The 144,179-nt window shown below is 35.4% G+C and overlaps 2 long non-coding RNA genes and 1 other non-coding gene across 3 annotated transcripts; 2 read left to right on the top strand and 1 right to left on the bottom strand.

The window, feature by feature from the left end:
- Positions 1–9,478: 9,478 nt before the first annotated feature.
- Positions 9,479–12,869, top strand: LOC139357170 (uncharacterized). Its single transcript, XR_011609910.1, has 3 exons — positions 9,479–9,616; positions 12,411–12,442; positions 12,741–12,869. It is a non-coding gene; the product is annotated as an uncharacterized lncRNA (long non-coding RNA).
- Positions 12,870–52,169: 39,300 nt separating this feature from the next.
- LOC105468270 (uncharacterized) lies at positions 52,170–109,709 on the bottom strand. Its single transcript, XR_011609589.1, has 2 exons — positions 109,571–109,709; positions 52,170–52,860 (listed from the first exon to the last, which is right to left on the bottom strand). It is a non-coding gene; the product is annotated as an uncharacterized lncRNA (long non-coding RNA).
- Positions 69,684–69,787, top strand: LOC112424388 (small nucleolar RNA U13). The gene has a single exon (XR_003015132.1). It is a non-coding gene; the product is annotated as a small nucleolar RNA U13 (small nucleolar RNA).
- Positions 109,710–144,179: the final 34,470 nt, after the last annotated feature.

Below are 144,179 nucleotides of genomic sequence, written 5' to 3'. Positions count from 1 at the left end.
ATGTCTTTTTGGTATAAGTAGGCTCTATGCAATATTTAGGATATACTTATAACCAAAACATTATTTTTGGCATTTAATATTTAGTGTATTTAGCATATTTAGTAAGTTCTTAATGTTTAGACTATTTTATTTACTAAATCTGGCAATAAAAATCAGTTATTCTTCAAAGAAAAGAGAAAGTAAGATTGGAAAAATTACGAAAGGAACTATTTACAAAAATTCCTAGAGGGCAGGGAGAAAGGACTAATACTAAAGGTGGTATTCAACTAAAATGTTTTACCCTAGAGATGGCATATACCAAGCACAGGAATGTAGTCCAGGAGTATCCCCGACGTGACTATTGAGGTAAAGGGATGAATAAACAGGTGGTTGTATTTCATCACATCCCCTCTTTCTTTGGGCCAATTTGCCAAGTAATTGATTGTCTGCCTTAAAGCAACAGCAGTGGAGACAGGAGCTTGGGTAACAGAAGCAAAGCTACACAAATTGTCTATGGACCTTTCACTCTCATTTAAGAAATGGAACATTAAAAGCCACTGAAGTCTACTGTATTTAAACTCTCAAACAACAGTGGCAAAGATACAAGGTAAACTCAAACAAGAAATCTTAAATATAAGTGTGTATTGGTCCATTCTCACACTGCTATACTACCTGAGACTGGATAATACACAAACAAAAGAGGTTTAACTTACAGTTCTGCATGGCTGGGGAGGCCTCAGGAAACTTACAATCATGGCAGAAGGTGAAGGGGAAGCAAGGCATGTCTTACATGGCAGCAGGAGACAGAACAAGCACAGGGAAAACTGCCAGTTTGAAAACCATCAGATCGTGTGAGAACTCCCTCACTGTCATGATCCCCCATTATCCAATCATTTCCCACTAGATCCCTCCCTCAACACATGGGGATTACAATTTAAGATGAGAATTGGGTGGTGACAAAGAGCCAAATCATATCATTCTTCCCTGGCCCTTCCCAAATATCATGTCCTTTTCAAATTTCAAAACCAAGCATGCCTTCCAAAACAGTCCCCTAAAGTCTTAACTCATTCCAGCATTAACCCAAAAGTCCAAGTCCAAAGTCCTATCTGAGACAAGGCAAGTCCCTTCCATCTATAAGCCTGTAAAATCACAAACAAGTTAGTTACTTCCAAGATACAATGGAGTTACAGGCATTGGGCAAATGTTCCTATTCCAAATGGGATAAATTGGCTAAAACAAAGGAGCCACAGGCCCTATTCAAGTCCAAAACCCAGTCAGGCAGTCATTATATCTTAAAGCTCCAAAATCTCCTTCAACTCCACGTCTCACATCCAGGGCATGTTGATGCAAGGGGTTGGCTCTCAAGACCTTGGGCAGCTTCACCACTGTGGCTCTGCAGGGTACAGCCCCTTTGCCTGCTTTCATGGGCTGTCTTTGAGTGCCTGTCACTTTTCCAGGCACGTGGTGCAAGCTGTCGGTGGATCTACCATTCTGGGATCTGGAGGACAGTGGCCCTCTTCTCACAGCTCCACTAGGCAGTGTGCCCCAGTGGGGGTTCTGTGTGGGGACTCCCAACTCCAACTCCACATTTCCCTTCCACACTGACCTAGCAGAGATTCTCCGTGAGGGCTCTGACTCTGTAGCACACTCTGCCTGAACATCCAGGCATTTCCATACATCCTCTGAAATCTAGTCAGAGGTTCCCAAAGCTCAACATCCACACCTGTGGGCACAACAGTATGTGGAAGCTGCCAAGACTTGAGACTTGCACTATTTGAAGTCACAGCCTGAGCTGCACCTTGGCGCCTTTTAGCCATGGCTGGAGCTGGAGTGGCTGGGATGCAGGGCATCAAGTTCTGAGGCTGCACAGAAGAGTGGGCCCCTTGTCTCAGCACACAAAACCATTTTTCCCTTCTAGGCTTCCGGGTCTGTGATGGAAGGGGCTACCTCGAAGATCTCTGACATGCGATGGATACATTTTCCCCATTGTCTTGGCTATTAACATTCAGCTCCGCATTACTTATGAAAATTTCTGCAGCGGGCTTGAATTTTTCCTGAGAAAATGAAGTTTTCTTTTCTACCAAATGGTCAGGCTGCAAATTTTTTAAACTTTTATGATCTGCTTCTCTTTTAAATGTAAGTTCCAATTTCAAATCATCTTTCTGTGAACACATGTAAGTGTATTCTTTCAGGAAAAGCCAGGTCACATCTTGAGTGCTTTGCCGCTTAGAAATTTCTTTTAGACACTCTAAATCATCTCAAGTTTAAAGTTCCAAAGATCTCTCAGGCAGGGCCACAATGCTGCCAATCTTTCTGCTAAAGCATAGCAAGAGTGGCCTTTGTTCCAGCTCTCAATAAGTTCTTCATCTCCATTTGAGACCACCTCAGTCTGGACTTCATTGTCCATATTACAATCAGCATTTTGGTCAAAACCATTCAACAGTCTCTAGGAAGTTCCAAACTTTCCCTCATCTTCCTTTCTTCTTCTGAGCCCTCCAAACTGTTCCAAACTCTGCCTGTTAACCCAGTTCTAAAGTCACTTCTACATTTTCAGGTTATCTTTATAGCAGTGCCCCACTCTATCAGTACCAATTCTCTGTATTAATTCATTCTCACATTCCTATAAAGATTATACCTGAGACTGGTAATTCATAAACCAAAGAGATTTAATTGCCTTACAGTTCTGCAAGGCTGGGAGGCCTCAGGAAACTTATAATTATGCCAGAAGGTGAAGGTGAAGGTGAAGCAAAGCATGTCTTACATGGCAGCAGGAGACAGAGACATGGCGTACAGGGAAAACTGCCCCTTTGAAAACCATCAGTTCTTATGGGAAGTCCCTCACTATCATGAAAACAGTGTGAGGAAAACTGCCCCATGATCCAATCACCCACCAGATCCCTTCCTTGACACATGGGGATTACAATTTGAGATGTAATTCGGGTGGGGACATAGTACCAAACCATATCAAAGTATGTGCTCTAAATAAAAAATCAGCAAATATATGCAGAAATTTAGGGCCACTAAGGAGAAACCAGCAGATTCAACAAGCAGAACTAGTACCTGTGGAGGAAAAAAAAAATTAATATAGAGACGGAACAAAAAAATTGATAGTTATGTAGTCATGCATCACATGAGGATGGTTCCATCCATGACAGACAGCTTATACATGGTGGTTCCATAAGATTATAATGGAGCTGAAAAATTCCGGTCACCTAGTGAAGTCACAGCCATTGCAACCTCATAACATAATACATTACTCACATGTTTGTGGTGATGCTGGTATAAACAAACTTACTGCACTGCCCATTTTATAAAAGTATAGCATATACAATTATGAATAGTACATAATACTTAGCCAAAAGACATTCAAGGGATATAGCGAATTAAGATATTTTAGGTATGTAAACATTTACAATTCGTACATAGCCCATCAAGTGAAAAAAATGAACGCAAGAGAAAGTGTCAAATGCACAGGTGACCAAATAAATTAGTAAAATATTGTCACATATTTTGATTGCTAATTCTTAACATCAATTTGTAAATAAAATTTCACATGAACACAGAATACATATTTGCAGAAAAGAGTGAATATAAATACTAGATTATTCAAAATATTGTTGAGGAATGAAGGCTAATTAAGTTAACCATTTAAGTTCAAGCACTAAAAAACTAGATGCGAAATATAACTTGAAAACATCTAGAGAAAAAGAGAAATTGCATAACTTTCAACTCTGGGAAGAAATGAGTACAAAAATCAATCTGAAGCAATCAGAATACATATGGGTATACTTAAAAAGCAAAAAATAAAAAAGTCATCTATTTGCTATATACTAGAAGTATATTAAAAACTCAGTGACATACTGGAGCAGACACTCGATGCTCCCATTTCCTGCCATTTTAATCCATGTTTAAGTTTGCCTGAAGCTGAAGTGGACAGATCCCAACACGATTTCTTACCATATCAAGTGCCTGAGCCCTTCTGTTCCTAAATGTTTTCTCCAGCACCACTGGAGTGTGCTCAGTTTATATCCAGGAAAGCCCCAAAGATCTGAGAATTCCATGTTCCCAGGTGCAACCCTTAAACAATGAGGAACTGAATTTGATGGATAAATATCCCCCACTTCCCATTTCTTTTGTGGGATGCTTGTGAGGTACCTCACAGTGTTCCTGGTAAGATTGAGCCCCAGTTGCACACAGTGGTAACCTACTTGTTAACACATCCTTTAACTGGCTGCTTCTCTTGCCCTGTTGACTTTCCGCACATGCTGTGTGGTTCCTGGGATGGCACCCCAGATAAAGTACCAGCACCTAAGTCCTTTTCTTAGGGTCTGCTTTTAGGGGAACCAAAACCAAGACAGTTGTAAGAATTGGTATACTAATAACCCCTGGTGTGCTGTGACATCATAATTACTAAGACTTTCAGTGGTTGTGGATTGGAGTGAAGTACAGGTGGCTTAAAAACATGGAAGCAAAAGTCGTTAAAGGGATTGTGGAGTTACCTGTTTTAGGCAGCTACCTTAGAATCCCTGAATAACAGAATAACAGGCTCAGGTTAGCCAACTACAAACCTAGAGCTTATTGCTGAAAACCAGAAAAACTCAATGCCAATATTTAAAGAACCCTTATCTCCTGTAATAATAAGGCAGTTTTACTAAGCAGGTATAGGATTTGATTCCTAGAGTGGTAAAGCTACAAAAGAGATTGAGTACATACCCCAGGAACTCTCCTATGCTAAAATCAGGGGCCCTCCTTGGGAAAGAGTTGTAATCCAAAATCTAAAATGATGATATTTGGGTGTGCATGCCTGAGAAGCTTAAATCTTCAGATTCCTTTGAAAACCCCAGGCCAGCAGAAGCAGCCACCTTTCTATAGTACTGTATCTACTGTTGCAAAGATGTCACAAAATGCCACATTTCAGGCAAATGCAACATAAAATGATGCTTATCCTCCTTAATATACTCCCCTTCCTTCTCTTATGGTCTAGATCCATAATCAGAGACATTTCAGCATAGCTCACTCAGTTAACATAGCTCGGCATAGCAAAGCCCTGATATGAAGAAAAAAAAAAAATAGATTATTTACCAAAACAAAGATCTACAGTATCTTACCAATGTATTTCAATGGGGCCTAGAGTAACACACATACGTGTAGGTCTTCAGGGTTAGAACAGAGGCACAGATTAAATATTCAATAGGAACCAGTTTGTTGATATAGGGGCTTATCCCTGTAACTCAGGAAACATTAGCTTGATGAAGTTATATGCACTCAGTCCTAGTATACTTTCAGGATGGCTGTTTCAAACTCAGACACAAATACGTCCCTCATCAAATTAGGTGGCAATGCCACCGTCTGTTTTGGCAGAGCAATGACAAAGGCATCAGAAGACCCAGGAAGGTGGGCATGTTAAAATGGATTTACTATGTGAGACTACCAAACCCACTGTGAAAAAAGGAAACAGAAAGACAGGAAAGTAAATAAGCAAATAAGGAAGGAGGAAAGCAAGACAGAACAGTACCCAGAACACAGTAGATGCTTGATAAATATTTGGTGGCAAATTGATGAAATGCATAAATTAAAACCCAAAATAGTAGTACAAAAATGTGATAGGTCTCGATTATCATAATTAATAAGCTTGATCTTTAACATATGAAATGATGTCCTTTGTTTTCTTTCTAACATTTTCTCTTATATATAGCATAACAATATTGATCAAGCATTACAAAACAGAATAAATCTCAACAAATTCTAAGTAGGTCCTATCATATTAGCCACATTACCTGAATGCAATGCAGTAAAATTAGAATAGAAAAACAAAAGGAAGCCCCCTTGACTCTAGAATTTTGTAGTTAGAAATCAGCTATTCAAATAAATTTGATGATAATGAAGAAATAGAAATATAACGGCAATTAATTTAGTACTGAATTAACTATGTATGAAAATCTATCTAAAGCATTCAGAATACATTTTATAGTCTTCAATATACTTATTAGAGAAATTTTTATAAAATTATGCTGTTAAATAAAAATTTAAAAAAATGAAAAACTGCCTCAAAGTGAAAGAAAAAATAGTAATAAACATAAATAAATAAAATACAAGAAAATATAAATTAATAAAACCATATGCTACCCTTTTTTGGAGAGGGTGCAGCATACCTATATAAGAGCTAAATCTTTGATAGGTACTATCAGAGAGGAAAAATGAGAGAAAATACAATTACAAATATTGTTAAAGATATGTAAATTAGGTGTGGTCAAAAATAATATCTGGGAAGATTCAGAGTGTATTACTTCTAATTTTAGAAATCTTTTAAATAATTTCTATTCAGGACTCTCTCAACCTCCTTCTTCTTTCCTATAGGTGCCTTTACTCACTTGAGACAAGAGGCATTTAGTTACTTCCTACATGTGGGCTCCTCTTTCAAGTAGTAAAGACTACTGGGTAAAAGAGAGAAAAACGATTGCTCTTCCATTCCCTTCCCACATCCAGGGACTGATGTGCAATTCTGAGAGCATCCAGATTTACTGATAATTATCTCCGTGGAACCTTGTCCTTGACCGACATAGCAAGGGTCTCCTTTAAAATTTTTCTTCAAACTGCAATAAAACCAACACTACACTTTTAGCATACTTCCCATGCAACAGAGTCTGAAACTGATGGCAAGGAACTTAGATGCCTAACATACAAGCAAAAGTTGCGTTGTCACTTGGATTTTCTTATTTCCACACTGTTTGCTCATGATTAATAATAATAGCTACTTAAAAGTATTCTTTGGTCTAAGCAAGATGAATATTTTTCGTACATGTGGTCTAAAACTAATACATCTGAAAACTGATCAAGAAATTCTGCTAACTTTGCTATTAGCAACCTTAAAATTATCCTGGAGCCTATTATTCTTTCAGTCTGAGTTTTTTTCAAGAACTTATTTTGTTGAGTATGTAACATAATCTAGGTTATAAACGCACACCTTCTTTAACAGTATGCAGGAAAATAGGTCCAGGATCCCAGGGCATCAAGAAGTCCACTTAATTCCAAGAACACTATTGTTTCAGGACACTATCTTACCTCTCCTCTCCATCACTTTCATTCTGTTTTGTTTATAAATGAATGTAATGGCTAATAACATTCTATATTGCTCTCCCCTGATGTAATTATTGGGCCTGTTTGAGGTATCTGCTTACTCTGGTTTATTTTTTACAACACCTAACATCATTTGTATTACTTTCTAGGTTGTAGTCACTGAAATATTAAATTCATGGAACTTTCTCAAGGCCTTGATTCAAATATAACGACAATATTTTGGCTAAAATATCTGAAATACAAACTAAAGTCATAAAATGCAGCATACCAAGGTCTAAAAATAATATTTATTACATAGGTATACAATAGTTTTTCAGTGCTTCTGTAGGTGTGGATGCCTTATGGGAGAATCTGAATTTTGTCTTTATATGTTAATATATTATCAAAGTTTTCTACATGAACATGTATTATTTATATTTTGAGGTTAATATGATTTAGAAAAATAAATTAGAACATTTAAAGCTGAAGTGTCTCTTTCTATACTTTTAAGAATGTTATTCTGAAATCACAGGTATTTACATTTATTGTTCATATCAGAAAATATGAAGAAATAATAATTACAACAAAAGTGTACAATTTGCAGAGACAAAAGGAATCATGGAAGTAATATTTTTTATCTTTCAGATGAGGAAACTCAGAAAAAAAGTGTATTGACTTGTTTCATGTTACATCTCTAGTTAATAGGATGGCTGAGAATGCAACCTCCTGAGTGTCATATGTTTCTGTCTATTATCCTTACCTATGGTTTATGTTTCCCAGTTGTTTTGGTCCCATCATCCCTACCATATAATGAGATTTTTAAAGAACCGAGTATCCTAGTTTTATTACAATTCCCTATACAGCAGTAGCTTGAACACTAAGAATTCAATGCATGTCAACTTATTGAACATCTGTGATCCTGCAGAAAATAAAATGCTTTCAAAAGAGGTAAAAATGTAAATACAAGAGAGGTGATAGTAGGGTGGTTCAGAATTAACTACAAGGAATTCAGTATAAGACAATTTCACAGAAATAATTCTTAGGTATTAAAGGCAATTACTTAAAAGTAAAGCCATTTCATAAACCACTAAGCATGGGGATAAGAAAAGACAGAATGATTTAATACAAGTCAAAAATGGTCTTGATGTGAACTCTGGTGGGCATTAGAGATTTGCTGTTTCCCAAGTCAACTGTTTTTATGTAACCCAGATTTCTGATGAGGTTAGTTTGCTCTATAAGATCTAGATGAGATTCCTTTGAATCCCCACCTCATACCTGTGGCTGTTCAATGTCCTGCCCAAAGTATAGGTAAATTCCCCAAGCTTATATTACCAATGAATTAAACACAGCCAGAAATAAAAGCCATTGGTAATGTAAATTGATGTGAGCCTTTGAAAAATACTTCTAATAGTGTCAAGATATTCCCTTTAGCTATATGATACTACATAGAATAAATATTTGCCAAAACATTTTTTTTTTCTGTCTCCAGCATCAAATCTGAGAGCTATGAATTAATAGATTATATCCAACTCGGTCAACAATAAGTTGTAAACTATGGCTATGTAATTATAGAATATTGCTTATTTATAGAATGGAAATTTTAAATAAAAACATGAAGAGTTTCTTAATTTTTTAAAATTCATTTTCTTTTACCTAAAGCATTCTCATATTCCTTGTAAGTTAGAAGCCTAGGATGTCTAACAAATTTTGTTAAGTGAGTAAACAGCCTTGGGCCAAGAGGAATCCAGTATGGTAAGAAGCCTCTCAATTCCCATCCCACATTCAAGTATCCAAAGATTTCCTCCTAAAGACTTGCAGACAATCCAAATGTGTAACTAAAATCACTGAAGGATTTTATGTTACATTTTTGTTACATCTACCTCTCCCTCAAAAATAGTAAGTACCGATTATAAACAGACAGATTGACCAATAAATGATGAGCTTTCTGAGAAAAATACACCTGCTGCTTCATTTCATGCTTAAAAAACAACAACAAAAAAAGAAAAAGAAACAAATTTCAAAGATTGTGATTAGGCAAACTAAGAAAAACAAACACAAAAAAACCTTTCACCTCACATAAACTGTTTTAACAACTTAGCTAGATTTTAATTACACAAAATAAAAATGCAAACTTCATATTTATTGGTCAGTATAATTGTGTTAAATTCTTTTATAGAACTGCCATGACTTGGTTAAGAATATTTGTTGATTCATCATGTTTCATCCCCCTTGTGATGTCAAAATAGAAACAGATAGTTGGGGTGGGCACCATCTTGCAACACCATCCTCAGACTAATGGAGTAAAATTATTATCTCTACTTAGGTTATTTCAAGGTTTTAGCAAGAGTTCTCCAGAGAAACAGAATCTACAGGATATACAGATAAAAAGAAGTTTAGTAGGGGAATGGGCTAATGTGATCATGGAGGCTGAGAAGTCCCATGACAGGCTGCTTGCAAGCTGGAGAATGAGGAAAGCTGGTAGTTGGCTCAGGCCAAGTCCCAAATCCTCAGAACCAAGGAAGCTGATGGTATAATTCTCAGTCTGAAGCCAAAGTTCCAAGACCCCCAGGGATTGCTGATGGTAAGTTCCAAGTCCAAAGGCCAGAATGTCTGGAGTTCTGATGTCCAAGGGCAGAGGAAGGACTTCTCATCTCTGGGAGAGGAAAAAAAAAAAATTCTCCCTCCTCTGCCTTTTTGTTTTGTCTGGGCTGTTGTCCCCCGACTTGAGGGCATATCTTCTCCCTTAATCCACCCACTCACATGCCAGTCTCTGGAAGTATTCTCACAGACATCTAGGGCAGCCCAATCTTCAATCAAAATCAAAGCCACCTGGGTTTCCCTTTCAGCAGAGGGGCAAGCTCAGTGCCTACTGAAGCATTGAGCATGAATAGTGCTTTACCAGCTATCCCTTTATCCAGTCAAGTTGACATCCCCAAACGAACCACCACAAGGAAGCTAGAATGTGCCAAAATGGAAATAGAGTTTGAAAGATGGGGTTTCCAAAGGTGAAGGGGGTCATGGGAAAGAAACATTTTCAATTCTACCCATTTTCCAGGGCCTAATAATAGTTCTACTTCTCATAAGTTTAGCACTGCTCACCAACCAATCATGAATTCCTTCTGCTCTGACATAGTATAAAAGATTCAAAAAGAGATTAATGAACAGTATTAAGACATGTACTGCATTTATCTCATATGAGAAATGGAAATGCTATATTTTACTTCTTTACTATAAAAATCACAGACTTTCCCTGAGGTAAAGATACTCTAATTCTATATCATTTTGGCTAAAATTTCTAGAAACAACCATAAGTTTATTAATGACATCACTAAATCTGATCATGTTATTAAAATTTTTCAGGTTGGGCAATTTGAAGTCACAGTCATTATTAGTGTTCCTAATTGTGAAATTAATATATGTTAATTATAACAAAAACTTTTTTTTTTTTGAGATGGAGTCTCACTGTGTTGCCCAGGTTGGAGTGCAGTGGCACCATCTCGGCTCACTGCAACTTTCGCCTCTGGGGTTCACGCCATTCTCCTGCCTCAGCCTCCCCAGTAGCTGGGACTACAGGTGCCCACCCCAACACCTGTCTAATATGTTATATTTTTAGTAGAGACGGGGTTTCACCGTGTTAGCCAGGATGGTCTTGATCTCCTGACCTCATGATCCGTCCGCCTCAGCCTCCCAAAGTGCTGGGATTGCAGACGTGAGGCACCACGCCTGGCAAAAAAAAACTTTTAAAAATAGAGATCATATAGAAAGAAATACAACTATAGACAAACAATCACCCAAAAATATTCTAAATTCCCAGACTCAAATCAAGATTGTCACTGCAAATATTGTCAGCTCATTTTTTAAACCCCTTCTAAGCTTTCAATTCCATTGAGATGAACTCATAGACTAGCCATCATATTTCATCACTTCTGGTATTTTCTGCTTTTTACCTATGTGAAGCTTATAAGCAATACTGTATTGTACTGTATACATACATATACTGTATGTATATACCCTCACTGTTTACTTGGATTAATTTACATTTTTAGAAAAAATTTCATGTCTCCATTTTTATTTAAATCTTTCAAAGAGATTGATGGTAATTAGACTGCATGTGTATGTATGTGTGTGTGTGTGTGTGTGTGTGTGTGTGTGTGTGATTTAAGTCACAGTTAATAAAGCTAATGCAGCTCTTATGAGCAGAGCCCTATGGAGTAAAGTATCTTCTAGATTGTTTTATGGACTATCTGTTTATCTACTTCTAAAGAGGGCTACTGATGGGTAGGGGACACAAAATGGCCCATCAGCCTATATCAGTAATCAAGTCCTTCTGCCCCTGAGTGCTTTCTGCACAATAATAGAACTTGACCTCATGAGACAAGCATCCAGGAGTTTTCATTGTTACAACCGCCTAACAGATAATTGGCATGCTTTGTGTTTTATGAAATTAACTGTATACCAGATAGCAGCCAGCTCACTCTGGTACAAATGGAAGTTTATACACTATAACTAAGAAAATAGACAGTCATTTAGCTTATTGTCTATAACATGAAATATATATCATTCTCCAAAAATATCACCATAATAATAGTTAATGTATGGTGTTTAATAGCTTGATGATATATCAATACAAATGAGCTACACTATATTGGCTTCGCAGGATTATTTTTACTGCACTCCAGTTCATACCATTAATCAACTCAAAGAAATAATATTTTTAGAAGTTTTATCAAATGTATTATTGCTTAATTATGATGCTTCAAATGAAGGATGTTGTCTCTAATATCAAAGTGTCCTTTAATATCATGTATTGCCCATAAGATTTCATAGGAGAACTCTTATTCAAGTCTCAGTTCCAGAAACTCCTATCTTCTGAGTAACAGTAGGTTTATATTTATCTTACTAACATGATGAATCTTCTACTGGATCATGATCCTCACTTTTATCTGACTTAAGTGAATTAGAGCTGAAAGTGGCATATTTCTAGTAACCAGTAGGGCCTCTGATGTGCATTTCTGCCTGTGTTCTATGAATCCCTGCTTTTGTTATCTTCCTATTCTTATTTTTTCTTTACTTAATTTCTCAGCTATTTGCTTTAGCCATTTTCCTTACACATATTGTAAGCTGCTTCAAGTCCTTTTTGAAACAAATAAATATAAATTAGTAATGTTTATTTCATCAGGCTTCCTGTTTATGAAGGATAATTTGCTCCTATATTTATCTAAATATTTTAACAATTTGTGTATATTTTAATACTCATTGAGTTTGTACAAGAATAAAATCACCCTTGAAACTATGTTAATAGCATTTTCTTATCTTCAATTTTTATTGAATTAGGCAACAAAAAAACCTTGAAAATCCTCTTATTTTTCTTTTAGCTCAAAGATTCGTGAGGATTTTTCAAGCAAAGGTAAGTAATAAGATAAATAAAAAGATTTCTAAAGGGGATACAAATTAATAAACCACAAGAAACTTCACTAATCCAGTATAGAAAATTAGTTCTTAAGAAATCTCTTGGTAATCCACTTTTCAAAGTTCTCCAGTTTGTTCAATAACAATATAAATTTGTATTGGTCCCAGAGGAAGTCACCTCTATGTAGGTAGTATGGTTTCAGTGTTTAGTTTATAATTAAGCACTTGAAATACTTGAGAATATGATTATTGGGGCATCAACCCATTGCATAATAATGTTTTTCTTCTTCCCTCAGATAAATACTATAAGTGTGTCAGCATGAACCACCGATTTACAAGATGCATTATGCATAGTGAATTGGTCAGTATTATCTCCACTCTCTTCTACTTAGGAGACAAAATTGAGATTACACAAATTAAGCCACTGTGTCATTCTTTGATTTCCTTACTTGGTTCCGTATGCTTAAGAATGGAATTATTTCTGCAAAAGTAAAATCAAGGACACATTTTACTCTATAGACACTATAGACATACATAAATATATAAAGGTAATATTCCATTTATTTAGGAAAAGATGCCATTTAAAGTGAAACTAGGGTGGGTACAGTGGCTCATGCCTATAATCCCAGTGAGCTGGGGTACAGAGGCAGGAAAATCGCTTGAGGTCGGGAGTTTGAGGCCAGCCTGGGCAATAGAGCAAGACCCTATATCTACCAAAATAAAAAACATAAAAATTAGCCAGGCATGGTGACATATGCCTGTAATCCTAGCTACTCGGGATGTTGACACAGGTGGATCGCTTGAGCCCAGAAGTTCAAGGTTACAGTGAGCTATGATCATGACACTGCACTCCAGCCTGGGCAACAGAGTGAGTTCCTGTCTCTAAAAACAATAAAAAATAATAAAGCGAAACTAATGTGAGCAATATGGCAGAGCATATAGCATTTTAAAGAGACAGGCAGTTTTAGAAGTGGTTTAATTCAGGCCCCTGATTTTTAGATGATACTGTTGGCCAGAAAGCTGAGTGATTTTCCCCAACGTTATGAAGCAGGTTAAAACTCAGGCCCTCTGATGGCCCAAATCTGCACATAAGTATCAATACCTCTTTGAGAAAAAATGCTTTTGTCACCTTCCATAATATCTTTTGATCACAGGGAATATTTGTTATATAATTACCTCTATATTAGGTTGGTTCAAAAATAATTGTGTCTTTTGCAATTAAAATGCCAAAACAGCAATTACTTTTGCATGGACCTCTTATGTTCTTTTAAAAAATTATTCTAAATACAACTTTTTGGGACAGTGGTTTGTATTTGAATCATTTTGCCATGTCTAATTAGTGGCAATAATGAACTTTCTATTCACATAAGAACATTCAACAAACAAATTTCACAGGGCACAGAGAAGGGTAGGAATGAATTGTAGAAAAAAAACACTAAAAATAAAATCATGAATTTGTAGGAAATTTTCTTCTCAGTTGTGCGTACCTTCATATTTATTTTAATCATCTTCTATACAAAACTTGTCTAGATACCAACATCAACTAGATAAAATGTAGATATTAACATTAACTATTCAGGAAGTAATTTGGTAGCAAATGACAGAAAAAAAACAAGCAAAATTAATTGATTAAAACTGTACATTTTTTGACTCATATAACTTGAAAGTTGAGGAGTAATTTTAGGACTGGCCAGCTACAGAAAATAAAACAATGTCAAAAAAACTTTCTTGTTTGTGCCATTACGTTTTCTACATTGCTATGGCTTGGTTAAATTCTTAGCTCCCTCTACAAGGTAGAAAGATAGCTGCCTACACCATACAGCTTATAAATCATCCTAAGAGCAATTCCAGTGGGTCAGGTAGAAGGATATTGTCTTCAGCAGTTCCAAGAAAAATCCTAGAATCTAACCCTCAAAACTCTGATTGGATCATCTACTCACCCCCTAAATTAATCCTTGGAATTTGTTTGCTTAAGCCTGGTCACAAGGCCACTCACAGAGCAGGGTTCAACTCCACCTCATTCAAAACACATAGCGTGTAAATGGAAAAAGCAAGAATGCTTTTGCCAGAAGTAAACATGAAAGTTGAGCAGGCCAGAAATGATAGATGTCTTCTGCAGTGTATTTGTTAGGCAGGGAAGAAAGTTTGGAGCTTCTTTCCCTTCCTTATCTCCCTGTTTTGCCCCCATAAGAAGTTGCTATGGATTATTTTCTACTACACTGACTGGAGCACACACAAATAATAGGTAGAGTCACAGTGCGGCACCAGATTTCACATGGACACAGTCATCAGCCTAACTCCCTCTGTCCGTGGGACAGAAATGCTAAGTAGTAGATCTGTTTTCAAAGTAGAATACTTGGCTTATCATGTTTTCGCTCCATTTCTTTCTATTCCATTTCTCTGTTACCATCATTGTGGTAAAACCCAAGTAAAGATTTGATGTTATAGAAGGGGAATTTGAAAACAAGATAGAGAGCAGTCTTTATTTAGAGTTAGGACTGGAACTTTTTAGGCCTACCTAGTTTAAGAAAGTGCTCCCTGTGATCCAGCCCCAACATGGATCACTATTATCAGCTGTCCACGCTCTCCTTATAATAGAATTATTCATTCATGCCCTTTTCCAAGCGGCTTTGTAATGCTTTTCTGTTGAAGTGAACTCCTGTGTCTCTCCAAATATGGGTTTAGCTATATGATTTGTTTTGGCCAAACATATGTGAGTGAATATAATCTGTGGTGCATCAAATCAGAGGCTTTAAATTAGCTCAAAGGGTTTGCCTTGTGCTTTTGTGCTTCTGCCATCTATCATCAGAAGATTTTGCCTGGGTCCTAGAATGAGAGACATGTGGAGCAGATATGAATCTGAGTTGCAGACTGAAGAAAGCCACCCAAGCCAACTGCCAGACCTGTGAGTAAGACAATGGCTCTTGTTTTAAATCACTGGCATTGTTGGGTTGTTTGTTAAGCAGACTTACCATGCAAAACTGACTAAAACTACATCTTATATAAGTTGTCTGCAATGCAACAACTTGGCCAATTTGGGCCAAAGACAAAACTAAGAAAAACATTATCTTAAGATATTAGAGACATAACTCACATGCTCTCTTTTCAGAGCACTCTTGGGGTATTGCATTTGTTTTAAGACTAATAACCAAAGTAGAATCAAATTACCTCAATGTCATTACTTGCTTCTCTCCAACAGTTTGAAGTTGATATATTAGTCATTGAGTTATTTTTAACATGCCCTCTCTTCTGTCTTCTTTTCTCATATTATACAGCTGGCCTCAGACTTCTCATACCAAATGTTCTTTCCTTCAAACCCACACACCTCACCCTAATCTAAATCTTTCAATCCTTGTGCTACATTCTGTTTCCTTTCTAATTCAATTGACAAAGCAGCAAAGAACATTTCTGGCAAACAAGGATTTCCCTGAAAGACTTGAAAGGAGAGATTAGGGCAAACCAGAATTCTCTTTCCCTGGTAGGCAGAGAAAACAGCCACACTTGTCCACAGGCTTTCCCTACAAACTGCATGGGGAGAAGTAATTAGTCATGGCCAGAATGGGGGCATTTACACTCCCCTCATCCCGTTCATGTCAGTCAACAAACGTCATCTTAATAAAAAAAATTACAAGTCATTCTCTTTTCTGTGTGCCTGTATTTTATTGAATTTTTAATTGTAAAAAGAAATGCTGTTTTATTGTAAAAAATTAATGCAGTTATTTCAAAAAGTTAATCAACTAATAATTCCTTTTCTCCAACATCTCTGAAGTAATCAGTGTCAAATGTTAATTGTACAATTTTTGAAATATTTATTTATGTTTATACTAACATATGATTTTCTACTTTTTTCTATAAAATGATCTTTTTTATCTAAGATGTGTTTTTTTTTTCTATATATATATGTTAACATATGACGGACATCAAGTAAATACATGTTGAAATCTAACTCATTTTTAATCAAAAATAGCTACATAAGTCTTTAGTCCATTTTAATTTGATGTCTGTATATGGTGAGAAATAAAGGTCTAGTTTCATTTTTCTATATATGTTTCATTCTTCTGTATATATTTATCAGGGTTATCTATTCTGTTTCCTTGGTTACGTGTCTATTTTTATGTCAGTACCATGCTTCTTTGGTTAGTATAGCCTTGTAGTATAGTTTGAAGTCTGATAGTGTGATGTCACCAGTTTTCTTTTGGCTCAGGATTGCTTTGGCTACTTAGGTTTTTTGCTGTTCCATACACACTTTAGAATTGCTTTTCTATTTGTGTGAATAATGTCATTAGTATTTTGAAATGAATTGCATTGAATCTGCAGATAACTTTGGATAGTATGGACATTTTAACCATCTTATTTTTTTCAGTCCATGAGCATGGCATTTATTTTCATTTTGTGTGTGTGTGTGTCCTCTTCAATTTTTTTAATCAGGGTTTTATAGTTTTTATTATAGAGATCTTTCACTTCTTTGATTAAATTTATTCCTAGATGTTTTTAACAGTTATTAATAGTTTTTAATAGTTATTGTAAATAGGATTAGTTTCTCAATTTCTTTTTCAAATGGTTCAGTGTTAGAATATAGAAATGCTACTAATTTTTATATGTTGATTTTGTATCCTGAAACTTTACTGAATTAGTTTACTATTTCTAACAGTTTTTTGGTGGAGTCTTTAGGTTTTTCTAAATATAGGATCATGTTGTCTGTGAACAAGGTTAATTGGACTTCTTCCTTTCCAATTTGGATGCCCTTTCTTTCTCTTGCCTAATTGCTCTGGCCAGGACTTCTGGTGTTATGTTGAATAAAACTGGCAAAAGGAGACACCTTTGTCTTGTTCCAGGTCTTAGAGGTAAGGCTTTTAGTGGATATCTGAAATTTATTTATCTTAAGAGTAATTGCAAATATCACTGAGAGAGCTAACATACTAAGTCTCATTATATTTTACATATTTTTTAATACTTTTGTAAAATTTTGCTTGAGAGTAAGTTTTATGTAGAAACAGCCAATGAATTAAATAATGATATTCAAAAAGCATTAACTAACTAGAGTAAAAATTACATAGAGCAAGATTAAGTAAATCAAAGAAAACTTCATCTAAATTATAACTTTATGGAAGGAAAGATCCAAACAGATGACTTTGTATTGAAGGTATTTTGGAAAGCAAATACAGTTCAACTCTTATGTCAGCCAAGGGCCTGAGGTAATTGAAATATTCGAATTGAGTTTTATCCTTCAGCCTGATATTAGATGGCAGAATTTCTAAAGCAAAATAAAGTATACTTTAATATTTTTAGATGTACTCACATTTCACGGTTGAGAGAACAGAATTTTGTGGTGTTTTCCCAAATGCAGGACTTGGGATAACCACTTAACTTTCCATCAAAATAGTAAAGTTTACGAAAAAGCAGAAGCCCTGTGTTCCTGTTAGTCCTCAGGTAAATTACAAAACAACCATTCTCTATCTGGTTGTTATGAAACAAATCCCAGTAATGGATGTAAAATTGTTCTTTGCTTTACAAAATACTTGACAAATATAAGAGGTTATCATTAACCATAGTAAGAACATTTCCAGTTTTCTTAACAAACAAAAACAGTTTAAATATGAAGTGTCCCTGATTCTATGTTAAAGAATGGCTTGCAAAGCTAAGTTATGAGTTTCTCTTGAACAAAAATATTAATTTTCTGAATTTTTATATCATCTATGACTGGTTTCCCTGGGGCCTAGAAGTGCCATTGCAGAAATACCGGGGTGGAACTGACTGGATAACATATTTCATCCATATGGTATTTGTCTGTTCTCACATTGCTAATATATATATACTAGAGACTGGGTAATTTATAAAGGAAAAAGGTTTAATTGACTCACAGTTCAGCATGTCTGGGGAGGCCTCAAGAAACTTACAATCATGACAGAAGGCACCTCTTCACAGGGTGGCAGGAGAGAAAATGAGAGCTGGGTGAAAGGGAAAGCCCTTTGTAAATCCATCAGATCTTGTGAGAGCTCACTCACTATCATGAGAACAGTATGAAGGAAACCGCCCCCGGATTCAATTATCTCCACCTGGTCCAGTCCCTGATACATGGGTAATATTACAATTCGAGATGAGATTGTAGGTGGGGACACAGCCAAACCATATCATACATTCAACCAGAAGCTTTTATAATTGAACACTTGTATCTCTAAAAGTAAGTTTGTTTTTTCAGAGACATTTTCTTAATTTTCAAAAATAGTCCCTTTAAAGCCCAAGGCACTGTTGTGGCAATTGACACTGTAAAATTAATCTGCTTAAAGTGTTAAGTTTAGCCTACAGTTGCCTCCTTACACACTTTAATTTGAGTCTAAAGGTTTCTCCATACATAGTGAACTATAACCTAACTGGATGTGTAATTACAGTGGCCAAGTTTGGAACAATCACAAGCATACAACTGTTCAAACCATATTCAAATAAGGCAAACACCAAACTGTAAGCCAATCCAACTGTTTCTGTACTTCATTTCCTTTTTTTTTTTTTTTTTTGTATGTCACATTCCTTTTTCTCTGCACAAATGTTATCCAGTCATATGGCTGCCTCAGAATTGCTCTGACCCTATCTATTCCGGTTCTAGGGACTGCCTAACTTGCTAATCATTCTTTGCTTATTTAAACACTGTTAAATTTAATTTATCTAAAGTTTTTCTTTTAATAGGGGGAAAGTCTAATATTCGACCTGCCCTAGGATTTTAAATAACCTGATTTGGAGTTAACTCTACAAAGGTAATAAATAAAACAAAATTTATGATCAAATAATTTAAAAGATACTTTCTAATGCCTCACATAAGATTATTAAATACCAGACAAAATTAAGAAAAATATAGCCCTATAACTACACAAGATATTCATTAAAGAGCGATGTATTTAATATTAAAATAACATCTATAAAATCAAGGTGCATTGATCTTTGAACTTCCAAAGACCAGTTAGGAAGTCATCATTAAACAGAATTAGGCACATATAAAAATACTTTTAAACAATAATAACATAACCATATTAAGATTGAGTTGGATTAAATAGGATTTAAGCACAGCTTAATTCTTTTTTATCACCATCCTTTAAACTAGCTCCATCAAACTATTTTTTTCTTGTAGTAAGAAGTCCAATACAACCGAATACCAAGGCTTTAGTTTTTCATCTACTTCTAAGCTTTCTTGCACTCTATGCCTTAAGATCCATAATCTTTAGTACAAGAGAGGCCATGATTGGGTTTGTCAGTTTCCCCACGTGGGTCTTCTATCCCTTCTCCTTGACTCATTTTGTTTACACTTGGGTTAGAGTGAAGGGAAGAAGGACAACAGGAAAGTTACTTAATGTTTTTATTTCCTTTATTTTGTCTTGTGTAGAATAAGAGAAATCAAATATGATCTCTATGTTTGTTCACCTGAGTAATTATAATTCTACCCTCTTTTATTCAAACAAACAAACAAAACACCCAGAAAAGGAGCTGAAAAACCAAATGCAAACTTTACTTCTACCTATTGTTTCTAGGGCTCTTGTGGAGTCAGTGGCCCTCAGACCACTGAATACCAAATATGCACCATGTTTTCTGGCTTTAGGTCCAGTCTCTAGTGTAGCACATTTATTTTCATGAAGATTTATAGACTAGGACTTCACAGGTAAGCTGAAGTAATTAGGAAAAAAGTAATTAATATTTGAAAGTTGATCATATGAATTGGGTCATTCTTGTCACATGCAACCAACAGTCAAGAAGCCAGCAGGGGGCGGGTGGAGGAGCACTCAGGGCACTTAACATTCCTCCACAAATATAATTTTCTGCAAGCTTGGAAGCTGAAACTGCCTAAAACCGGTTTTATCTAATGACCACTGAAACAATCTGCTGCAACTCTCAGACTAGTTTTGCCCAGGGTTGTGGCTGTCATTTACCAATCAAAGCTTGCCAACTTCTCAAAACCTTACTAGTGCCAATGAAATTTCTCAAAGAGCAATATATAACATTTCTCCTTTTCATAAAACCTGTAACCTTCTCTATCTTCTTCAGAGAGAACAGTTTCAGTTAAAGCCAGAGACTATCTCCCCAGTTTGTAAGCTGATATTTCCAGTAAAACTCTCTTTTCTACTCTCTATCTATACTGGTAGTCTCTTGGATAGGAACCGGATAGAAATTTTTTTTGGTCCAATGCTTATCACCAAATAATGCTTACTATATATCAGCCACTACACTAGTTCACTATTGTGTGAACAGAAAGATCCTTGACTTCACAAAGCTGTCTGTTGAGTGTTCACAGACAATAAAAACTAAATGTAAATAGTTACATAGATTGCATAGTATGTTCAAAGTTGAGAGAAGGAACGAAGAAAAGTGTGAATTAGGCCAAAGGAGATATGAAATATGCAGGCAGTGGGGGAGCAGTTGGTTAATAGGTTGCAATTTTAAATAGGGTGGTCAAGGTAGGAGTCACTGAGAAAGTAACACCTGGGTGAAGACTTGAAGCAAGTGAGGGTGTTAGCCAGAGGGAAGAGGAAACAGTAAATGTGAAGTTCCTAATGTGAGGCCTCTGAACCCAAGGTAAGCCATCATATCCCCTGTTACCTGCACGTATACATCCAGATGTCCAGATGGCCCGAAGCAAGTGAAGAATCACAAAAGAAGTGAAAATGGCGGGTTTCTGCCTTAACTGAGGACATTCCACCACAAAACAAGTGAAAATGGCCGGTCCCTGCCTTAACTGATGACATTACCTTGTGAAATTCCTTCTCCTGGCTCATCCTGGCTCAAAAGCTCCCCCACAGAGCACCTTGTGACCCCCACCCCTGCCAGCCAGAGAACGACTCCCTTTGACTGTCATTTTCCACTACCCAAATCTTATAAAACGGCCCCACCCCTATGTCCCTTCACTGACTCTCTTTTCGGACTCAGCCCGCCTGCACCCAGGTGAAATAAACAGCCTTGTTGCTTACATAAAGCCTGTTTGGTGGTCTCTTCACAAGCACGCAGGTGAAACCTAGGAGAGGAGTTAATTTAAGAAAGAACAAGAAGGCCTAAGTGCTTGATACTCAGTAATTGAGTTGAGAGGGCTAAGGAGGGAGTGAGATGGCACATAGGCAGGGTTTCCTCAGCCATTGAAAGACTGTTTAACTCTTGCGGAATAGGGGAGCATTCAAAGTCCAAATAAGATAAATTGCATAATCTAGTTTACAATGTTAAAAGGCTTACTCTGGCTACTGTGTTGAGAAAATAGTGGGGGGTGGGGAGGGATAACGTATCAGTGTAGACTAAATTATACTGTGATAGCACACAACACACATTTCAGAGATTTAAAAAGCAAAGTATAAAAAATTGTTTCCTTACCTCCATTACATAAGCTTATCTGTGGCTTATCTGTGGCTCTGCTTCTTGTTGACTTCCCTCCAGGACCCTGGCTGCTGGAACAGTTGCTATCTGGAACCTTGCCAGTCTCATAGCAAAGGGAAAAAAGACAGAGTGAACCAGGTGCTGGCTCTTAAACCTTCTGCTCAAAAGTGCCCTGAGTTACTTCTAATCACATTTCATTGACCAGAGGAAATCATGGGGTCAAGTGCGACATCAAAAGACAAGAGCACAATTCTCCCACAGGGAGGAGGGAAACCCTAACAAAGACATACAAACATTTTGAATAATAATACAAAATAATAATAATCTTTCCTCTCCAAAGGGAGAGAAAGGAGCGGAGATTATTTAGGAGGTTATTGTAATGGTCTGGGTGAGAGACGGTAATGACTCATTCCACATCAATCACATCTCAAACAGTAGGGTCTTGAGATTTCCAAGGGTGTTAAACAGAAAAGAGCAGAGGAGGTGGCAAAGAAGAATAGAGGCTCAAACAAGAATAAAAGAAAAGAGGCTTTAAAAAGGCCAAAAATAGGAAAAAAGATTAAAGAAAGGGATATGAATACTTACAGCCGAAATTCTCCAGAAAAGAAAAAAGGATTCCAAATAAACTTATATTCTAAAGAGAAGACTTTGATAACCTATTTATTGCTTTTTATAGATTTGTCTGACTGTGTAATTTAGAAGAAACAGTTTTGTTCAAAGCATGCCAATTTTGCCTCTTTCATTTGCGCTGTAATGTTAATTTGACAGCAGGAACTCTCTATTAATTTTTTAATTGTTCTTGATTCCACTAGATGTTGTTGAGTAAGTATGGAAAAGTGATTAAATTCAATTTATAATTCCTATTGCAATTCCTCCTAATGCTTTCCTTTGTAGACTCTTCTGGGCAGTAATGAATCCCAAAGCCTAATCTTACTATGTTCCTTCTTTTATCTACCACAATTGGTTCATTCATTTATGTTTATTCCTTATGTGTGCCAGGAAAGATACTAGATGCTAGGGATACTAGCATAAAAATTACTACTTTTGTGTGCAAGATTTTATAGTCCAGGGATAAAGATGAATGGATTTATTGAGGTAAACGCTATTTTGGAGGAAAGTATGTGCAAAGATAACACAGAAAGAATAGTCAAATGCCAAGCTTCATAAAGAAGAGGTGCTTTAGATGAATCTGGATAAAGAACAGGAAATTTATTTATTTATTTTTAAAAAGTGGGGGTGACAGTTGTCATGCACGTCCATGTGAAGAGACCACCAAACAGACTTTGTGTGAGCAATGAAGCTTTTTAATCACCTGGGTGCAGGCGGGCTGAGTCTGAAAAGAGAGTCAGCGAAGGGAGATAGAGGTGGAGCCGTTTTATAGGATTTGGGTAGGTAAAGGAAAATTACAGTCAAAGGGGGTTGTTCTCTGGCGGGCGAGGGAGGGAGGGTCACAAGGTGCTCAGTGGGGGAGCTTTTGAGCCAGGAAAAGGAATTTCACAAAGTAATGTCATCAGTTAAGGCAAGGACCGACCATTTTCATTTATTTTGTGGTGGAATGTCATCAGTTAAGGCAGGGGCAGGGCATTTTCACTTCTTTTGTGATTCTTCAGTTACTTCAGGCCATCCGGACCTATCCATGAAAGTCACAGGGGGTGCGATGGCTTGGCTTGGGCTCAGAGGCCTGACATTACTGCCTTCTTATATTAATAAGAAAAATAAAACAAAATAGTGTTGAAGTGTTGGGGTGGCAGAAATTTTTGGGGGTTGGTATGGAGAGATAATGGGCGATGTTTCTCAGGGCTGCTTCAAGCAGGATTAGGGGCAGTGTGGGAACCTAGAGTAGGAGAGATTAAGCTGAAGGAAGATTTTGTGGTGAGAGGCGATATTGTGGGGTCGTTAGAAGGAGCATTTGTCTATAGAATGATTGGTGATGGCCTGGATGCGGTTTTGTATGAAATGAAAAACTAAGGCCGGGCGCGGTGGCTCAAGCCTGTAATCCCAGCACTTTGGGAGGCCGAGACGGGCGGATCACGAGGTCAGGAGATCGAGACCATCCTGGCTAACACGGTGAAACCCCGTCTCTACTAAAAAAAATACAAAAAACTAGCCGGGCGAGGTGGCGGGCGCCTGTAGTCCCAGCTACTCGGGAGGCTGAGGCAGGAGAATGGCGTGAACCCAGGAGGTGGAGCTTGCAGTGAGCTGAGATCCGGCCACTGCACTCCAGCCTGGGCAACAGAGCGAGACTCCATCTCAAAAAAAACCAAAAAAACAAAAAAGAAAAACTAAACGGAAGACACAAGGTCTGAATAAAAGAAGGAGAAAAAACAGGTATTAAAGGATTAAGAATTGGGAGGATCTAGGACACCTAATTAGAGAGAGCCTAAGGGGTTCAGCGTAATTACTTGCTTGGTTGGTGAATTTTTAGGCTCTAAGTTTTTTTATGTTGTCATACACCAGGCCAGATTGATTTAGGTAAAAACAACACTCTTCATTTAAGAATATACAGAGGCTTCCTTTTTTAGCAGTGAGTAAGTCAAGGCCTTGGTTTTGGAAGACAACTGCAGCTAAAGAGTCAACTTGGGCCAGGAGGACTGATAAAGTTTTGTTATGCCCAGACCGTTTATTCCCCGAAGAAGACCACCAGAGTCCAGAGTCAAAGCTAAGCAGCAAGGATCTTTATTACAGGTTTGAACCTGGAACTCTCACTTGCTCACGAAACGAGACGGGCAGGAGAGCTCCCCCACTGAGCTCCGAGCAGTGTTATATAGTCTAAGAAAAGTGGGCATAGAGTTATTATACAAATCAGATATATGATTGGCTAGTGTTTGAACAAGGCGATTTGGCTAACTATGATTGGTTCCCGCCATTTCTGATATTTCAGTTCAACCTTTGAGGCGGGAGAGCAGGTTTATGTCAGCAAGAGTTTATCTTACTTAAACACGTCTTGTGACCTTGCCTCAGAACTTACAAAATCTCTGGTACGTGCAGAAAAACAGGTACTCACAGAACTTACGAAATCTCTGGTATGTGCAAAACAAAATCTCTGGTACGTGCAGAAAAACAGGTACTCACAGAACTTATGAAATCTCTGGTATGTGCAAAGATTAGAGAGCAGAACAAAGGGTGTAGCGGGGGGGGCGGGTACACATCTATCTTTGTGTCCTTTCAGTTTGTGATATGTCTGTGATGCTAGCATATAAGTCATTAGAGAGGCTATAGAAGGTCGGAAGGTCGTGACAGAGGTTGAAATGCCTGCTATTCCAGTACCGAGAGCAATAGTGGAGGCAGAAAGTCCTAAACCAACCAGCAAGGGAATTAGTGTAATAACTCTTTTTTTGTCATGTCAGTGTCATGAGGGGAACAGGGAGCTCTTCAGTCCCATTTGCACATTGAATTTTGGGAGTAAGGAAAACTAGTGTGCATGTGCCTGTCCAATTAGCAGGTAGACACATGTAGGTAGAGGATCTACAGAGGAAGACCTTGTGCAAGGCAAAACTGGAGATGCAAAGTAAAAAGGTGAGAGGGAGTGCTGAAAGGGGTGTCTTGTACCCCGACTCCTAGGGATCCAGCTAGGGCGGCAGCCGTCAGAGGTTGTAATGGGGACTGATGCGGTAACTGCGTAGAGGGGGAGGTTCGATTTTCATGGTGTATGAGAAAACGTTGAGTATCTACGAGCAACCTTTCACTGTTATTTTCGGGGCTGGGTATAAGTAAACAAGAAGAGGGCCTGGGAGGAGAGTCTGACGAGCAAGGGGAAGGTAACCAAGGATGGAGTGAAATACAGGGTAAGTGTCTTCCTAAGCAATAATTACTGCTAACGTTTTTAAGTTTGCCTGTATTGATAGAGGGTTTGTCTGTTATATGGAACTGGAAAGCTCCAATTGTTTCAGTGATGTGTGTAGTTGAGCTTTGGAGATGAAGAGTAAAAGAACATTGAGAAGGTGAAAGATTACCTAGGGGAATTCCAGTGGGTCTTTGCCAAGAGATACATAAAGGAGTGGCCATAGGAATAGTAGTTTGTGTTGTGAGAGGTCTAAATATGGGGGGAGTAGAGTTGGTATAAGGAGAAAGGTTTTTTAAGTAAGTGCGGAGGAGGGCGGCAACTTGCTGATGTGAAATGTCTGGGGAGGTCCTGCTGGACCTGTCTAGAAAGTAAATGAGTTCTTCAGGAGGGTAAAGGTGAGGACTGTTAAGGAAGTTCGTAGGTGTAAGGAGAAAGGAGATGTTGCCTCGTCTGCATGTAAGGTGGGCACAGCTGTGTAGGTGCTTGAAGAAAGGGAAATGCAAAGCCAGCAGTTGTTCACTAAGGAAGGATTAGAAACAGCTAGGAGAGAATGGGTAAGGTTGATAGTGTGGTGGAGATAGCTGGGGAGAGGTAAAGGGTGGCATAAGGATGGGAATGAGAATAAGAGTGAGTATAAAAGTAAAGAATAGAACTTCATCAGGGCGGAAGTATTGGAGGGTGCCCTACCAGCAAAGATCATCTATCCACTCTAAGAGGAAGTTAAGAGTGGCGGTTTGGGGAGAGCACCAAGAGATATCAGCTGTGATGGCTTGAAGAAACAGTATAAACTGGCAGTGTAAACAAGAGTAGGGCATTTATAAGTAGTTGAGAACGGAGAATAGGAGTATGACTAGACAGAAGATAGTAGGGATGACAAGTTTTTGGGGTGCAGTCCAAGTTGGTCTGGTGTCTGGAATGAGACTGGGACCTAATAAAAAGGAGTGTCCACACAGGAGCTCAAATGGGCTGGAACCTGTAGCAGTCCAAGGACAGGCCTGAATTCTGAGAAGGGAAAGTGGTAAAAGTGTTGTTTTGTCCTTTTCAAGTTGGTGACTGAGCTTGGTGAGGTGTGTTTTTAAAAGATCATTAGTCCTTTTACTTTTCCTGAAGATTGAGGACAGTAAAGGATATAAAGGTTTCACTGAATACCAAGAGCCTGAAAAATCATTGCTTGGGTGATTTGACTAAGAAAGGCTGATCTGCTATTGGACTGTATAGAGGTGCGAAAGCCAAACCAAGGAATTATGTCTGACAGAAGGGAAGAAATGACCGCGGTGGACTTCTCAGACCCTGAGGAAAGGCCTCTACCTATCCAGTGAAAGTATCTACCCAGACCAAGAAGTATTTTAGTTTTCTGACTTGGGGCACGTGAGTAAAGTCAATTTGCTAGTCCTGGGCGGGGGCAAATCCCCAAGCTTGATGTGTATGGAAGGGAGGGGACCTGAGAAATTCCTGAGGAGTAGTAGAATAGCAGATGGAACACTTGAGAAGTGATTTCTTTGAGGGTAGATTTCTAGATGGAAAGGAAATGAGAGGTTCTAAGAGACAGGCTAGCGGCTTGTAACCTAGATGGAAGAGGTTATGAAATGACAACAGAATAGAATGGGCCTGTGAGGCTGGAAGGAGATATTTTCCTTTGACTAAGAACCATTTGCCTTGTGTGGGAAGAGATTGATAGGTGGAAGTTTCAGTGGGGGAGCAGGTGGGAGTGAACAATGTGAAGGAGGAAAACTACCTTGAGGGATAGAAGTTGGAATGCTAGCTGCTTTTTTAGCTAACTTATCAGCATAAGCATTGTCCTGAGTGATGGGATCTGATGCCTTTTGATGGCTGCTTTTTTAGCTACCTTATCAGCATAAGCGTTGTCTTGAGAGATGGTGAGGGGAAGAAAATAGATTTTGGAAGTTATGAGAACTGTAGAGAGTGAGTTGAGCATAGTTTGTGATTTTTAGGGTCTCTAACAGTATTAAAGCAGTGGCAGCCACTGCATGCAGACATGAGGGCTAGGCTAAAACAGTAAGGTCAAGTTGTTTGGACAGAAAGGCTACAGGACATGGTCCCAGCTCTCGTGTAAGAATTCTGACCGCACTAACCATGCCTAGGAAGGAAAGGAGTTGTTGTTTTGTAGAAGGGATTGGGGTTTGGGAGATTAGCCGGACATGATCAGCAGGGAGAGCACCTGTGTTTTTATGAGAATATGCCGAGATAGGTAACAGATGAGGAAGAAATCTGGGCTTGACTGAAGTAATGGGGGCCGTCTGTGAAGCCTTGCGGCAGTACAGCCCAGGTAATTTGCTGAGCCTGATGGGTGTCAGGGTCAGTCCAAGTGAAAGCAAAAAGAGACTGGGATGAAGGGTGCAAAGGAATAGTAAAGAAAGCATGTTTAAGATCCAGAACAGAATAATGGGTTGTGGAGGGAGGTATTGAGGATATGGGTTTGGCACCATGGCGTGGCTAGGCAAAACAATTTGGTTGATAAGGCACAGATCCTGAACTAACCTGTAAGGCCTGTCTGGGTCTAGGACAGGTAAAATGGGGGAATTGTAAGGAGAGTATATAGGCTTTACAAGACCATGCTCTAACAGGTGAGTGATAACAGGCTTTAATCCTTTTAAAGCATGCTGTGGGATGGGATATTGGCGCTGAGTGGGGTAAGGGTGATTAAGTTTTAATGAGATGGTAAGGGGTGCATGACAGGTCTCCAAGGAGGGAGCAGAGGTATCCTATACTTGTGGGTTAAGGTGGGGAGATACAAGGGGAGGATGCGAAGGAGGCTTTGAACTGGGGGCAGCAATGAGGCGTGGCTGTAACCTAGGAATAGTCAGGGAAGCAGTTAATTTAGTTAAAATGTCTCGGCTTAATAAGGGAACTGGGCAGGTAGGGATAACTAAAAAGGAGTGCTTAAAAGAGTATTGTCTTAAGTTGGCAGCACAGTTGGGGAGTTTTAAGAGGTTTAGAAGCCTAGCCGTCAATACCTACAACAGTTATGGAGGCAAGGGAAACAGGCCCTTGAAAAGAAGGTAATGTGGAGTGGGGCAGCCTCCATATTGATTAAGAAGGGGACAGACATACCCTCCACTGTAAGAGTTACCTAGAGCCTCTGTGATGGTCCTGTAGGCTTCCTAGGCGATCGGGCAGTGTCAGTCTTCAGCTGCTAAGCTGATGTTATGCCCAGACCGTTTATTCCCTGAAGAAGACCACCAGAGTCCAGAGTCAAAGCTAAACAGCAAGGATCTTTATTACAGGTTCGAACCTGGAGCTCTCACTTGCTCGTGAAACGAGACGGGCAGGAGAGCTCCCCCACTGAGCTCCGAACAATGTTATATAGTCTAAGAAAAGTGGGCATAGAGTTATTATACAAATCAGATATATGATTGGCTAGTGTTTGAACAAGGCGATTTGGCTAACTATGATTGGTTCCTGCCATTTCTGATATTTTGGTTCAAACTTTGAGGCGGGAGAGCAGGTTTATGGCAGCAAGAGTTTATCTTACTTAAACACGTCTTGTGACCTTGCCTCAGAACTTACAAAATCTCTGGTATGTGCAAAACAAAATCTCTGGTACGTGCAGAAAACCAGGTACTCACAGAACTTACGAAATCTCTGGTATGTGCAAAGATTAGAGAGCAGAACAAAGGTGTAGCGGGTGGGGGGCGGGTACACATCTATCTTTGTGTCCTTTCACTGAGACGATCTGGGAAGGAGTCAGTCAGAGAACCTTGGGCCAGAGTTCCAGGGGCTCTGGAAGTGGTTGCCAGGTGAGTTAACAGTCTGATTTTCAGTAGGGTCCCGCACAGATGGGACACGGCTTAGGAGGAATCCTGGGCTATGGATATTGCTTGGCCTAGTGGCCAGATTTCTGGCACTTGTAGCAAGCTCCTGGGGGAGGCACCCTGGAGAAATCCCTGGCTGCTGTGGTTTAGGCATTTAGAAGTTCTTGTGCGCTGGAGATGTGACTGGGGTTTCTCTCACAGTGGAGGCAAGGAATTGCAACTCAGAAATACATTGCTACTTTGCTGCCTCTACTTTATTACTATACACCTTGAAGGCAGGGTTAATTAAGTCCTGTTGTGGGGTTTGAGGGCCGGAATTTAATTTTTGGGGTTTTATTTAATGTCAGGTATGGATTGGATAATAAAATGTATGTTGAGAAAAAGATGGCCTTTTGACCTTTTAGGGTCTAGGGTTGTAAAGCATCTCAGGGTTGCTTCCAAAGGAGCCATGAACTGGGCTGGATTTTTCATATTTGATGAAAAAGAGCCTAAACACTAACCGATTTGGGAGAGGTCGGATAAAGAAAAAGGAGCATTAACCTTGACTATGCCTTTAGCTCTAGCCACCTTTGTAAGAGGAAATTGCTGGGCAGGTGGGGGAGGGCTAGTAACGGAACTGCCGGGAGAACCTGCTCCCCATGTTTAACGTGGGTTCTTTTCTATTTCCTAAGTGTCTCGACTGGTTTGAGAAATAAATGGAAACAGCGCAAGAGAGAGAAATTTAAAGCTGGGTGTCCAGGGCAGACATCACATGTTGGCAGGGTCTGTGATGTTCCCTAAGCCGAAAAACCAGCAAGTTTGTATTAGCGATTTTCAAAAGGGGAGGGAGTGCACAAATAGGGTGTGGGTCACAGAGATCACATACTTCACAAGGTAATAAAATATCACAAAGCAAATGGAGGCAGGGCAAGATCACAGGACTGAGATCACAGGACCACCAGATTGGGTGAAATTAAAATTGCTAACGAAGTTTCGGGTACTCATTGTCATTGATAACATCTTATCAGGAAACAGGGTTTGAAAGCAGACTACCTGTCTGACCAAAATTTATTAGGCGGGAATTTTCCTCCACCTAATAGGCCTGGGAGCGCTACAGGAGACCGGGGCTTATTTCATCCCTTTGGCTTTGACTGTAAAAGGCAGCACGCCTTAAAGGGGCCGTCTATAAGCCTACCTTCAGGGCACATTCTGTTTCTCAGGGATGTTCCTTGCTGAGAAAAAGAATTCAGCAATATTTCTCCTATTTGCTTTTGAAAGAGGAGAAATATGGCTCTGTTCCATCTGGCTCACCAGAGGCCAGTTCAAAGTTACCTCCCTAGTTCCCTGAACATCACTGTTATCCTGTTCTTTTTTCAGGATGCCCAGATTTCATATTGTTCAAACACACATGCTCTACAAACAATTTGTGCAGTTGGGACAATCATCACAGGGTCCTGAGGCAATATTCATCTTCCTCAATTTATGAAGAAGATGATGGAATTAAGAGATTAAAATAAAGAGAGGCATAGGAAATCACAAGGGTATTGATTGGGGAAGTGATAAATGTCCATGAAATCTTCACAATTTATGTTCAGAGATTGCAGTAAATACAGGCATAAGAAATTACAAAAGTATTAATTTGGGGAACTAATAAATGTCCATGAAATCTTCACAATTTATGTTCTGCCATGGCTTCAGCCGGTCCCTCCGTTCGGGGTCCCAGACTTGCCACAACACGGAACGAAACTGTAAGCCAGACCGGGTGTGAGGAGGGGAGGTGATAAAAGGATTATAGGGTGGGGGAGCAGAGGCTGAGGAAAATTGGGACTTAGCTCAGCCTGGAGAGGAGGGGAGAGGTCAGATTAGAAAGACGTAGCGACACTTGGGGTTGGGACTGAGGGGACAGGTGGGAGGGAAAGAAGGAAGATTTGGGACAAGTTGCATTGAGAACAGAGACTAGGGAGGGACCGATATGTAAAAGAATGCCTGGACATCAGGCATCTCAGACTATTTGCCCATTTTACGACAAGAATTATTTAGATCTTGTAGGATGGAAAAATCAAAAGTGCCATTTTCTGGCTATTTGGAACCATTGTCGACTTTGTATTGGGGTCAGGCGGCATTGTAGAAGAAAATAAGCATTTAGGTTTTAGGTCAGATGTGAGTTGAAGAGGTTTTAAGTTCTTGAGAACACAGTCTAAGGGAGAAGAAGGATGAATGGAGGCAAGCCCAGAGAAAAGAGAGAGTAGAGACGCAGAGAGAAGAAGTTGGGGGGTTCTTGCCCCCCAGAAAAGCGGAGAAGGGGTCAGAGGTTCTTCCCCCCACCCCAGAAAAGCAGAGAAGGGGTAGAGACAGGGAGAGAAGGGGTTCTTCCCCCCCCCCCAACCTCCTCCAGAAAAGCGGTACTTGCTGCTAAGGGTGAAGGACCAAGGCAGGGGTCCCTGCATGGTCAGACATCTCTGAAATGTGGGTGAATAATCAGGCAGGTGTCTCCACGTGATTAAACACCAAAGGAAGACTGTTTTCCCGACTCCTTGACCGGCGCCGGCGTTTGGGTCCACAGATAAAACACGTCTCCTTTGTCTCTACCAGAAAAGGAAAGGAACTGAAATTAAGAGAAGGGAAGGATTGAAGTGTGGTGTCAAGATGGAAGGAGAAAGAGGTTGAGGGATAGTGAGAGAGGTTGGAGAAGAGAATAAAAAGAGGCCGCTTACCCGATTTAAAATTGGTGACATGTTCTTTGGGCTGGTGGGTCTGAGGACCCGAGATTGTAGTTGGATCTTTCTCATGGAGCAAAGAGCAGGAGGACAGGGGATTGACCTCCCAAGGGAGGTCCCCTGATCTGAGTCACAGCACCAAAATGTCATGCGCGTCTGTGTGAAGAGACTACCAAACAGACTTTATGTGAGCAATAAAGCTTTTTAATCACCTGGGTACAGGCGGGCTGAGTCCGAAAAGAGAGTCAGCGAAGGGAGATGGGGGGGGGGTGTTTTATAGGATTTGGGTAGGCAAAGGAAAATTACAGTCAAAGGGGGTTATTCTCTGGAGGGCAGGGGTGGGGGGGTCACAAGGTACTCAGTGCGGGAGCTTTTTAGCCAGGCTGAGCCAGGAAAAGGAATTTCACAAGGTAATGTCATCAGTTAAGGCAAGATCCGGCCATTTTCACTTCTTTTGTGGTGGAATGTCATCAGTTAAGGCGGGGCAGGGCATTTTCACTACTTTTGTGATTCTTCAGTTACTTCAGGCCATCTGGGTGTATACGTGCAAGTCACAGGGGATGTGATGGCTTGGCTTGGGCTCAGAGGCCTGACAACAGTGAAAAAATTCCAAGCAGAAACAAAGTTTTCTTCCTATGAAAAGGCATGTGATAAAGTGAAAAAATACTTTAGTAACAGAAATAGATGAATGGGAAGTAATATGTGAAGAGGCACTGGAAGAAGATAAAACTGAGCAGATAATAAGAGACCAGATCATGGACTCCTTGTGTCATGCCAATGAGTTCCAACATAAAACAGTAACCAGGGAGCCACTGAAGGTATTCAGGCAGAAAAGTAACATGATTCAGTGTCTCTGGTAGCTATTGGTTGCTTTAAGTAAATAATCATTACTTTTTCATGTATTACCACTGGTGAAACATAGAAAAGCATCTCAGCAGTGAACAGTAAGGAGTCATTGAAATCTGTAATGTCATTCAAATAACAAACCAGATCTAAAGGCCCATCAGCACTCTGGTACTCTGCCAATCTCAGAACTGTGAGTTTTCTCTATTGACTTCTACAGTCTCAGGCCACATGGCACACCTCTCAGATTCTCTCTCTTCATTTCACAATTCAACAATGATGGTTTTTAAAACTTTTGGTCTCCACATTCTTTTATAATTTTGAAAGTCAGTGGGTATTCCAATGAGCTTTTCTTTATGTGGGTTATATCTGTTAATATTTACTGCCTTAGAAATTAAAACTGACAAATTTAAAAATGCTTATAAATGCTTTTAAAATATCAATAATAGCACCGTTAAATAGTCACATTATTTTTATTTAAAAAAGATATCTCCTAAAACAGAAAGAAACTAAGAAGAAGTGATAATGTTTTATATTTTTTTCAAATTTCTTTAATTTCTGGCTTAAAGGAGGACAAATGGAGTCTCATATCTTCTTCTGCATCCAGTAAGTTGCAATATATCATTTTGGTTGAAGCATATAATAAGACTCTCTCCTCATACAGTTATATAGTTAGAAAAGAGAGAAATCTTTTCAGATTATTTTACTGATAATAATTTATTATCATTATTTTCTGATAATATACCCAAACTCAACAAATGGTAGTTTCTTAAACAGGGACAGGAATCTCTTGAACCTGGGAGGTGGAGGTTGCAGGGAGCCAAGATCCTGTCCCTGTACTTCATCCTGGGCAACAGAGTAAAATGCCATCTCAAAAACAAACAAACAAACAAAAAATTAAAAGCTTTATCAATAGAATGGACGAAGCAGAAGAAAGACACTCAGAGCTTGAAGATTGGTCTTTTGAACTAACACACTCAGAGAAAAATAAAGAAAAAAGAATTAAAAAAAATAAAGTCTTTGAGAAGAAGAAGAAAAAAAAGCTGGAGGCATCACAGTACTCATCTTCAAACTATACTACCAGGCTACAGTAACTAAAATGTCATGGACTAGTTCAAAAGCAGACACACAGAACAATGAAATAGTATAGAGAACCCAGAAATAAAGCAGCATACCTGCAACCATCTGATCTTCAGCAAAGTTGACAAAAATAAGCAATGGGGAGAAGACTCCCTATTAAATAAATGGTTCTGGGTAATGGGCTATGCAGATACAGAAGAATGAAACTAGACCTCTCCCCATCACTATGTACCAAAATTAACTCAAGATGGATTAAAGACATAAATGTAATGCCTCAAACTATAAAACTTATATAAGAAAACCAAGAAATATCCTTCTCAATGTCAGCATTGGCAAAGAATCTATGGCTAAGTCTTCAGAGCAATTGAGCAAAAATAAGAATTGTTGGATGGGACCTGATTAAACTAAAGAGCACGGCAAAAAGGAAAAAAAAAAAAAAAAAAAAAAAAAAAAAAAACAGAATAAGCAAACAACCTACATAACGGGAGAAAATATTTGCAAACAGTATCTGACAAAGGTCTATTGTCTAGAACCTGTAAGGAGCTTAAACAAATCGATAATCAAAAAAAAAAAAAAAATCATTAAAAAGTGAGCAAAAGACATGAAAAGACACTGCTCAAAAGAAGATATACAAATGGCCAACAAACTTGAAAAACATGCTCAACATCACTAATCATCAGAGAAATTCAAATCAAAACCACAATGAGATACCTTGTCATGCCAGTCAGAATGGCTATTACTAAAATGTCAAAAAACAATAGATGTGGCCGGGCGCGGTGGCTCAAGCCTGTAATCCCAGCACTTTGGGAGGCCGAGACGGGCGGATCACGAGGTCAGGAGATCGAGATCATCCTGGCTAACACGGTGAAACCCCGTCTCTACTAAAAAATACAAAAAACTAGCCGGGCGAGGCGGCGGGCACCTGTAGTCCCACCTACTCAGGAGGCTGAGGCAGGAGAATGGCATAAACCTGGGAGGCGGAGCTTGCAGTGAGCTGAGATCCGGCCACTGCACTCCAGCCTGGGCGACAGAGCGAGACTCCGCCTCAAAAAAAAAAAAAAAAAATAGATGTTGGCAAGGCTGTGGAAAAAAGGAAACATTTATCCACTTTTGGTAGAAATATAAATTTGTTCAGCCACTGTAGAAAACAATTTTGCAATTTCTCAAATAATTTAGAACCACCATTTGACCCAGCAATCTCACTACTGGGTATACACCCAAAGGAATATAAAATCATTCTACCAAAAAGGTGCATGTACCTATATTTATTACAGCACTCTTCACAGTAGCAAAAACATGGAATCAACTCAGGTACTTATCAACAAATGTTTGGACAAAGAAAATGTAATAAACATACACTGTGGAATACTACACAGCCATAAAAAAGAATAAAATAATGTCCGTTGCAGCAATAGGGATGTGCCTGGAGGCATTTATTCTAAGCTAACTAAATTTGAAACAAAAAACCACGTACCACATGTTCTCACTTATAAGTCTATTCAATTAATGAGGGTTTTATAGGGGTTAAAAGGATTAAAAAAGAGAAAAATTTCCCATATCCAATAAAACATAGGCATTTTCATTCATATAATGGTTTTAAGACATGGGAAAAATGATATCTCAATTTACATATGCTTAAAAGAGAAAAACTCAGTATCTGGTTAGGTAATCAATAATTAGACTCCAAGGATAAAAATAAAACCATATTAGTCTTCTATTGTTGCATAACAAATTACTACGGACTTAATGGCTGAAAACAATATACATTTATTATCTCAGTTTCTGTGAGTCAGGAGACCAGGCGTGGCTTAACTGGGTCACCTGCTAAAGGGTCACAGGCTGCAATTACAGTGCTCACCAGGGCTGAGATCTCATCAGAGCTTGACTGAGGAAGAATCTGTTTCAAAACCTCCTAAGATTATTGACAGAATTCCTTTCCTTGAAACTGTAGGATTCATTAAAAAAAAAAAAAACTTGCTTCTTCAAAGCAAGCAACAGAAAGAAACTCCAGCAATATAGGAAATACAATCTTATGTAATCACCTAAACATGATCAATACATACCATTGATTAGAATCACAGGGGAGATGATACACAAAGGCATGAATTCTAGGAGAGAGAGTTCATGGGGTCACTTTCAAGTGTGATAACCGCAAAAAAAAAACAAAATCATACGACAGAATTTGAAATTCTCTTGGCTATGATTTGCCATGCTAAATATTTTTATCTATATTTTTTCTAAAACCAAAGATAAATTGATATGGTGACTTAAAATACTTTATCCAAAAAGGCCCTAATGCAAATTTATAATTCATCAAACAAAGCAATCAATCAAACAAAATCAGCTATCTGACATTATGGAGAAAAGCATGGAATCAGGAGTCAAATTTGGATTTTAGCTCAGCCACTTATTAGATGTTTGTTCACAGATATTTTCATGAGCCTCTATGGGTTTCAGTTTCTTTGTCTGTAATATGGAATGCACTTAGACTTACCTTACAAGATTCTTATGTCAATTCGAGAAAATATTTGTAAACTACATTAAATAGGTTTGGTACAAAGAAGTTGTTCAACAAAACACAAAAGTAGTAAAATCAAGGTATTAAAATCCCACTGTGTATGTAGTACCCAGTGACATCAGGTTTTTTTTTTTTTTTTTTTTTTTTTTTTTTTTTTTTTTTTTTTCTGAGATTAAGTACTATCCCCTCTTTGTATGGAAAATAAAATTTATAATGGAAAATGAGGCAGTAAACTGACTCAGCATGTACCAGAACAAGCAAGTAAAATGTGTGTATACCAAGATGTATGCTATACTCATTCAAGCACTCTATATACATTAAATGTGAAGTTGTTCCTTTGTGTCTCATCTTCCTCCAACAGATACCAAGTGTTTTTAGGTGTGGCTTTCTAAGAGTAGTATTGGCTGTGCCATTTAATATACAGATTCTCAGACAGCAATCTCAAGAGGTGGGTCAGAAATTCTGCATTTTACATAATGCTTCCTTATTTAGAGGAGTAAATTTTTATGTATAATAACAGTTTAAAAACTACTGGCTTACTGTTACACAATAAGAGTAACAATAGATAATTACCTGCAAGACCTGGAGAGTTAGGACATAAACATAAATATTTCAGTTCCTTTGCACTGGCTCACTTCTCTTTTTTGAATTCTAGGGACATGAATTTGTAGACATGTGAGTGAATACTAGAAAATATAACTTAAGTAGTGTTAAAGTAATTAGAGTTGGAAAATAACTTATTATCATTTAGAAAGAATGGCTCTGTTCCATTGTCTTCAAAGAGAGCAAGGGTTTAGAAACCATCTAAAGAATGAAGGACTATCAGTAAAGGTCAAGAAGAGAGAAAAGATGGGGTTGTAGACTAAAGATAGGAAACCTGAAATTGATTTGTATTTAGGAAAGTAATGAACAATGAGCTACAGATGGTAGAATGGGTCAAGTTGATAAATAATATTCTCCATCAGGAAAGAGGTCTATTTTTCAAATAGCTTTATTCCTAATAACTTGAAAGGTCACTTAGGCCTAGCCAGGTATCATACACAATCCAATCCTAACAAAATTAATTGTTTAATGGGTAAGAAAGTACATGTATAAACTCCAAGGTTAAAGGCAAACCTGAAAGGAATCAGAGTTTTTATTAGGTAGAACCATTTCGGGAATCAGTTTATTGTTCTGAAGAGAGGAAATAAAGTTCCAGAGAAAGTTGTTACAGAAATCCTGGTCAACGATATATAATAGAGATAATAGGATGACCAACAGCAAAGATCTGCAAGGTCACTGGTATATTTGTGGTAACAGATAGCAAGGGTTAGGATAAAACTTGTGGCTGCTGAGACAGAAGGAAATGGCTAGATAGAGGTGATATAGTGAAGGCAATAGCTACCTCAATTTAGTTATTTATAAAAGTCAGAAAATCCTATTTTTTCAGATTGTGAGGTCTGAAAATGGAACTGAAAATCAATAGAATGATACCCTAATAGAGCATTTGAAAATGTTAAGGCTCACAGAGGAATTAGTACAGAGTTAGCATGTTAGGGGAGTGAAAGCTTTGATAATTAATTCAACTCGTAAAATATTCTTTATTTTTATAATATTTAAGCAACAGATACAAGTTAGGAGGGAAGCTTGGAAACTGTAACTAAGCAAGCACAGCATTTATCTCCCTAGCCAAAGTGAGGCAGACATTTGAATCACTATTCTATTAGTTCATTTGTATTTTCTTTTTCTTTTTCTTTTTCTTGGAGTTTTGCTCTTGTTGCCCAGGCTGGAGTGCAATGGTGCGATCTTGGCTCACCGCAACCTCCACCTCCTGGGTTTAAGTGATTCTCCTATCTCAGCCTCCTGAGCAGGTGGGCTTACAGACGTGCACCACCATGCCCAGCTAATTTTTTTGTATTTTTAGTAGAGACGGGGTTTCTCCATGTTGGTCAGGCTGGTCTCCAACTCCCGACCTCAGGTGATCCACCCACTTCGGGCTCCCAAAGTGCTGGGATTACAGGTGTGAGCCACCGCACCAGGCCTGATTTATATTTTCAAACCTTCCTGAAATACATCTTTTCTCTGTTTATAAAATAAAGTGCAATTCTGACCAAGCAGAGTCTGAGATTGAGTTCTATAGGTTGTTTTAGTCTGCTAATGTCACTTCTGCAAAAGTAAGATTTTTTGAAGATCAGGAAGGAAATAGTTTTAGTATGCTGGTTACCAGGAAATCTTCCAAATAACAACAGTATGACCAAATACCTGATTCTTTCTCAGTGCATATAGTCTTTTTATTACACTAAATCAACCATTTGTAGTCTTGAGTAAATGCAATAATAATAGTACCCAATTATCCACCTCTAAGATTACTATGACCTGAAATTAGCTGACCCACCAGCATGACACAGAAATTATCAAGGTGGCAATTACTAAAAGCAGTTTGATTCCTGATTAGTTACTTGATAATACTTCATTATGAAACAAAGAAAAAAAATGAATGTAAGACTCAGACCGCTTTTTGACAACTGCTAATGAATTTATTGTTCTCTCTATAGATATTTGGATATGGGATTTTGGTTACCCCCTGTGAACATCAGCAGTAATATGTTCTTATTTCTTGCTCAACCTTCATGACAAGAAATGACCTTGCATGGCAATTGTTTCTTATTATACTTGATTTGAAGGGTATGTAATTACAGACTGCATGCTGACTTCCATACAATCACATGGGGTACAATGTCAGAACAACCATACAATGTCTAAATGTTTTTCTTCCTTAAAAATTCCTTTTGATTTTGTGCTTTTTATTAATTTTACTATGATGATGTATACATTGTAAAAACTTGTAAACACCTTAGAATGTTCAGTTCACAGAAAGTACTGTATTCTAATTTTATTATATCCATTGGCAATTTCACTCAAATGCTTAAAAACACTCAAATTAGAATGATCATTCAGCAAATATATGACTATCCAACTATTTGGGTTCTAATGTATGTTTTTGCTAAATTGTTAAATATATTAGAAACATCCCCCAAATATCCCGAATTGCTGGTGATTCTAAAAGTGTTCAAAACTTCAAAAATAATTCTCTATTAATAAGAACAATATTGCAAATATGTCACTTATATAATAGCCATAACTTCCTTTGTTTCCAAGTCCCTAAGCATCCAAGAGACTTCAAGATAAAACTGTATAGCTACCATCTTCTAGAACTAGGTCTGCTAATTAATATAGCCTGAGAAATCAAAAACGTAAATCAATTTTTATTTTAATCAAGCAAGTAAAGTTAATGAAAAATAAATGTCCCAGAGAAGATCACAAAAGGCTCTCTTGTGTAAACACTCCTAACAGGATCCGACTGAGAGCAGAATCGGCCCCTGAAGAGTGTCAACCTAAATAAGATCATTCTGGGAAAATCACTGGGCGTTTCAGAGATGGAGAAGAGTCAGATAAACACTACTATAGGGATCTGCACAAGCATAAAAGATTGTAAAGGTAGACATTGTTGAGAAACATGCTCTAATACTGTCTACTTGATTAAACCTTTTAGCACTTTCATTGTGCCTTGAGGCTTAAATATAATTGTATGCCATCATTGACGCATTACAGTAGTATTTGATATTTGGAATGTTGTTCAAAAAGAATGCAACTGATAAGAATCATTTTTAGACTTTTGCATTCTCTTATGAAAGGCTTTCTAATCAGAGAGTCATTGTATAGCTGGATTTCATAGATGCAAATGAAACCCTTCTAATGGGGTATTATAATGATAAATGTGTATGTATACATATATATGTAACAGCTGCTCACTTTGGTTTGCTTTTATTAGTATCTATTTTATTCTGCATTATCACTATAGAATCTTTGTCCTTTCTGAGTTCCCACTGCTGCTTTCAACTTCACTGACAGTTATTTTCTCTCCTGGGAGCCATCAATGTTTACCATACCTGGCTACATCTTGTGTCTTCCACTGATAAACAACAACTTAAACACCAATGTCAAGCAATGTCACTCAACACATCTGTCTTGTTAATGCAAATTGTGAGGTAAAGTGAACCCTCCCCTCTGACTACTTGTTGCATGAGTACAGCAGAAGTAAACTGAGAGGAACATATCATGAGCATACAAATCATGGGTCCCTACCACAACTACAAGGAACACAGTACATCGTTTGTAAAGTGTCCCAGGTGAAAATAGTATGAATCCTTGATTTCAAAATGAAATATTAAATTTTTTATAATCTACAGATACTAAGATTAACAAGAGAATGTATTTTCATATATAAAATCACTTTTCTTCTCAAGTATTTATTTGACTTTTATAAAGTCTGATATTCTCACCTGATTTTGGTTTTGGGAATGTAAAAATTCAGCCCATAAAATTCAACTTGACATCAGTAAATGTGAATCCGAGATATTGTTTTTACACATGGATAAATCACTTTTAAGTTCAAGGGTGAAGAATGCGATGAAACTGAAAACATATACCAATTTTTCATAGCTTTCTCTAGCATTCACCATTATTCTTTACCTCTTTCAAATGTAATTCCCTGTGCAAGGGAATATGGTTGATAGAGCTTTGTGGCACAATGTACCTGAAATCATTCATTTGTCTGTACCTAAGTGATTTTCTGTGTAACAGGTGTTTTGTTTCGGAATTTACATTCAACACTCAGGTGGGGATGTTTAAGGTACCAAGAAGAGTCATTTTGAAATTTGGGCCTGGAGTTCAAGCCGACGATTAGAATCACTTCCCAATTAAAAAAAAAAAAAAAAAAAAAAAAAAGGTGGTGGGGGTGGCTGGGCACAATGGGCTCACACCTGTAATCCCAGCACTTTGGGAGGCTGAGGCGGGTGGATTACAAGGTCAGGAGATCGAGACCATCCTGGCTAACATGGTGAAACCCCGTCTCTACTAAAAATACAAAAAAATTAGCTGGGCATGGTGGCGGGCTCCTGTAGTCCCAGCTACTCGGGAGGCTGAGGCAGGAGAATGGCATGAACCTGGGAGGCAGAGCTTACAGTGAGCTGAGATCAGGCCACTGCACTCCAGCCTGGAGCGAGACTGTCTCAAAAAAAAAATAATAATAATAAAAAGACTCTTCCCTTTGATTGTCGCTGTTTTAATATACTTGCTGATTTCTTTTACTGGTCTTCTTAAAAGTTTTCAAACTTTTTTTTTATTAAAAGCCAATGATATCATTTACTAAATAATGAATTCTAGTCATAAAATAGGTTGTAAACCTAATGAGAATATGATATTAATGCTTACTGATACCAGTTTTTTAGAAAGAAGTTCTATTTAATCACAGAAAAAAACAATTCTGGATAACTCAATTTTTTTCTAATTATTGTTCAGCACATTCTGTTCTCATTGAGAGGAATGACATGTTAATGCTAAAGGGCATGGCCCCCTGTCAATGGGGAATAGTCTCCATTCAAGTGAAAGCTAGGCTGCCAGAGCAATAATAGTTTATACAAGAGGCATATATTACATGCCCAAACATCGTTTCGGTAAGAATTCTGGCAATAAGATGACTACAAGTATAACAACATTCCAAATATTTTCTTTATACATCTTTAAAGGGAGAAATTCTTATCTTGAGAATTATCCATTTGGTATCTCTTGAGGTAGATGAACAAGGAAAGGAAATATCAGTAATGGCCAACTAAAATAGGACCTTGAATTTTTCTTCAAGTTCTAAACTTTCATACTGAGCCCAAAGATGATAGCAGTATCATCCCTAAGTTGGTTTGCTATTAAAAGTAATACATTTGACAGTCAGACATACAGATGTATATATTGCAAAAAATTGCCCATGAGGCCCTCTGGTGTAAATGCACTGGTCTTTACACAAGCTTATATGACTTTTACAGAAATTACTACTATTCATGTATTCACTTTTGAAACAGTGAAAGCAAATCAGGTGAAATCAAAGTCTTGTTCAGTACCTTTCTGAGGAGTTGTGATTGAAAAAGGACCGTCATCCAACATTCTAAAGTTCCTCTGTGCTAACCTCAAGGGGAGAGGATGTAGTTACTTTCCGAATATCAGATAAAAATTGATACATGTTGCAACTTCCTCCAAGTAAGTTATAAGAGTTTTTCTTCTATGCTACTTTATTGATTTGTAAAGTGAATTAATCTAACGCTAAAAGTAGGTTTTGATCTGGTATCAGTTTTAAAGTATATGAGACAACTATCATTTAAAAGTAGCTTAGGGGCCAGGCATGATGGCTTATGCCTGTAATCCCAGCACTCTGGGATGCTGAGGCCAGTGGATCACTTGAGGTCAGGACTTCGAAACCAGCCTGGGCAACATGGTGAAACCTGGTCTCTACTAAAAATATAAAAATGAGACAGGTATGGTGGAAAGAACCTGTAGTCCTAGCTACTTGGTAGGCTGAGGCAGGAGGGTCCCTTGAACCCGGGAGGCAGAGGTTGCAGTAAGCCAAGATTGCGCCACTGTACTCCAGCCTGGACTGTGACACAGTGAGACTCTGTCTCAAAAAAATAAAAAATAAATACAGATAGCTTAGGGACAGTTTTCTCTAAAACAGGGAGGAACTGGTCCTTCTGGCTCTCTACTGTCTTCTAGTGTCTCCCTCCCCTGACCCCTCTATGTGTATGTGCATCTCAAGGTTCCTCAAGAGGCAGCTTCTCAGAGATTAATCACATTTTCTAGAGTCTCTTCCCTCTATCTCACACTATAAGGTCAAAGGGATACTAATCTGCTCTAGAAACAACTGTGACATCTATGCCATGTATTGAGAGGAAGGAAAGCTGATTACTTTTTATCCAGTCAAAATTATCATCCTAAAATTTGATTATAGTAGATATGAGGAAGTAGCTAACTTTAGTACCATCTAACATTCTATTCCCATGTGTTTTAGTTAAATAGGTAGTTGTTTTACATTATTTTAATATTGTAATAATATTGATCTATATAAGACCAATCATAAAGAATTTGACTTCAAATACTAGATTTAGAAAATAAAGAATCTTAAATAATTAATTTAAGTAAAGGCAAATGTCTGTGAGATCAAGGAGGCTGATTTTTTTAAAGCATGTGAGTTATTAAGGCTACTGAAAATAGGACCAGAATATTTCCTATGAAAACTCAGTAAGTAATTAAAGATAAATTTTACTTTGTACAAATTAGAAAAACAATCAATGTAATAAAATCTTCAAGGTTACCAGTTGCAGGTCCTTTGGAAACATGACTGTGTTTCACGCTTCGATTTATAGCAATGTCTGCTCATAGGAGCCAGACTGATATTCTCCTGGGCTGGATATTATGTAATGATTTTCACTTCCTTTTTTCAGTTTATGCAAAATGTACAAATAACCAAATTATTCTCCTTTAGTTAATTAGCTTTCAAAATGGTTAAAGAGTATCTTTGTCTGTTATTCTTTAAGCAAATCTGAATGATTACACATTTTGTAGAGTGCCTTATGGAATGTATCATCATGTAAGTAACTATCTTGGATAAAGAGTCAACAACAATTGGTGTGCTGTATACAGGAGCCCCATCTGATGTGCAAAGACACACGTCTCAAAATAAAGGGATGAAGGAATATTTACCAAGCAAATGGAAAATAACAACAACAAAAAGCAAGGGTTGCAATCCTAGTCTCTGATAAAACAGAATTTAAACCAACAAAGATCAAGAGAGACAAAGAAGGGCATTATATAATGATAAAGGGATCAATGCAACAAGAAGAGTTAATATCCTAAATATATATGCATCCAATATAGGAACACCCAGATTCATAAAGCAAGTTCTTAGAGACCTACAAAGAGACTTAGATACCCACACAATAATAGTGGGAGACTTTAACACGTCACTGTCAATATTAGACAGATCAATGAGACAGAAAGTTAACAAGGATATCCAGGAATTGAACTCAGCTCTTGACCAAGTGGACCTAATAGACATCTACAGAACTCTCCACCCCAAATCGACAGAATATAAAATATTCTCAGCACCACAACCCGCATATTCTAAAATTGAGCACATAATTGGAAGTAAAACACTCCTCAGCAAATGCAAAAGGAAGGAAATCATAAGAAACAGTCTCTCAGACCACAGTGCAATCAAATTAGAACTTAGGATTATGAAACTCACTAAAAACTGCACAACTACATGGAAACTGAACAACGTGCTCCTGAATGACTATTGAGTAAATAACAAAATTAAGGAAGAAATAAAGAAGTTCTTTGAAACCAATGAGAACAAAGAGACAACATACCAGAATCTCTGGGACACAGTTAAGCAATGTGTAGAGGGAAATTTATAGCACTAAATGCCCATAAGAGAAAGCAGGAAAGATCTAAAATCGGAACCTTAACATCACAATTAAAAGAACTAGAGAAGCAAGAGTAAACACATTAAAAAGGTAGCAGAAGACAAGACATAACTAAGATCAGAGCAGAACAGAAGGAGATAGAGACACGAAAAGCCCTTCAAAAAATCAATGAATCCAGAAACTGGTTTTTGTAAAGATTAACAAAATGAATAGACTGCTAGTCAGAATAATAAGCAAGAAAAGAGAGAAGAATCAAATAGATACAATAAAAAATGATAAAGGGTATATCACCACTGATCCCACAGAAATATAAACTACCATCAGAGAAGATTAAACACCTCTACACAAATAAACTAGAAAATCTAGAAGAAATGGGTAAATTCCTGGACACGTAAACTCTTCCAAGTCTAAACCAGGAAGAAGTTGAATCCCTGAATAGACAGAAAACAAGTTCTGAAATTGAGACAGTAACTACTAGCCTACCAACAACAACAAAAAAAAGTCTAGGCAAGATGGATTCACAGACAAATTTTGCCTGAGGTGCACAGAGGAGCTGGTCCCATTCCTTCTGAAACTATTCCAAACAACAGAAAAAGTGGAATGCTCCCTAACTCATTTTATGAGGTCAGCATCATCCTGATACCAAAATCTGGCAGAAACACAACAAAAAAAGAAAATTTCAGGCCAATATCCCTGATGAACATCAATGTGAAAATCTTCAATAAATTACTGGCATACTGAATCCAGCAGCACATCAAAAAGCTTATCCACCATGATCAAGTTGACTTCATCCCTGGGATGCAAGGCTGGTTCAACATACGTAAATCAATAAACATCATCCATCACATAAACAGAATCAAGGACAAAAACCACATGATTATCTCAATAGATGCAGAAAAAGCCTCTGATACCATTCGACAGCCCTTCATGCTAAAAATTCTAAATATACTAGGTATTGATGGAACGTATCTCAAAATAATAAGAGCTATTTATGACAAACTCACAGCCAACCTCATACTGAAAGGGCAAAAACTGGAAGCATTCCCTTTGAGAACCAGCACAAGACAAGTACGTCCTCTCTCACTATGCCTGTTCAACATAGTATTGGAAGTTCTGGCCAGGGCAATAAGGCAAGAGGAAGAAATAAAGGGTATTCAAATAGGAACAGAGGAAGTCAAATTGCCTCTGTTTGCAGATGACATGAGTGTATATTTATAAAACCTCGTCATCTCAGCCCAAAATATCCATAAACTGATAAGCAACTTGGGCAAAGTCTTAGGATACAAAATCAGTGTGCAAAAATCACAAGCATTCCTATAAGCATTTGTTTGTCCTAACAGACTAAAAGAGAGCCAAATCATGAGTGACATCCATTTACAATTGCTACAAAGAGAATACCCAGGATTCCAACTTACAAGGGATGCAAAGGACCTCTTCAAGGAGAACTACAAACCACTAATCAAAGAAATAAGAGAGGACACAAACAAAATGGAAAAACATTCCATGCTCATGGATAGGGAGAATCAATATACAATATTCACAGAACATGACCATGCTGCCCAAAGTAATTTATAGATTGAATGCTATCCCCATCAAGCTACCATTAACTTTCTTCACAGAATTAGAAAAAACTACTATAAATTTCATATGGAACCAAAAAAGAGCCCACATAGCCAAGACAATCCTAAATAAAAAGAATAAAGCTGGAGGCGTCATGTGACCTGACTTTAAACTATACTACAAGGCTCAGTAACCAAAAGAGCACGGAACTAGTACTAAAACAGATATATAGACCAATGGAACAGAACAGGGGCCTCAGAAATAACACCACACATCTATAACCATCTGATCTTTGACAAACCTGACAAAAACAAGCAATTGGGAAAGGATCCTTTATTAAATAAATGTTGTTGGGAAAACTGGCTAGCCGTATGCAGAAAACTGAAACTAGACCCTCTTCCTTACACCTTATACAAAAGTTAACTCAAGACGGATTAAAGACTTAAATGAAAGAATTAAAACCATAAAAACCCTAGAAGAAAACCTAGACAATACCATTCAGGACATATGCATGGGCAAATACTTCATGACCAAAACAGCAAAAGCAATGGCAACAAAAGCCAAAATTGACCAATGGGATCTAATTAAACTAAAGAGCTTCTGTACAGCAAAAGAAACTATCATTAGAGTGAACAGGCAACCTGAAGAAAGGGAGAATTTTTTTGTAATCTATCCATCTGACAAAGGGCTAATATCCTGAATCTACAAAAACTTAAACAAATTTACAAAAAGAACAACCCTATCAAGAGTGGGTGAAGGATATGAACAGACACTTCTCAAGATAAGACATTTATACAGCCAACAAACATAGTGAAAAAAGCTCATCATCACTGGTCATTAGAGAAATGCAAATCAAAGCCACAATGAGATACCATCTCATGCCAGTTAGAATGGTGATCATTAAAAAGTCAGGAAACAACAGATGCTAGAGAGGATGTGGAGAAATAGGAGCACTTTTATACCATTGGTGGGAGTGTAAATTAGTTCACCCATTGCGGAAGACAGTGTGGCCATTCCTTAAGGACCTAGAACCAGAAGTGCCATTTGACCCAGCAATCTCATTACTGAGTATATACCCAAATGATTATAAATCATTCTATCATAAAGACACATGCACATGTATGTTTATTGAGGCACTGTTCACAATAGCAAAGACTTGGAGACGACCCAAATGCCCATCAATGATAGATTGGATTAAAAAAAATCTGGCACATGTACACCATGGAATACAGACATAAAAAAAGGATGATTTCATGTCCTTTGCAGGGATATGAATGAAGCTGGAAACCACCATTCTCAGCAAACTAACACAGGAACAGAAAACCAAACACAGCATGTTCTCATAAGTGGGAGTTGAACAACGAGAATACATGGACACAGGGAGAGGAACATCCCACACTGGGAACCTGTCGGGGGCTGGAGGGTTAAGGGAGGGATAGCATTAGGAGAAATACCTAATGTAGATGACAGATTGATGGATGCAGCAAACCATCATGGTAGGTGTACACCGATGTAACATACCTGCATGTTCTGCACATGTATCCTAGAACTTAAAGTATAATACAAAAAATTTTTTAAAACATCAATTGGCATACTAAAATTCAGATGAGGAGGTAAACAATAATCCAAATAAATGTATTAGTTTTGTAATACTAATAAATCACTATTATCATTAAAGTGTGTGTAACAATATAGCAGCGTACAGAAAAGCACCATGATTATTTTTCCTCTGCCAGGCTGCTGGAGTCATCAGTTTGATAAATCCAACAGTGGTGCTCTGATGGCCACTTCAGGAACAGGAGGATGTACAATACTGGAAAACACATCACTTTGCTTTTTCTTTACCATTTACATTTCCTTAAGGACTAGAAAAGTGTTTTTTGGGTTGAAGAAATACAGAGTGTGATAATAAATTAGCCTGGTGATGAGGACTGTCTATCTGGAATCTAATCTAATAGGATCCTGAATTGAGGTGGAATGAAAGTGACCTGAACCTCACTGGTCAATGAACTCTGTCCTCAAATCAAGGTAATAATAATAACAAAAGAAATTTCTCCTCAGTTGACATAAAGGCAAACATATAATAGAAATCCCACTCTTAGAACATGTCCTACAATTTTTGAAGATAGGTCTTAAGGATGATTTTCATATATAGTTAATTTCATCATTCTCGGTAATACAAAAACTTTCGATGACTAACTTCTACAAACAGAACATTTTAAGAAACAGATATTAACATGTGATATCTGGTAATGTCTTATTTAATAACTTGCTGTCTGTGCGACCTGATGTAATTTGGCTTTCCAACATTTACACAATTATAAGTCAAATGCCTGAGCTAGCATAATTTAGTGGAAATTAATTTAATTACATAGCCATGTTATATAAAGTTTTTTAGAAACTATGTCATCTGACTTTCTTCCAATAATCTTTGCAGGGGAGCCTTCATTTTAAGAATAAGGATTCAGAGAGATACACACACACTAGCTTCAATCAATGTCAGCTCTCCATATGCTTGCAATTAACTTACGAGTAGACAGTCATTTTGAAACACTCACTTATCAACAAAATGACAGAATTCTCCTATACCCAAGTGAGTAGCTTGTTGAAAGGTATGCTGAAATGTTTGTACAGATTTATTTGCCAGTTATCTGTAAGTATCTTAAATATGAGGTGGAAGGTTCTTCTTTGGAACATAGGTTCTCAGAGAATAAAATAATTGTACACAGTGTTCAAGCTGTGAAGCTACTGAATAAATGTAAATTGCTGGTGATTGTAAAGATGGGAAGTAAGTGTGTTGACATTTTGAAAAGGTTAGCTTACAGTTTGAAATGGGACATAAGCAACTGCCTCAACACAGAAGCAGGAATATAGTTTCTGCTTAGGAATCTGCTATCAAAACTATGTGAGTTCATGTAGACATTCACTGAAGCTAGATAGAATGAAATATCTGAGCAACATCTCTTTTGAATGGTCTTCCTTTGTGAAATACACCAGTGATGAGGGCTACTTATCCTGCCAAGCAGCTCGGCATCATGCTACCACGGCGTGTTTGCATCCAAGACAAGACATCATTCAATTTAAGAATATTTCTCTTTAACACACTGCCTTTAAGAAATTGACCAGGTATTTCCTTAAATACTTAGTTCCATTCATTTATTCTTAACTTAATTTAAAAATATTTATCAAGCAACTATCAGTGTTCAGGCACTGTTTCAGATCCTTAATTTATAACACTTTTATTAAATAATGTGAGCATATTGGCCTAGTCTATACCACGCTTTCTGACAGAGTGAATATCCAAGATTATTTATTGAATAAGTAATACAAATTCAAATCAAAATTTGACAATAATATACCTTTAAAGACAGTAGAGGGAAAGCAAATTACTTTCTGAGCTATTCAATGTAGAAAATATGGCAAAAATTTTATGAGCAGAAAAAGAATTTTATCTAAATATTATCATTGCTCACATTTTATTTTTCTCAAAATATCCTTTTTTAAATCCTTATACATATTCCCTAGTTTTTACTATATTGTCTTTTATAGAAAATGATATTAATAGAGCAGCCTTAAGAAGTCATCTTTTCCACTTCCTGCAAACCTCCTACTTACTGAATACATTTTAATCTAGTGAACTTCTAAAGACCCGTAAGACATCATTATCCACCATTTCACCTCTGACTCACCTCTGCCCACACCAAAAGCTTAATTTTCTTTTCTTTTTGATAAACCTCTGTGTTTAAAATGATAGATAACTAGCAGACAGGAACTCATATTTGAAGAAGTTTAAATTTTGTCGTTGCTAACACAAGATAGAAATGAGATGATATACAGTACAGCTCTTAATCCTCTTAAATTACAAGAAAGCAATAACAGGGAGGTGCAGCTCCCATTCTATGTCTTGATAATGTATGAAGCTCTATATCAGTGTTTTTCAACGGGTAGTTCCCCAAACCAGAAGCATCAGCATCACCTGGGAACATTTTAGAAATTAACTCTGGAAATGGGACCCCAGTCATCTATTTTAACAGATCCTTCTGGTGATTCTAATGCACTGAAAATTTTGATAACCACTGTTCTACATTTTTGCATATTATCTCTCTTTACTCTGCTGCCTCACTTGTTCTTCTAATTTAAGAAATGATCACATATAAATGTTAAAAAGAAGACATTAGTCTCCATTATCTATTTAAATGCATTTTTCAATCACTTAGCTAAAATCTGGACACAAGGTCACTGGGAGAAGATGACTAGGTCTGGGTAGAACAAGTTCTGGGAGAAGGTCAATGGGAAGTCTGAGAGGGTCCTGTGCAGTTTCTGAAAAAAAGGGAATCGTTAGTGTATATCATGAAATCCAGCAACAAAACGTCCTGAGTTATTAGGAGATCTCAAGCACATAGTGAATCAGTGTTCGGGACACTGCGTCAAATTTGAGTTTAAAAAATAATATCCCTAGGCCCTAAAGTGAATAAGAAACGATCCAACAAAACACATTTCGCTACTGAAAAATCATCTAAGTTAAGAAAGTCCGAATTATAAACACTGCTGGAAAGTTAAGGGACACAAAAGTCACAAATTATGTGGAGTTTGCACATTTTCCCATGTCTGCATGGGTTTTCTCCAGATACTCAGGTTTCTATTCGTGTCCCAAAGATGTGCACCTTAGGTTCATCGGTATGTCTAAATGGCCTCCATCTCAGTGAGTCTGTGTGTGTGTGCGTGTGTGTGTGCACACGTGCACCCTGTAATGGAAGTACATCCTGTGCAGGGTGGATTCCATCTAGCACCTTGAGCTGCCAAGAGATGCTTCAGCTATCCGTGACCCTGAACTGAAGTAAACGGGTAAACTATTATCTTACTTATTTCAACTAATCTTTCTTAAATTTATGTATAGCTCACATTTTCTTTAACGTTTAATACTGGAAGTATTTTAGATCTTTGTCTAAAAGTTTGGTAATGTTTTTATGACCAGAAATAAGCCATAGGAACTAATCTAATTTTGTTTATCTCAATTAGCCTGTAGTAAAATTGGTTCATTATACATTGCTTCACTTAAAGTTGCAGTTTCCAAGAACCTATTAACGATATTGAGGACTTCCTGTACTTACTAGGTGTATGATCACAGGCAATCATTTCACCACTGAGTGTCTCAGTTTCCTCCTCTGTGAAATAAGAATTACCGCCTCCTAGGATTTCTATTTTAATTTAAAAAGTTAATATTTGTATTCTAACCAATATTTAAAAGATATATTTGTAAAGACTAGTATCTGGAACATGATATGAATTATAAAAATGTTTATTAATGAATATATGTCCTATTAATATCCTAATTACAGTTTCAAGGAAATATGCATGAAAATATCCCTAGAGTTAAAAATAAGACTATATATAAAATGAACATATGTATTAGATCTAAGAATCTTACATATAGCATTGCTTTTATTAAACCTTCTTGACAATTTTTTTCCAGCCAGTTTCTGTTGAGACAATGCAATTTATTCAAGACATTATCTCTTTTGCAAAGTGTTTCTTATGCACCTATTATGAAAAGGGCAAAGATTGAACATGCGCTTATATTAATTACAATTAATAGAAGATAGGTTCAAGTGATTACTGTTAATGGACATAAAAATGTACGTATTAAGAGCAGACCTTGGATCGGTAGTATATAGCACTACACAGTCCATATATTTAAAAGTTTCTATTAAATAAATTATTCAAATGGCATGTGTTGTTTGTATAAATTATATAAGTATATTCTTTGTAATTGCGGTAGTTCATTTTCATGATAACCAAAAATCATCAAAGGAAAAAACTGTCACAAAGGAAAGCATATTTTTAGAAGCAGCATCTGCAAAAGCTTTTATTTGATGAAAATTTCTTTTCAGCACTATATTAAGTATTGTCCAAGGAAAATACAAGAAATGTTATCATGCTATTTTGAAGAAGCATATGTACAGACTGCTAGTAGGTAGAACACAAACTATGTCCACACAAGAAAATGCTATCAGTTTATCAATATTGAAGAAAATGGTCACTCAACCTTCGATTTAACCTCCATTTCCCAACAGAAAATCCCTATTTTATTTTACAAATTTTCAAATGCCCATTTCACTTCCTTTATGTGGAAACAGCCAAAAATTGTAACCTTCTTTTCTGTATGAAAATGAACAACTTAAAATAATGCATCCTGTCAAGTAATTGCTGGTCCAGCTACAGAAGCTAGAGAAAAGTCACACACTTTTGTCTTTCTCACTGATAGTTTGGGTTACTTCTTGAAAGACTATCATCAATCATGTCTAGAGCAAGCTTCTAGTGTTTCCTTTGAAATAGTTGAAGCATCATCCTTATAAAATAGCCCTCTCCCTCTAGGGAGTGTATAGTAGTGTAATTGCCAGAAAAATCCAGAATCAAAATTCCACTGTCCCGGTAAAGCAATATAGCCACTTTTAGATTACAAATACGCCCTTCTTCTCACTATGATCTCTGCTCTTTGTCTCTGCATTTTCCTTCCTCTAGTGTGTTTCTGAAAAACAAAACAAAAAAACCCCTCAAAATCATTAAAAACATATATTAAGACAGTGCTTCATATGATGCACGTGTGCAAATTATTTTATTATGAGTATGAAATAATTAGTCAATAAAACTTGGTATTGCTGAAACACAGATAAGATATAGAGATACCCATAGTTCTCCAGCATGAGAAAGTTCACTTTAAGAATAGGTACAGGCTAAAAGTTGTGCTTTCCATCTGAAAGGAAAGTTTGTAAACTAGAAGATATCACAGCAGAGAGGACATAACACTGAGAAAATTGAGAAAGAGGAAACATTCAAAGAATGACCAGAAGAATGAGACAATAAACTAAAGAACAGGATCTTAATTTGGAAAAAATTTATTGACATTATGCCTAAGTTATTGACATTAGGCATTGTAAGAAAACATTATTAGAGGAAGTAACATTAATAATACAGTTGATTAAGACTTTGATATATGAAAATCTGAACTTTGAACATGTACTAATACAGAGATTAATAGTATTGTGCAACTGGGAAAATGATCAAGATAATGATCACAATAATAATGATAAAACTTTTATAATACATCAAACATTGTGGTAGGCAATTTATAGACAATATTTTATGCAGTCCTCAAATAAATATTTAAGGCATACCATATTCCCTTTTGCAGAAATCAAGGCTACAATCGGTGGGTGACTTGCCCACCAGTCACTGGTGGTGCTAGTACTAGGAACACATTTGCCTAACAACAAAGCTAGTGTTCTTATATCACTAAACAAACAATGAAGGCAGGGTTTCACTGTAGAATATGAGCTACAAAAAAAAATATGCCATCAAAACTCAGACAATGAGATAAATGAGAGAATGAGAAAAAAGACCACGTTTTTAACAGTATCTGCACAGGTATTTTCAGCATTTACATAGTAAGAAGAAATTTGAAGTTAATATGAGTGCCATGTATATACTATTTAAAATTTGTCAAGCAAATAATCATGTTTATATAAATGGCATCTTGTTTCCATTTTATAAAGTTGATTTATTCATTTTTCATTAATAATTTTGTCAATTTGAAAAGTCTTAAAGGAATGATTTTATATAGCTACCTGGACTTCAAGAACACCAGTTTAATTTTGCCATCAAAATTCTGGTACACAGAGCGAACAGATAAGTACTACTAATTTTGGAATGATGTCTTATCAGGTTTGCAAAAGATTATCATAATTCGTTATTACTGAATACATATTTTATATTTTTCTCAATTGTATTAAACATAACTCATTAAGGATAATCTATGTACATCAAAGGCAATCTTCATCAAACATATTAAATGCTGTCTAGAGATAAGCTCACTTCTCTATTTCCCATCTGGGATGGTGTTAGCAACGCAACTGTGCCCTGTGCTTCTTTTTCTCGCTTCGACCTTCCCAGAAGAAAATAAGCCCTGGGCACTGCTGATAGTAAAAATCACCTTTATGAGGCAGTCAAGTAATAAAACCAGCTTTGTTTAGTTTTTTTTTTTTTTTTCCCCTATGCCTTTTGTAATTTCAACCCAGGAGGAAAGTGGCAAGAGAAGTGATAGAAAAATACAACAGAATGATCAGAGAAACATTCTCCATTCCCTTATATTCCCTTCAGAGCATCGTGAAATGCAGTGTCAGTTATTCCTACATCAAAACCATATCAATATATTCATACAGGCCTTTAGATGGTTTAGGATGGTTATTCATATTGACAATGTTCTCTGTTCAGGTACTGGTGCTTTCTCCCTAAGTTCTTGCATCTTCATGTTAACAGCAAGAGACCTTTGCATCTCTGACAATCTACAGTGAGCAGAATTAGCCTCCACTCTTGAAAAATATAAAACAGAATGAATTTCTATGATCTACATTTTGTATTTCATCTTACATTATGAGTTTTGTCATTGAAAACACAGTATACGATAACTACCTATTGCCACTTGCATGCCAAATTAGATGGAGACTTCTCTCATTTTCCTGTTCGAAATTTTGGAATGATTAACTACTTCTTCCTAAAAATAATATTGAGAAGTTTTTGTAGGTTACTTATGTTGGGCATTGTGCTTTATATTATGAATCCTTAAAACAATTATAAAGGATAGAAACCTTTATTATTCCAATTTTACAGCTGAGGAAATGAAACTCAGAGAGAGAAAATCACTCTCCATGAAGTCTTGCCCAAGATCACAATGGTAGGGAATTGAAATTGGAGATAAAACTCTTTGTTACTAGGATGCACATTCTCATTCACTGTGCTCTTCTGCCTCTCATTTGAAACTTTCCTTCCCATTGATTTCTAGGACGGATGTTGCTCATGGATCTTATCACACCTTTATGAAGCACTCTTTACCAATGGTTCCACTCCCTGTACCTGTCTATTAAAAGCTATGACTGCATTGTTATTACATCTCCTCTCTATTACACATCCAAGAGAATTGAGCTCACATTTCTATCAATAATCACCTATATTTCAATGACCTCTATATCTAGATATGCACTCACATCAGTCTTCAATTCCAAGATTAAATTCCTATTTTTCTATATCTTTTTGCTATTTCACATAAGCCTCTCAAATTTAACATGTCCAAATATAAGTTCATTTCATCCTCCAACCATCTCTTGAATTTCCTATGTCATTTATGAGATATCAACATCTGCCATTTTAATGTGGCATAATTGCACCCAGTCTTGAAACCTAAGAACTGTCTTAGATTTTCCCCTGTAGCTCATGCACTTGTACTCCATTTTTCTATCTTATTTATGACAAAACTCACTTTACACTACCTTCCCGTGTCTCTTTATCCCATCCCTTTCTGTGAATTAACATAGTCTTCATAGCAGACCTCATTAATCTCATCTGGGCAACTAAAATTTTGTCCTATTTTTCCCCTTGTTTCCATTCTCAGTCCTCTTTAATATGCATTAAACTTCTGGAATTATGTATTTCAAACTAAAAGCTCATCCACTTAACTACTGCAGAACACTCAAACTCCTTAACAACTACAAAATAAATCTAAGTTCCTAGGTTCAGAGCATTTCTGGATCTCACCCTTTTTATTTATTAAACCTAAGTCTTTGTCTGCTGCTCCTGCTCTTGAATCTGATACACAGGTGCACATGGAATTGCTAGAAATTCTCCATGCTTTGAGTTCTGGCATACAATGTGGCATTGTCTATATTCCTTTTTGTCCTGTTCTTTACCCAGGTATTCATTCACTACAAATGACTATACTTGCACATGGTCATACCGCATTGTTATTCCTTCCTTTGTGATCATGCACATACTACTGTTATATCATTTCTCAAAATAAATTGTAATGTTTTATTTATATTACTGGATATAAGCTCCTTCAGATCATAGATTGTAATTCATCTTCATTTAAACAGTGCCTGCAAATGCCATAATAGGGCAAAAAAAATATTTATTGGATAAAGTCTGAGAAATAGATGGATGAGAAATGTCATATGTTCTGGACTTTAATATACAGAAAGGAAGAAATTGAATCTGGTTCAGTTCCACTGTCACAAATAACTAAACGTATATTTTGTTTGCCACTCTTTAAAATAATACTTTGTTTAATAACATGACTTTTATAATTAGCATGTATATTTACTTAAAGTCATTGAAGAGAAAAAATATCTGCATATTTTTAGTTACTACAATTAAAAGATTTAAACTATTATTAAATAAAATAATCTATAAGAGCTTAACACAAATTTTAATACATAACAAGCTCTCAAAAAATGTTGTTTAGAGATATCAATTGCCTAAAACAATACATTGAAAATTTTAATTTCTTAAAGTAGTCATTGAATTTAGAAATACTTCTTTTTAAGTAAAATGTGATCAGATGCCTGACTTTAACAATTATATAACAAACTTAGATGAGATATAAAAGAAAGCATTAATCTTCAAACAGCCACCTCCTACATTACTCATTTAAAATGTACCAATGTAGCACATGAAGTAACTTGAATAACCTTATGTATGATCCCCTAACCATTGAGTCAAACTGAGTATAGAGAATCTTAATCATTAAAGTGGACGTATTTTCCACCATCAGATGACACTTTCAAATATAATTTGATGAATTATATCAAAAAGAACAAAAAACATGTTTAAGATATTCCATAAAGGCAATCTCTTTCAAGTCTTGTTGAAATAACAAAATGGTAGGCCTTTGTTTGTTATCTAATGAATACTAAATAACATACTGTCAAACATTTCTAAGATGAAGCAAGGATGGTTATTAATGGCACACAAAAGTATACTAAATGAATATTCAGTAGTTTTACAAAAACCGATTGGATTTTCAATTGCATTTAAAATGGCTGTTCGAATCAATAGCCTATTATTTCTGTTGACATAGCCTATTTCATAACTATGGAATATAATAATTAAAAGTGCTGTTGTCAATAGGCTAGAGGTTAATTGCAAAAACAGCCAGAATGCCAATGTTGGCTGGGTAACATTCAAAACTAAGTCAAGTGTGATGGAACATTTGTGTATCTATAAGGAATGTTTCAAAATTAAACTTGCATTCAGTTGAAGGTTACTGTAAAAACCTTCCACAAATACTATGGACAAATACTAAATCACATCTAGGAAGCTATCAGCAGCTAATAATTTAAAAATGTAAAAGCTCAAAATTCAATAAATATTGCTTTTACTTTAAATATGGCTATGTGAATTTTCAGTATTTCCCAATGTACACTATTGTTAGGTAACATGGTCTTCTACAGATTCCTTGTTATTCTCAACACCTCATATTATTTATATAAACCTTTATATAAATTGGCTAAGTCTGGGTTTACCTGGGATTTATTTAGAAACACGTATTTACAAAAACTAGAAAGAGGAAACTATGAAAATGAAAAAAACGGCGTAATATAATCACATGATTATTTTATTGAATTTTTATGAGTATAATCGGGTTCTTAGCTTTATACTTACTGAAATTTGAAGTACAAAAATAATGCATTAAGATAAAATAATGTGGCAGCACATAAATAAATAAATATATAAATATTCTTTCTCTTCTTCAATTCTATATGTTCTCAAATGTAACAAATATCAAAGTTTGGTATATATCATTCCATATATGACTCTCTATGCATGTAAACAGTTGAAACTAAATGCACATATTCTCCTACAAACACTATTAAAATGTACACATAAGTCTACTATTACACTTAGTACTTGTTGTATTTTGTGAGTTTTTAAAATAATCTCTTTTTGATTTTGAGTATGATTGACATACCAAAAGTTGTACGTATTTACTGTACATACTTTAATGAACATGAGGTATATACCTGTGAAACCATAAGCAATGCCATAAACATAACAATCACCTATAAATGTTTTCTACCTTCTTTTTGTTGTTGTTGTAAAAACATTTAACATAAGCACTACCCTATTAACAAATCTTAATGCATGCAATACAGTACTTTTGATTATAGGCACTATGTTGTATTGTAGATTTCTAGGACTTACTCATTTTGTGACTGAAACTTTGTACCCTTTGATCAACGTCTCCCCAATTCTCCTTGCCCAGAGGTCCTGGTAATGGCCTCCCCTCAGCCATTCTACTGTTTTGTGAGGTTGACTTTTAGAATACACAATTTTTATGAGTGTACATAACTAGATAAAGCACATACTGAGCCATAAAACAAGCTTTAACATATTTAAAAGTATTAAAGTCATACAGAATAATTGTTCTGACCAAATGGAATTCAACATTTGGAGATTAAAACATATGATTATGAGTAACTCCCGGGTCAAATTAGACACCACAGTGGAACTTGTTAAATGTTTAAAACTAAATTATAAGAAAATACAAAATATCAAAGTTTCTGAGATCAGAAGAAGCAGTGCATTGAGGAATTTAAACCTGCAAATATTGCTATTAAAAAGAAAGGGGACCAGGTATGGTGGTGCACACCTGTTATTCCAGCACTTTGGAAAACTTAAGCTGGGGGATCACTTGAGCCCAGGAGTTCAATAACAGCCTGGATAACAGAGTGAGACCCCATCTATCTCTCCAAAAATGAAAATAAATTAGTCATGCATGTTGGCCTCTGTCTGTAGTCCCAGCTAGTTGGAAAACTGAGGCAGGAGGATCACTTGAACACAGGAGTTCTAGGTTGCAGTGTACTATGATTATGCCACTGCACTACAGCCTGGGTGACAGAGTGAGACCATTTCTCTTAAAAAAAAAAATGGAATAAAGGATATAGGATTATATTTGCGTGTAGAGAAAGTAAGGATATAATTTTTAATAAAGTTTGATTTTATTGGGAAAGATAGAGTATACATATAATTAGCTATATATTAGAAGAAATACATCATCTAAGACTAGATATTTAAATGTAATAATAAAAATTTAACACAATATTTCTATTACATTGTGTTACGTATTCTTAAATAAAATAGAAAAGCCAGAACCCATAAAGGAAAATACTACTAAACTTGAGTTCCTACAAATTCAAAGCATCTCAATGACAAACTGTACCGTAAACAGCATTAAAAGACAAACTACAAATTATGAGAAAAATTTGCAACTTTTATGTCATTCAAAATACAAATCTTTAATATACATAGAAAGTTTTTGAATTAATTTGAGAATATTAATAAAGTAATTCAATTCTAAAAAGAAAGAAAATCGGGAGATAGAAAAGTTGTTTAGTTTTATTTGTAATCGGGTAAATGCCACTTAAAAAATAATATACCACTTTTTAAATCCATAATATTGGGAACAAATTTTAAAAATTTATAACATCGTGTTAGCAAGGGTATAAGGGGCTTCTTTTTGCACATTTTTTGCATAATTGGAGTGTTAAGATTCTACAGTGACATTTGAAGTATAATAAATTTGAGAGCAAGAGCAAGGAGAACTAGCTTGTGAATACTTAGAAAATAAAAACCTCTGATTTGTAATACTGGACAGTCAAGAATAAAGGCAGGCACAGAAAACATGGGGAAGCAGAAACGCAATCATATCAGGAGTAGGTCAAACTGCACCTCAATAGGAGCTGTTTAAAAATAATAATAAAATCTATGGACCTATCATGCAGGAGAAAATTGTTTCAACTTCCCCAGCAGAGTACTAAAACTACTAGTTGCAGTGCACAAGAATCTCATGGTTTCCCAGGGCCTGCAATTCACTTCCCCTACAGGGAAATGGCCACTAAGCATTTTCTTCTTATTGGGAAGAGTAAAGTATAGTTGAATCTGTCTGGCTCCGTGGCCTGAAAGACTGCATCAAAATCCCTTCTTGCTACCCTAGGTTGAAGCGTTTCTTCATCTAAAAAATGTGGATATTACCTATGATGTGAGGATTAAATAAAAGAGCAGTGAATGTGAACAGCACGGTGCTTGAAATAGTGGAAATGTGCAGCAAAAGTTAATCCTCCTTCTTTCCTACTTCCTGGGAAAATCAAAGAATCAGGGATGCTGTATTTCAGTAAGTAAATTAGCCAACCCTTTGACTCCATGTTAACTGATAGGATCATTCGAGGAATTGTCAGAAAAGAAACAGTTTTTTTAAAAGTTCCCAAATTGAATTGAATCAAGTGAGTTAAAAAATAAAGTCAACAACTGCTTGGTGTTTGCAGCCTTAACTAAATGACTCTTTTCAGGTTTATTCTCCTTATTTCATCCTTAGGTACAGTGGCAAAAACATTGTAGTTATGGTTTGAAAAACTTCGTTCAAGTCCCAAGTGTTTATTAGACAAATCAGCTAACATCTCTCACTCATGATCTATTTAATGAGAAAGAAGCAGTAAGAGCCACTTCACCATAAATAAGAATCAAAATAATAATTGTCTATAAAAATCTTTCTTTTGGCCAAATACAAATATCCTTTCCTTGGTTTGGTTTCCACCAGAAACACTGAGACAGTAAATTTAGAGCAGGTAGGTTTTGAGTTACACAAATTTAAAACACTAGGAGATGAAACAAGTGAAAGAGAAGAAGGAGAAAGGAGTGTGGCAGATTAGAGATGGCCACACAGTTTTCAGCCCCTAAGATTGAGAGGTTACCCCTTCAATTGAGCATGATACCCTGGTAAAAGGAGATGGGGTCATGATTTCTCTGACAAATAGAATATGGCAGAGGGGCACCATGCCAATTTCTAGGTCAAAGCCTTAAGAGACTGGCAGCTTCACCTTCTGTCTCTTGAAACACTTGACATCAGGGCAGTAAACAGCCATGTATGAAGTCCAATTAGCTGTTAGAGAGACCAAGTGGGAAGGTCCTAATAGTTCATGGGGAAGGAGATCCAGCTGGGCTCAGTTTTCCAGATGTCCTCACAGAGGCACTAGGAATGTGACCAAAATCAGCAAAATTATTTTGAATCCTCAATATCATCGCAGCCACCAGCTGAATACCACTGAGTGTCCCCAGTTGATGTGATATGTTTCTGAAGAAATGTACAGCTGGGCTTTGCCCAAAGGTGTAATTTATAAAAATAGAAAAATTCAGTAAAATGGTGGTGAAGCCACTAATACTTGGAGTAGTTTGTTAGATGTCAATAAATATTCCAAAAAAAAAAAAAGCAAATAAAAAGAGGATATCATCAAGCCAGCTATCACTGTGAGTGACTGAAACTTAATCCTATATGAAAAATTTGGGAAATTATGTCAAACTTAAAGTTATGCTACTTGAAGGATGAGAGAGCTGGAATACTTACACGTCAACTTACTGTTTGATGACTGCTGAACAATGGTTGTCAATTCTCTAGCACATCTGACTTGGTGAATCCCAAGAGGTACAGCACAGCATATGCATCTGCCACCATTCTATACAAATGTATAGGTCTTCCTTTGCCTTCCTTCTGCTAACATATTCTACACTGATTCTGATTCTAGGGCTTTTATTTCACCAAAAAGTGTTTTCAAAAATCTAAAAACAGTTATGTGTTTTGAAGAAATTAAATAAAAATTTGTTTGAATTTTTATTTATTTAAATCCATGCTTTTTTTTTTTTTGTCTTTCTAGTCTTATCCTTACAGTTTTTTTTTTTTTAAATCATCTTGTATAAACCCTAAAACAAAGTGTTGAAATCATCACTGAAATGGAAAAGGCCATACATGTTTGCATTTGCAAATGTTGGCTCCCTTTCTTACTACTTTGAATTTGGGAACAATAGAAGCCAGTAGATGTATTTACAAACATCTACCAACTGAAAAAAAGCGTTTTAAACTTTTGATTGTCTGTTTATTTTTATGTTGCTGCTTTTTCTTTGTCTAGGTTAATGATTAGGGTCTGGAAACAGACTTGCTGAATTTGAATCCGTGCTCAGCTACTTACTTACTAATTCTGTGCTCTGGGGAAACTACTTAACATTTCTGTGCCTCAGAAATCTTTCATTATCAATACAAAGAAGGAAACTAATAATGTTTTACTTCTGAAAGGATTGGTGTGAGTAAGAATCAATTATTAAATATAAATCATTTGGAATAGTGCCTGGCCTAGGTATGTATACAGGTCCTTAATAAATGGTAAAACATTATTATTTTTAAATTATAACATAAAATATAGAAATGACAAAAAGATCTAATTTAGCAAAGGACTATCAAGGGGGCTAAGTACATTTAATTCCTGGTTGTGTCTTTATACCAATATAAAGCTGTTTATGGAATCATAGCTTACTCAAAGCAGAACATTCTCTAAGCTTTATTATTCTACAACTTGAACAGAACAGTCATGAGCAAGAAGTATTGAACAGAGAAAGCCTTAGGGTAGGCATTTATTCTTCATTTTGATGCCATTCGCAGACTCTTTCTCAGTCAAAGAACGATGTGCCCAAATTCCAATCCGTAATCTTACTCATTTTTCATAACTAAAAAACATGCCTTTTAGTCCTTCAGATAGAAAATTGGCAAAGATAGAAGCATACAAGCAGTTTTACAGTTTAATGAGTTTAAGCAAAATCTTTTTATAGCCCAGATTCTCTAATACAAATCAAAATTGCAATTCAAGCTTGAATAAAAAAAGAAAGAAAAAGTCTGAAAGAATACTAAAGAAAAAAAAAACATGGAAATGATATTCTAACTTTTACTGTTCTGATCCCTTTCCTATGATATGCTGTAATTAATAACTGGTGTTCTCCGAGTTCCTGTTGCTATTTCTGGTTTACTCTCTTCCCTGCTGGTTACTTTCACTATGAAATGGTTTGCATCTAAAGTCAGAGTTACAAAATAATATGAATTAGATCACTTAGTCTTAAATGGTTGATTGACTGTTTTCCATAGCATAGAGCATCATGCCTAAAAACCTGGTCAGTCTCTAGTCTTATCTTGATCTTAACTCTTTATCTGGCTCAAGAATAGTCCTGAATGTGGATCAAACAGTCTCTAGTTATTATGATTCTCATTAAGTCTACTAGAACTGATCATGGGGTCAAATCTTGGTTTTATTCTTTCTGTTCAAAACACCAACCACACTTCCTAATTGTTAGATGCTGTATTTTTCTGACTCTCTCCTTTTCCTGGCTCAAGGCACATAATTGTTGAAGTTGTATGATGTTGTCATAAGGGTTTGTTTTACTATCTTCTCTAGTGAGTGTTTGAAATTTTCTGTAATATGTTAAACAATGTACTAGATTATTACTGTCTTTATATTTTACTGGAAGCTTTATCCAAACCTGTTTCTGCTATTTTTTTTTTTAACATATCAGAACAAGTTTTTAATCGGAAACTTTTGAGCGTATAACACCTAAAAGAGCTACTCACTCATCCCATTCTCTGGTAAACAAACATGTTGAGGGCAAGGATAACAATTTCTTCTTTAATGTGAACACTTATTAATTAATAATGAATCTCTAAAATGGTTTATCATAACTAAGTATTCCTCAATGAATTCATTGTAAGGTGTCTTTCTACTACTCTGGGACATAAGAGCTCACACCGAGCTTTCGGCACTGAGTTTGCAATGCTTTCTAAAAATGTGTCTAAACTCAGTCAAAACCTAATGTTTTTTCCCGTGTTTTTTGCTTCCCACTTCTTTACTTCTCCATGCTTTCTTTTAACATGGACTTGGGAAGCTGAAACAGCTTTCAAAGTAAGGGAGTCATAGTTACATAAGATTTAGATTCTACAGTGAAATCATAAGGTGGAGTCAGAATTATTGCCCTTTATAATATCTTAATGTTGCAACATCAGTTTAAGTGATAATAAAGCCTTGCATAGTAAAGTCTTTAAATAAGCATTAGATTATATTTTAATCACATAAACAAAAAGGGAGGACATAGAAAAGAAATAATAGTAGGATAAAAAGTTCAAGATTTGTAAAATTGTCATTATTAACCATATTCTTTCATCTCTCTGAATTTGATTTTACTTGGCCTCACACACAAATAACAAAGGTCTTCTCTTTCTTCATCCTTCCCTCCCTCCTTCCCTTTCTCTTATTTATTGTTGAATATGAAGAAGGAGCAGAGAGACAGGTGTATTTGAGTCAATATAAGTAAATTTATGACACAGATTTACTGTATTACTTTTCTTCTTTCTGGTTGAAAAATAAAATATTTTTAACAAGTTCAGAAACTATGCAGGTGCAGCCTCCCTTCCTCTCCACTTGCAATGTAAAACACAACAGAGTCATGTAACATCAACTCATCTTTGCTTGACCTGAACCATTTCTTTGAGACAATCACTCTCAATTTACCAAGGGCATGAAAGGTTCTTAATGTTCTGGAAACTTGCATTTAATTAAAAATTTATCAAAGTAAGAACTCCTAGTATTTACTTTAAAAATGGCCATGTTGGCTACAAATGACAGAGACTTGTTTAACATATGTAATAAAGAGAAATACATTGGTTCTCTTGATTGGTAGGATCTCATGGTAGCTACAAGATCTAAATAAGTGCTGCAAGTTCCAGAGCCTCAAGACTGGAACCAGGATCTAGTCAGCTACCAAAGGTTTCAGATACACATCTCTTAGCATGGCAGAAATAGAGTTTCTTTTTCCAATGTCTACATAGCAATCCTAGAGAAACAGACTCTGGTCTTGCTTGAGTCTGAGGCCTACCTCTAGAGCATTCATTATTTTCCAGAGAATGAGATATTGCAAGTGTCTGAATCTAAAACACACATCTATACATATAGTCAGAGGGCTGGATCTCTGATTAGAAGAGAGAAAATGGGATTTAAAAATGCGCTTAATAGTCAAATGCAATAGCTACCTTGTGATCCTTGGGACAGTCATTAGAATGTGACATCTGCTTTGTTGTGCCAAAATAATTTTTTTAAAGTGTCTATAATGTATATTATAAACACATGTACAAGTTAGTCTCTAAATAGTCAAAATATTTGCATTTTCAGAAAAAAATGCCATATTTTGCTTCAGTGCCAATATGATGAGCTAAATATCCTTAAATAGTTACTTAGTACTGCATACATCTGGAATTTTAAACCGTAATACTGATAAAGGATAGGGAAAGCTTTTGGGGGTCTAATGCATTGCAAAAATAGGAGAATAAAAAAAAATCTGTATCAGGGAGTACAAAATTAAAGATAATGAAAAGATTGCCAAACAAAGATTTAATTTAATCTCATTATGCTTTCTTGAAACTTCCTTGTCAATTAAACCACATCAAAAAATTGAGCTAAGGAAAAATGGACTAATCAATAAAGAAAGAAACTTAAAAGAGTGTAAATCAATAGCCTAGTTCCTTTCCAAATCAGAAGCCACAAAACTTAATCTCATCTCATTTTTGTCAATAGTTGTTTATAAGTAATTTGGAAAACTATACAAGATTGTTACCATAGAGATGAATAAATGGGTTGAAATCCTGAATAATCAATAGTACCTTCTATTCTTAAATTTATAAATACGTTTTGGATATCTTCTGCAAGATCAGAGAATGACTAGATATGTGTATGTATATTTAATTGATTGTTCACAATCTTAAAAATAGCAATCATTCTTTACATTCTTGAAATAAAGTCATTTCATGAAAATTCATAAAATATATACAGTTGTATAAGGCCAAACATGAGTGCATAAAATACTCAGCTTTTTTAATTTAACATGACTTGTTTACACTACTATTTAGTTTATTTAACATCTAATCCCCCATACAAATGCCAAAGCTTTAGCCTTTTCTGTCTAAATGATACGTACCATGAAAATCCAGATAATTATTGTGTTTATGTATATATTTATCACAAACTTATCAGCAAGTTGGTTGATATTACCTTTGAAAAATAAGATTATGTTTATATGGTCTAAGATATGATAAGAAATTATTAGGTAGTAACTATGTGCCAGTCATTTTCAAAGGAATTTAAGGCATAAATGTTTTATAATAGAGCATTTATCATAGATATTAATGTATTTTGCCAGTGAAAACTCGAAGTCTTAGAAACAACATGTAATCAACAGAGCCAGGATTGAATCAAGTCTGTTTGACCTCAAAGCTCATCGTATGATTTACGGTACTAAATTGTCTTCTAATTACTGATTTATACTGATGGGGAAAAATTATTTTCCAAATGTTTATCTCATTTCCTCTGAGAGGATTAGACATCTGTATGCATTGCAATGTGACAGAGAGCAACTTCTTTCAGTCAAAATATACTTATTTCTTAATTGTCAGGCATGTCCATGTGACTTGCCTTGATCCACAGACTGTGAACATGAGTGATGTATGTTATGTCTAAGCAGAAGCTTTAAGGAACACTGGAAGTTTCCAACACCTGATCTTTTCTCTCTGCCTCAGATACAGCATTTGGTTAAAAACCAAATATGGTTTGGTCTTCTTGCCTGATACCAAGTGAACAAGAAATGTATAGCAAATAAATAGACACAAACAGTTAATATCAGTGAGAAATAAAGGTTTTTTGATATAAATTATTGAGATTTCAGGTTTTATGTTATTTATTGCAGGCAGTACTATGAATATTTACAAACAGTATTTATTAATCTAACAATTATGAAGTAAATGTGGTCTTAGTAGAATATTCTACTTCCCATTTTAAAGATAAAACTTTATGTGGTGAAAGCTCTTGGCATTCACTATTCACTATTGGTAGGAAGTTCTGATGCGGTCAGTGCATCTTAGGAGCATGAAGACAAATGACACATACTAAGGATAGAGAGACGAAAGGTAGAAAGATTCTGGATACCCCATGACACGGTTGCATCACCATTCCAGGCCTGGATTAAACTCTGACATCTTCCATAGTGAGAAAAATAAACACTGTACTTGTCTAAGTCACTATAGTTAGGTTTCTGTTATCTTTTTCTTTTTAATGCAGCCTATAACATATGTGAAGCTTTAGACTTGCAAATTCAGACCTCTTCCCAGCTCAAAGAAATTTTCTTGTGTTTGCTTACTCTTCCTCCTGTTCCCTTTTCTCCATCAGAACTTATTAGTCACATTCAGCCTCGTGGATCTATTGTACAAGTCTTACAGCTTTTTACTTTACGTGTATGTTCTTTGAGATATCTCTTGCATCCGATCTTCTGTATTATTTAATTCAGCATTCAGTCCTGATCATCCTCCCCTTTAATTCATAAACTGAATTTTCTGAATTTGACTCGTGTGCTGCCATGCTCCCAGAGCACTTTATAATGTTGCAGTTAGAACTTTTGGCCAGGTGCAATGTCTCACACCCTTAATCCCAACACTTTTGGAGGCCGAGACAGGAGGATTGCTTAAAGCCAAGAGTTCAAGACCAACCTAGGCAATATGGCAAGACCCCATCTCTACAAAAAACTAAAAACTAAAAAATAGCCAGGCATGGTGCCATGCATCTGTCATCCTAGCTATTCAGAGGGCTGAGGCAGGAGGCTCACTTGAGCCCAGGAGGTTGAAGATACAGTGAGCCAAAATCATGCCACTGCACTCCAGCCTGGGTGAAAAAGAAAACCCTGTTTCTAAAATAAATAATAAATAAATAAAAATTAAAAATAAATAACTTTCAAGTGCTTGAGTGTTTGGGTTTTGTTTTTTTTTGTTTGTTTGTTTGTTTGTTTTGTTTGTTTGTTTTTAAATCCAAGATTTGGTCACTTCTCCCTACTAATTCTGAAAATGGGTATGTGTTTTGATTATTCAATCTGAGCCTTTTTATCTATGTGGGGAAGCCTATCCAAAGAGTAGATTTTTATGTGTTTATTTATGCACTTTTATGCATTCACTTATGCACTGATTTATTGGATATATTGGGACTCATGTCTAAATGTTAGACAAAATCAAAAGGACTGGGCACACTGTGCATCTGTGAACTAAGGGCAAAGTGTTCACTTCTGCTTAAGGCCCTTGCAGTAGATCTTTCCGCTTGTGGGTCTTTGTATAGTTTCCTATTTGATATGTAAAGAAGACAAACATGCTTTTTTCCCCTTGGCATTTTGAAGAGACCCAGCTTGCACTTTTAGTATCTTTCTGGCATTCCGGCACTCTCAAAAGGCTATGGCATGATGCCCAGATTTCGCTAATTCCCCCACAAACAGCTCCTGGCAGGAGGTTCTTTCTTCCATTAAGGCCTCTGGACTTATTGGCCTTATTGCAGGAAATTTCTTGTCCCCCACATCACTCTTTAAAGGGACCTCCACAAATCTCAAGGCCTAGTCCCTCCTAAGAGCCTGCAAGTGTCAGCAGCCACCGGGCTCAGGAGAGGCAAATAACCTAAGTCTGGCTGAGGAGTGGAGGAGAGCCATGTTCAGGCTCCAAATTCCCAGAATTTCCTTTATTTGTGTTAAGATGATAAGGTATTTTGCATGGGTATTAATTTTATATTATTGCCATGACAAATTACCACAAACTGAGTAGCTCGAAGCAACGTAAATTTATTATTACATAGTATCTGTCGGTCAAAACTCTGAGAGGCAGAAATTAAGTTTTTGCAAGGCTGCTTTCCCCGCTGGAGCCTCTAAGGAAATATCCACTTCTCAGCATATTCAGGGTATTGGCTGAATTTTGTTCCTTGAGGTTGTAGGACTCAGGTTCTCAATTCCTTTCTGTCTGTCAGCTGGGAGCAAATCTTTGCTCCCAGGAGTTGTCTCCATTTCTTTGCATGCTTTCCATTTAGCCCTTCCAGGTTGGCCAGGTCAAGTCTCTCTTACATTTCTAAACTCCATCGTTTTCTTCCACTACACTCCTTCCTTTCCTTTAAGGATTTATGTGGTTAGACTGGGCCAACCAGATATACAATATAATCATCTTATTTTAAGATCTATAACCTTATTTATATTGGAAAATCCATTCTAGTTCATCTAATGTACACATACATTCTAGGGATCAGGGCATGGGCATCTTTTGAGAGCCACTCTGCTTAATATAGCATATCTGAATATTGTTGGGATTAACCTATTTTATATAAAGTGGTCAAATATAAAGGATAGAGATGGTTATTTATGGTTTCTAAGGCAATAATAATAAATAGTATCCTAAATACAAGAGAGTTAATTGACATAGAAGAGAAAGAGGAGTTCCAATAAAGTTATAGGAAGGAAGAAAGAATGGATGGTAAAAGTGGAGTTAAAAGAATAAAAGAGGTTCAAGATGGTGGAGGTGAGCAAAAGAGCCTTAAGCTTCAGTGAGGATGAATAAAATGAAAATTAGAAGTTTTACTTGATTTAGCAAGTCGATGTCCTTGAATACCTTTTTAAAGGATGTTCAGATTGGAGAAAAGCAATAGAAAACAGATTGCAAAGGATCAAGAAACTAATGAGAAACTGACCATGAATACATCTAATAGGCTTTAATGTTTTGGATTGAAAGTGCAAGGAAAAACACGTGTAGCTGGAGCTACAGTGTCATGCAGTTAAAGGACGCAGGTTGAAGGTAGTTAAGCGTCCTGAGAGATCATCTTTTTGTAGTTTACAAGTGTGATGATTAGGTTTTCAGACAAATGTGTGAGATATGCCTTCTTCAAACCTTTTTATGCTATCAGCACATTGTCTGGCTGACATAAAAAGAGAGAGATTTCTGAAAATATTTTCATGATTGGATATAAGGTGAGAGAGAAAAATACACATCAAAAATTACTGTCAGATTTCTGTTGCTCATTGAGTTGATGGTGCTATCAAGGCTTCACCAGGAAATGGCAAGAGAACACCACAGTTGCAGAAAGAGGATTAATTTGATGTTATGCTTTGTTTCATAGATTACTAGTTACCGTGCCAATATTTATGTTTCCATTCAATCTTTCTTGCAGCACCATAATTTTGTGCTGATAAACAACATACTTGGCCAAAAAAAGACCCTATATTTTTCAGCTTCCTTGGCAGCTAGAGATGGCCAACAGATGTAAGCAGATGTCATTTCGCTGGAATTCCCAATTTTACTCTTTCTTCCTATATGAAATGTGAAGAAAATAGCTGTAGCATCAGTGACTTTCTTGGATCATGGGGAGTCTTGAATATGAACTACTTCAGTTTGGACATGGAAAAAAATAAACAATAAAAAAATGATTAAGATCAAATCTCTTAAACTTCAGAACCAAGAATGGGGAGAGAAACGAGAAACGAGCTTCTTTTGTAAAGCAAAATAAATATTTGCTGGATGGGCTAATGAAGAAACTTATCCCACTCTCAGAGTAGATGATCTTTATTATTCCCGGTATTGGGTTATGATAATTACACACCAGTAAACCCATGTGTTTCTCATTGTCCTTTTTCAAATACGATTTTTTATGGTTGTTAACCTAGTCCTACTTCACTCTCACACGCTATTGGCTGTGTCAGAGAAGAAATGTGTCTTTTAGCTTAAAATTTACCGGGTCAATAATAACCTAATCTACACCCAAAGAATGGGATGATAAACACAGAAATTCTGGTTCATGAGTTAGATTTAGTGCTCTGATGGAATTAGGGACTTGTCTCTCTAAAAGGGTAGATTACCCGGTATATGGAATGGAGAGTGTGCATGAGTTGGTGTGTGACACAAGAGCCAAAATATGGTAGAATTTTCTTTTAATTCCCATTCTTCAATTTTTTCTCAGTAATTGAAGCTTCTCAGATAACTTAATGTAAACTGATAGAAAAGACACTTCAAAACAATGAAAATACCTTTATCTCATGGCAGAACTTGTTGAAACAAAGTAAATCCAATTTTGTAATTTTGTCTTGTTAATGAAGACTATTTTAGAGGCAGCCTAATAATAATGATATTATGCTTGATTCTCTTTTGGCCCTTGCTTTTGCATCAATTGCTTTCTCTCAAAAGTATAAAAATATTATGTCAAATTTTAGAGTTTTTAAGAGCTTGTGTTTTCATACCAACTTATTTAACAAGTTTAAATAACACCTTTAATTTCTAATTTACTTTCATTGATACGAGTTCAGAGATGCAGAAACCCCAAACATTTACTTACTACTATGTATGATTATATTTTTCTGTGATTATCATCAGGATTTTTCATGATAGTTCAGTTCAATTTTAATGCTACTGCTTTCAAATCCTTAAAAAACTGAATAAGAAAAATGATAATATAATGGTTCTATTATGGTAGAATGGTCAAATTACTATGAGGAACTTATTCAAAAGTATGTTTTTCTCACCAAAATTAAGAATAACTTTGTTATAAATATTGGATTAAGTTTTGAACCACCTAACTTTTTAATGTTTTCAATGTGCTGTTTTGTTTCTTATATAATGTAGACAATTCATTAAGTAACTTTCTCTAATTTTCAAAACAAAACAAATGACAACCCTTAAAATATGGGCACATTACTTCTAATTTTGGCATGAATACTTAAGTTTTAGAGTATTAAACATATAGGAAGAAATTATGAGAGATTTTAAGATATTTACTTAAGTAAACATTAATGTATAAATGTAGTTCTATTGATGTTATTACATACAATTAAAAAATAAATTTTAGCAACTAACCACTAATCAACTTTAAGTGTTAACATTTTTCCAATTGTGTATCTTCTAGAATCCCTGGCCAGCAGTTTTTCATCACATTAGCAGCAGAAATATTATAGTGTTTTCATAACAGCCATATTTTTCTTGAACCCTGTTACAAATTTTTTCAATTTTTTTGAAATTTCTACAAAATCTTACACATAACATTGTAATGCCTATTTGGCTGAATACATTTTATCTTAATCTGTTAATTGAAGTTCATGGAAAAGTTGAAGGGGGTTGGTCATGGCGATGAAACAGGAAGGAAGTTGGCAAGGATTTAATATTTTTTTCAAATAATGATATATTCTTCATCTTGGTGGGGAACAACTTTCCAAGAACTTCTTGAATTTCTACATGTCTTCCAAGTGAGGCACTAACTGCTATATTCCTGAGCAGTTTCTGCACTGGAAAATAGAAATAACATTTCTCTTCAGAGCAAAGTGCAGGAATGCTTATTGCCTGGTAAAAAAGATTCAGGTTCTTAAACTCTAGGTTCCCAATCACATATCCTACTGTGTATATGTGTGTAGATATCTATGTGAGACTACCTACATTACCTCCTAAAATAACAGTAAAATAAATGGATAAGGGTATACTGATGCTTGTATTATATTCTGGGCCATGAGTAATAAAATTCTTAACCTCTGACTCAGGAGTCTCATGTTCCTGCCAAAATCCATGAATGCTGTTTGATTAAATCATATACAAATTCAGAATATAATGCCAGGCAAATGGTATAGGCATGTGTCTATTCAGGATGCTGGTTATGTCCAGGATCAGAGTTTGCATAGCACAGCTTAGATTTTTTGGCAAAATATTAATAAAACTAGAATGAAGAGAGATGGGGTGGTGGGTTTAGACACCAATTTCTATGTGCAAAAGAACACTAAACATCACATAAAGTTCATGATAAAATGTTGACAAATGATTAAAATAAAAATTTAAAATATATTTATTTCATATTATATATTCAATGTATAAAATATATTTATATAAATTGATATCTAATCTCTATATTAATTATATTAACACCAATATTATGTTATATATTATACTAAACTTTATATTATATTAATAATATATTAATTAATTGATTATATATAAATACATAATCTACCCTTTTAGGGAGGCAAATTCCTAATGTACACATACATTCTAGGGATCAGGGCATGGGCATCTTTTGAGAGCCACTCTGCTTAATATAGCATATCTGAATATTGTTGGGATTAACCTATTTTATATAAAGTGGTCAAATATAAAGGATAGAGATGGTTATTTATGGTTTCTAAGGCAATAATAATAAATAGTATCCTAAATACAAGAGAGTTAATTGACATAGAAGAGAAAGAGGAGTTCCAATAAAGTTATAGGAAGGAAGAAAGAATGGATGGTAAAAGTGGAGTTAAAAGAATAAAAGAGGTTCAAGATGGTGGAGGTGAGCAAAAGAGCCTTAAGCTTCAGTGAGGATGAATAAAATGAAAATTAGAAGTTTTACTTGATTTAGCAAGTCGATGTCCTTGAATACCTTTTTAAAGGATCAGAGCACTAAATCTAACTCTTGAACCAGAATTTTTATGTCTACCATTCCTTTCTCTGGGTGTGGACTTGGCTATTTTTGGTCTGGTGAATTTTATCTGAAAGACGCATTTCTTCTCTGACACAGCATGTCGTATATGAGATTAAAGTAGAAATAGGTTAATTACCATAAATATATATATATAAAAGACATGTTACATATTTATTTAATAGGTATTGCATATTTATATATAAAATATATATTACATACTTAAATACATATATATTATATATGTATTATATATGACATATTTGTTTAAAGTATTAAAATTTTTAAAATTGAGCTCTTCTTTTTCCAGTATTTGATTGTAATATGAGTTGGGAAAATTCCAAGTATTTTCCCTCCTGTTTTTTTTTTTTAAATATGTATAATTCCTGTACCTTTAGAGTCCTGATTCTGATTGCCAGCATCTGTAGTCAAGAGCCCACCTTAGCTTTCACAGCCCAGCTCTCTATGGTATGGGAAGGCTCTTGACAAAGGAAGAACTGGCAATGCAGCAGACTTGTGTAGGTGAGTGGAGGGGCAAAGCAAAAGCAAACACTAAGTAACATATGTTAGTTATTATATGTTCTATATGACAAAGGCCTTCTAATGTACAGTCAGTTTCACTGATTTGTAGCAATTTATGTATTTTTAAAAATATATCATCTATTATTACTTTTAATACAGCTAATTTGCAAATCAGTAAGCCATTCACAGAAAATAAAGGTTTTATTAAAGGTCTCATGTACAGACACCTGTATTTTTATGACAATGGCATCTTCAAGACATCCTTATTATTATACTCTTAATACAGCTTGTAGATGGTCATTAAATTAGCAAGAATTGCCTACATTATGGCTGTTCTTTGAAAAGAATCCCCTTGAGGAATGTTAACTTACTACTTGGAAAAGATATCAGGACGGCTTCATGGCTCTTAGCTGATGATGTATGTTCGCTGCTACATCTGATAGACCTGACTTCAAAATTTTAACTATCTTCTAGTTTCTGAACAAAATATTAAGATGTTCTGAGTTGCAAATTAGAAGTACCTGTATTGTAATATATAATGACAATTTTATGTAGTTACAAAACTTCCAAAATCTCAGTTTTTATTTAGTTTCTTTATTATAATATTCTAATTAATAAGTACCATTTTTAAAATTACTCTGTTTCTATAAATATATTTTACCTTTGTCCAATAAAATGACCATTCCTCGTTAGTTCAGGATTCCTTGAACCATTAACTTTGATGTTGTACTTCAGACATGTTTAAGGCATTATTGGTCTTTACCTGATCACATTTCTTTATCTTGTAGATTGTAATTACCTCCAAACTTTTGAACTACTTAAAAAATTCAGGTTTAAAAATATTTTTCTTTTATTTCCTTAATCATTATTTAATTAAACTGATTTTTTAAAAGTATGGTAAGGTTTACAGGATAAATATTCAATTATTCTAGAAGACTTGCTCTACAATTGAGGCAAGTACTTTATTAATAAAAGTAGGTAATTAGTGACGATAAAAATAAATATCACACAAAACTGAAAAATTCATTTGTAATGCTAAATGAAACAAGTTGTCAAGGGAGATAAAGCAAGCACTTAATAATGTGCAAAATAGAGTCTATCTTTATAAATAATTTATAATAATGAAAAATAATATTTTTGCTAAACTTTGAAGACTACTGGGAAAACATTTTTGTTTGGGCATGATGGCTCATGCCTGTAATCCCAACACTCTGGGCTGCTGAGGTGGGCATATCGCTTGAGGCCAGGAGACTGAGACCAGCCTGGGCAACAGAACAAGATCCCCAACTACACACACACACACACACACACAAATTTAATTAGCTGGGACTGTAATCCCAGGTACTTGGGATCTGAGGCAGGAGGATCACTTGAGCCCAGTAGTTTGAGGCTGCAATGAGTTATGATTATACCACTGTGCTCCATTCTGGGCAACAAAGCAAGACCCTATCTCTAAATAAAATGAATAAAACATTTTTTATTTTTTAAATTGTATACATAATTGTCCATATTTAAGGGATAGGTTTGATATTTTTATACATTAACCAATATGTAATTACAAAGCAGATTATTTAGGGTATCCATCTCTTCAAACATTTATCATTTCATTGTGTTGGGAACTTCTAAATCTTCTCTTTTAGCTATTTTTAAATATACAATAAGTTATTGTTAGCTATAGTTACACTACTGGGCTATTGAACAATATTATTTATTCCTCCCATCTAACTGTATGTGTTTACCCATCAACCAATCCCTCTTTATCCCCTCCTCAACCCTTCCTAGCCTCTGGTAACTATCATTCTACTCTACTCCAATAGGTCAAATTTTTTAGCTTCCATATATGAATCGGAACATGAAATATTTGTCTGTGCCTGGCTTATTTCACTTTACATAATGTTCTACAGTTCCATACATGTTTTTGCAAATGACTTTATTTTATTTTATTTTTAATGGAAGAAGAGTATTTCCTTGTGTATACATATATTTTCTTCATTCATTATTCTGTTGATGAAGTTGTAGGTTAATTCCATCTCTTAGCTATTGTAAATAGTGCTTCAGTAAACATGGAGATGCAGGTATTTCTGATACACTGATTCCTTTTCTTTGAATAAATACCCAGTAGGGGAATTATTGATTGCATGAAATCCAGTTTGCATAAAATTATTTTTAATTTTTTAAGAAACCTTCACACATTATGTTCCACAATGACTGTACTAATGTACATTCCCACCAACATTGTACTAGGGTTTTCTTTTCTCCACCTCCTTATTAGCATTTGTTATTTGTCTTTTTCATAATAATTCTAACAGGAGTGAGGTGATACCTCATTCTGGTTTTTATTTGCATTTCCTTAACAATTGGTGATACTGAGTATTTTTTCACGTACCTGTTGGCCATCCATAAGTTCTTTTTTTTTTTTTTTTTTTTTTTGAGACGGAGTCTTGCTCTGTCACCCAGACTGGAGTGTAGTGGCGCTATTGCGGCTCACTGCAAGCTCCGCCTCCTGGGTTCATGCCATTCTCCTGCCTCAGCCTCCAGAGAAGCTGGAGAAGCTGGGACAACGGGCGCCCGCCACCACGCCCGGCTAATTTTTTGTATTTTTGGTAGAGACGGGGTTTCACCGTGTTAGCCAGGATGGTCTCGATCTCCTGACCTCGTGATCCACCCGCCTCGGCCTCCCAAAGTCCTGGGATTACAGGCATGAGCCACCACGCCAGGCCCATAAATTCTTTTTTGAGAAATGTTTATTCAGATCCTTTGCACACTGTTTAATGCTTTTTCTTTTCTTTTTTTTCTTTTTCTTTTTTTTGCTGTTTCATTGTTTGAGCTCCTTGTGTATTCTGGATATTAGTCCCATGTCAAATGAATACTTTGCAAATATTTTCTGCCAATTTTTAGGTTATCTCTCCATTCAGTTGGTTGTTTTCTTTGCTGTACAGAAGCTTTTCATTCAATATAGTCTCATCCATTAATTTTTATTGCCTATATTTTAGCTAAAAAAATCTTTGCCTAGACCAATTTTTTAAAGTTGTCCTCTATGTTTTCTTATAGTGTTTTTTAAGTTTTTGGTCTTACATTTAACTCTTTAAATGATTTTGAGTTGGATTTTTTAGATGGTGAGATATAGGGGTCTAGGTTCATTCTCCTGTGTATGGATATCCACTTTTCCCATCAGCATTTATTGAAGAAACTGTCCTTTCCCCACTGAATGTTCTTGGCTCCTTTGTCAAAACTCAGTTGGTTGTAAATACGTGGATTCATTTCTGGGTTGTTTGTTCTGTTCCATTGGTCTGTGTGTGTGCTTTTATGCTGGTACCATGCTGCTTTAGTTACTATACTTCCACAGTATTGGTCTTTGTGTCTGTTTTCATGCTAGTACCGTGTTGCTTTGGTTACTATAGTTCTGTTGTATATTTTGAACTCTGATAGTGTGATGCCTCCAATTTTGTTCTTTTTGTTCATTATTACTTCAACTATTCAGAGTCTTCTGTGGTTCCATACACATTTGAGGATTGTTGTTTCTATTTCTACGATAAATGTCATTGGTATTTTAGTGGGGATTGCATCGAATCTGTAAATTATTTTAGGTAGTATGGTCATTTTAACAATATTAATTCTTCCAATACATGAGCATGAGATGTATTTTCCTCTGTGTCCTCTTCAATTTCTTTCATCAGTGCTTTTCAGTTTTTGTTATAGAGGTCTTCCACTTGCCTGGTTGAATGTATTTTAAGGTATTTTATTTTTCTCGTAGCTGTTGTAAATGAGATTTCATTCTTATTTTAAGCTAATTTATAATTGGTATATAGAAACACTACTGATTTTTTGTATATTGATTTTGTATCCTGCAACTTTACTTTTTAATGTCTCCTTTTTCATTTCTTATTTTATTTATTTGGGTCTTCTCTCTTTAATCATTTATTAATGTATCCAGAAGTTTATCATTTTTTTATTTTCAAAAACTTGATTTTTTGATCAAAATTTTTATCCCTATTTTTTTAGTTGTGCTCCATTCTTTTTATTTCTTTCCTTCTACTAATTTTGTGTTATATTGTTCTTAATTTTCTAGTTTCCTGACGTACATCTTTAGGGTGCTTAAAATCTTTCTACATTTGTATGTAGTTTTCATTCCTACAAACTTTCCTCTTACATTGTCTTTGCTGTATTCCATAGGTTTCAGTATATTTCCATTTTCTTTTTTAAATTTTGTCCTTAATGTCTTTGTTGACCCAACAGTCATTCATGAGCATGTTTTTTATTTTCCATGTATTTGTGCATTTTCAAACTTCCTCTTTTCTTGATTTCTACTTTTAATCCATTGTAGTGTTACAAGATAGTTGATATAATTTTCATTTTTTAAAAAATTATTGAAACTTATTTTGTAGGCTAATATATAGTCTATCCTGAAGAATGTTCCATGTGCTGATGAGAAAATGTGCGTTTCATAGTTGTTAGTTGAAATGTTCTGTAAATGTCTGTTAGGTCTACTTGATCTAAGATGCAATTTAAATCCATGTTTCATCCTTCATTTTCTGTCTAATTTGTTCAATGTTGAGAGTGCCATGGTGAATCCACCAACTATTATTGTATTAGAGTCTGTTTCTCCCAATATTATCTAAAAATGTTTGCTTTATATAGCAGAGTGCTGCAATGCTGAGTGCATATATACCTAGAATTGTTACATCTTCTTGATGAATTGATATTTTTATCATAACATAATGACCTTGTCTATTTTTAGAGTTTTTTAAATTTAAAGTCTATTATATATAAGTACAGCTACTCCTGCTCACTTTTAGGTTCCATTTGCAAGGGATGTTTTTTCATCTCTTCATGTTTATATGTGTCTTTACAGGTAAAGTGGGTCTCTTGTAGGCCGTATTCACAGTATTTTTCTATTCAGCCAGTCTGTATCTTTTAATTGGGAAATTTAATGTGTTTGCATTCCAGATGATTAATAGGGACGAACATATTCCTGTCATTTTGTTAGCTGTTTCCTGGTTGTTTAGTATATCATTCGTTCCTTTCTTCCTCTCTTATTGTTTATCATTGCAGTTTAGTGCTTCACTGTAGTGGTAATGTTTAACTCCATTCTCCTTCCTATTTGTGTATCTGCTCTATGAGTGAATTTTATACTCAAGTGTATATTCATGATGGTATTAATAGTTATCATCTTTTCACTTCCAAATGTAGGACTCTCTTACCCATTTCCTGTAGAGTCAATGTAGTGGTGAGGAATTCTCTCTGTTTTTGCTTAAGAACACTTTAATTCTCCTTTGGTTTTAAGGGTAGCTTTGCTGTGAATAATATTCTTGGCTGACAGTTTTTGATCCTTTTAATACTTTGAATATATCATCCCATTCTCTCATGCTCTGTATGGTTTCTGTTGACAATTATGCTGTTAGTCTTACGAGAATTCCTGAGGGTCATGTGTAACTTGACACTTATGCTGTTTTTAGAATTCTCTCTTTGACTTTGGCCTTTGAAAGTTCGACCATAATGTGCTTTGAAGAAGACATTTTTGCGTTGAATCTATTTGATAACGCTTAAACATCCTGTATTTAGATGGTTATATCTCTTACAAGAGTGGTGAAGTTTTCTGGTATTTTTTTGTTAGATTTTCTGTGACTTCATTCATATCTTCTACAACTCTCAAAAGTCAAATATTAATTCACTGTATAGAGTCCTGTATGTCATGTAGTCCTTATTTATTCTCTTTTATTCTTTAATTTTTTTTTGTCTGATTGGTTTATTCAAAAAAAAAAAAAAAACAAAAAACCTGTCTTCAGGTTCAGACATTCTCTTTTCTGCTTGATCTAGTTTACTATTGAAGTTCTCAATTCTATTTTTTGTTTCATTCATTGAATTATTCAGTTCCAAGATTTCTGTTTAGTTCTTTTTCATGACAACTATCACTGAATTTCTCATTCAGATCATGAATTGTTTTCCTTTTTTTTTTTTTTGGTAATATTCATCTGTGTTTACTTGTATCCATTTGACTTTCTTTAATATCATTATTTTGACTTTCTCTTATTTTACAGATTTCATTTCTACTTGGATCTGTTATTGAAAAATTATTGTGTTCCTATTTTGTTTCCTTGCCTTTTTACTTTTCCTGTTTCCTTACATATCTGCACATTTACTTTTCTTGTTTCCTTACACTGATATCTGCACATTTCTTACAATTTTATGGATTGACTTTCATAGGAAATACACTTTTCTGTAGCTGTGTCTATATTGTTGGTTGGGCAGGGTGCTTTGGCTTTGAATTTAGGTGGGTGCAGTACAATAGTCTTTGTATGATTTGTTTGGCTGTGATCAGTTTAGTGGTATCTGAGTTTCTCAGTAGCACAGGCTGCAGTTTTTAATGGAGGTTGTGGCAAGGCTTTGCTGGTGATGCTAGGTGAACTAGAGAAAGCAGAAGAGAGAATATCTGAACTTAAACACAAGTCTTCTGAAATAACTAAATCAGACCAAAACAAAAACAACAACAAAAAAAGATTAAAAATGAGGTAAGTCTATGTGACATATAACACATCATACTTTGACCAACTATTTGAATTTTGAGAGATTCAGAAGAAGAAGAGACGGGCAAAGTCATTGAAAACTTATTTAACAAAGTAACAGGGGCTATGGCAGGCAGGCAGGCATATTAGTCCTTAGGCTTTCAGGTGACTCAAGTGGGCTCTGTTGGTGGAAAATCTGGGCAGGCCAATCCTTGGGCCTCCGGACAGCTTGCTCAAGTGTCACTAGTGACAACGATGGACTGTGTGGAAGAGCAGGTCCTTGAACTCCTGGGAAGTGTGCATAGCAGTGGCAGTGGCAGTAGCATCAGCAGGTCAACCTGCTGGCCCCTGAGCAACATGTGTGGGGTGTCACTGGTGGCAGTGGCCAGCTGGGTAGTCCAATCCCCAGGCTCCTAGGTCATACATGCAGGTGGATAATGGTGGTGGTAGTAGCTGTAGATTGAGAAAACTGTCCTCCAGGTCCCAGGGAGGCATGGGTGGGCATTGGCAGCAGGTAGGGTGGGTTATGGTGCACACAGGCGCAATGGGCAGGGTGGGCCTGTGTTCGGGCTCCCAGTAGCCACACATGGGCAATAGCTACCAAGAAAACATTTTGTTTTATGTTTAGCAACAGGCATTACTATTTGCTAACAGGATATGTCACAATAAGATAATATAAACAAGAGTTTTATCAATTAAATGAACATTTATTCACTTTCAAAATTAATTTTACTTTTAAATCATGCAACACATTTTTGCTATAAAATGAGAATTCAATTTATATATGAGAAATTATATGAATTCAGACACTCAGAAATTATAAATATAAAAATATTTATTTTTCCTTTTGAAAGTGTATATACTCTATGACCACTCCTTATAGTTGTATTTTGCAGTCTTAGTAAGAAAGAACATTCTGAGAAAATTAATAATAAACAAGTTGATCAGGGCACTTGATAAAGGAATTGGTAGTAATAAATATGTTCTTATCACTAACAGACATAGGATATACACTAACAAGCATGTTAACCTAAATAGGTTATACTGACATACTATTAGAAGCTTTAATAATTGTAATACTCTCAAATCCCAATTCTCATCTAGCTTTTGTATATATAAAGTAGGTAGAAGAAATATGTTTCTGGAACTCGAGAACACTATGTCAGCCTTAGTAAGAATTCAGAGTCTTTAGTGTACTCTTTATAACTGGAAAACAAAAAAGTTGAGGTGAAGAAAATGAGACTACATTAATAGTAGCTGGGAAAACAGAACAGATATGTAAGAGAGAGATTCCTGGAGACATGCAACATTTAGAGAATGTATAAGATAAATATATAAACATATAGGATACAGAAGACACTGGCTGGAGAATGTAACCAGAATAAACTTGATAAATTCTCACAATATCTTTTAGTTTGCACTGGTCTTTTAATAATAACATATTAAGACTTGTATTCCTTACCCACACAAATAACCTAAGTGGCATTTTAGGCACTACTGCAAGTCTAAGAGAAAGGATTACTGTATGGAAGCAGAAATAACTTTCAACATCATTCAAAGTGTACCACATGAGCAAGGATAAAGCCCACTTTTCTCCTCAATTGCTTCAAATAAAAACAATCTATGTGGTCCTTTGTGATATGAAAATTATTTTACAAATTTAAGTTGTCATCTCTGCATCTATGAAGGTATGCATAGGAAAACAAACTTGAAATGCCTTTGGAAGAGTACAGAGGGTTAGAAAATGATGTATTGTTTATATCCAATTTAAGCTTATTTTGTAACTGCATATTTGCTCAGAAGTGTTGGGGAAGTTTTATTCTCTTCTATCATGTTTTTTTTAAAAAAACTCTGTCCAGATAAATATATAGGGTTTACATTAAAAACAGATGAAATTTTTTTCATAATCCTTAATGGATTAAGTTGAGTTTGAAGTATTGATCTGCAGGAGAATCTATTGAATAGCTTAAGGGAAGGTCATCAGAATTATCTAGTTAGAAATAGAAGACATTGGAGTAGTTGTACAATTTGACCAGACTTTGGGCAGGAAGAGAGGTAGAGAAAGAGAAACAGTATACAGACTGTAGAATAGTAGTTGTTGACTAAGTAACAAATAGCTCTCTGAGAAAATAGAGTTAAATGTCTCCATCTTGCCCTTGCAAAAAAAACTTCCACTGTAAAGCACAGAGTTACAATGAGAAAACACACTTCGAATGACTCTGATTATGTCCATCTTGTGGGAAGATCTGGGGCATCTGGTAGGGATGTGATTGTGCCTCAGGCACAGGTAACTTTGAGCCGGTGTGCTCCAGAGCAGTGTACTCCAAGTGCAGACTCTACGATTATGCATCACTGTGATGAGCATCACTCAGGAGACTGCTAGTACCATAGAATTCCAGGCCCCACCTTGACCTCCTGAATCAAGATCCACAATTTAACAAGATCTCAGGAAGATTTGTATGCACATTATAGTATGAGAAGCACTGCTCTAGAGAGTATATGCAACTGCTGACTAATTGCTTCTCCCCTGACACTCGTCAATTCAGCATGAGCAATAAATCCTATAGTTACTTATCTCTGTTGTCTCACCTGTTCTCTCCTTTGGCATTAATGCCTGTGAGCCAACCAAGACCAGAGAGAGGCATAAGCTCCCTAGGCTGGTGCCCTGAGAATTGGCTGGTTCCCAACAATTTAAGCACTTGATACCTACAGGTGATTCTCTCTGCTCTTTCATCACCTTGAGGGGTGATACAATAAGACCTTAACAGAATATACTTCTTGACTTTATTAGGCGATATAAAAATGTCTAACTAATCATTTCCTAACGAAATACCACAGGCTTACGCAAATGAAAATGTTTCATTTTTCGTAGAAAATAATGGCTAATGGAGCATTTTCTTTAGAGATCAAGAAAAATTTTATTAATATATTTATATGAACCACATGAATAAATATGTTAGCATATTAATTAGATAGTGCTTCTTGGTTCTAAATAGAAATATTATCCTATTAATGTTTAATGCTCAGTGAATGAAAATAATTCACAACCAAGCTGTTTAATGTCTCATTTTCTGCTTGCAAGTCTTAAGTAAGTTTTTACATGTTATAGTAAAAGATCTTGTCAGAACTTCTTATTTCCTAGGGAGCTAGCAAATGATAATAAATGCACTTACAAAAAAGTTTCAAACTCTAGTAATTGTCTTTAATAAATTGTCTTTCTGCTCCCTCTTAGTCTATCCACCATACTCATTAAAGAGAGGCTTCCATATTGAGAGCCCAGAAATCAATCTAAGTACATTCTCCATAATCAATTGCACCCAATGGGATATTCTTCATGTAATAAATACTTACGTGGATTGTATCATAATGGCATTGGGGCCCATTATTTAACAGCCTTTCCTCTTTTGAAGAGATATTGGTCTGGAAATTTTCCAGTAGAGAAAGATTTTCAGAATAATGCATTTTCATTGAAATTCTGTGCTTTGTGTAAAGTTAGAAATGAAAAAACATAAATCATTTTCTACTAACCTAAAAATGCAGTAAGAATGGAGGTTTTATTAAACATAGGTACTCTGCAGATAAAAATGTATTATGTCAACTGTAAAATGAGGAGAATTATGAAAATTAAATAGCTTTCATTCACTTGAGAGAACACCCCCTTTTTAAAGTCTAAAAGGTAGGTAGTTATTAGCTAATTCAGAAATCACAATGTTTTAAATGTAAAAATGAAAAAATGTTACTTTTATTGTAGTTACTAAAAAGCAAGGGTTTGATGTAAAATTATTTTTGAATATGTTTACATAAACTAATTACTAAATATTTCAGAAGTGACTTTCCAGATTAATATAGTTCTTTGAGGATAATTTAAACCAATACCACAGTTATGAATAATTAATATAAACATTAATTGAAAATTTAAAACTTATAAGCAACAAAATAGCTGATGATTCATAGAATGTATTTCTCAGTATTATAATAACAAATTATCATTTTTTTGCAAATGGAAGTGATGGGACTATATAAGAAATTGTATACGCTAAACAGATGTTCTTATACTGATAACTTTCTGTTGTTAGAGTTGTTGAATTGCTTCCTACAAACTCACATAAACATAAATAATTTTAAAAAGAATATTTTCCAATTATGATAAACAATACTTCTAGAAAGCCCTATGTAAATATATATAGTACAGTCATTGAAACTTGTAGTTCTAGATATTAATAACTAATGAAGAAGAGTTAAGAACATCTTGATTGAAAATTTCCGAGATTAGCTCAGACAAGGCTCCTATGAAATACTGCTGAAATATAAAATTTAAATAGCCCTTTGTAGCATTCTGCAGAACAGACTAGCTACCACAGCAATAACATTGCATGAAAATCAGTGATGCTAAATATTAATGTTACTGGAAACAATCTAGACAATTCAATGAGATCATATGCAGACTAGGAGCAAGTGTATCTTTATCTTAAGTCCATTTAAGTTTCCCCTCACTCTTGTGACAGACTCTGATGAAAGCAAGGGGAACAATGATAAGGTTGCAATCACCTGAACTAGAAGAAGCAGGCATCTGGTCCTATCTCATTCCTAAGCTTTAGCCTCTACAATGACTAAAACAATTTTAAATCCAATGTGGCACATTTCTGGACAATTCTCTAAAATTACTGATAACTTAAAGCAGGACAATTTTAAGAAATTAGAGCCCAACATCATGGAACACATTATCAACTTATTGTTGTTTCTATTCTTACTCACAAGACTGTTTAGATAATTGATTGAACTTCTAATTTGCTCTAGATTTTGTCGATCCTATATCCCAGTTTTTAAAATTGGACTCTCATTTTTTAACTGTTTCTGAAACCTTCAGTCTCTACATTGGAAATGGCTTAATTCCCAGGATTGGGGTATTTCCCTATCCTTACCCAACTTGTTAATTTCCAAGGGACTGGAGCCTGTGCTTGAATCCTAGTCCAGTGGCAGAGATTTTGCTACTTGATTTTTCCCTTAAACTCATACATACTTCTGACTCTTGAATTTCTCATTTCTATGGTCTGACTCTTGGACCTGCTAACATAATCTGTCTGTGAAGTCTACCACCCCTCAGGTACTTTTATGCCCTTTGAATATCATGCCAGACTAAATTATCTCCTATGAAATTGGTTATTTTCTCCAGTAAATATGATTTAGATGGTGGGTTATCATGCCGTCCCTTCCTAGTTATGAAATTATGTAATGAAATTATGTCAGAGGCAGGAAGTCCCGGCACAGATTGAATTCCATTCCGTAGGAATATGAAGAAAGACAGATGCTTGAGAAATTTTAGAGATCTCCTAGAAGATTAAGAAGATCCTCTCAATCCTCTGACAAACTAAAAATGGCTTAACTTGGACATGAAAATGTGCTATTGAGATATGTTATTTCAGGGAGCATGATTGACTGCTATACACTGCGTCTACCCTACCTCCGTGCCGTAGCCCCACTTCCTGTAGGATACTTCCAGTCAGTAACTAAGGTTAGCAGGTATATTAAGGCAGGACCATTCCTATGAGCAACTTTGCCCTGAGTGTTATTCAACCAACCTGGTAAGACTTTTCTTAAAATGGTACTGCAATCCAAGATTCCTCCTCCTCAATCCTCCTTTCTACCCCATCTCCTCCACAGGGGTTAGTTCTAAATTGCAGTCTTATGCTTTCCCCTCCTCTAATTTCTCTCATTTATCCTTATATAAAATTTCCCCAGAACATCACCTGCACAGTTATTTTTGTCTGGTGTCTGCTGCTCAGAGGACCCAAACTAACTGAAGCATGGCAGTGATAACAACAGCATTTAGCAAACACATTTTATAAAATTTCTTGTTATTAAATTACATATTTCTTATCCACTCTTTGTAAGTTTAAACAAAATAAGAAATTTTATGTTTAGTATTTTATATTTAGTATTTTATGTTTGCTGTTCTGGAATTTTGTTTCTGGTGACATAAAATAAGTCATTAATTTATACTAAAGCACTTATCTGATTGGATTCTAATGGGACTACAGATGATCATTGACTTAATGGTTCAGCTTACAGTTTTTCAAGTTTACAATAGATTTATCAACATGTAGCAACTGTATACATTTAAAACTAGTCAGGATTTAAAATAAATCTGTTAATTTTCATGAAATTATGCTTGGCTTTAAGTCACTGTATGTTTTAAAGCAATGAAATGAAGACTACACTTAAAATCTTGCTAATTCACATAACAACATTCTACTGTATATTCATGGCTATAAATAAATACTCTATAATTAAAGGAATGCTCTCCCCTAGTTAAAAATAGCAACATTTTATCATAAATCAGAGATTAAGGTCCCAACTGAAGAAAGTATCAGGAAAACATTCAAATAGTTCAATTATGATATGCAATTGTACTTATTTGCATAAAAATTAACACAAGGAAAATATTAAAAATTTCTCTGAGCTATGGAATTAGTAAGCATTCTAAATTTACAGTGTTTGAAAATAGTTCCCAACAATATATTAAATACAAGTTAAGTAGAAGTGATGGGATTTCAATTGGAATTAAACTATGGAAAGCAGCTGCAAAATTATCTGTAATTTTTTTCTAAATATTTAGAAAAGAACATAAACAGTAACATAATGATTTGCTCTTTGACACTATCCTTAAATGTCCATCTCATACAATTAAGCAGTAGAAAATATTATTTTGTACAGTATCAATGTTGGTGTTATTACTTCTACTTTTTATTGCTGAGGAAACAAGACGGGTATATGTTTCGTGTTTTCTTAAGCCCCAAAATTTAATCTTTAAATTCCTAATCAGAGAAGAGAATGTTAAAATTTAATTCAGAAGAACTTTGTAAAAATAAGATCTTTTGAAAGCCAACTCAGAAATCAATATAACTTACCATTCTCCCACATTGTGAATTCAAAGTAGTTTTCTCTTCCTTATAGAGAAAATAGTAAAGAATGTTTTTGGCTTTTCTTCTATTTTGTTATACGTGACTCATACAGAATCTCATATTTATAGGATGGACGTTTTTCTGAGTAAAATTTCCTGCTTTTAACTCTCCCCCTAAACCAGAAAATACTTTGTTTTCGTTATGGTCTGACTTTCTTATTTGTATGTTATTCTATAATATTCTTTCATGTGTGGTTTATCTCATCTGTGTCTTTGATTTTCTACTATCTACATTTGAGACATAATAAAATGTCTTTAATTCATAATATATTCATAACATATTTTTTATCAGCAGTGTGCATAATAATTAAGACTGCTGAAAGATAGATTTTTTAATTAATATCTGTCAATGTGATAAATTCCCATAAACAAACTCTACCTCTAGATGGGATATTTATGCAAGCCTATAATGTTCCCCAAAACATAGAAATCCCCATCTTTTTAACATATTGTAATCACATTCATCAACAAGGTACAACAGTCTTTAGTTAAAAAATAAATGAGATAAAATAAAGAGAGAAAAAAACTAAAAGCATTGACAAGTATAAAAGACTAATGTAAAGAAATTAATCTTTCACAAACTTGTGTTCACTCAATTACTCTGAGCATGTTGTAATCAATTCTAAAGGTCTATGCTATAACGAAATGACAATTTGTTTCTAAGTCATTACTCAGGGGTTTACAAATTAAAAATGTCCTTAATTTTATTTTAATGAGACATAAAATTATAAGTTCCCTGTCCTCTTAGGTGGTGAACTTAGAACAATAGTTAAATGTTATTTCCACACTAGGCCTAAATACTAAATGGGTGGCTCGAGATTTGTGATCCCCAGAGAAGGAAAGCAGGAGAAGTAGAGAATCACTTGATATGTGCCACCTGGAATTTGAAGGACACAGGAGCTAAAGTCCAACACCTTCCTTTTGAAAAACATGTAAAAATACATGGCTGACTGGATCCGCAAAACTCAGAGAGATGCTTGGGATGGGGGCAGCCCCCATTCCAAAGACTTAGTCGAAGAAGTTTATCCTGTGGGTACAGAGACACCAAGGAAAGCAGCTGAACGTGAAACGTCTTTCAAAGATTGGGGTCAAGGGATCCATGTGTGAAAGCAGAGTGAATCCAATCACAAAAGGCTATGGGAGGTATAGCAAAAGAACTCAAGAAAGTCTCTTTAATAATCATTTAAGGATAGATAAGGGAAACTAAAACTCCACATATGTAAATAAAGTTCAAATTTCATTGTGAGAAATGAGTTTCACAATTAGAGGCAGTTAATACTACAGTTTTCTTCTTCCTTATAGGTTTATAATGTGCTATTGAGGAGAATTATTGCTTTGAGGGTAAGAGTGTTTATGTTTGTGGGTGTGGTATGCACACATTTGATATAACAGTCATGAGATGGATACTGGGAAAAATGAAGAGGCATGTGTGCTACTCACAGAGCTGGGAAAATGTTGTAAAATGAATGAGACTACTAGGGTTCATGTCCACCACTGGTTCCATTGGACTTGGACTAACAAAGAACACCATAAAACATCTATTGTATGGCTTTATTATTCTAAAGTAGCTAACTTATTTTGAAGACAATTTGTTTAGGATGGGAGTAGATATTCCTTTATTTGATCAACAAGTATTTACTGGGGACCTATTATGTTCAAGGCAAAACTAAAATATAGATGAAGATTACTGCTCTCATACGGTCACATTCTATTCTGAGAGATACAGCTGTTGTCATGCTGTGAAGAAAAAAGACAGGCAAAAGGGATATAAACAATAATATTTTCACAATAAAAGCAGATGCTGTTTTCAACAGGATGGACAGGGAAAGTCGCCCAGGTAAGGCAGCAAGTTAACACTAACAATGTTCAAATATTTAGCAACTTCTGAGGCATACTCAATTTACTATATAGATAGATGCCTAATTAATTATGATGACTGCTGCTAACAGGCTTTAGTGAATTTCAGCCCTGCATAAGAATAGTTTAACAAATGTGAGAGTGATCCCTGTAGATGTCTGGGGGCATGAGTCAGACAGGCATAGGAAACAGTAAATGCATAGATCTTAGGGATGTTCCTGGCTTGGTAAGTGTGAAGACCAGCAAGAACACAAACTTGGTGGAACCTGAGTGGGAAGGGGTAAAGGTAAAAGATGAGAAGGTCACAGAGATAGCTGGGGGTCAGATCATACAGGACTAATAGGCCAAGCATGTAAGAGCTTTGGATTTTTTTTCTGAAAATAGCATCCAAAGGACTACAATTATATTTTTAAGGAATCACCCTAAAATTATGTGGTGAAAATAACTTTATGAAGACAAGAGAAAAGAACAAAAAGAAATATAGAATTATTATAAATTATTGAATTGAGAAATTATAGTAATGCAGAGCAGGATACAAGCAGGAGTTGTTGAGACACAATTGGCTTTAACATATGTTTAAGGCTAGAATATGTCATAGAAAAACATTTGATAAAACTATAGCCTTTTGTTAACCTCCCCCCAAAAAATCAGGGTTAATTCTTCTGGTGAGTAATAAACAACTCTCCATGAGAATGCAGGTTTTGATTAATAGGAGTTTTATTACTTGGCACAGGTAAGGAGGACACTGGGAGTATTATCTAAAGTGGTATCTCCTGGCGGGAAATGGACAGGAGGGTTTTATGGGCAATGGAGAGGGGAGAGGGTGCACCATTGTATGCAGGGGAGGCATCCTAGTGGTGCAGACTCAGTGAGTCATTGTGCCAGCACGCAAGTTGCGTGTTATAGTAATGAAGCCATAACTCTCACGCAGGAGGGGAGACTTTTGTATGCTTATGAGGAAAATTCATTGGGGTCTATCTATTTTGCTAAGGTCTGTCAGAAGCTAGTTCCAACCAACTAGGTAACTGCATTTCACACAGAGTATGGGAAAAAGCAGGCTGCAGGACAGGAGGCTGTGAAACAGGCTGATTGCTAAAGTTGATTAAATTCCTATAATCCCTGGAGAATCTCCTGCTTTGCTTATGCTATGATTGCTTGGAAGTCAGACTATGTGCTTTGAGCACATATAGTTCTGAGGGAAGAGGGTGGAAAAGGTCAGGTTATTAGTGTGGGTTGACAAAAATGGAAATAGTAAAAATTCACTTTTAGGGCCAATTACTGTTAACTATGACCACAATAATGCTGCTGCCTAACAAGCCATCTGCAAACCCTCAAGAAGTGTTTATTAATCAAACATCTGTAAGTCAGCTGGTGGGCAGGTGGGGAGTCTTTCAAATATTCATAAACAGCTAGTGTGTCAGGAGGAGGCTTCCTAGGCTGAAGTGACCTCTGCTGGGCAACTCAGCTCGGCTCTGCATGGACTCTCCCTCTGAGTTTCAAGGAGAAAACAGAAAAGTACAAGAACTTTTAAAAAAGTCTTTCTTTGTACTATGTTTACTAACTCCTCATTGGCCAAAGCAAGACACATGAACGAGGCTAGAGTCAAAGGGGAGGAGACTGAAAAATTAAAAGGCAGTGAGAATACAGAGAGCCAGATTGGAGGCATTAACAAAAACAACCTTTAAAGTGCCTTGTAAGCTGCAAAAATCATGAGTGTTGCTCAAATTGTTTCTCAAAGGTCAATTAAGACTTCAGAGCCAACAATAAAAGGTTTGGGGCTAAGACCTCATCTTCCCAATATGCCTATCATTAGAAATGGCTTCAAGGTAGCTGTGTCAGGGGTCCCCCAGACCACCCCCAGGCTCAAGAATTGGCTAGAAGAACTCACATGACTCATACGCACTCACATGACTGTTATACTCATGGTTACAGTTTATCGTAGCAAAATGATACAGATTAAAATGAGCAAAGGGAAAACTGTGGAGTAAAGTCCAGGGGAAACCAGATCAAGTTTTCAAGTGTCCTCTCCCAGTGGAGTCGCATAAATAAACTTAATTTTCTCAGTAATGATGAGTGATGAGTGGCAGTCCAAGCAAAGTGTTGTCAGCTGGGGTAGATTACTTGAGCCTTGGTGTCTACAGTTTTTACTGAGGGTCACATAGTCATTGCAGCACTTGTGATTGACTTCATTTACTCAGAGCAAAAACAGGAGCTCATTATATATTACATTGTAGATGTAAACTATCTGATCAAACTGGCACCATATGGCCCAAGGCCACAGGCATACAAAAGCAGGTGCTCATTATAAATAACATTGTTAGCTTAAACGATCTGATAAAATTGGAACAGTGTTGCCGCAAATCTCAGGCACATAAAAATATTCCTATCAGGCATGACATTCCAAAGACACAGAGCTTATTTCTAAGAGCTGGACAGTCCTCACAAAACCTTTCTTGGGAAGGTACAGAGTGTGTACAACCAAGGCCTGCTGAGTTAACATTTTCTAGCACAGTAGTCAACAATAAAATAAGGCCAACTGGGATAGGTCAAGCTGAAAAGCCCATAAACAAAGCAAGATAATGATCCATAAAAATACTTGTAGCCCAGAAGACTATTATTTGAGGGAATTGCTTTAATTAATTAATTAATTAATCAAATACAAGCTTGTTTGCTAAAATCCTTTGATTTGCTGCTTTTCAATATCTTTCCCTGATGAATGACTCAAATATATACTATAAGAAAAGTGAATGTCATTGTACTTTATGTCATTCATTGTAGTGTTTGACTCTTTGGTATAACAGTTTAGTGTTCACTGTAAATAATAATATCTAAAATAAATCTATCAGACTGTTTCATATCCCATATGAAAACACACCACACACACACACACATATGCATATATATATATAGAGTTTACTGGAAGATATTAAGGAAACCTAAATAAATCAAGAGATATCTCTTGTTTATGAGTAGAAAGATGAATAGAATAAAGATGTCAATTTCTGCACATTGACACATAAATACTTTGTAACTCCAAACAAGAGGCTAACATCAATTGAACAGCTTTAGTAAGATATAATTTACGTGTAATAACTGCATACATTTAAAATATCCAACTTGATATTTGACAAATATTTATACACATGAAACTATCACTGAAATATTGATGATGCATATTTGCATCACACCCAGAAGTTTTCTTATGTCCCTTCCTAATCCATATCTCTTCAGTCTCTCTCCCTCCAAACAAAGACTGGTTTACTTTTTACGCTATCAATTAGTATGCATTTTTTACAAATTTATGTGAGTTTTACAATTTTCTAAGTGTCTACATAGTATGATTTCAATCAAACTCTTTTTCTAGTTTATTTTACTCACAATTACCTCAGGATCCATCCATGTTTTGCATGTGTTAACTGATTTTTTTAATGATTCCATAATAGTCCATTTTATGGGTTTACCACATATTGTTCATCTATTACTTCCTGGTGGACACTTTTTTTAAATTCCAGGTTTTGGGCCATTACAAATAAAGCTACTATAACCTTTGGGTACAGGTCTTTATGTGGACATGTACTTTCTATCTCTTAGGTAAATGTCTAGGATTGTTTTGCTAGGCTATACAGTAGGAATATGTATAACATTTTAAGAGGATGCAAAAAATTTTTAAATGATTATATAATTTTATATTCCTATCACCAATGCATAATAGTTCCAGTAGCATCTCATCGTAATCAACACTTGTTTGATAAGTCTTTTTAAACTTAACCATGCTAATAGATACAAGTTATAACAAATTATAGTTTTAACTTATATTTCTTTAAAGATTAATGATGCTGAACATCTTTCCACATATCTTTTTTGGTTAAATGTCTGAGTCTTTTTTATTTTAATTTTAAGTTCTGGGGTACATGTGCCGGATGTGCAGGTTTGTTACATAGGTAAACGTGTGCTATGGTGATTTGCTGCACCTATCAACCCATGACCTATGTATTAAGCCCAGCATCCATAAGATATTTTTTCTATTGCTCTCCTTCCCACCACCTCACACTCCAACAGGCCTCAGCGTGTGTTGTTCCCCTCCCTGTGTCCACGTGTTCTCATTGTTCAGCTTCCACTTATAAGTGAGAACATGTGGTATTTGGCTTTCTGTTCCTGTGTTAGTTTGCTGAGGATAATGGCTTTCAGTTTCATCCATGTCCCTGCAAAGGACATGAACTCATTCCTCTTTATGGCTGCATAGTATTTCATGGTGTGTATGCACCACATTTTCTTTACCCAGTCTATCATTGATGGCCATTTGGGTTGATTCCATGTATTTACTATTGTGACTAGTGCTGCAATGAACATACACATGCATGTATCTTTGTAATAGAATGATTTATATTCATTTGGGTATATACCCAGTAATGGGATTGCTGGGTCAAATGGTATTTCTGGTTCTAGATCTTTGAGGAATCGAAACAGCATCTTCCACGATGGTTGAACTAATTTACATTCTCACCAATGAATTTAAAGTGTTCCTATTTCTCCACAACTTCACCAGCATCTGTTGTTTCTTGACTTTTTAATAATCATCATTCTAACTGGCATGAGATACTATCTCGTTGTGGTTTTGATTTGCATTTCTCTAATGATCAGTCATGTTGAGCTTTTTTTTCATGTTTGCTGCTTGCATGAATGTTTTCTTTTGAGAAGTGTCTGTTCATATCCTTTGCCCATGTTTAAATGGGGTTGTCTTTTTCTTGTAAATTTGTTTAAGTTCTTGGTAGATTCTGGGTATTAAACCTTTATCAGACAGATAGATTGCAAAATTTTTATACCACTCTGTATGTTGCTTGTTCACTCTATTGATAGCTTCCTTTGCTATGCAGAAGCTCTTCAGTTTAATTTGATCCATTTTTCTTTTTTTTTTTTTTTTTTTTGAGACAGAGTCTCGCTCTGTCGCCCAGGCTGGAGTGCAGTGGCCGGATCTCAGCTCACTGCAAGCTCTGCCTCCTGGGTTTATGCCATTCTCCTGCCTCAGCTTCCCGAGTATCTGGGACTACAGGTGCCTGCCACCTCGCCTGGCTAGTGTTTTGAATTTTTTTTAGTAGACACGGGGTTTCACTGTGTTAGCCGGGGTGGTCTTGATCTCCTGACCTCATGATCTGCCCGTCTCGGCCTCCCAAAGTGCTGGGATTACAGGCTTGAGCCACTGTGCCCCGCGCCATTTTTCAATTACTGCTTGTTGTGATTGATTTTGGAGATTTTTGTCATGAAATCTTTTCCTGTGCCTATGTCCTGAATGATATTGCTTAGATTTTCTTCTAGGGTTTTTATTGTTTTGGGTTTTACATTTAAGTCTTTAATCCATCTTGAGTTAAATTTTGCATAAGATATAAGTAAAGGTCCAGTTTCAATTTTCTGCATATGGCTAGCCAGTTCTCCCAGCACTATTTATTAAATAGGGAATCCTTTCCCCATTGCTTGTTTTTGTCAGGTTTGTTGAAGATTAGACAGTTGTAGTTGTGTGGACTTATTTCTGGGATATCTATTTTGTTCCATTGGCCTATGTGTCTGGTTTTGTATCAGTACTATGCTGTTTTGGTTACTGTAACCTTGTAGTATAGTTTGAAGTCTGGTTTGTGTCCTTATTCTTGAGTTGTAAGAGTACTTTTTTATATTCTAAATAAAAATTATTGGTTATATGTTGCAAATATTTTGTCTCAGTGTGTGTCTTGCTTTTTATATTCTTAACAGTGTCTTTTGAAGAACAAATATTTAAAATTTTGGTAAAGTCCAGTTTATTGATTATTTTCTTTTATATTTCTTGTTGTTTGTTTCTTTTTAATAAATATTTGTCTGTAAGGCATGATGGCTCACGCCTCTAATCTCAGCACTTTGGGAGGCCAAGGAGGGTGATTGTTTGAGGTCAGGAGTTCGAGACCAGTCTGGGCAACATGGTGAAATCCCGTTTCTACTAAAAATACGAAAATTAGCTGGACGGTAGGGGCGTTCACCTGTAATCGTAGTTACTCAAGAGGCTGAGGTGGGAGAATCCTTTGAGCCTTGGAGGCATAGGTTGCAGTGAGCCAAGATCAGGCCACTACACTCCAGTCTGGTTAAGAGAGTGAGACCCTGTCTCAAAAAGAAAAAAAAAAAATTGTCATACCAGAAATCACCAAGGTATTCTTCTGTTTTCTTCTGGAAGTTTATAAATTTTACATTTGGGTCTATACCAATATCAAGTTAATTTTTGTTTGTGGTTTAAGAAAAAAGTTAAAGCTTTCTTGGTTTTGTTTTTAATGACTATCATTGTTTCAGCATCATTAGTTTAGAGATTTCATTTTCGGTATAAAATCACCCTGGAAACCTTTGTTAAAAATTTGTTAGCCATATATCTGTAGGTCTCTTTGTGTACTCTATTCTGTTTCATTAATCTAATCATCTGCTTGCATATCAATTTTATGTTGTCCTGACTACTGTAGATTTATTCTAAGCCTTGAAGACCAGTAGAGTAAATCTCAAACTTTATTATTATATCTCAAACTTTCTGGCTATTTTAGATGCTTTGCATTTCCATGTAAATTTTAGAGTCATCTTATTAATTTTTATAAGAAAATTCTGCTTGGATTTTTTTTTGGGACTATGCTGACTGTTCATATGAATTTGGGAAAAATGTATTGAATATATATATATATATTTATGTAGTATTTAACTTCTCTCAACAATTCTGTTGTAGAATTTGGTGTATCAGTGTTGAACATCTTTCATTCAAATTTATCCCTAAATATTTTGTAACTTTATATTAGTGTAATTGGCCTTATTTTTCATTTAATTTTCCAATTGCTGGTTGGATGTATACAGAAATAAAATATATTTTTGAATATTATTTCTTAATACTGCAAACTTGTAACTCATATTTACTTCTAATAGATTCTGTAGTTTCCTTAGATTTTCCACATAGATGACCATGCTGTCTGAGAATAAAGACATTTTACTTCCTTCTTTCCTATCATTATGTTAAATAGTTTACTTTTATTTCATGATAGTACTGCAGAGGCTACCAGTAAGATTTGGACAAGATCAGATATTTGTGTCCTATTCCCAATCTTAGAGAGTTGTATCAGTCTATTCTGGCACTGCTATAAAGAGCTGCCCGAGACTCTGTAATTTATAAAGGAAAGAGGCTCAATTGACTCACAGTTTGGAAGGGCTGGGGAGGGCTCAGGAAACTTACAATCATGACAGAAGGTGAAACAAACACGTCCTTCTTTACATGGTGGAAGGAAGGAGAAGTGCCCAGCAAAGGGGGAAAAGCTCCTTATAAAATGATCAGATCTCATGAGAACTCACTCACTATCACAAGAACAGCATGGGGGTCACCAACCCCATGATTCAATTACTTCCCATCAGGTCCCTCCCATGACACATGAAGATTATGGGGACTACAATTCAAGATGAGATTTGAGTGGTGACACAAAGCCCAACCATATCAGAGAGAAAGCAGTCTTTCATTACCTAGAATCATATGAGCTATAGATTTAAAGTCCTTTATGAGATTGAGGTTCTCTTGGATCTCTAGTTTACTAAGAGTTTTTCTTCATGTATATATGTTGACTTATATCCAATTTTGTGTGTGTGTACTGAGATTATGTGAGTTTTATTTTTTAAGCCTGTTAATGTGGTGAATGACATAAATGAATACAATGTTTCATTGCTAATATAAGACAGATTTATCATATTTTTTTATTTTTCTATATTGTTAGATTTAATTTGTTAACATTTTGTCTAAACATTTTATCTGTGTTTATGAAGAATATTTTTCTGTAGTGCTCTATTTAATGTCCTTTTCAAGTTTTGGTAGTAGGGAGACGCTGGCATCATGGAATGAGTTTTAAAGTATTTATTTTTCTTCAATTTCCTAGAAAAGTTATGTAATACACATATTCTTTCTTCCTTAAATATTTGGCAGAACTGACCAGCACAGGAATCTGAGCCTAGAGAGGTGTGTGTGTGTGTGTGTGTGTGTGTGTGTGTGTGTGTGTGTGAAGCTTTTAACTACAAATTTATTTTTCTTAGTAGAGCATGTTAGGTAATCCGTGTTTTCTTAAGTGAACTTTCATAGGAATTCATCAATTTCATCTAAGCGGTTGAATTTATTTGTTGTTAATAATACTTCCACAGTATATTTTAAGTATCTGCCAGGACTATGATAATATCCCCTCTCTCATTTCTAATATTGACCATTAGTGTGTGTCCTTTTTACCCCAATCAGTTTTGGCTATTGTTTTATCAGTTTGATTGATTCCTTCAAAGACCAGTTTTTGTTTTCACTAAGTTTCTCTATTGTTCTTTTTTTTCTGTTTTTAAAATTCTCCTCTAATCTTTATTATTATGTCTTTTCTGCTTACTTATGTTTAACTCATCTTTTTCTCATTTAAGGCAGAAAACCAAGTTATAGATTTTGGACTTTTCTTCTTTCCTAAAATATGTGTTTAATGGGTGTGTTAAACCTTACTGCTAAGCACTGCAATAGCTGTATCTCACATATTTAATGTTGTTTTGAATTTTTATTTATTAAAAATATTTCCATATTTTTGTTGTAATTTCTTCTTTGACCCATGAATTATTTAGATGTACATGAGTAGGTTTTAGCTTCTAAATATTTGGAAAATTATATAATATCAATGTGTTCTCCAAAAGTTTATGTATTGGAAACTTAATTCCTTTGCCCTCATGAATGAATTAATGTCACAATCATGGTAATAGGTGCCTTTTCACAAGAGTGGATTTGTTATAAAATCAAGTTCTTTCTGGCCCTCTTGCTCTTGACTTTTTATCATTTGATGCCCTCTGCCAATTTATGATATAGCAGAAACACTCTCAAGAGATGTCAATGCAATGCTCTTGGACTTCCCAGCATCCAGAACTGTGAGCTAAATAATCTTATTTTCTTTGTAAATTACCCAGCCTATGTTGCAATCATGCACCGCATAAGGATGTTTCAGTCAATAATGGACCACATATCTGATGGTAATTCCATAAGTTTATAATGAAACTAAAAATATTCCTATCACCTAGTGACATCATAGCTGTTGTAACATTGTGGTGCAATGCATTACTCCTGTGTTTGTGGTGATGCTAGTGTAAACACACCTATTGTACTGTCAGTCTTATAAAAGTATAGCACATACAATTATACCCAGTACATAATACTTGATAAAAGTTGAAAAACAACTATGTTGCTGGTTTATCTATTTTCTATACTATACATTTTATCATAATTTTAGAGTGTACTCTTTCTACTTAGAAAACAATTAACTGTAAAGTAGCCTCAGGCAGGTCTTTCAGGAGGTATTCCAAATGAAGGCATTGTTAACATAGAAGATGACAGCTGCATGCATGATATTGCTCTTGAAGACCTTCCAGTGTTAATAAGATATAGAAGTGGAAGAGAGGAATATTGATAATCCTGACCCTGTGTAGGCCTAGATTAATGTGAGTGTTTGTGTCTTACTTTTAAATAAAAAAGTTTAAAATTAAAAAATATTCAATAGAAAAGTTCATAGAATAAGAATATAAGGAAAGAAAATATTTTTACAGCTGTTTTATGTGTTTTAAGCTAAGTGTTATTTAAAAAGAGTCAAAAAGTTTTTAAAATTAATCTTGTAAAGTAAAAATGTCACAGTAAGCAGAGGTTAATTTCCTATTAAAGAAAAAAAAGTTAAATAAATTTAGTGTAGCCTAAGTGTACAGTGTTTATAAAGTCTACAGTAGTGTACAGGAATGTCCAAAACTTTCACATTCATCCACTATTCACTCACTGACTCACCCAGAACAATTTCTCATCCTGCAAGCTCCATTGGTGGTAAGTATTCTATATAAGTGTATCAGTTTTTATTGTTTATACTGTATTTTTATTGCACCTTTTCTACATTTAGATACACAAATGCTTACCATTGTGTTACAATCACCTACAGGATTCCATACAATATCATGCTGTATAGGTGTAGAGCCTAGAAGCAATAGACTGTACTATATAGCCTAGGTGTGTAGTAGACTATACCATCTTGGTTTGTGTAAGTACATTCTGTCTGTTATTTACACAACGATGAAATAACCTAAAGACACATTTCATAGAAAAAAAAACTCTCTTAAGTGATGTATGACTGCATTCTGTTCTAGCAACAGAAGATGGACTAAGATGGACATTTTCAGACTATTATAGATTTATACTTATATTCCACTATTGTTATCAATGCTGCTTTGCATGATTTGAATCCTTATCAAATGCATTGAGGCATTTCTTATTATCCACAGTATCATAAGAAATACTATTTTTCTATTTAAAATAGGTTGTAGTTTTCTGTTGTTGAATGTGTAGGGTCAGAAAGGTGTGGCAACTCTCCTCAGCCATCATAAGGGTTACACGCAACACTCCTATAAAAAAGACTGGTTAACAAAAGAAAACCATAACAGGCTTGTTTAATCAAAGTTTTACATGACACAGAAGACTTCAAAAATGAAAACCTCAAACACTCAAACTGTCTATTTTTATACTTAAGTGTGATGAAGCATGGACAGCTGTGTCAAAATGTGATTGCATAAAAGGGAATAACCCAATGGAAATAGATTAAGTGGGGAAACCCAGCAATGGTTTTCTGATCATATTCTTCTTGGCCTCTCTTTTGTAACATTTCTTTCTCCCAGAAATGGGCCAGGACCTCTCTGGAATTATGGTTGTATGGCTTATTATTAGACTAGGGTAAGTCAGAGAATTTCTTTATTCTAAGTCCTAAGTAGAAAATTGAGAAAAGGTTAGAGTAATGTTTCTACATTCTATGACCCACTTTGGAGGAAGAGGAATCCTATGGCCTGCCTTGGGAAACAAAGAGAAGCAGAAGAAAGAAGGAGAGGAGGAAGTCAGAAAGAAACTTTTCTTCTGAGATCTCTCCAATGTCCTTCAGGTTGAAGTACTTAGCATCCTGAAATGCCATACTTTGGGGCATCACTTTCTGAGCCCCAAAAGATAAAATGTCCCATGAATGTCATTTAGGTCAACATTTAAGGGGGAAACAAGAGACATGGAATATATTTAGCTTACAGTAATTTATAATATCTCGCAGCATCTGGATGAATGGATAGATAGATACATAGGTAGCTACCTAGATAAATGTAGCTATATTGTATCTACAAAGATGATTTTAAATGAATGAGATATTCATGCAATAATATTATAATAAGATTCTAACTGGTGTGAGATGGTATCTCATTGTGGTTTTAATTTGCATTTCTCTGATGGCCAGTGATGATGAGCATTTTTTCATGTGTCTGTTGGCTGTATGAATGTCTTCTTTTGAGAAATGTCTGTTCATATCCTTTGCCCACTTTTTGATGGGGTTGTTTGTTTTTTTCTTGTAAATTTGTTTGAGTTCTTTGTAGATTCTCGATATTAGCCCTTTGTCACATGAGTAGATTGCAAAAATTTTCTCCCATTCTGTAGGTTGCCTGTTCACTCTGATGGTAGTTTCTTTTGCTGTGCAGAAGCTCTTTAGTTTAATGAGATCCCATTTGTCAATTTTGGCTTTTGCTGCCATTGCTTTTGGTGTTTTAGACATGAAGTCTTTGCCCATGCCTATGTCCTGAATGGTACTACCTAGGTTTTCTTCTAGGGTTTTTATGGTATTAGGTCTAACATTTAAGTCTCTAATCCATCTTGAATTAATTGTTGTATAAGGAGTAAGGAAAGGATCCAGTTTCAGCTTTCTACTTATGGCTAGCCAATTTTCCCAGCATTATTAAATAGGGAATCCTTTCCCCATTTCTTGTTTCTCTCAGGTTTGTCAAAAATCAGATGGCTGTAGATGTGTGGTATTATTTCTGAGGACTCTGTTCTGTTCCATTGGTCTATATCTCTGTTTTGGTACCAGTACCTTGCTGTTTTGGTTACTGTAGCCTTGTAGTATAGTTTGAAGTCAGGTAGCATGATGCTTCCAGCTTTGTTCTTTTGACTTAGGATTGTCTTGGCAATGCGGGCTCTTTTGTGGTTCCATATGAACTTTAAAGCAGTTTTTTCCAATTCTGTGAAGAAACTCATTGGTAGTTAGAATGGCAATCATTAAAAAGTCAGGAAACAACAGGTGCTGGAGAGGATGTGGAGAAATAGGAACACTTTTACACTGTTGGTGGGATTGTAAACTAGTTCAACCATTATGGAAAACAGTTTGGCGATTCCTCAAGGATCTAGAACTAGATGTACCATGTGACCCAGCCATCCCATTACTGGGTATATACCCAAAGGATTATAAATCATGCTACTATAAAGACACATGCACACGTATGTTTATTGCGGCACTATTCACAATAGCAAAGACTTGGAATCAACTCAAATGTCCATCAGTGACAGACTGGATTAAGAAAATGTGGCACATATACACCATGGAATACTATGCAGCCATAAAAAAGGATGAGTTTGTGTCCTTTGTAGGGACATGGATGCAGCTGGAAACCATCATTCTTAGCAAACTATCACAAGAACAGAAAACCAAACACCGCATGTTCTCACTCATAGGTGGGAACTGAACAATGAGATCACGTGGACTCGGGAAGGGGAACATCACACACTGGGGCCTATCATGGGGAGGGGGGAGTGGGGAGGGATTGCATGGGAGTTATACCTGATGTAAATGACGAGTTGATGGGTGCTGACGAGTTGATGGGTGCAGCACACCAACATGGCACAAGTATACATATGTAACAAACCTGCACGTTATGCACATGTACCCTAGAACTTAAAGTATAATAATAATAAATTAATTTTAAAAAAAAGATTTTAATAAGATTACAATAGGGTGGCAAATATGTAATTCTCAGTGTTTATCACAGTAGGAAGGGGCTATCATATGGCTAAATTAATTACACGAATTAATAATATCAGTGTCTAAAGCCAGTTTTTGTGATTCATCTGACATTTACCCTGGTAATTAGCATACTTTACAATCCACAATTGTGAACAAAAAAACTATGAAAAATAAAGTAAAAGGTATTACATACTAATTAATGTTTATATTATATTGTGGCTAAAATTAATCTTCAAAGTTTTGATTATGAAAAAGTATTAAAAAGATAAGGAAACACATTTTTAGTAAGTTTTGAATAGCCTACAATTGGAATGAGGTTCTCAACAGAGTTTCTCTATTACACTGCTAGTCTGAAATGACTATTTAGATAAAGCAAATGACAGTAAGAATGACAGTGATAATAATTTGAATCTCTTTTATGCCAATAAAACCCTGAGATAAAACAGTTAGGCTATTTAAATTAGATCATACAATTATTCAATTGAGGGAGATTTTAAAATACCCTTTATAATAGTATTTTGGCAGCCTTAACTCAATTTAAAGTCAGCTTCAAAAATTTTTATTCTGAAAGATATTTTAAGAATTTTTAAATCTAAGATTTTATTCCTCTGACATCTTCCCCTATGTGAAATTTCAGTATACAAGAAGCACTCATAAATAGCTAACATAAATAGCACTCATAAATAGCTGACAAAGCACATTCAATGATCCATGTTAAAGTTGTTTTTCCATGAGGCTTGTGCAATAATTTTTCCATTTTGTAGATGAGAAGATTGGGACAAGTAACATTTAGCAATTTGTCTAAACCTACAATATAAGAGGTAGATCCCAGATTGAAACCTACATAATCTGACTCCAAAACCTTTGCAAGTATCATAAGGCATCTTTCTGATCCTTTAGTGTTCATTCCCAGTATCTTTAATAGTTGCCCTCAAATTTCTCAAATTTCTTTATTTACTTCCATTTTTCTCCTACAATAATTGTAGGCACACTTAAAGAAAAGTTACAATATAAATAATATTTTAAAATATCTACAACTAATACTAAAGAGGTTATTTTATTTAACATTTTATTTTAAAATAGGAATTTAAAATATCTACAACTAATATCAGAGCCAAGGGGCTATTTTCTTTGAAATACAAAGAGCTGGCCGGGCGCGGTGGCTCAAGCCTGTAATCCCAGCACTTTGGGAGGCCGAGGCGGGCGGATCACGAGGTCAGGAGATCGAGACCATCCTAGCTAACATGGTGAAACCCCGTCTCTACTAAAAATACAAAAAGAAATTAGCCGGGCGTGGTGGCGGGCGCCTGTAGTCCCAGCTACTCCGGAGGCTGAGGCAGGAGAATGGCGTGAACCCGGGAGGCGGAGCTTGCAGTGAGCCGAGATCGCGCCACTGCACTCCAGTCTGGGCGACAGAGCGAGACTCCGTCTCATAAAAAAAAAAAAAAAAAAAAAAAAAAGAAATACAAAGAGCTACTATAAATTAATAAATAAAATATCAAAAATTAAGACATAAAAATATTGCCAAAATTTATAAACAAATGGCACACAAAAAAGTAAGAGAAATAGGCCGGGTGCGGTGGCTCAAGCCTGTAATCCCAGCACTTTGGGAGGCCGAGACGGGCAGATCACGAGGTCAGGAGATTGAGACCATCCTGGCTAACACGGTGAAACCCCGTCTCTACTAAAAATACAAGAAAATTAGCCGGGCGAGGTGGCGGGCGCCTGTAGTCCCAGCTACTCGGGAGGCTGAGGCAGGAGAATGGCGTGAACCCGGGGAGGCGGAGCTTGCAGTGAGCTGAGATCGCGCCACTGCACTCCAGCCTGGGGCACAGAGCAAGACTCCGTCTCAAAAAAAAAAAAAAAAAAAGGTAAGAGAAATAAAGTGGCTCTTAAGCACATAAAAATATATTAAACCACTCAATTTATGATAAATATAAATTTTTAATGCAACTAAAGATAAATAGGACTTGTTTCAACAATTAATGTTTTTGGAAGATCCATATGGTCAACTAAAATACAGCCAAATTAAATTTCATTGAACTAGATTGAGAAAAAGAATGACTGGGCTTCAAAGGAAAAAAAAAAAAAAGTAGATAATTTACTTAGATCTAGAGAACTCTTGGCTCTATACAAAGTATGAGTGAATGGAATTGAGCTAATAAACATCATCTGTTTTTTAAATGTAAATAATCAACTTATATATATATTTATATTTTTCTAGTTGTGTAAAGTAGGAGAGTAAATGCAATCTGTCTTACTCCATTATAGCCAAGAGTGAAAATTTCTAATGCTGTCTATTAAAGGACAGACAGAAATAAATGCAAATAAACTGTCAAAAAATTATTGGATTGTTCAGAATTAAGTTTAGGTAATTTTATAGGTTGAAATAAAATAATCCCATATTAAATCACCATCAATACTATTATAAAGATTAATGTGAAATAGATCATGAATATAAATGTGAAAAATACAGTTATAGAAATAAATATATGAGAACACCCTTAGAATCTTAGATTACACATAGTTTCTAAGAAAAAAATAAGAGACAAAAACGTTAACATCAAAAACGAAACTGAAAAACTAGACCTTACTTAAATTAATGGTGTCTAACATACACCCTTAGAAAATTCCACTCTGAGCTATGATTGAGTTATGAGACACTGTCTCATTTTAAACAACTAAAAAATGAGGCAGAATATGGGAAGCAATAGTTTTAAGACATTGGACAACTGGCAGCAAAGTCATCCCTTAGATAAGAGAAACAAATGAAGAGAGATCTACAATTAACTCATCTTACTGTCTGAAGAGTGTTTCTGGGCACAGCACAGAGTGGAAGAAGCAGCCTTTTAAATTATAAAGAAAAAATATGGTTCTAAGAGAACAACCTGGCTGGCATGAGAGAGACAAAATACTCAAGAGGAAAAAGTTACACAAAGAGACACAGAGAGAGAGTGTGTGTTCCAGGAGTTGCAGAAGGGTCCCTTCAAGCCTTTGGCTGAGTACTATTTCGTGCATGTATGTGAAAAAAGTGACCCAAAGCCAGGGAAAGAACAACAATAAAATGTCACAATACAAATACTGGAATGTACACAGATCCCATCAGCTAAAGTAAATGTACATGATTCCATCAGCTGCAGCAAAAAATTCTCCTAATAGATTAGACATTATTGAATAGAGTCCTCAGAACTGTTTTTCCTCATTTGTGAGACCAAACACTACTATACTAAAAGCTATTATAGACTCACTCTTAGGAAGTTCAAAAACAAATCCTGAAAAGATTATGCTGAAAGCAAGAAACTTAATTGTACCACAGAATAAAGCCCAGCAATATTTATAGAAAAAATGAAAGCTTACAGCCAGCAAGGTAAAATTAATAATTCTGGAATCAAATAACTACTTTATAAGCATTCAAAAAACAAAACGATATATAACTCATAACCAGGAGGAAAATTAGTGAATAGTTTCTGACTCAGAAACGACATAAATTATAGAATTAGTAGGCAAGTAAGTAAAATCAACTATTACAAATATAAACTATCTTTCAAGAAGATAGAGAAACCCATGAATATGATGAGGGGAGAAAAGTTTTTAAAACACTAAAATTAAACTTCTAGAGATGAAAACTATGTGTGATAAAAATCATACTAGATGGAATTAATAACATATTAGAAACTGAAGTAGAGATGGTTAGGAAACTTGAGGATATTCAAAGTGAAATGCAGAGATATAATTCAAAAGAAATACAGGTGAGCATCACTTATGCAAAATGCATGGACCCAGAAGTGGTTTTTGGATTTAAGATTTCTTTCAGATTTGGGAATACTTACATTATACTTACTGGTTGAGCATTCCTAATTTGAAAATCCCAAATCCAAAATGCCTGGATAAGCATTTGTTTTCAGTGTCATTTCAGTGCTGAAAAGTTTCAGATTTGGAGTGTTTTGGATTTTGTAGCATTTTGGATTTCAGATTTTTGTATTAGGAATACTCAACTTGCATGACAAAAAGAGACTATCAAGTATCCACATGAAATGTTGAGGTAAAAGAGCCTACAAAAGAAATGAATAATGCATCAATGACCTGCAGGATAATATTACGCAGTATAAATATGTGTCAGTAGTGTACATGGAGAAGAAAGAGAATAGAGAGCACAAAATAATCAGAAAAAAAATGGCCCAAAATTTTTAATGCTACTAATCTTGAAGAAAAAAACTACAAAGCCACAAACTGAGACAATCAAAAAACTCTAAGGAGAAAAAAAAAGCACACTAAGATATGTAATCATATTTCTAAAACCCTCAATAAAGGCACAGTGGCTCATGCCTGTAATCCCAAAATTTTGGGAAGCCAAGGTGGGTGGATCACAAGGTGAGGAGATGGAGACCATCCGGCTAACATGGTGAAACCCCGTCTCCATTAAAACTACAAAACATTAGCTGGGCATGGTGGAGGGCGCCTGTAGTCCCAGCTACTCAGGAAGCTGAGACAGGAGAATGGCATGAACCCGGGAGGCGGAGCTTGCAGTGAGCCGAGATGGCGCTACTGCACTCTAGCCTGGGAGACAGAGCGAGACTCCATCTCAAAAAAAAAAAAGAAAAAGAAAAAAGAAAATCTGAAAAACAATCAAAGGAGGTTGGTAGAACATATTATACATAAAAGAAAATATAAGAATGACGGCAGAGTTCTTATCAGAAGCTATGAGATTTAGAAAAATAATAGAGCAATATTATTAAAATTCTGGAAAAAACTAAATAACTGGAAGCATACATTCAACAGAGCATTTTAAAAGTAGAGGCAAAATGAACCACCTTAAAACAGTGTTAAACCATTCATTTCTAACAAACTTGTATTAAATAATGCTAAAGAAAATTTTAAAGAGAAAAAATGATGCTGGATAAAATTTTCTAACAAATGAATACAGATAATGAGAAATTGTAATTATATAGTAAATATAAAATGGATGTTACTCATTTAAACAAACTTTTAAACTTGTTGCTTAAAACAAAGAAGTATAGTTGCTATTTCTTTAATGAAAGTTAAATGAAATCAAAATATTCACATCATAGAAGTGTGAAAAACATGAAAAAAGAGGACCAAAAAACAGAAGAAGCGAAAGAAAACAAAAAGAAAGATGATAGGTTTAAACTCCATCATAAGTGAACTTGATTAAATACAAATCATATAATCACTCTAATTAAAAGACAGAGACTTTTGGCCGGGCGCGGTGGCTCAAGCCTGTAATCCCAGCACTTTGGGAGGCCGAGACGGGCGGATCACGAGGTCAGAACATCGAGACCATCCTGGCTAACACGGTGAAACCCCGTCTCTACTAAAACTACAAAAAAACTAGCCTGGCGAGGTAGTTTTTTTTTTTTTTTTTTTTTTTTTTTTTGTATTTTGTATTTTTTAGTAGAGACGAGGTTTCACCGTGTTAGCCAGGATGGTCTCGATCTCCTGACCTCGTGATCCACCCATCTCGGCCTCCCAAAGTGCTGGGATTACAGGCTTGAGCCACCGCGCCCGGCCCACTTGGGGATTTTAAATGGTTTCTAAAGTCTTTAAATTTTAGTATAATAATAGAGATGTTGACAAATTATATTAGAAAGACTTCATAATATATTTTTGATAAATAAGATAATCACATAGAAAGACGTTCAAAATAATTAGTCATTGGGAAAATGCAAATAAAATTATAATGAGATATTACAAAACCATCAGAATGGCTAAAGTAAAATAAAAAATAATGGTAGCCATAAATGCTGGTGAAAATTTGGAAAAACTGGAACACACATAAGTTGCTGGTGGGAATGTAAAATGGTACAGACATTCAGGAAAAAATTGCAGCTGTTTCTCACAAAACTACCACTGTGCTTACTATGTGACTTGGGCATAATTGTACACTTGGATATTTAGCCCAGAAAAAGAAAATGAAAGTAGGTTCATATCTGAACATGAATAGCTAGCCAAAAACTGGGAAAAGCTCAAATGTCCTACAGTGGGTAAATGGTGAAACACACTGTGGTATATACATACCATAGACTATTACTCAGCAATGAAAAAGAACAATCTATTGATATATGCAACCTTGTATAGATCCCAAAGGAATCATGCTGAGAAAAAAAATCCAGTGCTATATACTGTATTGTTACATAATTGCAAGGAATTAAATATAAGATTGGGGAAAGAATTGACTGTGAGTGTAAAATAGTAGCACAAGCGATTATTTTAATAATATGGTTCTATATCTTAACTGTGGTGGTGGTGATATAAATCTGCATGTTATAAAACTGCATAGGACTAAATACATACACACACACAGAAGTGAGTGCATGTAAAATTTTAAAATCTCAAGTTGGTTGATTATATTGGTATCGATATCCTGGCTATGATATTGTACTATGGTTATGCAGTAAGTTACAATGGGAGGGAACAGAATGAAGTGAATACCACATCTCTCCATGATATTTCTTACAAGTACATGTGGATCTATGATTATCTCAAAATAAAAAGTTAAAGAAACAAACCTAAAAGAAGATCAATGCCAGGCACGGTGGTTCACACCTGTAATCCCAGCACTTTGGGAGGCTGAGGCGGGCAGATCACTTGAAGTCAGGAGTTCAAGACCAGCCTGGCCAACATGGTAAAACCCTGTCTCTAATAAAAATACAAAATTAGCCAGGTGTGATGGCACGTAGCTATAGTCCCACCTACTCGGGAGGCTGAGGCAGGAAAATCACTTAAACCTGGGAGGCAGAGGTTGCAGTGAGCCAAGATTGAGCCACTGCACTCCAGCCTGGTGACAGAGCTAGACATCACCTCCAAAAAACAAAACAAACAAACAAAAAAAAATGCAGTCTTCTAAAGTTAATTATGTATAAAGTATACTAATGTGTTTCAAGAAGTATACACTTTTCATGCTAAAGGCAGTATATTCATATCTAAGCATAAAGATGGATTTTGTTTTCTGGTTTTTAGGTTGAAGTTTTTTATCTATTGAACTTAAATTTAATATACTTTATGGGATAATTGAAACACTCTGGAGATTAGTCAATTCCCTCATTGTTTTTATCCCCTTTAAATATCCTTATTCATCACTGCAACAGTCTGAACTCGACAACTCTCCTTTTCCTTCTTCAGAAAGGAAAATACTACTATTGTTTAACCTCTTTTATAAAATAATATATACCTCATTCAAAACTCTTGAAGAACACCTTGAATAATTCTGATTTGATTGTTCTTTGTTACTGGTTCACATTTAAAAACAGAAATTAAAAATAGCAAGCTTACTGTGTTATCACATATTTAAACTCTGAAAACTTTGCGAAGCCTTGACTTTTCACCGAGTACTTGATTGACTGTCAAATTTTCTTCAGTATTCCTATGTGCTTTGGAATTTCATCCCTGTTCATGGGCTTTTCCTTATTGCAAGTTGATATAGAAAAGGATTTATACAACCTACAACTTAATCTGTAGAACATATAAGCTAGTCTTTACAACATATTTTGTTAGTATGTGGTTAGTCATCTAGGCCCCTGGTTTCAAGACCTATTATAAGAACTAATCATCATTTATTTCTGATACTTGCCTGCATTGCAGTTTTCTGATACATTCTAGCCAGAATTATTCAGAGTTATTGGCATATCAGATGATTAAATAATTCACTCTGAAACGAAAGGATCAGGGTGGACTAACATTAGTTCAACTGCAAACAACATCTGTTAAACAGCCTCCTAGTCAATAGAATTTTGGCAATGGTGTAGTTCTGAACACTATAGATTAATATAATGGAGCTTGACTTTATCTGCCTTTGACCAAAATGGTAAACTAAGAAATAACAAAACAGCCTTGACAGCTGACAACTGGTAATTGGCTTGGCAAATAACAGCAGTCCATGATGTTCCCTGCTGAATATAAATGATTTCACAGAATATCAACATCTGATGGCATCATTCCATGACCATAATGGAACAAAACCAAATAAAAGGACATAATACAATCATAAAAATTACTAAATTTCTCTGTCTCCTGGCCAAATGACTGACCACTGCCTCTTTACATAGGACAATACTATGCTACTTTTTTTGTCTTACCTTCTAGATTAAAAATGATTAAGATACAAATCCTTATTTGCCATAATTTTATGACAACTCCTAATCTAGAACAGAACCTCTTTCCTTACCCTTCTCAAAAATAACCCAGGCTGCACAAAATACTATCACAAACCCATGCTATCCTTATTTCTGACCTACAATTCTGATAATACATATCTGCTAAAAATAAATAAGCATGGAGTGCTTATAGCTGTTTTACTCATAGTAGCAGGAAACTGGAAGCAACCCAAAATCCATTAAAAAAGATAAATTGCATTGGAATACCAAGCAATGACAATAAATTAATTCAATTATACTTAACAATATGAATTGAAAAGCATAGGCTAAATTGTACATGCTGAGTGACTCCCTTTATATAAAGTTCAAAAAGATGTAAGACAAATTCATGCAGTTAGAAAAACTAGGACATTACACTTAAGAGAGTAGTAACTGGAAGCACAATTGGGACATTTGGGGACCTGGTAATCCTTGGCTTTCGGATTTCAGTGTGGATCATGTGGATATATAAAGTTTGTGAAAAGTCATAAAGCTATAGAAATATGATATGTGCACTTTTCTGCTTATATGTTTAAAAATTTGAATTACACATTTTAATAAATATGTAGAAGGCACAGCAAAATAGAGCCCTCATTCCTACATAGTCAAGAATCAACCAAAGTACATTAACTATAATTATTGTATCATTCAGAGTCCCACCATGAAATAGATGGTGCAATCAAAGGGTTAGTTGAAAGAAGTTTAAGGAAGAAGCTATTTACAGAGGTCTAGGTAGAGTTAAATGAAACAACATGCAATGGTGATTCACCCAGGAGCTGTCATGAATAGGAAGCTCTTACTCCCAACTCCGGGTCTTCAATGGGAAGGAGGACAGAGGTAACCAGATACAAGCAAAGATTGTACTTGCAGGAGATGTGCATTCCAAAAGGAGCAGCTACTGCCAAAACCTCAGCCTGGCAAGAAAAGGGAGGCAAAAATAATTACTTTGGTCTCTCTTTCCTCCCACAAATGGCTCTTTTGTTTCCCAATTCAACCAAAAACACTGGGAAAGTGAACTCAATAGGTATAATTCACAAGAGTGTTTTCCAGAGCAGAGAGTAGAGCAGAAAAGGGTACAGAAGTATCTGCAGTGGTAAATGTAGAAAAAACTAGCACAGTTATAGCGTCTGTAAGTAAATATTTGCCAGGGACTTTTTTCTCTGCACTGAGTAGTACATGTCCCCTTTGGAAAGAATACGTGTACTTTTTATTTTGCCACAAATGTTCTTTTTTTTTTTTTTTTTAATCTTTCTTAGAGACTGATTGACATTTGAATTCATCATCATGTTTTTACTCTTTCATTTACTAAAAAATAAAAAATACCTCTTTGCTTTTAAGATTTTGATCAAAATAAAATAAAGAGACTGTAAGGCAGAATATTCTCCCAAAATTGAAGAAAATGTATTTTTGTGGATCTGAAGAATGTAAGAATATATTTTCCTGTTTAATTTGTTATATAAAAATTGTCCATCTAGATATTTTGCTTTCAAGCCATAATCTTGACAAGTTATAAGCAAATATTTAATTCAAACTAATCACTGGTCAAAATAAAGATAAAATAACTACATAATGGAAGATTCACTTTAAACTATTTATTCTTTGACTTTAAATAAACACGGCCTCATACAAAAGAACTGTTTCTATTTTAGGTTGCCTTTGAAGATGTATTTTACCCATGATTCCTCTCCTACAAAGAAAAACATTTTGTAATGTTAAGCATAAAAGTAATATCAATAGTTCTTTCTATCAGCTTAAAAGTGTCAACTGAAGAGTGACAAGGTTCATAAATTTTAAAAAGAGTGCTTTATTTCTCCTAATGGCTTGCAGTCTGCAGGATGGCCATTCTGACAGGCTGGGAAGCATAGCCTCTGGCTCGAGGTTATAAACAGGCACTTCAAGGATTGGGAGAACAAGACAGGGATTTATGCTGAATGGGGTGGCCAAATATACATATTCATAAGCTATAAGAAGAGTAATGAATATTTATGATAGGACAAGCATGCATATGTACAATTGAGCTTCGTGCCTCTCCATGGGTCACATTGCAGCATTAGCATGATTTGAGGGTAGAGATTTTGGCCCTCTGATGTGAAAAGGTGAAAAACAGGACACAAAAAAACCTCACTGTGCATCCTCCATAGACTTACCAGAACCACTCAGTGGTTGATGGTCTTATAAGAAAGAAATACTGGTTAGTTGTGTTGAAACTGCAGACAAGGAGGGAAAGCATCAGGAGGTGTGGAGTCTTTCAGAATGGCTGGCTTCTGTTTAATCCGTAAGAAGCAATACTTAATAGCGGTTAGGGATGAGGGGGTATAATGAGGTGTGTCCAACCTCTTGTCCCATCATGGCCAGTAACACAGCTTCCAAGATTTCTTGAGGTTTCCTAAGCCAAAAGTATGTTCATTCTGTTGGGTGAGAGGCTTGGAATTTTACTTTTATTCCTCAGAATAATAATATACATATCATAGATTATTTTGTTTGGTATAATGAGTAAAAACATCCCTCAAATTTGTTTTATACATTTACCTGAATAATCAAAACTTGATATGTATATTAAATTAGAGTTTATGGAGGTTATAAACTCTAGTTTCATATACATAGCATTTTAAAACTTTTATGTCACCATTTTTTATTCCTTTAATAGGCTATGCATTTAAACAGAGTTGCAGAAAATCTAAATGATTATTACTAACTAAAATATGGCTTTTAAAACTTGCAAAATAAAAACAGATTAAAAATGTTATCACCTCAATCTAAATTGTAATCAAACATCTATAAAGGGAATTCAATACTTTAAATTGAAACTGTCTTCTGAATGTGTAAATCAAAGTTATGCTTATCAGTACTAATTAGATAAAGTCCTTAATTAAATCTCAGTTATTCATAATAGAAATTTTAAATATCATCCAAATTATATGTCATAAGTAATTACTGAAAAAAATCTAGTTTTGACAATCTTGAAATAATTCCATGAAAACACAACTTTTTTTCAGACTCTATATATAGTACTACTTTACACAGTGTTTTGGGGAATGATTTATCACCTTACAGGATAAATTTTCTTCTCTTTTAATCAAAAATAAAAACTAAAAAACTTTTTATTCAACTCACCCACAGGGCAGATTGAAAGCAAAGTCTTAAGGACTGAAAAGTATAGAAGTGAAACATTCATAAGGATGTTGTCTCCCCACCTCATCCCCACTCTTACCTAGTAATGAGAATGGAACACAGGCAAGAATTATAGGAGGTATTGCTATTTCTGTGCAGAAAATTAATTCTACCTCACAATATACAGTGCAGATCCAGATTTGGAGCTATTATATCAAAATGATAGTTATAGATCTTTTTTAAAAAAAATTACCCATGGATTCAAACTAATGAAGACATTACATAAATGTTATATAAGTCATAATCTAAGTATTATATGCAAGCTATTTTCTATTAAAAAATCTGTATATTTTCCCTAGTGTTTACTGTACATTAACATGCAATTAAATATTTGCTCTTAAATGCTCACAATTTCCCTCAGAAGGATAATCATGCATTGCCATCTCCTCCAGTGGTAATTTGTTTTAATCTCAATATATTGATGATGAAAAATCAACTTCATATTGATGATTTTTACGCTGCTATGGAATAAACAATTATGGTTACTGAGCTAATGCAAATAATCATATCATCAAATCAGACTCACAAATTAGAACTCTTACTTAGTAACATGACTCCCCAGGTCTTTTCTTCTCACATGGGACTTGTCATTTCTAGTTTACATTCATAGGTGAGCTCATTGAAACTGGGTGAAGAGTGAAATTCGTTGATAATTCCGATGAAAATGGAAAAGGCAATATTCCTCATTCATTCGTAATATCCATCCAAATTGTGCTCTCAAAAGAAAGGTAACATTATATAACCATCAGATGATCTCCCTAGTCAAACTTTTCAATTCATAACTTGACCCTTATCTTGAATACCTCCATAATGGTGCTTCATACTGTCCCAGTTTACATTCTTCTCTTTCAGAGTACCACCTATATCCCCTATATATTATGAAATACAGTCATACTGCGGAGATACTCTGGGTTCAGTTCAAGAGCATCACAATAAAGCAGATATTGCAATAAAGTGAGTCACACAAATTTTTTGTTTCCCAGAGCATATAAAAATTAATTTCACATGATACCATAGTTTGTGTGCAATCACATTATGTCTAAAAAACAATGTACATATTTTAATTTTCAAATGTTGCTAAAAATGCTTATCAATATTTGAATCTTTAGTGAGTCATACTCTCTTTGCTTATAGAGGATTTTGCCTCAATATTGATGCCTGCTGACTGATAAGGGGGCGATTGCTTAAGGTTGGGGTGACTGTGGCAGTTTCTTAAAGCAAACTAACAATGATATTTGCAGGATCAACTTATTCTTCCTTTCGTAAAAGATTGCTCTGAGCATGCAATGCTGTTAGGTAGCATTTCACCCACAGAACTTCTTCCAAAATTTGAGTCAATCCTCTCAAACCCTGCCATTCCTTTACCAACTAAGTTATGTAATATTCCAAATTATTTGTTGTCATTTTAACAATATTCACAGCATCTTCACCTGGAGTAGATTAAGTCACAAAATACTACTTTCTTTGCTCATCCATAAGAAGCAATCTCTCATCTGTTAAAGTTTTATCATAAGACTGCAGCAATTCAGTCACATCTTCAGGCTCCACTTCTAATTTTAGTTCTCTATTTCTACTACATCTGTGGTTACTTACTCCACTGACATCTTGAACTCCTCAATGTCATCCATCAGTGTTGGAATCAACTTCTTCCAAATTTCTGTTAGTGTTGATATTTTGACCTCCTTCCGTGAATCACGAATGTTTGTAATGGCAGCTGGAAAAGGGTACCCATTCCAGAAGGTTTTCAATTGATTTTGCCCAGATTCATCAGATAAATGATTAAGCTGCTCTATGGCAGCTATAGCCTTACAAAATATATTTCTTAAATAATAGGACTTGAAAGTTGAAATCACTCCTTAATCCATGGGCTGACGAATGTTGTGTTAGCAGACATGAAAACATTAGTCTCCTTCCTTTTACATCTCCATCAGAGTTCTTTGGTGACTAGATGTATTGTGAATGAGCAGTAATATTTTGAAAGGAATACTTTCTTTTCTCAGCAGTAGGTCTCAACAATTTACTTAAAATATTCAGTAAACCAAACTGCAAACAAATATGCTGTCATCCAGGCTTTGTTGTTCCATTTATAATGTACAGGTAGAGTCAGCATAATTGTTAAGGACCCTTGGATTTCTGGAATGGTAAGTGAGCATTGGCTTCAACTTAAATTTATCAGCTATGTTAGCTAAGAGGATATTCAGCCAGTCCTTTGAAACTTTGAAGGCAGGCATTGATTTCTCCCTAGCTATGGAAGTACTAGATGACATCTTCTTTCAATAGAAAGCTTTTAGCCTCTAAAACTATGATGAAATCAATTTCTTTCTGTTTTGTTTTGTTTTGTTTTTTGAGACATAGTTTTGCTCTTTTCGCCCAAGCTGGAGTGCAGTGGCATGATGTCGGCTCACTGCAACCTCCGCCTCCCGGGTTCAAGAAATTCTCTTGCCTCAGCCTCTCGAGTAGCTGAAATTACAGTCACCCGCGACCACATCTGGCTAATTTTTTGCATTTTTAGTAGAAATAGGGTTTCATCATGTTGGCCAGGCTAGTCTCAAACTAGCCTGCATCAGTGATCTTAGCAAGATCTTCTGGATAAGCTCCTGAGGCTTCTCCATTAGCACTTACTGTTTCATTATGTACTTTTATGCTATGGAGATAGCACCTTTCCTTAAACCTCATGAACCACCCTCTGCTTGCTTCCAACTTTTCTTCAGCAGTTTCTTCATCTCTCTCAGCCTTCACAGAGTTGAAGATAGTTAGGGCCTAGCTCTGAATTAGGCTTTGTTTTAAAGGACTGCTGTGGATGGTTTGATCTTCTATCTTGACCACTAAAAGTTTCTCTCTATTAGTATATTCTATCATCCTCATACTACAAACAACTGAAGAAAATTAAGTGTAATAACACTAAAAGCATCTTCTTACAGAAGTCTGCAACTACTTGGGAATAAATTGCCCATGCAAAAGGTCCCTTTCATTAAATAGAATCTAAAATTAGCAACATAGCCATTGTGTTAGTTCCCGGAACTGCCATTAAAAAATTCTCAAACTATGTTGCTTAAAACAAGTGAAATTGGCCGGGGTGCAGTAGCTCATGCCTGTAATCACTGCACTTTGGGAGGCCCAGGCGGGCAGATCACCTGAGGTCAGGAGTTCAAGACTAGCCTAGCCAACATGATGAAACCCCATCTCTACTAAAAATGCAAAAATTAGCTGGGCGTAGTTGTGCACTCCTGTAGTCCCAGCTACTCGGGAGGCTGAGTTAGAATTGCTAACTTGGCAAGAGCCAAACAATATAAATGGTTTCTATCTTTTCCACTGCCGGTAACACCCTGTCAATCCACCTACCCAGTTCCTTCAGATGGAAATCTACTTTCTCCTCATTTCAGTGGCAAGATTTTTCCTGGCTACCTGCCTCAACTTTTTGTCTACTTCACATTAAGAATGAATAGGCAGTTATCCAAATATCAGATTTTCATCATATTTTCTCATCCCCTCCTTTTTCTTGCCCCAAACTGCCTTAGCTACTGTTTTTCATGAATTTTAAAGACAACCTGGCCCATCATATCAACTGAGCTAACATAAATAATTTGATTGTTCAATCAGACTCATAGAAATCAGAGATCTTCTAAAATAGCAAGCTTTACTAATGATTTCAGACATATTAGCAATTAAGAAGTTCAGGCAAAGCAGTAAAGTATTTGTAATATCATCTATATATCTCTAATTCCTTCCTTCCTTTAACATGTTCCCCAATTTCTCATCCAAAATTATAGGTTATATCTTTAATGAATTTGGCATGTTAACCTACACAGTTGTGAGCGTTGGGTTCTGAAGCGTTTCCATTATGTATTCTAGAGAGGTGCATGACATTCTTCTTGGAGTTTTTGGTAATATATCCATTAATTATACGTTTGTGTACCAAGGCAACCCTAAATCAGGGACATCATTTCTAAAACCATTCCTTAATAAAGCCTCTCCATCTAACAAATATCTGGGCAATTTTGCTGAGCAAAGTTTTTTCAAAGGTGCAGTTCTCATAGACCATGTCATCTGCCTTATTTTTGCTCAGGAGTGGCCCCTTATTTGGGAGGGATGGGAGTGAATCACATGAAAACTGCTTTATTTTCTTTCACATCAGGTACTTTTCTAGGGGTCATTTTGCTGATGGCGCAAGAAGATGATAAAGATAAAGGAATAAATCTTTGTTGCTGTACCAGAGGAACAAGCAAATCACATCTAATGGCAAAAGGGGTTTCTGTATTTATATCTAAATCTAACTTGTTTTTTAGAAATGGTTGCCATGTTTGAGCCTACGGGATGTGGGAAAATAAGTTATAGTAGTTAGAAATGAACAACCAAATACATCCTTAAAAGTGGGAATATCTATAATGACAAGGTTGTAGATAATCATTTATAGCCCTCATGGCATCTTCATTTTGCATAAAACCTTGTACTAGATATTAAAGCATGATGAGACAGAAAATCCAAACATAATTTTACAATTTTAGAAGATTTAGACATGACATAATGTATTCATGAAATTGTTAGAGATGAGTTGACCAAAAAACAGACAAGAGGCAAAATAATCAAAATATGACTTTTAAAAGTTAAAAAGATAAGGTAACTAAGAAAGGATACTGATTAATGAAGTAATCAGAAAGATGAATTGAAGGGCCTAAGCTTAAAGCCAAATATAAATGAGAAGATTGTTAATGAAAACAAAATGTAATTTAATGGCTGCAATGATGTCCACATTATACCAATGTCTACAAGTGAATTTGTTTTATTACTAGGTATCTGTTTGATTTTCTTAAAGCCAGGGAGCTTCTCTGTTTCATTGGTAGACTCCTCAGTTTCCAAGAGATTTAAGAAATGTTCAGTTATGTGTAATATATCCTGAGGAAATTTTATATTTTCATATTAATATATGTTTGTCTATATTATTAATGGTGGATACAGCTGCTTTTTAAAAACAGTGGTTATATATGAAACAAATTAACCGTACAATTAAATTCTCTCCTTTTTAGAGACTTGATTTATATTAATTTTTTTGAGACAGGGTCTCACTCTGTCACTTCTGATCTCAATCTCCCAAGTAGCTGAGAGACTACGGGTGAGTGCTACTATGCCCAGCTAATTTTTTATATTTTTTGCAGAGATGAGGTTTCACCATGTTGTCCAGGCTGGTCTCAAACTCCTGGGCTCAAGAGATTCACCTGCCTTGTACTCTCAAACTGCTGGTCTCTCAAAGTTGCAGGTGTGAACCACCACACCTGCCCCCCTTTTAGAGATTTTAAATCCCTAATAATTTTGTATTATGGAAAAGCATCTCCAAATAAAATTTAGCTTTAAATATTAACTTTAAAAATTTTTTACTGAAAAGCCTATGAGACAATTTTGCTTCCTTTTACTTTTTTTAATGGTAATAGTAACAAAACAGTTCTATTTTATCCTTTGATATCCATCACAGATAGTATCACATATATTTTTAAAACAAAATAAAGGTCAAACTGATATTACTTAAACCAAAGAAATTGTTGGATATATTGTAAAATATAAGCAACAGAGGACTACTAAATGTTCATGGGAAAAGCTTAATTATTTCTTTAGATATTGACATATTTAATCAATTATTACACAAATGTTTGAAATTAAGAAAAAAATGCAGTTTTGATTTTTTTAATTGAGAATTCTAAAAATGATGACTTTTTGTTCTAAATATGAACAAATATTCTCTCATTGGCTTAAATAAAACATGTGTCTTTGTAACAAAAACAATTATCTCAAAGTTCCTACTTAATGGATGGCCAAAAAATAACGTTTCAGGCAGTAAAAACAACCTAAGCAGAAGCCTTAAAGCAACAAAGAACTGGGCTTATTCAAGAAATAGAAAGAATGTAAGTTTGACATCCTCTTGCGGTGAGGAGAAAGTGGCAAAATGAGAAATTGAAGACCTCATCAAGAACCAAGCAACGAAGGAATTTATAATGCCTAATAAAGAACTTGGATGTGTTTTAATTGTAACGAGAAATCAGTGAAGAGTTTTGAGCAGTAAATCTTTATTAAATTATAATCAGATAAGTAAGTCTGTTAGTGGAGAAATGATTGGAAGGAGATAAGAATTAATGGAAAGAAACTAGACTGGTTCATTAGAGAGCCAGGAAAAGGTGATGATGTTTGAGACAAGTTGTGACAGCAATACTTGCTACTGAATTTGCTACTGAGATGAAGTAAGTGGAAAGAATCAAATATGACTCAACCACTCTGCTTCTAGCTCAAACAATGGATTGAATGCTTCTGCAAAATACTGAGTTTGGAAAGTCAAGGGAAGAACAAGGGATAAAGGCATTAAAAAGAAGGATGATAAGAGTTCAGTCCCAAAGTCCGAAATGTCTCTGAGGCACCAAAGTCTCTAAAATTAGTCTGGAGCTTAGAAAAGAGGTCTGGGATGTATACATTTTGACATTACCAACATAGAGAGTGATTAAAGCCAGACAGCCAGACACAGAAGTTCTGTCTCCTTTTATATAGTTTTGCTCTCCATTACTGAGTTTGCCTTGAAAATGCTTTTTTTTTTTTTTTTTTTGAGATGGAGTCTTGCTCTGTCACCAGGCTATAGTGTGCACTGGCATGACCTTGATCTTGGCTGACTGCAACCTCTGCCTCCCAGGGTCAAGCGATTCTCCTGCCTCCGCCTCCTGAGTAGCTGGGACTACAGGCATGTGCCACTATGCCCAGTTAATTTTTGTATTTTTAGTAGAGATGGGGTTTCACCATGTTGGCCAGGATGGTCTCAATCTCTTGACCTAGTGATTCACTTGCCTCGGCCTACCAAAGTGCTAGGATCATAGGCATGAGCCGCCATGCCCGGTCTGAAATTGTTTTTGTTGGTGTTTTCTACTTTACTTGGAATTCACTGATATTTTTTCTTTTTTTTCATCCAATCCCTGCCTTAGCTCTTCCATAGGAGAGAATCTGGTAAGTCTTTATTAATTCTGATCGAGGGTGGTCATAGTCTCCCTTAAAGGAGCACAAGCTTGCCAAATTGTTAGAACAAACTGCCCCACAGTGCACAGACTGCATCCTGAGCTCCTGATTAGAACACCCTGCAGTAAGGAGGTAATGAGCAAAAAGGAAAATCCCCAAATTCATGCAAGCACAGAAACCCATTAATGTCCTTTGACTGACCCATGCTCATTATAATAGTAAAAAACATACTCCTGGGTGGACATTTAAGATGCTAATGAGACATGTCATGTATGTACTGACATGCACAACCACAACACATGCACCACGAAAAGATCATCCATAACATGCTAAATGGCAACACCCTTCCTGCCCCTACATGGATAATTATGTAAGGCTTCCATAAAGGGAGTTTCCCCAGTACCAGTCAGGAGTGTCTCATTGTCCAACAACCCACTCAGACTTGGCTGAGTGTATTTTGCTTTGCAATACATTTTTTTACCTACTTTCACTTTAGACTCATTTTCAAATTCTTTTGTCTGGCAAAATAAAACCCTGAACCTACCCACCGGCAACAAAATCTTCTCTGCTTGAAACCAACACCTAGTGCCCAGGTCTCAGATATCTAAACTTTTACACCTGTGTTTCTCAACCTTTCCTTTCCATTATCACTATGTTACTGTTGATGCATTTCTATCTGAGCTTTATACATAAAAAAGAATAAATACAAAGTCTACTCTTTATTCATTGCAGGGTCAAGAATAACTAAATGAAATTTTCAAGTAAAAATATAAATGCCAGTAACAATTTATAACTATATTTTGAGTAGCTTTTGATATAATTCACTTACTTAAACAATCATATCATTATATATGCAAGTTAGAAATGTATACAAATACATTATAAGAGTAGCAATCAGAATTTTAAAATTAATAATTCAAAATGTTTCTCAGTAATAGGAAACAATAGAGAAACTAAATTAATTGTCTAAAGTTACTTTAGTAAACTTAACTTTTACCTTGTGCTTAACATGAGAAAATAACTTTTAACTAGCAGCTGGATAGTCAGTCATTCAAATATGGCAAACATGCTTTTCTCTTTGGCACTTGACTAAATTAATTCTGGGTTGACTAATATAGAATTAAGTAATAAAATATAAGCCATTTTTGTTTAATTCTCAAACCCAAGTACACAAAAAAGCACTGAGGAAAAAAAGAAGAAGAAGAAAAAAAAAAAAAACCTGCCAAGGCAGAAGGCAGCCAATGGCCACCAATAGGTATGAACAGGCCACCTCTTCTGAATGACCTCTAGATTAAGCAAGTGATCAAGAGAAAGTCCACCAGTTGCAGCCATCTAGTCCTCATAACTTCATACCACTGATCTTGGAAATATTGCATGTATCTTTCAAGAACTCAGTGCTACTTTTGTGATATCCGAGAAAATCCCATGACAGAAATTAAACATGAAGAAATAAAATTTTGAGCCTTGGAGAGCCATAGATTGTGGGAATATAAATATATATTTTTGCCCTTTTCCTACACCAGGAACCAACTTTCATTCCTTTAGAGATGATATCATTCTTGTTGAAATTGTATGTTTCACATCATTGTAGGTCCAAGAGTCTATAACATTGCCCCCATTACTGGCTCTATTGCTATAAACTGAATCCCTTTATAGATTTCCAGGATAATGATAATACCACACATTTGGCTTCTTCAGAATGTAATCATCATTTTACTATTAAGGAACACTTACAATAAATAAATATATAAATGAACAATTGAGTCATACATTAAATCTTACTTAAAATTAATTCCAGAAACTCTAATATAATTGGAAAAAATAAGAAACCAATATAGTATTTTATTTTAATTCTATGTAGACTTTCCATTAGTATTAATGGAAGATGGTCCCAAAACAAAATGGATATTTGAGAAAAATATTTAATGATTGGCATAGTTTAAAAAGGTATGCTATATTCATTTCTATTTCAGGATACCTTGACCTCATTCTTCAATATGTCAGCATTTTCTCTGCAGTAACAACTGATCCATGGATACCCTAGCCTAGAAGTTTCTGAAAACCTACATATTATTTCACAAAACTAGGGTAAACTCAGATAATCCAAAATCTTGGTAGGGAATGAACATCTAAATAAAATACTATTTAGATAAAGGTCTTCCATGTACAATATTATAATTTGAAGAAATAAAAAGGTACATAATTAATAATCATTACCCTGCCTTCTCTGCTCAATTTTGGAAACAAATAAGTTGCCCAAAATGCCTCTTGAAATGGAAAAAAATATAGGAGAATTGTCTCTGAATAATTTTTTCTTAATTATACAAGTATGAAAATTTGTGTGGTTAAAAATAGCAAGATCTTTTTTCAGGAAATAATATTTTTAAGTAATCTTCAAAAAGCCCAGCTGGAAGGGAAATAGTCTTATTATCAAATTTAGTAAAGTACAGAGCAAGGCACAAGTGGCAATTTGCTGATCACATGGAGAGGGATGGATTTGGCAGGACTGAGGGAAGTAAACACAGCTCTAGAGCTGTGAGGCTCCCCAGAGTTCCATCTACCCTCTCAGTGACCGTAATAGGCATATTCTACCTACTAATCATATCTCAAGGAATCTTTGTAATCATTTCTAAAAGACTTTTACAATAGCTAATGAATAGTTGTCTAGATCTGCCACTGATTGAAATAGTTTAGGACACACTTAAATAAGGGGGGAAAATCCCATTTAAGTTCAATTTGGCTTACATTCAGAAATACAAGCATTCTAGATCTTTTTTTCCTCCACTTTGAAGCATTAGACCTATAGCCTAATGTTCTGAAAACCTACATTATATCTTGTTAAAAGCAAGGGTTTTTTGTATCTGAACAGCTTGTTACCCTCTTAAATTTCTAATACTTTCTGTCTAGGTGATGGTTCCATCTTATGCTTTAAACTCCTCAAATGAAAGATCCATTAAGTTTTAACTTACTCTGAATAGCACCAAGAATAATGCTATTTGCAAATAGGTGCTTAAAAGGTTCTGAGTGATATAGAAAGATGATGTTGACATACAGTCCCGGCAAATAACTGAAAAGTTAAAAAGTAGCGGAAAGTATGAGCCTGGTACAAACAGGAATTTTATCTCTAAATGATAATTGATCTGCCTAAAAGACATGTAATTAGTGAAGTTGAAAAATACATCAAAATAATTCATTGGTACCTTTTAACATCAACAACTTTTTTAAAAAACATAGTTCCAGTAGGACTCAATTCTTAGAAAAGTTCAGGGTCACATATCTATTTCCCAGAAGTTGGATAGGACTGGGGATACAATTAATGCAGCTACCAGAACATAATTTTGACATTTATTTTTTCATCTTGTTTTAATGTTTTTCATAAATATACTCCCTGATTGTAATATACAAAAAATTAAAATTTTTAATGGGTGGATATTTATAGCTACTTCTTAACAGATGACTGACAATTATCCTTCATACAAAAGGAAAGATCCCTAAATTAGAAGCTCAGGAAGCTGGGCAATTATGACCACTTAGTACATGTGACTTTGGGCAGCTCATTTTATTTTTGACAAATTTTTAAAAGTTCCTCTTTCATATATTATACAAATATTTCCCTTTGTTTCTTCCCAGTAAATTTCAAATAAACTAAAATGAAATATTTTTAATATATATACATCATCCTTATAACATTTTATTTTTTCTTAATGTTCATAAATGACATTGTTCTGCATATTTCTAGTTTTGTACTATCTTTTGAATTTGAATACCAGGGGTATGTTAGCTTTATGAAATAAGGAACAAATCCTTTTTCTACACTTTGGAATTTTTTTTTAAGTAGAATTGTGCTGAACTTTAGGGAACAATTCTCTTCTGAAATATGTTAGACTCACATTTGTAGGAGAGGCTAGTTCTTTGACAATAGCAATTAACCTATGACTATCATCATGCTGGTGTTTTTCACTATTTTACTTTAATCCATTTTGTTAACCAGTTGTATTAGTCTGTTATCACACTGCTATAAAGAACTTCCCAGAGACTGGGTAATTTATACAAGAAAGAGGCTTACCTGACTCAATTCTGCATGACTGGGGAGGCCTCAGGAAACTTACAATCATGGCAGAAGGGGAAGCAGGCACCTCCTTCACAAGATGGCAGTAGAGAGAGAGTGTGTAAAGGGGGAACTGTCAAACTTATAAAACCATCAGATCTCGTGAGAACTCAGTCACTATTATGAGAACAACATGGGAGAAACTGCCCATGATCCAGTCACCTCCCACTAGGCCCCTCCCTTGAAATATGGGGATTATAGGAATTACAAATCAAAATGAGATTTGGGTGGGAACACAGAGCTAAACGATATCATCAGTATTTTCCTTTGTAAGTATCCAGTTTTTCTAGGGGATTATATTTACACTAATGCAATTCTTATATTTTTCTATATCTCATTATTTCCTTTTATTAATCCCTATTTTCATTTTTCCTCAAAAAATTGTTGATTATGTTTGTTAATTTGTGCATGTAATTGTTTTGTGAATTTGAAAATACGTTTTTGGATTTATTTAATTTTACTTTCACCTTCCATTAGATTTATTTTCTGTTTCGTTTTTCTAATTCCTTGGGTGAATATTTAATTAATCTAGTTTTGCTCTTTTGTTCCTGTATATATATGCAGAAATTAAAGGATTTACATTTTTAACTTATTTCTGCATTACCAAATTCTCATAGTTTTAAGATGTTGTATTTTAAATTATTACTCTTACAGATTTTCAGAATATTATCATCTAATTCATTGCTCTCAGAACCACTTAGGAATTTGTTTTTCAACTTCTGAGTCATGAATTATTTTTATTTCTACTTTTGTTTTTATTTTCATTTGTGTAGCAATGCAAAATTTAATAATAATTTTGTAACCTAATATGATCAATTATCCTGAAAGCTCTAAGGCAGCACAAATAGAAGGATGTTCTTTATCATAGGATATAGGCTTTGTTGTGTATGTGTTAGATTAATCTTATTGACAATACCAAGTGTTGGTGGGGACATGGATCAACTAGAACTCTCAAACATTGCTGGTGGAAGTATATAATAATTTAACCACTTACAAAAACTTGCTTTTTTTTTTAGCAAAAAACTTGCTAAAGTTAAATATGCATTCATTATAAAATTCATCAGTCTCACTCTTGAGTTTTTACACAAGAGGGGAAAAAATATGTCCATATAAAATGTCAATTATTTCTAGCAGCTTTGCTCATAATACTAAAAAACTGCAAACAATCCAAATATCCATCACAGAATTATAGAATAATTATAGCATATCTACAAAGTAGACTCTTACTCAGCAATAAAAAGGAACTAACTATACAATCAATGATGTATTTAAATTAAAAAAATAAGGGAGGGGGTGGAAAGTCAAAAACAAAGGACTACATACTGTATGATTTCATAGAAAGTCTATAATATACAAAACTAATCTGTAGTTGTAAAAAATAAGGCAGTGATTGCCTCAGGATTGGGAGTGGTGTCTGCCAAAACTCATAGGGAAACCGGCATGAAGGAAATGTTGTATATATTGATTAGAATGGTAATGATACAAGTGTGTACATTTGTCAAAATCGATAAAACTATAAACTGGTGTGGCTTACTACATATTTAATAAGGTTTATATTAAAAATGAAGATATACATGACCATATTCTTTTTATAAACACTTTATTAGATGACACAGCTTGTCTTTCTGTATTCAGCATTATTCAAGAGAAATGTGAGAGCAATAGGATATTTTTCTTCCATAGTAGATGAATATTTCTGCCTGAATGCTTTTAGAATTCTTTATCCTTTAACTTTAGTCCATTTTCCAGAATATATTATAATATCAATATTTTTTCTACTTATTTTACTGATATATAAATTTTCTATGTGCCGATTTTTCTTCTTTTGTATCAGATGCCTTCTAAATTTGCTTTTTAAAATATGTTCCATTTTTTCTATACTATTCTTCACAAATATCAATTATATTTATACTGATTATTCATTTTTAGACTCTTCTACCTTTTCTGGAGCAATTTTTACCTCTTGTTTTCTATCAAACTTTTTTTTATATTTCTCAAATTTCCATCAACTGACAAAATGGGAGAAAATATTTGAAAACTATGCATTTTATTGGGTCTAATATCCAGAATCTATAAGGCATGTACACAAATCAACAAGAAGAAAAAACAAATAGCCCCATTAAAAAGTGGGGAAAGAACATGAACAGGCACTTCTCAAAATAAGACACACAAGAAGGCAACAAACATATGAAAAAATGCTTATCATCACTAGTCATCAGAGAAATGAAAATCAAAACCACAATGAGATACTTACCATCTCACACCCATCAGAATGGCTTTTGTTAAAAAGTCATGCAAGATGTTAGCGAGGCTGTGTAGAAAAAGGAATATTTACACACTGTTGGTAGAAATGTAAATTTGTCCAGCTGCTATTGAAAGTAATTTGGAATCCATGATTCTCTTCATATGGAAGTCCAGAATAGGGAAATCTATAGAGACAGAATGTGGTGCCTTTGGGCACAGTAGATAGGGGATTGGTGGAGATGATAGTTAAAAGGTATTGGGTATCATTTTGAGGTAATGAAATGCCTTAAAGTTGACTATGGTGATGCTTGCACATATATTTGTGAGTATATTGGAAACCACCAAATTATACACTTTGAATGGATTGTATGATCTGTAAATTATATCTCAATAAAAGTATTTAAAAGAAAAATAAATAAATAATAAATAAAAAGTTAAAAATGTTGGCGAGACTGTGCAGAAAAGGGAACATTTACACACTGTTGGTAGGAATGTAAATTTGTCCAATACTATTGAAAGCAGTTTGAAGATTTCTCGAAGAACTGAGAGCTGAGTTACGACTTGACCTAGCAATCCCATTTCTCAGTATATATACAAAGGAAAATAAATCATTTTACCAAAAGGACAAATGCACCCAAGTATTCATCGTAGAGCTATTCACAATAACAAAGACATGCAATCAACATAGATGTCCATTAATGGTGAACTGGATAAAGAAAATGTAGTATATAAATATATGGACTACTACACTGTCATAACAAGAATGAAATCATGACAAAGGACATTATCCTAAGCTAACTAATATAGAAACAGAAAACCAAGTACCAAGTTTTCGCATTTATAAGTGGGAACTAAATATTGGGTACACATAGATATAGACACTGGAGACCACTAAAGTGGGGAAAGGGCTGAAAAACTACCTACTGGGTACTATGTTCACTACATGGATGATGGATTCAGTCACACCCCAAACCTCAGCATCATGCAACATACCTTTGTAACAAACCTGCACATGTACCCCCAATTCTAAAATAGAATTTGAAAGAGAAAAAGAAAATTTTTTCATTACATTTTTCTTATAAAACATATTGTCTTTTTAAAATTTGGGAAATATAAAAACTGTGAAATGAATAAAATATGTTATACATAATCCTGTAATCTAGAGATAATTATTGTCAGACTGTGACACATATTCAAATATAAATCGAATTGTATTTTCCTATATCATTACATATTCTTTGAAGACAAAACAAAAAACCAAAAGCAAATTTTGTCCATGATAATAACCCTGCTTTTTACTGTCTCTAATTATGTTTCTATTCTTAGATTGTTTATTTGCTTTCAAATTATCTCATTTTTTTCTGCCAAGTTTTGTCGTCTCCTCTGTGTTATCTTCTCTATGATTACCTTTGTATCTCTAAATTGATCTCTTATTTCTGAAACTTCCTATTCCTTTTAGTTTTTAATGTATTATTAATATTTTAAATAATATGTTTATTTTCCTGGAGCAATAAATTTCCAGATTATGTTTCAGAGATCTTTATTTTGCTTATTGTACTCATTTCTTTAGTGTCTTAAAATTATTCAAAGATAGAATTGAATTGAATACTTTATTTTTACATATAATCAATTTCATCTAGACTTAATATTTCCTATAAAAAGTAAGGGTGGAGAAGTATTGACTTGATGACTGGAAACTGTCTTAACTACATCTTTGATATTTAGAATTTGAATTGTAGGACTCAATATTGTTGGTTTATAACAACTTCTGAATGTTTTAGTTGCTTAGAGTCAGGAACAGAATTGGTGTGCTAAGTGAAACATACAGCCTCAATTTTAGTTTACTATTTTCTCATGCTTTGTCACTACATTTTTTTAAGTCCTTGGTTTTCAGAAGACTGCAGTCCTAAGAGATTTTCACCTCAAAATTTAGCTCTTATACACTTGTGGCCAGCATGGAGCCCAGGCACTACAAGTGTTTTGGTTTGATTTAGTTGTTTGTTTTTAATGATTTTTAAGAATTTTCTGCTTAGGTAATTGTGGTTAGTGCTTAGGTAATTGTGGTTAGGGGCTGTGTGACTGTTTCACATTTTTGCCTCTTCTTCTGCTCCCTACATCAACTCCAAGCTATTTGTATTTTTCCTGGTGGTCTGTCTATACCACAGCACTTATACTTCTTTCTTTTTTCTTTTTCTTCTTTTTTGCATGCTTATATGTACTGTTTTCCAGGTCTCTCTCACTGTCTGTCAGAGAAATATGTATGGTAGTGGGATGTGGAAGTTTCCCAGATTTCAGTGAGTTAAACTTAATTTGTAAACATTCTTCACAGTCTATGGTATAATGATGTTTCTGTTTCATATTCTTTAGTCTTTTCATTTATTTCAGATGACTTGGAGGAGGGAAATTAAGTAAAATATATGTACTATACCATGTTTATGAAAATTTTGGAATTCTGGTTCTAAGAATTGATTTTTAGACTATCTCAAAATAAGTGATAAAAATGATGCCAATTTAAATTTTTTAAAAACATATGACCTGTTAATCTATACAGCCAGATTTGACTATATTTTTCTATGTATTAGCACTGATTTTTTAGCATTATAATTCCCATAGATAAATAACTTCTAGGTTACTATAATCAAATATAACAAACTAAAGAAAAAGAAGCATACTAAAGGCAAGGAAAATGGTGGATCCATGGAGAAAATTTAAAGAACAGAGTTATGATTGTTAAGAATAAGCTTAGTGTTTGTTGACATGCTTTTGAACAATGCTTGTTAATAAGTTATAAAAAACAAAAGATCAAACAGATGGTGGATTCTGTAGAGGGATCAATGGTTACTTAATAAATGATTTTTTGTTTTTAATTCTGTTTTTGTGGTATCTCACATTTATTGACTTATGGATGTGAAAACATGCCTGTATTCCTGATATGAAACCCATTTGATTATGGTGGATTATCTTTTTGATATGCTGTTGGATTCAGTTAGCTAATATTTTGTTAAGGATTTTTGAATCTATATTCATCAGGGATATTAGTCTGTAATTTTCTTTTTTTGTTATGTCCTTTCCTGGTTTTGATATGAGGGTGGTACTGGTTTCATAGAATGATTTAGGGAGGATTTCCTCTTTCTCTGGCTTGAAGAATAATGTCAGTAGGAGTGGCATCAATTTTTCCAATTTTTCTTTGCATGTCTGATAAAATGCAGCTGTGGATCAATCTGGTCCTGGACTTGTCTTTCGCTGGCAATTATTTTTATTACAATTTTAATCTTGCAGCTTGCTATTGGTCTGTTCAGAGTTTCTATTCCTTCCTAATTTAATCTAAGAGGTTTGTATATTTCCAGGAGTTTATACATCTCTTCTAGGTTTTCCAGTTTATGTGCATAAAAGTGTTCACAGTAGCTTTGAATGATCTTTTGTATTTCTGTGTTATTGGTTGTAATATCTCCCATTTCATTTCTAATTGAGCTTAAATGGATCTTCTCTCTTCTTTTCTTGGTTAAACTCACTAATCATCTATCAATTTTATTTATATTTTCAAACAACCAGCTTTTCATTTCATTTATCTTTTGTAGTTTTTTTATTTTTTTCAATTTTACTTAGTTCAGCTCTGACCTTTGATATTTCTTTTCTTCTGCTGGGTTTGGGTTTAGTTTGTTCTTGTTTCTCTATTTGCTTGAGGTGTGACCTTAGATTGTCTGTTTGTGCTCTTTCAGACTTTTTGATGTAGGTATTTAATGCTCTGAACTTTCCCCTTAGCACCACCTTTGCTGTATCCCAGAGGTTTGGATAGGTTGTGTCTCTATTAACATTCAGCTCAAATAATTTTTTTTTAATTTACAACTTGATTTCATTGTGAAATCAATGATAATTCAGTAGCAGATTATTTAATTTCCGTGGTTTTGAGGGTTCCTTTTATGATAGTCTCAATAGCCACAGAAAAAGCATTTGTCAAAATCCAACATCCCTTTATGATTAAAACCCTCAGCAAAATTGGCATACAAAGGATATACCTTAATGTAATAAAAGCCATCTATGACAAACCCATAGCCAACATAATACAGAATGGGGAAAAGTTGAAAGCATTTCCCCTGAAAACTGAGACAAGACAAGATTGCCCATTCTCCCCACTTCTACTCAACATAGTACTGGAATTCCTAGCCAGAGCAGGAATTCAGACAAGAGAAAGAAATAAAGAGCACCCAAATTTGTAAAGAGGAAGTCAAACTGTCACTATTTACTTAAAAAACACTAAAGACTCCTCCAAAAACCTCTGATAACTGATAAATTAATTCAGGAAAGTTTCAGGATACAAAATTAACATACACAAATCAGTAGTTCTGCTATACACCAACAGCGACCAAGCTGAGAATCAAATCAAGAACTCAACCCCTTTTACAATAGCTGCAAAAAAAATTATAAAGTACTTAGGAATACAAGAAGATGAAAGAGCTCTATGAGGAAAACTACAAAACACTGCTGAAAGAAATCGTAGATGACAGAAACAAGTGGAAACATATCCCATGCTCATGGATGGATAGAATCAGTATTGTGAAAGTGACCATACTCTCAAAAGCAATCTACAGGCTGGGCACGGTGGCTCAAGCCTGTAATCCCAGCACTTTGGGAGGCCGAGACGGGCAGATCACGAGGTCAGCAGATCGAGACTGTCCTGGCTAACCCGGTGAAACCCCGTCTCTACTAAAAAATACAAAAAACTAGCAGGGCAAGGTGGCGGGTGCCTGTAGTCCCAGCTACTCTGGAGGCTGAGGCAGGAGAATGGCGTAAACCCGGGAGGCAGAGCTTGCAGTGAGTTGAGATCCGGCCACTGCACTCCAGTCTGGGCGACAGAGCGAGACTCCGTCTCAAAACAAAACAAAAAAAAACAAAAGCAATCTACAAATTCAATGCCATTCCCATCAAAATACCACCATCATTCTTCACAGAACTAGAAAAAGCAATCGTAAAATTCATATGGAACCAAAAAAGAGCCTGCATACCCAAAACAAGACTAAGCAAAAAGAACAAATCTGGAGGCATCACTTTACCTGACATCAAGCTATACTATTTAGGCCATAGTCACCAAAACAGCATAATACTGGTATGAAAATGGGCACATAGACCAACAGGACAGAATAGAGAACCCAGAAATAAGGTCAAATACTTATAGTCAACTGATGTTTGACAAGGCAAACAAAAATAGAAAGTGGGAAAAGGACATCCTATTCAACAAATGGTGCAGGGATAATTGGCAAGTCACATGTGGCAGTATAAAATTGGATCATCATCTCTCACCTTATACAAAAATCAACTCAAGATGGATCAAAGATTTAAATCTAAGATCTGAAACCATGAAAATTCTAGAAGAAAACATTGGAAAAATCCTTCCAGACATTGGCTTAGGCAGAGAATTCATGACCAAGAACCCAAAAGCAAATTCAACATTAACAAAGACAAATAGATAGGATTTAGTTAAACTAAAAAGCTTCTGCACAGCAAAATAAACAATCAGCAGAGTAAGCAGACAACCCTTAGTGTGGGAAGAAGTCTTTCCAATCTATACATCTGACAAAGGACTCATATCCAGATTCTACAAGGAACTCAAACAAATTAGCAAGAAATTACAAACAATCTCATTGAAAAGTGGGCTAGGGACATGAATAGACAATTCTCAAAAGAAATATAAAAATGGCCAACAAACCTGTGAAAAACGTTCAACATCACTAATGATCAGAGAATTGCAAATCAAAACCAGAATGAGATACCACCTTACTCCTGAAAGAATTTCCATAATCACAAAATCAAAAAATAATAGATGGAGGTATGGATGTGGTGAAAAGGAACACTTTTACACTGCTGGTAGTAATGTAAACTGGTACAACCACTATGAAAAACAGTGTGGAAATTCCTTAAAGAACTAAAAGTAGAACTACCATTTGATCTAGCAATCCCACCCAGAGGAAAAGAAGTCATTATACAAAAAGATACTTGCACATGCATGTTTACAGCAGCATGATTTACAATTGCAAAAATATTGAACCAGCCCAAATGCCCTTTAATCAATGAATGGACAAAGAAATTGTGATATGCACGTGCGTGCACACACACACACACACACCATGGAATACTACTCAGCCATGAAAAGGAATGAAATAAAGGCATTCACAGCAACCCAAATGGAATTAGAGACCAGCATTCTAAATGAAGTAATTCAGGAATGGATAACTAAACACCATATGTTCTCATTCATAAGCGGAAGCTAAGCTCTGAGGATGCAAAGGCATAAGAATGATGCAATGGACTTTGGGGACTTGGGGGGAAAGGGTGGGAGAGTGGTGAGGGATAAAAGACTACAAATCAGGTACAGTGTAAACTACTTGGGTGATGGGTGCACCAAAATCTCAAAACTCACCACTAAAGAACTTATTCACATAAGCAAACACTACCTGTTCTCAAAAACATACGGAAATATAAAATAAAAATTTTTTAAATTAATTTAATTTTTAAATTAAATTAGATAGGCCTTCAGCTAGAGTGACAGGAAGATCACTGATAGTGATGTTCTCTGTTTTAGTAAGGTAAAGTAAAAAGATTATCTCAGAAGTTATCATTTTGTTGTCATTAGGTTATTCCATCTTAATTAATAAACGGATTTTTATCTAATAGCAGAGCTGTAAGTTCCATTAAAATTCAAAGCATAATATGTCTTCCTTCAAACAGAGATTTAAATTTTTTAAGCAAAAATTTAGGAATTTTAAAGTTCTCTGGTAGCAATCGGAAAAGAATCAGACCAATAATTCAATTCAAAGATGAAATTATATAAACTGAGTGTTATATGTATACACAATTGCATCAAAAAGGGGTGAGTCCTTATAAAACAAACTAATAAAGAGTGTCCTCTGTTTGCAGCTGCAGACATGAATGTCATAACCTTGGGTATCACTGACTTATGCTGTATTTATATCATGCCAAATATTCACACAAAGAAGAGCATTTTGTTCTCATTACATAATTGTGTCATTTCAACCATATTTAATTGATGATTTTCTATAGCCTATTTTCAAAATGCTGCCAATCATCAAACCAAGAACAGGCCAGTTATTCTGATAAACCAATGGTAAATCATGTTCTCATATTGACTGCCCTCCTCCAGAAGGTAGAATGTCTAACCTGAAATCAAACTGACTGGTTGCACTAGAAGACAACTCATTCCCTAGCTGCTCCTTCTACTTGGTTGTTGTTTACATACAACTGAACAATTCTTGAATGCAGGTGAGGCACCAAAGTTCTGATTCAAACTATTTTTCTAATGTTCTTCTGCTTACTGAATTACATCTCCAAAGTGTAGTCTTCCAAGTATGAATTTTCAAACTTCTCATTTCCCCCAAATAACTGCCTAATTTTAGCAAAATTCTCTGGTCCTTGTCCTCCAGTGTTTGAGGACAGATGTACTGCTTCCTGTTTGTGGCCCACACTTCCAACTGCTTTCATAATCACAGCCCCTCCATTGTGCTGTGAGAACTCATTGTTTAACGTATATGTTCTCTCTTCTATAGCTCTAAACTCCGTCTCCTGAACCTAAAATTTTTTCTTTCTAGTTTCAACAAAAATAAAGTTAGCAATTAAAATCACCTGTCTCTTCAACAAGGAGGTATTTCATACTTTAAAAACAAACAGATAACAACAATAAAAAAACACTTGCTCCAAGGACGTTGTATCTAATAAACAGAGCTAAGGTTTTGGATGCTGTCTCAATAGATCTTTAAGGACTTCACAAATATACTCTCTTGGTACTTACTATTGCAAAATAAATGTAGTTTTCTTGCACTTCACACTTATAATTATTCTCTCCCTCCTGAAAAACAGGAGGCCACTTGTTTCTTAGGCCACTTATCCTTCGAGTTACTTCAGGGCTAGGGTCATGTCATTCATTTTTATATCATTATCCTTCTAAAAGTGCCTTTATCTTCACTATTTTACCATGCAATAGCTATTAACCTCTCTCTTCCTACACACAGTAAGATAAATGAACATTTTTCTGTTGGAGGTGATGAGGTGAATAACCTGATAGCTCTGATGACACACTAAGAAACCAGTACAATTAATTGGCTTTGTCTAGAAATACCAGATTTTCCAGATATCCTATCTAATAAACATGAAAAAAGCATTATGGTACATTCAGTGATAAACATCCAGAGGTATATGGGGTAAATGAGGAGGATTTGATGTTTTCAAATTTTGTGTATCAAACGTGATAGAACTATTTTCCATTATAAGAACTTACAATTAAATCTACTAAATCAATATGCCTTTAAAATGAGAGGGGAGGCACCATGATAGTGAAAGATTATGATATTTTTTCCTATGATCCCATTCCACTAAACAAATGTCATGAAATGGACAAGTGAAACACAAGTATTTACTCAATGTCTCCATAAAATTATAATGTGTGATAAACATTGGTGATATAAAATTGAATGACATGACCCTAGCCCTGAAGTAACTCAAGGCATAAGTGGCCTAAGAAACAAAGAAGTATTGTTTTTCAGGAGGGAGAGAATAATTATACGTGTGAAATGTAAGAAAACTACATTTATTTCACAGTAGTAAGTACCAAGAGAGTGTATTTGTGAAGTCCCTAAAAATCTATTGAGACATCAGTCAAAACCTTATTTCTGTTTATTAGACACAATGTTTTTCTTAGAGCAAGTATTTTTATTGCTGTTATCTGTTTGTTTTTAAAGTATGAAATATCTTCTTGTTGAAGAGATGGATGATTTTAATTGCTAACTTTATTTTTGTTGAAACTATAAAGAAGAAATTAGGATGACTTTAGGTTTACAATGGGATACTGATTACATACATTATATTATTTTCTTATGAAACTATGGCAATGAAAATAAAGAAATAAAACTGATCTAAATCTGAAACAATGGAAAGAGCTGGTGACTGACCATTCCTAGTCCGATAAGATATATCAGTATATATTTAGAAAAGAGAAACAGAGCGGGGAGAGGTAATTGGGACAGAATAGAGAATGCCACAAACTAGAGTACAGGGAGAAGACAACTGAGGTGTGAATTGAATCAGTCCCAGGAAAGGCTTGCAGTTTATAAATGTCATGAAAAACAGAAGGTATATATATGGAATTTTAAAACAATGTTGTTAAATAAGTTTCTGTATTGAAAAATTACCTCCCTCACTTATACTTCCACCTCTATTCCCATTCATAATATTGAGTAGCAGACACCTGAAACCCATGGTAGACCTAGTTCTTCTCTAGGGGAACTGAGGGACTCCAGAGCAGAGATTCTACTCCAACATTTAGAAGTAGCTGTTTAAATAGGTGGTTTTTACTATACAACCTAAAGTTCAGCCTGACATTTAAAAATCTCTTATTTGTACCCAGAGACACTGAACAACTTGTTAATGACTTAATCTTAAAAGTGAATGGACATCAGAACCCTCAGACTATTGTAAAATTCTCCAAAATGGAAGAGAAAGAAAAAAATGAATAGAAATTGAGATAATATCAGGAGAAATCAGAACTTCATAAACTGTAGTATCCTCAGAGATCATTGAGAAAATCCATAAAGAAAAGGATGCTATAAAAAACAAAACTTGGTGATTAAAACTGAGGTCTTAATAAAAGTGCATTTTCCAAAATTAAAAATTATATAGAAGAGTTGGAAAATTAAGTCAAAAATAGTTTAGAAAGCATCCATCCATCCATACAAACCATCAAAATGAGGGAAACTGAAGATAAATGATCCATCTAGGAGATCCAATAACATGATATGTAATATGAGTTCTGAAAAGAGATGAGTACACTGAGTAAAGGAAATTGTCAAACACACACATACATGTATACACACAACATATTTCAAAGCTGAAGCACTTGTCTCCAAAATAAGAATCCTTATTAAAAACTAGCAAATAAATGGAAAAATACAACCATTTCTAGTCAATCTGTTGAAAAAGTTCAGAACCCAAAGGATTATTAAAAGATCGTATGAACTTTCAAAAATAATTTTTAAAAATTAACTACAAAGGAGAATATCTGTCCAGGCAGAAACATTGGATACAAGATGATAGGGCAATACTTTCATAGATCTAAGGAAAAAAAAATATTTTTAGTTCAGAATCCTACAATGGAAAAATAAGGTAAATGCTGGGTTAGAATAAGGATATTTTCAGACATGAAGGACTCAAGAGATTTACCTTTCAGACATGCTTACTTAGAATATTTCTAAAGGTGTAACCCAGCAAAAAATGAGCATAAAAACCAAAAAGAGGGAGATACAGGAGAGAATGGAGTGGAACAGAAAAGACATGACCCAGGCTGATGGCCATGCACCAAGTCTGTGGAGCTGGCAGTCCAAATTGGAGGAGAAGGATGTGGGGCTCTTAAAGGGAAGACAGAGGAAAAAGGTGACAGAAAAATGGACTGAATGTAGACTTTGAAAAACTAAGGGAATGAATAAAGTAAATGGCTGGTAAGGGAGAATGGAAATAGCAACTACAAATCCCAGGTAACTATTTTTTTAAGCACAAAGAAAAATCAGTGAGCTGTGCTTTTCTGTGAACATTATTTATACAATCACAATAATGAAGACACGGTTTAAAGATCTGACTAAAGTACTCAACCAATATACAAAGCACAAAGGGCTTAATTATGATTATCAAGATAAGGTAATGTTGTCAGCCTTCACAGTACAGAGATAAGCTCATAAATGACAAAAATTACGTAGAAGGAGGACGGAAACCTCAATAGGAAGTTTTCGAAATATAATTAAAAGCAAATTCTTATTCCAACTCAGAAATCTCTACACAAAGATAGTGAAGAAATAAACCACTTTTATTATTGAATAAACCATAAGGCATAATGCAATGTGCATCATAGACAATCTGTTAACAGATATTTGCAAGGACAGAAAAAAAATCTCACCCGTGTGTATAGCCAAGCAGATATACTCCATTACATACATGCTTTGAAGATAAATAATAACTAGTCCTCAAGTAAGAGAACTTAAGAGTTCTCTTGTCACACACAATGCATCCTATCTTATATCTCTATGGCAGGAGGTAATTTTGAAACTGGAAGCCACAGACCCACCAAAGATAGGCTCCTGCACTCTCACAGAAGCTGTGAGATAGGGACACTATCTTCCTTGATGATTATATTTCACAAAAGACATCCTTAAGTCATACGATGAAAAAGTCCTATCTAGTCTTCAAAAGGAAGTTTATGCGTATCAAAGAGAGGAGGAATAATTACAAGTTTTCCAAAGTAAATGCTCTTAGTAAACAGAAGGGGATGAAATATCCTTCCTTATTTTAAACAGGGAAATTTAAGCCTCTTATTTTTAATGTGTGTTTGTGCTTACAGACAATAATCATGATAGTGGCCTCTTCTTGCCAAGTGCACTGTCAGAGATCCTGTCCTGAGATAGTGACACACGAAGGAAAAATGCTTCGATAGTGCTTGGATAGAAAGATTAAATGAGAATCTAAAACTGATAGAAATATATTGGTAGTGAGAGGGAGGGAAAGTAGAACAATTAAATAATTTAAATCATTCTATTTAGCTAAACAACCAAATTAATTAAAAAGAGCACTAGAATCCTAGTATACAGAAATATTTTCAGAACTGTAAGATGAAAACAGCTACGATAATTAGACATGGTTGGCACAGGAAAGCAAGACTTGGAAGACTATTACTTATATGTATTTCTTCAAATATTATATATGATGTTTTTATATTATAAAAAAGAAAATGTATAGTACATTTTATAGTGTCCCAACCAATATATAGTATAATAGGAAAATGTCAAAATGGAGAATTAACAAAAAAAATTAAATGATATGTGATTTTAAAAAGCACATTTACAGCAAAGTTTGCTTATCACTGGTTTTCAAAAGATAAAAGATGATATATCTTTTATCTTTTTATTTATATGCATATGATGTAAGTACATACCTGTGTTTATATCTGAAAGCATCTCAAGTTATGGAACTTTATTTTAAATAAACATTTCAAAAATGTTTTAAAGTATGCAGATAACATAATGAACACCTCAGCGCATTCCCGTACTTTACCAAATCCTCCCATTATACTTCCTTCAGAAGCTTTGGTTTGTCTTAAAACTAGATCCTCTTGTTTTTAGAGTATGTGAGAGTTGCATTACCTTCTCCCATTGGTCCTTGAGGTACACTGTGCTCCCATGTGGGGTTGCCTATCAAAACTGCATTATTAGTACTCTGAACATATGGTTTAAGAATTAGACTAGACCCTTCTAACTTTGGGAATTAATATGATAGTTAAATAATGTCTAACAGTTAACTCCTGATGTCTACCTAGAAACCTGTACCCTCTTTGCTTTAGTAAATGGCTACTTCTTCCTTTTAGTTGCTCCAGCCAAAAATTTGCAGACATCCTCAGTTCTTCACTTTTTCTCATATTGTACAACTACCATTTTAGTTCCTTTGTGGTGCTATAACAAAATACATAAGACTGGATAATTAATAAAGAACATAAATTTATTTCTCACAGTCCTGGAGGCTGGAAGTCCAAGATAAAGGTGCTGACCAGCTTTGTCTAATGAGGGCCTGGTCTCTCCGCTTCCACGATGGCACGTGGTTGCTGCGTTCTTTAGAAAGGGCAAATGCTGCATCCTCACATGGTGGAAGGTGGGGGGAAGTGCAAAATGGGATGGACAGCTCACTCATGCTACTTCTTATAAGGTCATTAATCTTATTCTTGAGGGCATAGTTCCCAAAAAGCTCTACCTTCCAATACCATAGCCTGGGTGATTCGGTTTCAACATATGAATTTTGAAAGGAGACATAAATTCAAACCACTGCAATCACTTATCAGCAAGCAACGCATGTTGACTCTAGAATCTCATCACTATTCACTACTTACCCTGCCACATCCAGGCTCCAGTCATCAACTCTTTCTTGGAATATTACAATAGCATTTTAAGTAGTCCCCTGTTTCTACTCATTCTCTCCACATTCTCAACACAGCAGCTCGTAAAAGCTTTTAATTAAATCAGATCATACCTTTTCTCCACTCAAAATGTTCCATTTCACTCAGTCTAAAAGCTAATGCCCTTACAATAACTCATAAATCTCTCCTTTCTCTCTGATTCAATTTTGCCATTCTCTGCTCCCTCGGCTCTGTCACGATGGCCTTCTTTGCATTTCCTGAAAGACACTACACATACCCTCACCTCTGGATCATTGTTTGTGCATTCATTTAACCATGGAGTATGTCTTTATTTCTTTTCTGTTGTCTCTTTAAATTTGACTTTATTAATGAGCCTTCTCTCATAAGACTATATGATAAAGCAAGTCCACACCCTATTCTCTCTGGTACTCCCTATCTCACTTCCTCTGCTTTGTTTACCTCTATGGTAATTATTACCAACTGACATGCTACGTAGTTACACTTGCTTATATATAAATTGGGCCCTTCATCTCATTAGAAAGCATGTTCTAAAAAAGGAGAACTTTGTTATTTTTATTTATTGCTTTATTCCCAGCACTTGTGAAAATTCTCATTTCAAATGGGACTTCTTCACAGAAGTCTTTGTTGACAACCCCGAAATGTAATCTTAGTTAAGTTCCATTACGTTTTCTCTCCAAAAATTCTCCCTTTGCAGTGCTCATTTCCTTGCAAATGGTATTTGCATCTTTGGATGTCACTCCAAGCTACAAGAGAACAGGGTCCGTGTCTTAGTCTATTTCGGCTGCTATAAGAAAATACCACAAACTGGGTAGCTTAGAACAATAGGCATTTATTTCTCACAGTTATGGAGGCTTGGAAGTCCAAGACCAAGGTGCCAACAGATTTGGTGTATGATGAAGGCTCACCTGCTTATTGATAGCTATCATCTTACTCTAACTTCACATGGCAGAAGGACAAGCTAGATGTATTAGTCCATTTTCATGCTGTTATAAAGAAATACCCAAGACTGAGTAATTTATAAATTCAATGCTATTCCCATCAAGCTACCACTGACTTTCTTCACAGAATTGGAAGAAAACTACTTTAAACTTCATATGGAACCAAAAAAGAGCCCACATAGCCAAGATAATCCTAAGCAAAAAGAACAAAACTGGAGGCATCATGCTACCTGCCTGCAAACTATATTACAAGGATACAGTAACCAAAACAGCATGGTACTGGTACCAAAAAAGATACAGACCAATGGAACAGAGCAGAGTCCTTAGAATAACACTACACATCTACAACTATCTGATCCTTGACAAACCTGACACAAACAAGCAACGGGAAAACAATTCTGTATTTAATAAATGGTGTTTTGAAAACTCGTTAACCATATGCAGAAAACTGAAACTGGAACCCTTCCTTATACCTTCTACAAAAATTAACTCAAGATGGATTAAAGACTTACATGTAAGACCTAAAACCATAAAAATCCTAGAAAAAACCTAGGCAATATCATTCAGGACATAGGCATGGGCAAAGACTTCATGTCCAAAACACCAAAAGCAATGGCAACAAAAGCCAAAATTGACCAATGGGATCTAATTAAACTAAAGAGCTTCTGTACAGCAGAAGAAACTATTAGCAGAGTGAACAGGCAACCTACAGAATGGGAGAAAATTTTTGCAATCTATCCATCTGACAAAGGGCTAATATCCAGAATCTACAAAGAACTTAAACAATTTTTCCAAGAAAGAAACAAATAACCCCATCAAAAGTGGGCAAAGGATCTGAACAGACACTTCTCAAAAGAAGACATTTATGCAGCCAACAAACATATGAAAAAATGCTCATCATCACGGGTCATTAGAAAAATGCAAATCAAAATCACAATGAGATACCATCTCACACCAGTTAGAATGGCCATCATTAAAAAGTCAGGAAACAACAGATGCTGGAGAGAATGTGGATAAATAGGAACACTTTTACACTGACACTTTTACACTGTTGGTAGGAGTGCATATTACTTCAACCATTGTGGAAGACAGTGTGGCGAATCCTCAAGGATCTAGAACTAGAAATACCATTTGACCTAGCAATCTTATTACTGGGTATACACCCAAAGGATTATAAATCATTCTACTATAAAGACACATGCACAAGTATGTTTACTGCGGCACTTTTCACAATAGCAAAGACTTGGAACCACCCCAAATGTCCATTAAACATTAGACTGGATAAAGAAAAAGTGTCACATATGCACCATGGAATACTATGCAGCCATGAAAAAGGATGAGTTCATGTCCTTTGCAGGGACATGAATGAAGCTGGAAACTATCGTTCTCAGCAAACTAACACAAGAACAGAAAACCAAACACCACATGTTCTCCCTCATAAGTGGGAGTTGAACAATGAGAACACATGGACACAGGGAAGGGAACATCACACACCAGGGCCTGTCATGGAGTTGGGGGGGTGGGGGAGGGATAGCATTAGGAGAAATACCTAATGTAGGTGACGGTTCATGGGTGCAGCAAACCACCATGGCATGTATATACCTATGTAACAAAACTGCACGTTCTGCACATGTACCCCAGAACTTAAAGTATAATAATAAAAAATAAACATAAAAAATAAAAATAGTAAAAGGGTGAACAATTTAGATTTATATTTAAAAATAAAATAAACACTGTTGAATAAAAATAAAGAGAGAGAGGTTTAATTGACTCACAGTTCTGCATGGCAGGGGAGGCCTCGGGAAACTTACAATCATAGTGGAAGGCATCTCTTCACAGGGCGGCAGGAGAGGAAATGAGTACAAGCAGGAGAAATGTCATATACATATATAACCATCAGATATCATGAGACCACTCACTATCACGAGAACAGTATGGGGGAAACCACATCTGTGATCCAGTTACCTTCATCTGGCTCTTCCCTTGACACATGGGGATTATTACAATTCAAGGTGAGATTTGGGTGGGGACACAGAGCCAAACTATATCACTAGCTCTCTAAGGTCTCTTTTATAAGAATACAAATACTGATCATGAGGGCTCCACCCTCATGACCTAATCACCTCTCAAAATGCCCCCTCCTAATACCATCACATTGTGAGTTAGAAATTTAACATATAAACTTTGGGGAAAGATAAACATTCTGACCATTATAATCCACTCCAACAGCCAGAAATCAAATGTCCTTCTCACATGCAAATCACAGTCATTTTATCCCAATAGCCCCCAAGTCTAAACTCATTCCAACATCAAAAGTCTAAAGTCTCATCTAAATATCATTGAAATCAGATAGGGGTGAGACTGAAGGTACAATTTATTTGAAGGCAAATTGTTCTCTACCTGTAAATCTGTGAAATTAAACACATGATGTACTACCAAAATACAATGGTGAAACAGACATAAGATAGACATGCCCATTCCAAAATGGAGAAATAGGAAAGAAAAAATGAATGATGGATTCCTGGCAAGTGCTGGCAATTCTAAAACCTTAAGACTTGAGAATAATCTTCTTTGGCTTGATGTGGTGACCTCCATATCCATTGGGGTGGTAGTCCTGCCCCTATGACCTTGCTGGGTACAGCCCAGGTGTCAGCTCTCACAGGTTGTAATCTCTTGCTCAGGCTGCCTGGACTAGACTTGCACATGGGTGGCTCTACCAGTCTGCAGTTTCAGGATCAGCCCTGGCCCCAGAACTCTGCAGGGCATTGCCCTAATGGGGGCTTTCTGCAGTGGCCCTGTTTAGGCCAGCAGCAATTCTCTGCCTGGGCTCTGTGGCTCTCCAGGGTATCCTATGAAATCTAGGTGGAAGCGGCCATGTCCCTGAAGCTTTGCTGGATGCAGAGCACATTGCACCAGCACTGGCCAGAGCCACACCTGGAGAAGCTGCGGAGCCCTACAATGGCATACTGGGAGCAGAGCCCACAATGTAAAGTGGCACCAGACAGAAATGGCACCTTGTTTGATATCGTTCTCTTCTTCCCAGATCTTTCTTGGTGTTGGCACCTTTGACCTGTGATGGAAGGGGCAACCCTGATGATCTCCAAGATGCCCTAAGGATCATTCTTCCACTGTCTTGGACAGCAGGTTCTAGCTCATATTTAAATGGCTAATATTCTCATTGTCTTGATGAGTTGTACCTGTTTTCCATTGAGATAGCAAATCCACACTGATTTCTCTATCTACGAAAGGGTCACTTGGTCATACCCTATTCTCTCCCAAACAGGTTTTTTCATTTCTTTCAATATGGATAGGCTGAGAATTTTACAAATTTTTAAGTTCTGCTTCCTTTTTGATGAATCAAACTGTCTTTACATTATTTCTCTCTTCCCACATTTTACTACAACCAGTCAAGAAGAACCAGACCACTCCTTCAGGACTTTGCTTAGAAATTGCCTTGGTTAAATATCCAGCTTCATCACTCACAAGGTCTGCCTTCCACAAAACACTAGGACATGCACACAATTCGACTAAGTTCTTTGATACTTTATAATAAGGATGGCTTTTCCTCTATTGTCCAATAACATGTCCCTCATTTCCATTTGAGACCTCATCAGGATGGCCTTTAG

This window comes from Macaca nemestrina, chromosome 11 (assembly GCF_043159975.1).
Source record: "Macaca nemestrina isolate mMacNem1 chromosome 11, mMacNem.hap1, whole genome shotgun sequence".
NCBI lineage: Eukaryota > Metazoa > Chordata > Mammalia > Primates > Cercopithecidae > Macaca > Macaca nemestrina.
This window is presented reverse-complemented; position numbering and strand designations above follow the sequence as displayed.